This window comes from Taudactylus pleione, unplaced genomic scaffold (assembly GCF_031769625.1).
Source record: "Taudactylus pleione unplaced genomic scaffold, aTauple2 ptg000201l, whole genome shotgun sequence".
NCBI lineage: Eukaryota > Metazoa > Chordata > Amphibia > Anura > Myobatrachidae > Taudactylus > Taudactylus pleione.
This window is the reverse complement of record NW_028284603.1, coordinates 43,429,920-43,574,098: the sequence shown is the minus strand read 5'-3', so window position 1 is coordinate 43,574,098 and position 144,179 is coordinate 43,429,920. Positions and strand designations below refer to the sequence as shown.

Below are 144,179 nucleotides of genomic sequence, written 5' to 3'. Positions count from 1 at the left end.
CCATAGGGCTCTGAGCAAAACTATGCCATGCTGTTGCCGGTGTTTTAACGCAATGGCAACTCGCACCCTTTGCAAGCGATTAGATTGACCCCTATATTTCACTCTAGAGTACAATTTTTAAAATTCAGTACATACTGACATTTTGCAAGTGTGTAGAGAAACTTGGATGGGGTAGGTGACAGTGGTAAACAATTACCTTCTAAATGGTGTCGTCCATATAAGTATGGGAGCAATACAAAAATACATACATGGATAATCTGAAAGATATTGCTATTGTCTTGGCTGCCTAAACCAGATGATGTTCCCTCAGTTGCAAGGTCATAGCTTTCTCCAGGGTAGGATTCCTAGGGGTTAATTTACTAAGAATCAAGTGTGATCTAGGTTTTTTTTTTTATTTTTCAACTCGATTAGCTTTGCCGAAACTCAGGTGATTTGAGGCTCCTGAAACTCACAAATTTACTAAGAAGGGAGCTTAGCTGAGAGTGAGATGGCCGATGGTGAAGCAGATCGAGATATCTCCCCCGAGTAGCAAGTTTTGAAGGAGATTACTCACCCGAGATTGCAGTGATTTCTCTCTGCAAAACTCTCCCGAGCAAGCAGCCTGCACATATCAGTGAGATATGTGAAGGCTGCTTGTGTATTGTAGCTGTAAAAAACAGGGATAAATATTTAAAAAAAAAATTGACGTAGGGTTCCTCCCAAAACAAAGCATAACCAGCCCCGGACTGCTCAGCCAGTCCTGGTTCCAAAAATTACGGGGAACAAAACGAGTAGGGTTCCAGCGTAATTTAGGAACCAGCACCTGTCTGCAGGGCCAGTGCAGGTTTTAAATATAGGGGGACCACTACGCATTTTTTTCCCCCTTATATTTAAAACCAGCACCGGACCCAAACCGACCAGGTTGTAATGCCACAGCCAGGAGACCCTATCTCCGGGTCTCCATGGCCAAAGCATTTGCACCCCAAGCTGGTCAGCCCAAGAAGGTGATCTCAGGGTCCTCCCTCCCGAAACCCCAGGCTTGGGCTAAAACTCAGACTAAGACTCTTTCCCGCACCCCTGGGCTGTGGGTACATGGGTAATAATGTGTCAAATAGTTATAAACTATTGTATTTTACAGTGGAACTACAGGTGCTAGCATGCCTGCCCTTTTGCACTTGTGGAACTACAAGTGCCAGCAGGCGGACGGCACCCGTACCCCCACTGTAAAATAAATAGTTAAAAAAAGACAGAACACAGACTCCGTCTAAAGTAAAACTTTATTACACACCTACCTACCTCACACCTACTTACCTGTGCCAGCTGGTTGGTCCACTTCTCCCATGGAGAATCCATTTGGAGTACCTGGAATAAAGATCCTGTACTCACCTCCAACCTCGCGCTTCTCTCTGTAGCATCCAGGGGACTTGGGAACATAACAAACCGAGTAACCGAACCCGTATGGACAAGTATTGGTATGTGTTGGCACACATACCAATACTTCGCTAATACCAGCTGACAGGCCTCCTCGGGAAATCCTACGGCCCGCCAGCCAATCAGTCCGGGACGTGTAACCAGCCAATGAGCGGCTGCTACATGTAAAGCGGCCTCTGATTGGCTGGAGGGCCATGGGATTTCCGAGGAGGCCCGTCAGCTGTCATTCGTGAAGTATTGGTATGTGTGCCAACACATACCAATACCTGTCCGTATGAGTTCGGTTACTCAGTTATGTTACCAAGTCCAGGGATGCTACGGAGAGCAGCGCAAGGATGGAGGTGAGTATCGGATCTTTTTTTTTTTTTTTTTAGGTACACCCGTGGAATCTACATGGGACAAGGGGACAGACTAGCTGGCAGTAGGTAAGTATGTGTGAACGGGATAGGTAGGTATGTAATAGAGCTGTACTATTTACAGTTTGTGTGTACTGTGTTTTTTTAACTATTTTACAGTGGAGGTAAGGCTCCCGGCCGCCTGCTGGCACTTGTAGTTCCACAAGTGCAAAAGGGCAGGCATGCTGGCACCTGTAGTACCACTGTAAAATCCAATAGTTTTCAACTATTTACCACATTATTACCCCGTACCCACAGCCCAGGGGTGTTGGGAAGAGCCCCGGGCTTCAGCCCAAGCCTGGGGTTTTGGGAGAAGGGGGACCCCTTCTTGGGGGGGTTCCCACCTCCTCTGAGATCCCTGGCTTGGGCTGCATGGCTTGGGGGTGCGAATGCTTTGGTCATGGAGACCCGGAGATAGGGTCTCCTGGCTGTGGCATTACACTCCGGTCGGTTTCGGTCCGCTGCTAGTTTTAAATATAGGGGGACCCCTATGCATTCCCCCCCCCTATATTTAAAACCAGCCAGGTGCTGGTTCCTAACTTGTGGTGGAACCCTACACGTTTTCCCCCCTGTAATTTTAGGAACCAAGACTGGCTGAGCAGTCCGGGGCTGGTTATGCTTTGGGGGGGGACTCTACGTCATTTTTAAAAAGAAATGTAACCCTTTTTTTTTTTTTACTATTTACAGGCAGTAACATACATGGATCACACTTATCTGTGTATATTTCTGCCAAACTCGCAGCTCACAGGAAGGTGATTTGATTTTATGAATTTTTACACGAGTGTTGTCCGTTCTCATGAGAGTCTATAACTCTCATCTTGGTAAATTCCTGAATCCTATCTTCACTAGTGAAAAGTAACTCGAGTTTAGCCAGTGGTGAAGTGAAGAGAGTTTGCTAACTCTCCAGTATTTTCCTGTAGCAAAGGAGATCTATCTCCCGAGTTTGTCATTAGTAAATTTACGAGTGGGAACAAATGCCCAAACTCTCCAGAGATTGCTAACTCAACCAAAGTCGAATCTTCGTAAATTGACCCCCTAGTCTGAATAAGAGAGTAGTGTAAGAGTGCAAGGGGTTGAAACCAAGAAGAATGTTCAATTTGTTTCAAGACTGGTAAAGAGTCATAGAAGAAGCTAAAACATTCCGGACTGAATGGTTTTCATTACAAAATTACTATAGATGTTAGCAGTTGGCTATGATGATGTTCTCTGCAAGTGAGAAATACAGACCACATTGTCAATAATCCAGGGTATGGACATATCATTGTTCACCTGCCCAAAATATATTATTGCATATAGGGAATCGGGGATGTAGTTATCAGACCAGCGGACAGCATGCCGCTGGTCTGAATCCCGACACTGAAAGTCCGACAAAAGACTTAGGCAACAGTATTTCTACTCCTAACTTATCTTAATCTTGATGCCGGAATCCAGAAGGACTCCAGGCCGAACGAGGTAAATCAGGGGTAGCGTTAGCCACAGGGGGAGTGTTAGGTTTAGGCAGCATAGTGGGGTTAAGGTTAGATTTTGTGGGGGGGCGGGGGGGGGTTCATAGGCAAACGCAGGGGGGGAGTTTCCGGTTGCCCAGAAACTTCCCTCCCCAGCCCACATTAGAAATAGTAACATAGAATTTTACTAGTGCTGCTTGTTCTTCTCACTATCACAAATGAAATAATTAGCTCCACCTGTGGATCTTTTAACATGTCAGCCAGTAATAAGTGCACCAACTAGTTCTGGAAAACATGCACTTTTAGGGGTGCACTGCTATGTATAGACCATCAATAGGCTTAATTATTAATACCATATAATAATACACTATCCAGTGCATGATGAGACCAATATGTACATATACTGTATGTCCAGGGCAGTGCTAGGTTCTTCTGCTGCTCCCCCAGACTCCCGGGCTTGCCCCAATGCTCTGGAATGGTGCCCACATTTGAAATAAAAACACTCAGCGCAGGCAGGATGGCCCAACTGCCGCATATAATGGCTTACTGTGATCGTTGGTCCTGTTTATGCTGGAGTTATGACTCACAACACACAAAGTAATTATGCCCTATTCATGGACTGGCTACACACACTCTAAAATCCAGCATTTGGAAACCCCCCTCTAGGAATGCTGAGTTGACACTGGGGTTAGGGTTAGGCACCACTGGGGGGGGTGGTTAGGGTTAGGCACTACGGGGGAGGGTTAGGCATGAAGGGGGGAGACTTAGGTTTAGGCACTAACGGGGAGGGTTAGGCTACAAGAAGCAGGGGTTAGGGTGAGAAGAGGGAAGGGGAAGTATACTTACCCGGGATGCCAACATCGGGATGCCGCTGTCGGTATTTTGACAGGAGGCATCCCGACAGCCGGCATTACATACCGATTCCAGGGAAACCTACCATTCATCTTGCTAGGACAAATAGTCCTGAGCTGTGCTTTACATATGAAAGACTTACATTGTCAGGTAAAGGTAACCCTCTTCTATGAAACTGCAGACTTCAATGGTTTCACTATTCACTCAGGTAACTTTAGTATTATAGTACTTCTATTTGAAATAAATAATCTTTAATGCACCCAGGTGATTGAAACTGCAGGTATATAGATCTTGGATGAGATCTATAACCAGTCCTGTAGGTGTGTGGTTATAAATGGCCTGTAGTAATCTCTATATACATGTGTTGGAGCTGTCAGTAACAATGGAGTCTGTAATTTCAGTCTCAAGAAGTACCTGCGGTGAAACTGTTGTAATCGGATCTGAGATTACCCTTTACCATATACAAGTGGGTGGCATTTAGGATATGAATGATACATTCAGCCAGAGAAATTAGTTCTAGCTCTGCTTATAATATAACACCAGGTACATTAGGCCCTGGATATAAGCCTTATATCCAGGGCCTAATGTACCTGGTGTTATGGTGCATACACACGGTCAGATTTCTTGGTCGATTTCAACGATATCGTTTGAATCTACCTTTTCTACTTCAGGGTCCATAGGGTATCCACAGGATACCTTGGGGTATAGGTGTGACGTCAGTCACAGGGCACCAAAGAGTTAAGCTTTCAGCCTCCCAGGATGCACTAGGTCCCCCTCCTATACCCCGCCCCCGAGCCAAGGCACCTCAGTTTAGTTTGGTGCCCGGCCGGAGTCGGGTGCACCTGTTGGAGTGGGGGCTAGAAGAGCCCCTGAAGCTTTTTCTTCATGCAGCTGTGGCTGCACATCTGGATGAACAGCATGGACAGTCAGTCCTGACGTCCATGCTGCCTTCCCTACACCCCGCCGGTACCAGAACGCCGGTACTGATCCGGGGATGCTGGTGGGCATCTGGGGTCACAGCTAGCGGTGACCCCAGATGTTCTGGACCATGGCCGGATTCAAGGGGGACAGAGGTAAGCAGCGGGGTCCCGCGGTGGGTCCCCGCTGATCACATGGTCCTAAGTCCCCAGGCAGGGGGCTCCCTGGGGACTGGCTGCAGCGTGGAGCCAGGCGACCAACCTGCGCTTCCACTACCCCCTGGGACAGCGGACCGCAGCAGAGCGGTAGCGCTGCGGCGTCCCAGGGGTTAAATGCATGCCAGGGGAGCGCGCCTTCCCTGTCTCACAGCCGGCGCCTCCCCCGCTGCACACAGCCCTCTCTGCACTGTGCTGACTGGCCCTGTGTCAGCGCTCCTCCCCCAGGCCAGCCTTCTCTCTGCTCCTCGGCGGCCATCTTTTCAGAAGCATGGTGAACGCTGCTGGAAGCCTGCATTGGAAGCATCGTGGTCTGGGTCCCCCCGCATACCTCTCCTCCGCTGTGGTCAGGTCTGTGTATGCAGCGCTGTGTCCTACCAGGCCCTGTGTCTGTGTAGTTGAGTGATCAGCGCTGTTAGTGCAGGAATTGATTTTCTTTGCATTGTATGTGACTGTGCTAGCGCTGCCTGTAACTTTTCTTCTCAAGACTGTCAGCTTTATTACTGTCCCTGTTCTTTCTGCTAAGCCCTTGTGGTGCGGTGCTGCAGGGTGGTCTCTCGCCTATTTAATATATAATTGGTGAGAGGGGTCACATACGTGGTGCCATCATGTCTGAAAGTGATTTTCCCCTCCGGCTACAGTGTACCACGTGTAAAGTACCGTTAGCGGAGGGGGAGGGTAGCGCGGAGGGCCTTTGCCGGCAGTGTTTGTCCATGGCGCGGCCTCTTACGGTTACAGCACCGGTACAGGAGCCGCCCTGGGCTTGTTTCGCTCAGGCGCTAACAGCTTTAGTGGGCCAGTTAGCTCCGCAGCCCGCGTTTACTCCGATGGGTTTGTCCCAGCAGTCTGTGGTGTCGTCACCCATGCAGGGTTTCCCACGACAATTGGTGGTACCCCACAGTCTCCCTATTTCCCCGCTCCCGGTTTCTCAGGAGACAGCGTGGGTTAACTCCCTGACGAGTTCTGTACAGCACTTGTCAGATGTGTTGCAAGGGGAGTCTGTGATGCGGCCTCATAAACGGCCGGTGGCTTCTCTGTCCGCTCCTTATGAGGATGACGAAGGGACGTCTGATGATGGGGAGATTCTGGATCCTTACGATCAGGAACCTCTCCATACTAAGGACGCTGATGCTAAGTCCAAGGTATATATTCCTGGACTTATTCGGGCGGTCCGCACAGCCTTGGTGATTGAGGACGAAGTTCCCCCAGCGGCTAAGTCTAAGTATGCCTTTTTCAAAGACGTGAAGGGCGATGCCACAGTCTTTCCTCTTTTGGGTCAGTTGCTGGACCATTTAGAGGAGGCGTGGAAACAGCCTGGCAAAAGATACCAGCCGCAGAGACGCCTGGCGGTGGATTATCCGTTCGCGGATAATTATTTTGCTAAGTGGGAATCCCCTCCACAGGTGGATTCTCACGTGACCCGTCTTGTCCGTAGTGCCACATTGCCGATGCCATCCATGTCCTCCCTTAAGGATGCTACGGACCGCAAGGTGGAAATCTGCCTGAAGTCCGCTTATTCCCTTGCGGGGGGGGCAGCACGGCCGGCTATGGCCATTTGCTGGGTTGCCAGAGCGATGGAGCGCTGGGCGGATTCATTAGAGGCTTCTTTTGATTCTGACTGTCCGGCCGAACAGGCGGAGTTGATTGGCAATCTCCGTGATTCGGCCACCTACATCAACGAGGCGGCTCTAGACATTAGTACTCTGGTGTCTAGAATTTCTTCAGCAGCGGTAGCTGCTCGTCGCACCTTGTGGCTGCGATCCTGGAAGGCGGACGCAGATTCCAAGAAGGGTCTGGAAGCGTTGCCGTTTACCGGAGAAGTTCTCTTCGGTCCGGATCTGGATAAGATTGTGGCCACGCTGGCGGCAGCCAAATCGGCTTGTCTCCCGTCGGCCGCTGCTCCTTCTGGTTCTGGACCATCGTCCTTTCGGTCATCTAGGGCCCAGGGCAGGCCCAAACCACAGTCGTTTCCTCGTCAGGCTGGCCCTAGGAAATCGGTCAAGCCCCGGAAGCAGGCATGGAGTACCAGACATCCGGCCCCCAAGCCAGATGACAAGCCTGCGGCCTGACGGTCCGGGCCTCCCTTTGGGGGATCCCAGGGTGGGAGGCCGCCTGCTGCAGTTCGCCCAGTGTTGGTCGGTCACTACGACAGACACTTGGGTTCTGGAGGTGGTCTCCCACGGGTACGCCCTCTCCTTCCGGCACAGACCCCCGGCTCGATTCTTCACCACGGGTCTACCATCAGACCGGAACAAGGCTACGGAGCTGCGGAAGGTATTGCACACTATGCTCCAGGCTGGAGTTATAGTGCCTGTTCCATTCTCCCAGAGGGGCCAGGGTTTCTACTCAAATCTTTTTTTGGTACAGAAACCCAATGGGTCCTTTCGTCCGATTCTCAACCTCAAAGCACTCAACAAGTCTTTGCGGGTACCGAAGTTTCAGATGGAGACCCTACGGTCCATCATTCTGGCGCTGGAACCTGGGGACTACATGGTGTCATTGGACATACAGGACGCTTACCTGCATGTCCCTATTCTTTTGCGCCATCAACAGTTCCTCAGGTTTGCAATCCACAGCGACCACTTCCAGTTTCGGGCGTTACCTTTTGGCCTGGCGACAGCACCACGTGTTTTCACCAAGGTGATGGCGGTCATGGCGGCTTCTCTGCGGCTGCAGGGAGTCCGCATGTTGCCGTACTTGGACGACCTGTTATTGGTGGCGGGATCTCCAGAGCTCCTGTTACGCCACTTGGACCTGACCATTGCCCTGCTGCAACGGCACGGCTGGCTAATCAACTGGCAGAAGTCCACTCTAATCCCGTCTCGGAGGATTCTGCATCTTGGAGCCTTATTGGACTCGGGACAGCAAAAGATCTTCGTGACGGAGGAAAAGATCTCTGCTTTACAGTCAAGGGTGCGCAGTTGTCTGCACAGCCGCCGGGTGTCTCTACACTCGGCGATGAGGTTACTGGGCTCCATGGTGTCGGTGTTCGACATGGTGGAATATGCCCAGTTTCACTCCAGACCTCTGCAGCACCTGATCCTGTCAAAGTGGAACGGGCTGCCTCAGTCTCTGAAGTCCCAGACGATTGTGTTCACCCCGGAGGTTCGTCTGTCCCTTGCTTGGTGGTTACAGACGTCCCACCTCAGCGAGGGACGTCCGTTCTGGGTTCCAAATTGGGTCCTGTTGACAACGGACGCCAGTCTTCGGGGCTGGGGAGCAGTTTCGGGTCCACATCTGTTCCAGGGCAGGTGGACGCCGACAGAAGCGGAGCTTCCAATCAATATCTTGGAACTCCGTGCGGTCTTCAATGCTCTCCAGCAGGCACATCGGTTTCTCCAGGGTCACCCGGTACAGGTCCAGTCAGACAACGCTACCACCGTGGCCTACATAAACAGGCAAGGAGGAACCGGGCGGCTCTCGTAGAGGTGTCTCGGATCCTGGTTTGGGCGGAGCGCAATCTTCCGACCATATCAGCGGTCTTCATCCCGGGAGTGCTCAATTGGGAGGCGGACTTTCTAAGTCGCCAGGACGTTCATCCGGGGGAATGGTCCCTGCACCCGGACGTTTTTCAACTACTGGTGGACAGATGGGGTCTTCCAGAGATCGACCTCATGGCGTCCCGGCACAACAACAAGTTGCCGGTGTACGGGTCTCGCACAAGAGACGAAGGGGGGGTCTCTGGTGGATGCTCTGTCCGTCCGGTGGACGTTCCGATTCGCATACCTGTTCCCTCCGGTCTCCCTTCTTCCACGGGTAATCCGGAAATTCAAACAGGAAGGAGGGACGCTCCTGTTGATAGCTCCCGCGTGGCCCAGACGGCACTGGTTCTCAGACCTTCAGGGTCTGTCCGTGGACAGTCCTCTACGGTTGCCGCTACGACCGGACCTCCTGTCTCAGGGTCCTTGTCGTCACCCGGACCTGACTCGGCTGTCTTTGACGGCGTGGCTGTTGAGACGGCCATGCTGAGGTCCCGGGGGTTTTCCAGCTCTGTGGTGCGTACCATGTTGCGAGCTCGGAAACCGTCTTCCGCGAGGATATACCATCGTGTGTGGCATACGTTCTTCCAGTGGTGTCGACCGAGAGGTTATGCACCGCAAGAGTTTCGTCTGTCTCGGATTCTCGCCTTCCTGCAAGCGGGACTAGATCATGGGCTTCGCCTTGCTTCTTTGAAGGTACAGGTTTCGGCCCTATCTGTCTGGTTTCACCGTAGGATTGCTACAATCCCGGATGTGCGCACCTTTATGCAATGTGTTGTCCGCATTCAGCCGCCCTTTGTTCCACCTGTGGCGCCTTGGGATTTGGCTGTGGTCCTGAGGGCTCTCCAAGGACCGCCGTTTGAACCACTGGGATCAGTGGATCTTAAATGGCTAACAGCTAAGACTGTTTTCCTTCTGGCTATTGCTTCGGCCAGACGTGTTTCTGAGTTAGGGGCTCTGTCTTGTAGACCCCCTTTCTTGGTTTTTCATGGGAACAGGGCAGTACTCCGCACTCGGCCCGAGTGTCTTCCCAAAGTTGTTTCCCAGTTTCATGTTAACGAGGAAATCGTTGTTCCGGCCTTTAACTCACCGGGTCTTTCCGTGGGTGAGGCCTCTTTGGATGTTGTGCGGGCCTTAAGGACTTATGTTGACCGCACTTCTTCGTTTAGGAAGTCGGACGCTTTGTTTGTCCTCTATGGCTTCCGTAAAAAGGGTTGGCCTGCTTCAAAGCAAACTTTGGCAGCCTGGATCCGTATGGCTATTTCTGAAGCTTATCTTCATGAAGGCCTACCGGTTCCTCCTTCTCTGAAGGCTCATTCCACTAGGTCTGTGGGTCCTTCGTGGGCAGCTCGACGTGGTGCCTCTGCAGTCCAGATCTGCAAGGCTGCTACGTGGTCCTCTGTCCATACCTTCGTGAGGTATTACAGGTTTGACACCTTCACCTCTCAGGATGCTTCCTTCGGGCGGCGGATTCTCCTTTCTGCACAGGAGCGTCCCCACCCTTGAAGGATACTGCTTTGGGACATCCCCAAGGTATCCTGTGGATACCCTATGGACCCTGAAGTAGAAAATATGAGATATGGTAAGAACTTACCCTTGTTATCTCTATTTCTACGAAGTCCATAGGGTTCCACAGGACTCCCGCCCTGTCGCACCTGTGCTGCAGATGGGCTTTGCTCTGGTCACCGGTTTTCCGTCTCCCTCTGGTGAGAATGTGATTCTTGTATGTGTCCAGATCTTTGTTCTCTCTCTTCCTTCTCCTCCTCCGGCCTATGGCTTGGTAACTAATTGAGGTGCCTTGGCTCGGGGGCGGGGTATAGGAGGGGGACCTAGTGCATCCTGGGAGGCTGAAAGCTTAACTCTTTGGTGCCCTGCGACTGACGTCACACCTATACCCCAAGGTATCCTGTGGAACCCTATGGACTTCGTAGAAATAGAGATAACAAGGGTAAGTTCTTACCATATCTCATATTTTTTGCCCCCTCAAACGATGCGTGCGCACGGATGATCGATATCGACCATCGCCCGTGCATGCAGGCCAACCTGGTCGATATCGACCAGGTTAGCCTGTTTCCTATAGGGACACTATCGTAGTTGGGGGAATGGAGCATGTGCTGAATGTTCGATAACGATCATCCAGCACATGCTGTTCGACCAGACAATGATATCTGATCGTTGTCTGATCTGACTGTGTGTACGGTCCATAACTGGGATAGAGAGAGATCACTCCTTTATGTGTGGCTCAGGATTCCATCCTTGGCATGCCCCATGTGTACTACTTTACAAACAGACATTTCCTCTGCTCTCCTTTGATCTTTAAGGGAGTCAGTGAGGGTCTTCAAGTGCACAAGACCATGTGGGGAGGATGAGGCGGTTGAAGGCTGAAAGCAGGCTACAGGCACTCATCTGGTACCTCCAGTACTTACAAACAAGAGGCGCTCGGCGGAACATGCTCACACTGTGCCCATTAGCAAGGGGGTCGCAGAAACGGCTGACAGAACCAGTCACATCAGTTCCTGCCCCAATCAAGTGGGTGATTAGACCAGAGCACCTGAAGGAAAGGAAACCCACACAATTATTACTGTACCATACTTGTGGCAATTTCTGGAATTTCATTGCTCTTTCTTGCTGCATTATAATATATCATTTATTTTTTTCTAAAATGTTTTTTTAAAGATATTACCAGAAAATTAGCACTTGACCCAGACTCTGCAACTTTTGTCCTTTCTCTCTCCTCCCTTTTAACTCAAGATCCTTGAAACGCTTATCACCACCTCACCACTTTCATCTCCTCCTAGTCCCCTTCACCGACATCAATCTGGTTTCCAATCCCTTTACTTCAGTAAAACTGCCCTTACCAAGGTCACTAATGAACTTCTTTGTGCTGAATCTTAGGGTCCTTTCTGTCTGTTTCTTCCTGGACTTGTCTGCAGTCTTTGATGCTGTGGACCACCCTCTCCTTTAACCTCTCTCCTCTTTTGATTTCTGTGACTCTAGGTCTTAGTCAGAGGTGAACACTATTGCAGCTACGGTTGCAAATTTTTGCGGAGTCGCAGTGGCGTTAATATGAAAATGCTAGTGTCAGCCTCCCCCATAGGCAAACGCAGGGGGGGGTTCCGTCTGCCTGGAAACCCCCCTCCCCAGCCCACACCTTGACCACAATAAAAATAGTAATATAATAGATTGTTACTAGTGCTGCATGTTCTTCTAAGTATCACAAAATAATTAGCACCACCTGTGGATCTTTTAACATGTATCAACCAGTAATAAATAACCTGTGCACCAAATAGAAGATCTGGAAAACATGCACTGTTAGAGATGCACTGCTATAGAGCCCTCAGGCTGTGCATAACACACGCATCGCTGGCAGCGATGCGTGTGTTAAACAGCAGCCAATGAGAGTCAGATGGACTTTCATTGACTGCTGCAGCACCCACTGCAAGAGCCGGACTTCCGTCCGGCTCCTGCAGCGGGTAATGGGACAGACGTCATGTGACATCATGACGTCTCTCCCATTATGCTGAGCGCGCCAGCCCGGGAAGACTGGCGGGAGCGGTGTCGCGGTCCGGAGCAGCAGCGTGGATTCAGGTAAGTATGTTTTTATATATATATTTTTTAAAACCTGTCAGCACTACTGGGGGCATATTGGGGGAGGGGGGTGGCTACTACTGGGGGGACCTCTACTGGGGTGGGGGCACAACGGGGGCTGGTGGGTACTACTGGGGGCACCATTATTGGGAGGACCTCTACTGGGGGGGCTATTACTGGGAGCACCATTATTGGAAGAACCTCTACTGGGGGGGCTATTACAGGGGGCACTTAATCGGGAGGTGGGCACCTCAACTTAGGACCACTAGTTGGGGGGGGGACTACTACTGGGGGCATTATAAAAGGGGCCTACTACTAGGGGCACTGCACTGGGGGGACCACAACTGGTGGCAATAACAGGAAGGACCACTACAGGGACCACTGGATAGGGGGGTCACTACTGGGGGCCTGCATCAGGGGGACCACTACTGGGGGCACTGCATGGGAGGAGGGGGGGACTACTGCTGGGGGCACTATATAATGGGCTTACTGCTAGGGGCACTGCGGGGATCTCTACAGGGGGCACTAGATAGGGGGTGATCACTACTGGGTGCCTGCATAAGGGGGACCACTACTGGGAAAACTGCATGTGGGGGGACTACTGCTGGGGGCACTATATAAAGGGCACTGCATAGGGGGGGGACTACTACTGGGGGCACTATATAAAGGGCACTGCATAAGGGGATACCACAAACTGGGTGCACTGCATTGTGGGGACTGCTACTGGGGGTACTGCATAAGGGGGAACACTACATAGGGCACTGCATTTGGGGGGGGCACTGAGTAAGGGGAACTAATTGGGGGCTGTATAAGGGGGACCACTACTGGGGATACTGTATAAGGGGCACTACTATGGGCCTGCATAAGAGGGACCACAACTGCATACTGGGGGTACTGTATAAGGGGTACTACTGGGGTTACCCTAGTTACACCACTGTGTCCCACTAATCTGAAATTCACTCCCTTGGTCTATCAGACATTCTGCCAGTCTTCAAACTTTTTTTTTTTAAATCGTGTTTTATTTTTTAAATTTCTGAATTATACACCCACATCAACAAAATAAATACAGGACAGGTCAAATGCCTGCATATACATAAGTTGTATACAAACAATACAGTATGGGAAATTGGCAAAAATGAAGACTGGGATAAGCAGGAAGACACTGAGATACATACAATGGGAAAGAAAACATACATATAAATGAGACCGGAGTAATCACAACCCATTTTGACGCAGGGCATCAAACAATAATATATTTTAAGAATGCAGATACCCCAACCCATATAACAGGATAAGAATTGGATGGATGTCTGAAGGCGCCATCCAGACCCCACCTCCTCGGAAATACAAAGAAACAATAGTGGAAAAGGGTATAAGCTAAGGAAAAGAAATCTCCAGCCTTAAATAAAATAAGATTAAATAAATACATTGAAAAACACGCACCCAACAATGTCCCAGAAGAATGGACTACAACACACAGCCACCACCCTATACCACCCACCCTGTATGACCACCTCCCCCAACTTATGGTATACCTGGATCCCCTAAACCCCCCTAATCCCCCCCCTACCCAAATTAAACTAAACTATAGAAGTGAGGGCAATTATACCCATGAACCATAAAGGAATGGTACTCCCAGCCCAGGAGTAAGGAGCCAACGTAGAAACTACCACATATACCATACAGGATCAATATCAAATTATAAGAACAAAATCTAGACAAATCAAGTTTGGGAACACAGCGAATAAACTTACTAGCAGGATAATAATACATACACCTAAAGGTAAGTATACAAATACAATAAAACAATCAAGGTGAATCCAGCGGTCTCCTGGCCAGCCGGATCAGCAAATTTAAAGCGTTCCAGGTAAAATCAAATAGGGAAAAATGGAGTATAGCACAAAGAACTGGAAAGACTGCATTGCCATAGCCACCGATGACAAATGAACTCACAAATCCAGGAGGACGATGAACACCAACAGGAGTATCACAATATAAAGTTATCACAGGAAATGTTATCCAGGAAGAGCTCAGGGAAAAATCTTTGACAAACCACGATGAGAAGTAACAAACAGAAGAGAAAATGGCGCAGGAACAACAACAGGCACCGAACAGGAATCCAGGATCTGTACAGGGGCATTTTCTTTTTCCACATCCTCAGACAAATCCTCCACGTGGACCATACAGAAACACAGATCAGAGCAGCCACAGGATAAATCATTGTGGAGCTCCACCACTCGCGCTGCCACCCGGTTCCCTGATTCCAATATGGCTTGAAGGATGAGCTCCATGGAGCCCTGGAGTCAAGATGGCAGCTATTAGAAGACTCTGGCTGCGAAAATGGTGGCAAGCAGAAGAGTCTGCCACTTGCACCCCCACAGCAGCTGAAGAAAGGCAGAGGAGGGCAGCGGCAATCAACTGATAAATCACCTAAGCACACCGCAGCCATCAGAGAGCTCGCCCACAGGCTGCACCTACAGGCAGGCGTCCTGAGTACATAGGGAAGACAGGACAGCGCCGAAGGCAGGACAGGCTGCAGGATCAATGACCAGGATCGTAGAAGCTCCAGCCTTCACAGCTTTAAATGAGTCCTTAAAATCCACTCCAAATACCTATCAGCCCTCATAACATACCATTCAGCTCCTCTGACCACCCGCCAACCCTCTCTGGACAATTCACCCTTATTGTTACATTTGTAAGACAGTAAGGGGTATATTTACTAAAGTGAGTTTTTAGAAATGGAGATGTTGCCCATAGCAACCAATCAGATTCTACTTAACATTTATCTAGCACCTTCTAGAAGATAATAGCTAGAATATGATTGGTTGCTATGGGCAACATCTCCAATTCTAAAAACCTGCACCTAAGTAAATATGCCCTATGGCATATGGGCACGGCCCTTTTGCCTCGTCCTCTACACCAGCATGATCACCAACACTAATGTGCTTTGTTCCCCCATCTACCCTTTTTCCCACCAGCAGCTCTGATCCTGTCTGGTCACCCACTCTGTAGGTACAGGCTCACTGGGTGCTGTTTTTGATTCCTATTTCTCCCTCCACCACACACTCCCAATCGATCCTTCCTTGCTACTTCTACTAGCCATAGTGATAAGTCCTATCCTCTAATTTCCCTACCCTTTAATTTTGCCTTTGGTAGTATTGTTGCATTATACACATAGTTATACTATATATTTATGTATTCTGTTTGCTTATCAATGTACAGCACTACAGGTACCTTGTGGCACACTACAAATAAATGACAATAACAATAATAGCACAAGCAGTTGTCAGATCATTTGTGCCTTAAGATACAGTAGGTCTTCTAAATCACATGATTTTGTTTACTAGGATGGGAAATAATATTACCTCTTCATGCCACCTTGGTAGTTTCCCCAAATAATTTAGGATCATTAGTGTGTAGCTGATTATCTCTCAATAATAAAATCCAACTGCAATCCAAAGTCCCTTCATTTGCACAATGAGGTATGTTTAACCGGATATATTGAGGTATAAATATACACTTATCCATGTTTAAATACACAGAGAACCACACCAAAGCATGATCCAAAATTGTAGTTCAATATTTGAATCCATTACATTAAGCATCAAAGTATTACAGGCACCACGGTGCATAGTGCATCATACATCCACTAGTTGGCGCTGTGTGCTAACTTATTCTATACCAACTCCATGACCTCTCTTTATATGCTTTGTAATCACCTGCAGGGGCGCCGAGAGGGGGGGGGAGCGGGTACAGATTACCGGGGCCCGGGCTTCCTGAGGGGCCCGGCGGGGTCCGGCGCGGCTCCCCCTCCCTCACAGCAGCCGAGCACACAGCGTGTGCTGAGCTGCAGTGGTGACTGCTCGTGGCTGCTGAGCAGCAGCCACAGCAGTCTCCTATGCCTGTGGGGGGGGAGCGATCACATTGATCGCGCCCCCCCTGGCTTTGAGCAGGGCTGAGGGGGCACAGAGCGCCCCCCCTCCCCAGCGCGCAGCGCCACTTCGCGGCGCTGCATATCTTTCTTTTTCTCCGGGAAGGGGTTCGTATCCACGCCTCCCACGATTAGGCCACACCCCCTATTACCCGGGCCCGACGCGGCTCTCAGCAGGCCTGATCACCTGCCAAACTAAATCTTATGCCGTCCATACATGGTGCGATTTTCTGTTGTTAAGATGTGTTGTACGATTGCCCTTGAAATTCTTCCCTTGAAATTCTGCATACGATGTGGTCAAAATGGTGTACAATTGATCGTTATGATCATACGATCCCCATATGCATATGTATCACATTGTACATGATAGATTGCAATTTTATGGCTTTGTCGTAAGTTCTACGATCCAGCTCTATGACGGCGGGGAAGCGCATCGGCATCATAAATGGACATAAACAATACATGATGTGCACGATTGATCGTTATGATCGATCGCTATCGTACACATCGTGCAAAAAATCGCACCGTGTATGGGCTGCTTAAGGGCCGGATGTACTAAGCTCTGAAAAGTGATAAACCACCAGCCAATCAGCTCCCAACTGTCATTTTTCAAACACAGCCTGTAACATGACAGTTGGGAGCTGAGTGGCTGGTCGTTTATCACTCTCCAGTTTATCACTTTTCAGAGCTTAGTACTTCTCCCCCTAAATCAGATACATTATTACAACTGTCATGCATGAAATTCTGACCAGAAAGGCAGGTGTGCAAATGAGTGTAGAAAACAAATGTTCAACTATGTTGGAATTTGTAGAAAAAAAAACCCTTATTTGTAGGGAGTGTTAAGTTACAAAATATAAATATGAATGCAGTATTTCCCTACTCCAGACCTCAGGGAACCCTAAAGCTGGCCACACACTAGACCAACTTACATCCAACCAGCCAACTAGTTGATTGCAGTGCCAGATTAAGGTCCACATGGGCCTGGAGCTAAAATTTATGAAGGGCCTATTGTGTGATGCTGCAAAGGGTGTGACCACCATGGCAGGGGTGTGGCCTCTGATATGGAGGTGTGACCAGTGATGTGGGGGGTGTGGTCTGTGCCGAGGGGTGTGGCTAGCACCATGGAGGGCATAGCTAACCACCTACCTTCAGCCATCTCAATCTCCCTAGTGCCGGTACTAATGATGACATTTGTGGCTCTGAACAGAAAAATAGCGTGCAGAGCTGCTTCCTGTTTGCAGACTCACAGCTTTTTGCATTAGCCGAATGGAAACTCCCTTTAGCATAAAGTGCAGTGTAGGCATTAAGCTTGGTAAGCATTAAGGGCCTCAATGAGTTTTATCATTCACAAGGAGTGATAAAACTCGTTGCATATGATGATGGTGCTCCAGCTAATCAGCTCCCAACTGTCATCTGTTTAAAAAACGATGGTTGGGAGCTGATTGGCTGGAGCACCATTTATCATATACAACGAGATGATAAAACTTGTTCGTAAATGAGTCCCTAAATTTGTATGCACCCTGACAAAAAATTTTGTCTGCCCCTTCCTATCTCATACAAATGTTGCGCTCTTTTTTGCATTGCCATGCCCTCTATATATAATATATACACATATATATTTATTTATAATATCAGTGATCGCGGTGAGCCAAAAAAATGTGGGTCCCAGGGACCTCTCACGTTAAAAAAATCGGGGTCCTACCTGACATTTTCTGGGTCCCATCTAAATCCCATGAAGCTTGTAGCAGATGACATTGGCCCCGGTAGGAAAAAAAACACACACATTGGTCCCAGTAGGATAAAAACAACACATTTGCCCCACATGAAGAAAAAACACACACATTGGCCCCAATAGGATAAAATAAATACAAACACATTGGCCCCCACAGGAAAAAATATAAACACATTGATTCAACTGCATTGCACTGCCACCTGGAGTGCTGTGTCACTGCAGATGGAGGCGGACTGCAGGTACGTGACGTCATGTTACCGTCTCTGGGTCATGCCAGGATCAGGCTGCATCTGAATCACATGGAAAAGTCCAGCGCTGCCAAACTACAAAGGATGCAGCACTATGGGTGTAGGCAGGCTTACATCAGAATATGTAGGACCAGTATAAATGAAACAAGTAGGGCTCCCCAATCGGAGGCACACAGATAGGGGGAAGCGGGCAGATGCTCACAAAGGCTGGGTGGGCAGGAGCACACATGGGGACTGGGGCAGAGGCACACATGGGGACTGTTATGTACACATACATATGTTAATTATATATACATAGATATGCATATATAGATACAAATACTGTACTACATAAATATGTACACATTATATCAGTATATATATATATATATATATATATATATATTATTGAATATATAGTATATTCTATACATAATATATACACACATCTATATACACACCTATATGTACCTAATGGGTCATGTTGGTGGGTAGATAGATAGATATATCTATCTATATAAATAAATATATATATATATATATATATCTTTCTATCTACCCACCAACATGATCCATTAGGTACATATAGGTGTATATATTAAGTATAGAGTATACTATATATTCAATAATTATATATATATGTATATATATATATATATATATATACTGTATATAGATATATACACACATTATATATATTTCTTAAACTCTGTTGCCACAGCCTGCCATGCATTCCATACATATATATGATCAGAAAAAAACAGCCAGGCGGCAAGACTGACACCTCACCTCAGTTAGGAGGATCAGACACCCTACCGCTGCCGGGCCGCCTTCAAAGAGCAGCTGTGTCTGCTGTGCCTGTGCTGGTTGTACTACTGGACCCGGCCAGGATACTTCTAGGCGCTGTGGTGGCGGGCGACATCTTAGTGACGTCACACGCAGTGAAGTATTGGCGCGGAGACGGCGCCGAGTCACTGTACGTTAGCGGTGCAGGGAAGGCTAATTAAGCTTTCTACTGCGCCGTCGTCTATGCTGCCATCTTGTAATCTCCTGGCGCAGCAGCAAGGCAGGGGGGGGAGGGTGGTTGTGGCTGGGGTTGAGGGGGCGTGGCCTTGGACTGGCAGGCTAATGAAGCAGGAAATTTTTTTCCTGTCTGTGTATAATGGCCCACACGGCAGATGCTGCCCTTGCGAGTGCCATCCCGGCCAATGGGTAGATACACCCCTGCTTCTGGCAGTGTTACAGTGTATACGACGCCACCATGCATGCCACAGAGAACCCTGAATCACATCAGCTTCGGTTCTGTCCTGCCGATCTCAAGGTGCCCATACATCTGCGACGGATCGTCGCGATGCAGGAATGCGTTCGGAAATCTCCGATCGCCCACCATCGATTTTTGACATGTTAAATGACCCCGATTTGACGATCGCAATCATATTTTGATGTTGGATTTCTGCAATCCTGCGATGCCGGGTTGCAGCATCGCTGGATCGCGGCAATCCATTGCTGATGTATAGGGCCCATTATACAAAAGGCGGCCTCGAGGAAAGGGGGCGTGGCCTAATTGCAGGAGACGTGGACACGCCCCCTTGGGATAAAAACATAAAATAAAAATGCACGGAGGGATCTCTGACTGGCAACAGCACGGGTTGCGATTGTACTTTGCTGGTCTGCACTCAGGAGTAGCCAGTGTCACTCATCAACCCGGCCAAGACCAGTGAACAGGATCCCCACTGAATATTGCATAACCGGACAGGGAGCAACATCCAGCAGCACCTGTTAACAGCACTACTACATGGAGGACTATTGGAGGTATGTATCTGGACTATTTGAACTGTATACAGTACAATACGAACATTTTTATTTTCCATATCTCCTTTCACTTTTGCACCCACGATCCCTGTCAATGTCTTATTGTTTGTTTATTTATGTAAGTCCTGTGTACTGTATATTGGTAGCCCTGCTTCACTGGTTCACATTAGATAGTTGAATTAGAAATGGTGTTTGTACATCGATTATAGGTATTTTTAATGTTTTGGCCAATATGTTATTATTTGTATAAACTGTAATAATAGTACTGATAATTAGTACAATAAATATCTTTATTTAACCATGATTTGCATACAGACACTCATTCAGTTACTGCACATATGCTTATAACTTTATGTGCACTCAGTAACTTAATACTCTTTTTGTAACATATCTGTTATTTGTGATTATAGGAGTCCTCATTTCGAAGCTGCTCCCATACCAAACTTCAGGTGAGTCCCAACTTGAAGAGCACTTACACCCACCATACCCTTTTACATCATGTCTGTTTCCAGGAGCCGGGCATGATATATTACGTTGTGATGCTGCCAGTCAGTGCATACATAGAAAGGGGAATAGTAGTGGCAGTGTTGGGCCGCAGAAGTTCAGGCAGGGAGTTGTCAGTATTTTTGGTGGGGCTCCCACAACTTGGTTGCCCCAGGGCCCCCACAAGCCTTGATCCGGCCCTGTCCAACTCGCAAATCTAATAGTCATAATGTATTGGTGAGTCTTGATTACTATGAAGTAGAGTTTAGTATCTGGGGGATGGAATGAATGGTCATAGGCTTGCACAGGGACTTTCTGAAGGGAGTGTGATATAGCTACACCCCTGTTGGCTTACCTCCCTCTTCCTGAGGGCCGGCTGATGATGTGTGGCACTGGATTGGAGCAGCCGCAGCCAGCCTACATGCACATGGTTGGGATCCTGTGATTACAGCCAGTGCAAGGTCTGCACTGACAGGTGGCAGTAATAAGTACTGCTTCTCATGCCCCATCTGTTTTCCACTGTGTACTGTACAGCTCTTTACTTTATTCCCTACTGTGTAATATGTAATTGTAATTGTTTGTTCATTATGTTATTTGATAGCTTGTTCAAACCCCCAATGTCCAGACCCTTTGTGGCACCTTATAAATAAATTATAATAACAATGTCTAATGCCACTTCTCTTGTTCTCTACAACAGAAAATCTGATAACATTGTACTTTAAATTTACTTTTATTTTTTATTTTTTCAAAAATGTTTTATTTGGGTATTCAAACATTTTTTTATGTTTATAAACATTTGGATATTAATACAGTAGTATATTTGTTGACATATAAAATACATAAATCATGTTCTATATAAGAAGTATTAAATGCTTATGTCAATTATTATTAATCAAACATTTTCAGAATGCAATAAAAAAAAAAAAAGGAGAAAGGAAAAGTAGAGAAAGAAAAGAAGGGGGGGGGGAGGAAGGGAAGGGTCATCTGCAGCTTCTTACCGCCATAAATTTACTTTTATAAGTTACTGTTTAACCTAGAACATTTTTTATGTTTATATTAATACTATTTCCACTTTGGTTAAACACAACTGTCATTCAGCATAACCACATCCACACATTACTTTCCCAAAACATGCTTTGTGTGCTGCCATATGCCCATCTCCATGACTGGAGGAAGATTGTAACAAAGAAAAAAGGGTTTTTGTGTATATACAAAAATACACAATTTAGGAGCTCAATAGATAAAGAGTGAGTATAGATCTATGCTGATTGGTGTTTATATGATGTTAATAAATGTATAGATTAATATAATTTATTGAATATAAAATATATATATATATGTATATATTAGGGGTGAGCGGGTTCGGATTTCTGAAATCCGAACCCCCCCGAGCCCCCCCGATCCGAGGCAGATCCGAGTCAGGCTCGACTTTTCCCGCCTAATTCGGATCTGAAATCGAGGCAAAACGTCATCATCCCGCCTTCCGGGTCTCGCGGGTTTTGGATCCTATATAAGGTACCCGCGTCGGCGCCATTTTCTCACTCGCTGTGGACAGTGAAGAGGGAGGGTGGGAGTTAGGGCTGGCTGGGCTGTGTAGTGTAGTGTAGTGCAGAGTAGTGTTGTGCTGTGCTGTGCTACGCTGTGCTGCTGTTGTCCATAGGGGCTGTGTCCACTACTTCAAAGTCCATAGGGGCAGGCTGTGTTGTGCTGTGCTGCTGTTGTTAATAGGGGCTGTGTCCACTACTTCAAAGTCCATAGGGGCTGGCTGGACTGTGTTGTGCAGTCAGTTCTCCGAAGTCCTGTGCAGTGTCCCAGTCTTAAAGGGGTGCTGTAGTGTTGTCCAGGGGGTGCTCTGTCCATCAGGGGTGCTCCCCCCAAGTGCTAAAAAAAAATAATATTTTCTGTGTTTGTGAATTGTGTGCGCAGTAGCCGCACGTGCATCAACAAAGTAGTGCCAAGCGTGCGCCTGTGTCATAAGTAAAGGGCTGGCTGGCTTGACCGTTAAAGGGTGCTGTAACCCCCAAAGTACACTCCAGTCCAAACCAAAAAAAAAAATATTTTCTGTGTTTGTGAATTGTGTGCGCAGTAGCCGCACGTGCATCAACAAAGTAGTGCCAAGCGTGCGCCTGTGTCATAAGTAAAGGGCCGGCTGGCTTGACCGTTAAAGGGTGCTGTAACCCCCAAAGTACACTCCAGTCCAAACCAAATAACAAAATATTTTTTCTGTGTTTGTGAATTGTGTGCACAGTAGCTTCACATGCATCAACAAAGTAGTGCCAAGTGTGCGCCTGTGTCATAAGTAAAGGGCCGGCTGGCTTGACAGTTAAAGGGTGCTGTAACCCCCAAAGTACACTCCAGTCCAAACCAAAAAAAAAAATATTTTCTGTGTTTGTGAATTGTGTGCGCAGTAGCCGCACGTGCATCAACAAAGTAGTGCCAAGCGTGCGCCTGTGTCATAAGTAAAGGGCCGGCTGGCTTGACCGTTAAAGGGTGCTGTAACCCCCAAAGTACACTCCAGTCCAAACCAAAAAAATATATATTTTCTGTGTTTGTGAATTGTGTGCGCAGTAGCCGCACGTGCATCAACAAAGTAGTGCCAAGCGTGCGCCTGTGTCATAAGTAAAGGGCCGGCTGGCTTGACCGTTAAAGGGTGCTGTAACCCCCAAAGTACACTCCAAACCAAAAAAATATATATTTTCTGTGTTTGTGAATTGTGTGCACAGTAGCCGCACGTGCATCAACAAAGGAGCAGCGCCAAGCGTGCGCCTGTGTCTCATAAGTAAAGAGCCGGCTGGCTCATTTCTTAAAGGGTGGTGTAACCCACAAAGTGCACTACTCTCCAGCAAAAATAAAAAAATATTTTCTGTGTTTAGCCGCACGTATATATCAAATTGATATAACATAAATGGAGGACCAAACTTTCTCCAATTAAAAAATAAAATAGAGAAAGATCAAGAACCACTTCCTCCTAGTGCTGACGCTGCTGCCACTAGTCATGACATAGAAAATAAAATGCCATCAACGTCGTCTGCCAAGGCCGATGCCCAATGTCATAGTAGAGGGCACATACAATCCCAAATGACAAAGTTCAGGAAAATGACCTTGAAAAAAACATTTAAATCATCTGAAGAGAAACGTAAACTTGCCAATATGCCATTTACGACACGAAGTGGCAAGGAACGGCTAAGGTCGATCCCTAGTATGTTCATGACAAGTGGTTCTGCTTCACATGACGATGGAAGCCCTCCTCCCACTAAAAAAATCAAAAGAGTTAAGCTGGCAAAAGCACAGCGAAGAACTGTGCTTTCTAAGAAGATATCACAAATCCCCAAGGAGAGTCCAAGTGTGGTGGTGGTTGCGATGCCTGACCTTCCCAGCACAGGACGGGAAGAGGTGGCTCTTTCCACCATTTGCACGCCCCCTGCAAGTGCTGAAAGGAGCACCCACAGTCCACTTGCTGATATGCAAATTGAAGATGTCACTGTTGAAGTACAACAGGATGAGGATACTGGTGTAGCTGGCGCTGAGGAGGAAGTTGGCGAGGAGGATTCTGATGGTGATGTGGTTTGTTTAAATCAGGCTCCTGGGGAGACAGTTGTTGTCCGTGGGATGAAAAAGCCCATCACGGTCATGCCTGGGCAGAAGACCAAACATTCCACCTCTTTGGTCTGGCAATATTTCTATCCAAATCCGGACAACAACTGTCTTGCCATATGTACCATATGTAAAGGTGAAATAAGTAGGGGTAGGGACGTCAACCACCTAGGAACATCCTCCCTTATACGGCACCTGCAGCGCGTTCATAAAAAGTTACTGTCAAGTTCAGAAACTTTGGCTAAGACCATAAGCAGTCCAGGGACACCTAAATCCCGTTGTCCTGTTGTATCCAAGCGCCTGCAAACCACACCGTCAACTCCCTCCTCGTCAATTTCCTCCTTAGTCAGGATCGGAAGTAGTCCTGCAGGCCATGTCACTGGCATGACTGACTCTCCTATCCGGGATTCCTCCGGAGGATCCAGCATTACTACGCCTCCTGCTGCCGCTGCTGCTGTTGCTGCTGCTGGGAGTCGTTCATCATCCCAGAGAGGAAGTAGGAACACCACTACTTTTACTAAACAATTGACCCTCCAACAGTCCTTAGCAAGGAGGATGAAGTACGACAGCAGTCATCCTGAAGCAAAACGTATAACTGAGGCCTTGACTGCTATGTTGGAGTTAGACGTGCGTCCGGTATCCACCATTAGTGCAGTGGGATTTAGACAATTGATGGAGGTAGTTTGTCCCCGGTTCCAAATCCCGTCTAGATTCCACTTCACTAGGCAGGCGATACCGAGACTGTACAGAAACGTCAGAAAAAGTGTCCTCAGTGTCCTGAAAAATGTTGTTGTACCCAATGTCCACTTAACCACGGACATGTGGACAAGTGGAACAGGGCAGACTAAGGACTATATGACTGTGAGAGCCCACTGGGTAGATGTATCACCTTACGCAGCAACAGCAGCAGCGTCACCAGTAGCAGCATCTCAGAAACGCCAGCTCGTTCCAAGGCAGGCTACGCTGTGTATCACCGGTTTCAGTAAGAGGCACACCGCCGACAACCTCTTAGAGAAACTGAGGGAAATCATCGCCCAGTGGCTTACCCCACTTAGACTCTCCTGGGGATTTGTGATATCTGACAACGCCACCAATATTGTGCGGGCATTACATCTGGGCAAATTCCAGCACGTCCCATGTTTTGCTCACACAATAAACTTGGTGGTGCAGAATTTTCTGAAAAGCGACAGGGACGTGCAGGAGACGCTTTGGGTGGCCCGAAAAATTTCTGGCCACTTTCGCCATTCAGCGACTGCGTGCCGAAGACTGGAGCGCCAGCAAACACTCTTGAACCTGCCCCGCCATCACCTAAAGCAAGAGGTTGTGACGGGGTGGAACTCAACCCTCTATATGCTTCAGAGGATGGAGGAGCAGCAAATGGCCATACAAGCCTATACATCCACCTATGAAATAGGCAAAGGAGGGGGTATGCACCTGACTCAAGCGCAGTGGAGAATGATTTCCGTGTTGTGCAAGGTTCTCCAGCCCTTCGAACTTGCCACACGTGAAGTCAGTTCAGACACTGACAGCTTGAGTCAGGTCATTCCCCTCATCACTCTTTTGCAGAAGCAGCTGGAGAAAGTGAAGGAGGAGCTAAGACGGAGCGATTCCGCTCGGCATGTGGGACTTGTGGATGAAGCCCTTCATTCGCTTTGCCAGGATTCCAGGGTGGTCAATCTGTTGAAATCAGACCACTACATTTTGGCCACCGTGCTCGATCCTAGGTTTAAAGCCTATGTGGTGTCTCTCTTTCCGGCCGACACAAGCCTGCAGAGGTGCAAAGACCTGCTGGTGAACACACTGTCAGCTGAAGCGGAACGTGACACGTCAACAGCTCCTTCTTCATTTTCTCCGGCAACTGGGGCTGCCAGGAAAAAACTTAGGTATCCTAAGCAACCCACTGGCGGTGATGCAGGGAAGGCAGGACCAAGTTGGGACATCTGGTCCGGACTGAAGGACCTGGCAACAATTTCTGACATGTCTACTGTCACTACATATGATACTGTCACCATTGACAGAATGGTGGAGGATTACATCGGTGACAGCATCCAAGTAGGCATGTCAGACAGTCCATACCTGTACTGGCAGGAAAAAGAGGCAATTTGGAGGCCCCTGTACAAACTGGCTTTATTTTACCTGAGTTGCCCCCCGTCCAGTGTGTACTCCGAAAGAGTGTTTAGTGCAGCCGGGAACCTTGTCAGCGAAAGGCGTAGGAGGTTGCTTCCACAAAATGTGGAGAAGATGATGTTCATCAAAATGAATTATCAACTCTTCCAGGGAGACCAGCCTCCAGAACGTACAGAGGGACCTCTGGTGGTGGATTCCAGTGGGGACGAGTTAATACTCTGTGAGGATGAGGATGTACACAACACTGAAGAGGGTGAGGAATCGGTGGATGAGGAGGATGAGGACGACATCTTGCCTCCGTAGAGCCAGTTTGTGCAGGGACAGATTAATTGCCAGCTTGTTTTGTGGGGGCCCAAACGAACCAATCATTTCAGCCACAGTCGTATGGCAGACCCTGGCACTGAAATGATTGCTTTGTTAAAATGTGCATGTCCTGTTTATACAACATAAGGGTGGGTGGGAGGGCCCAAGGACAATTCCATCTTGCACCTCTTTTTTTTCTTTGCATTATGTACAGTTTGGGGCCTAGTTTTTCAAACTGCCATCCTGTCTGCCACTGCAGTGTCACTCCTAGATGGGTCACGTGTTTGTGCCGCCCACTCGTGTCGCTTAGCATAGTCATCCAGCTACCTCGGTGCAGCCTTTTGGACATAAAAACACTATTGTGAGGTGTGAGGTGTTCAGAATAGACTGGAAATTAGTGGAAATTAAGGTTATTGAGGTTAATAATAGCATAGGAGCAGAAAAACCAACACATTCTGTGATTTTAGCTGTTTTTATGCTTTTTTTCAAAAAAATACAGATCCAAAACACAAAACCCAGAACCCAAAACACGGAAGGGTGGTTTTGGCAAAACCAATCCAGATCCAAAGCACGGAGAAAGATCCAGATCCAAAACCAAAACACAAAACACGAAAAGTGGCCGGTGCACACCCCTAGTATATATATATATTTTTCAATCTATTTCTCTCTCTCTCTATATAAATATATACATATATATATATATATATATAAAATATATATATATCCACGTGTCAGAACGCACACACCTACAAATGCAGCTTGTGGGTGCTAGGTTAATTTATCCAGTGGCAGCACCAAAACTTATCCAGCAAGGGTAAACTTAAGAAAACCAGTACACCACCTCTTCAACAAAAACCAAGATGTCACCCAATATCTTCTTAAGGACAACAAAACAGAAAAACGGGCTTGGATGAAGGCGCTTCTAAAAGGGTTGGAAGGTCTACATAATCTGGAATTCCGTGGAGATGAGGATGGTGTATTGGAGGGTTTAGGTGTTTCTTGTTGGTCTTTCTTCCTCTCCAAAATAAGGATATATGGAAGGAAAAAACAAAAAGGTACAATGGACCTCATTCAGAGGCGGTCGTTAGTTGCAAGCGGTCGCACTGAATCAGGGCGGCCGCTTGCATCCTGAATGACCGCCTCCTTGTCGATCACTAAGCTGTGGGTTACCACCCACAGCTTAACGACCGACCAGGTTGATGGTCGCAATGGTGATCACCATCGCGACCATCGGGGCTTACGACGAGACCCTAAGGTTGGGTCTCGGCACTCGTAAGCCCCAGGGAGCTTCCTGCTCTGTTTGAGCAGGAAACTCCCCACTGACATCACTGATGATGTCAGTGTGGCCGCCCACAAAATGGTAGGCGTTCATTAAGGCGTTCATTTTGCAAACCACCCCCCCGGCCCATCTACCAAACGGGGCGAGCTGTCGATCAACATCGACGGCCGCCCCTTTGATAACGAGCTCCGGAGCAACAGAGTTTCTCTGTCGCTCCGGGGCTTGCGCACGCGCATTGCGGCCGCTGCGCGTGCGCAGGACTAACCATCGAGTCGGTTACGAGCGCATCGGCGCTTGCGACCGACTCTGAATGAGGTCCAATGTGTGGTACCGTTCCAAAGGGGATGATATATCAAACAAAATGAACTCAAGAAATCCTTAATCCCACACATGATGGTGCATAAAGTATTTAAACGGTGTAGGGAGACAGGTTCAGTTAATCACCTTTAGGGGAATCGTGTGTCATTAGAATGAATTCCCACTACCCAAGTGAAATAAAAATAATAGAGGGACCGTACCCCACTCACTCTAAATAGAGGTAAATTCAGTCATATAACGGTATCTTTATAAGCGGACGTACCATACTCACACCAAAGGTAGATGTAAAACTCCTATAAGGGTATCTTTGGACAGGGGCGGATTGGGATGAAAAACCAGCCCGGGGAATTTCTGGAAGCAGCCCTAATTGGGGCGCGGTCTGATGAGGGGGTGGGTACTATCGAAGGGGGCGGGATTCCTCCTCATACAGCCGGATTCTGAGTTGGACGCAACTATTATATATTCTAAAATCAAAGACGGTTGCGCCATATTGTGCATCAAAGAGTCAAATAATTTATTGCAATCGTAAAACACTGAAATACGGCATGCGTACTAATATTGGCAGTTGAAAACACAACTAGTATAGTAAATTCACACAGAGGGGATGTAGTAGACATCCCAGGGGGTCATGATGCCGGCGCTCATAAAACCGCCACAATCCTGAAGGTTTTAGGTTTAGTGGGAGGGATAGTTTTAAGGTTAGGCACTGGGGAAAGTTAGTGTTAGGCTGCAGGGGGGAGGGTTAAAGTTAGGCTGCAGGGGTGGAGGCTGGTATTCAGTTGGGTACACACTAGACCAGCAGTTCTCAAACTGTGGGTCGTGACCCCAAAGTGGGTCGTGGCCATCTCAGCTTTGGGTCGCGACTCACATGGGGTGAGGTTGATCACCCCTCTGAGGAGAGTGAAACCAGTTGAACTGTCTGTTATTTCAGACTCCTCGGATCACTGGCTGAGAGATCCGAGGAGTCATCAGGCAGCCCCGTCCCACCCCAGTGCTCAGCTTCTCTTGTCCTCCTGCCCAGCAGCAAAAACTGACACACAGGCAGCAAGCAGCAGACAGACTTAGAGAAGCCATCTGCCATACTCTCTCTGCAGTCTGTGCAGATGTTGTTAAGTAAGTGCAGCCTGGGGGACCACTGCTTCCAGGGTGGGAGGACTCAGAATGTGTGTTGATTGCTGTGTAGGGAGAAGAAACTTCAGCAGGAGGAATGAGGGGAGTGTTGAGCACAGACCCTATGGGGGAACAGGGGAACATGCAGTGTGGGAACTGGAGGGGGGAGCAGAAAAATCAAATTTATTAAAAACCCATTGTCTCCCACGTCATCCACTGTCTCTCCCTTGAAACGCACTGCACCCTCTGTCTTTCTCATCTACTACCTCCCCCTGTCACCCACTGGTTCTTCCTGTTACACACTGTGTCCTATGTCACACTTAGCCTCCCACTACCTCCCCAGTCACTGACTGTCTTCCCTGCCACCCTTTGCTGCTCCCTGCCACCCACTGCCGCCTCCTGTCATCCACTGCCATCCTCTGCTTCTCCCTGCCACCCACTGCCTCTCTGTCACCCCCTGCCTCTGCCTCCCCCCCTTAGCGTCCCACTACCTCCCCAGTCACTGACTGTCTTCCCTGCCACCCTTTGCTGCTCCCTGCCACCCACTGCCGCCTCCTGTCATCCACTGCCATCCTCTGCTTCTCCCTGCCACCCACTGCCTCTCTGTCACCCACTGCCTCCTATGTCACTATTGCCTCCCAAATCACTCTCTTCCTTTCCATGCCATGATCTGCCTCCCCCCTATCACCTTGTCTCTCCCTGTCATCCAGTTAGCCCTGCCACCCTCTGTCTTTCCCTGTCACCCTCTGCCTCCTCATGTGAGCCACTCGTTCTCCCTGTTACCCACTGCCTCCTATGTCACCCTCTGCCTCCCCATGTCACCCTCTGTCTCTCCCTGTCTTCCAGTCACCCCCTGCCACCCTCTGTCTCTCCCTGTCACCCTCTCCCTCCCCATGTGAGCCACTCGTTCTCCGTTACCCACTGCCTCCTATGCCACCCTTTGCCTCCCCAGTCACCCACTGTCTTTCCTGACACCCTATGCTGCTCCTTGCCACCCACTGCTTCACTCTTTCACCCACTTCCTCCCCCTGTCACCCACTGCTTCTTGCTGCCACCCACTGCCTACCCCTCACCCACTGCCATCCTTTGCTTCTCCCTGCCACCCACTGCCTCTCCATCACCTGACACCCTCCGCCTACCCCCTGTCACCCACTGCTTCTCCCTATTACCCACTGCCTCCTATGTCACCTATTGCCTCCCCAGTCACCCTCTGCCTTTTCATGCCATCCTCTGCCAGCATTACCCACTGTTTCTCCCTGTTATCCACTGCCTCCTACGTCACCCTTTGCCTCCCCAGTCACCCACTGTCTCCCCAGTCACTCTCTGCCTCACCTTGCAGGGACAGGGGCTTCGAAAGGAGCTCGTCCTTGCAATGTCTAAATGAAATGATCGCATTACGCAGTGGCGTAAGTTCATACCAGATGCCAGGAGATAAGTTATTATTTTTGTGCCCCCCTAAAATAAAAGGGAAAATAAATGTGGTGCATATCTATCTATCTATCTATCTATCTATCTATCTATCTATCTATCTATCTATCTATCTATCTATCTATCTATCTATCTATCTCTCTGTCTGTCTGTCTGTCTGTCTGTCTGTCTGTCTGTCTATCTATCTATCTATCTATCACTTATGCACAAAAACACTAATATAGAATAGCCTTAAGTGGGGTGACTATATTGTGGGCAATAGAGGAGGCGCCTCCATTGTCTCCCATAGTTCTGCCCCTGCATTAGCAGATACCTCACTTCAGTTTCCATAGTCTACTGCGTCTCCATAGTGCTACTGTGCATAAGCAGTCTGCTGGCCACGCATGTGTGGCAGTCATTTTGCAGTAACTTGCTGGTGTCCTGTAATAATTTTTATTGTTAGACGGGGTCCCAGAGCAAAAAAGTTTGAGAACCCCTGCACTAGACAATATCTAAAGTGATTTGGCTGATTCCACCTCATCAGAACAACAAACCATTCACATCGTCCAGTGTGAACGCACAATGCCAATGCGCGCTCCCGCTGGTCATCCGTCGCATCCTCAGATCTTTTGTACATGCAGAAAGATCTGAGGAAGTTGCTAGCGATGCCATGCTGCCGAATGCAGCATGGCCTCTGCTGATCCCTGCCGTTGCTCTGTCGCTGCAAGCATCGGCAAGTGTGTATGTACTTACCGATGCTGGCACCCCCACTGGGTCCCATTGCTTATGAAATCGTGCTGGGTACATATCATCTAATGTGTATCCAGCTTTGGGCTGCGGGGAAGAGGGTTAGGTTGCGGGTGGAAGGATCAGGGTTAGGCTATGGGGGGCGAAGGGTTAGGATTAGGCTGCGGGAAACGTGGGTTAGGGGGAAGATAAGGGGTCAGGGTTAGACAACCAGAGATACCACCAGCAATACACCAGGCTTCTCTGGGCAAACACGTCAACGTCACAACACCAAGCCATGCTTGGAGCAGTGACGTTTCTGTGACGCTAGTGGATTCGGGTAAATTACTTGGAAAGACGCCAGCGACAAAATTCTGTGGTCCTAGGACTGATACGGTGGCTTCAACTGAAGGAGTGTTGTTCACACCAAAAGCAATCAATTCTGGGACCTGTTCCATTTTGACATTTTGTAAGGATCAGAATTATTATTATTATAATCACTATTTGTCTGAAATAGCATCATCACCTCTAAATAACTAAGTACTACAGGCACAACCTACATAAATGTCAGTGTGCATGATATAGAAGTCACACCAACACATGCAGGTAGGATACCTATATATATATATATATATATATATATATACACACACACACACCTCACATGTTGTGATAGTTATTTAGGTGTTGCATAATAATATGATCACATCACATCCTAGGCATCACCTGAATAATCACAACTTGTGGGATGTGATAGATAGATATATATAGGAGTCCTATGTCACCATGGATAAGTTGTGACACATATATGAATAGTCACAGCCACATACTTATACACACAACTTGTGACTCACACAGTGTCAGTGTCAGTTGCCGTGGTCGGTCGCTCCAGTCCTGAAACAGCCCTACTGGCCCGGCCCCCTCTGCCCTTCCCGGCTCCTGCGCTGGCTGCTGGAGGCAGAGCTGCGAGGTGTCACTCACGTGCTCCGCAATGGCCCATGGGGCTGGCTGGCAACTTTCAGGCTGGGGTCCAAAAACAAGCAAGCGGCCGCGGCTTTTCTCCGAAAGAAAAAACTATGAAGAAAAATATGATTGATAGATATATGAGGAAATGGTTTCCCAATGGAACCTCACCTCCTCTGCTGACCTTGGTGGGCACAGAAGAGTACCCTATGTGTCGGCCCTTCCCCGCAAGGGTCAGCGCCGGATCCTCTCTTTCGCCTCTCATGCTGGCTTGACTCCACCGGCTACATAATTCACAAAGGACTTAACCTGAAAAGCAAGGGGCTGGTATTACTTCTTTTGCGTATATGTAAATATATACATACATATATATATAGTTCGGGTTGGTCCACACTCACGTCCTCATAGTTAAATTGCTGGGGTAGCTTACCCAAAAGGAAGTCCAAAAACCACCCATAAAGAACAAAAATATGCAAAAAATGGGGTGCACTCACCAGTCTTCCAATAAAATCCTTTATATAAATGTTACATAGCAGCAGGTATCATAGTATGTCGACGTTTCGGTCCCAAGTGTGGATCTTTGTCAAGATGTATTACAAAGTACTGACAACCCATTTATACCTTCACAGTACACAGAAACACCACCCACTCTAATTACTAAACCCACCCCTAATTAACAAGTATAACATAGAAACAGACTATAAGCATAAAAACAATACCTGATCTGATGGGTACACACCTTATATATCACATATTAATCTAGCATAAGTATATCCAAGGCATATATACACTTTAGAGTCAATGACAATAACCTGATGCCGCTGTAGAGCGTGGTTAAGCTGTCCAGCCGCGTGCGTTCCACCTAGGAAACACTTCCGGTCGGTGGAGCGCATATCCGGCTGAGGTGTAGTCATAGAAACACAGCATACAAAATAATGCAGGAAGTCACCTGACCACCGAGGCATGTTACATCCACACAACATTAAAGTATAGGGGATGACAATGTGCGTTCCACCAAAGGAAAACTTCCTATCGGTGAGACACAATGCCCATCCCATTATCACCAAGGCAACGATATAAACAATCAAGATAGTGATCCATAGTGCTTTCAGGTATCAAACAACTGTGCAAACATCCTATATTGAAAAATATTATACAAACAACACATCAAAGTAAAACTTAATATCACAGGCTAAATATAGCACTATAGGCAAAAGTTGATAAATAACATGCCTTATTCATTATAAGCCACATAGAAAAAAGACCGCAAAAAATAATGAAAAAAATACAAAATGTTAATGAAAAATATTTAAAATAAAGAAAAACGTTTATCCATTGAAATATATATTAGCAACAATCCAAGGTGGTGCACCCCAAAGAGAACCAAATTTATTATAAAAAAATACCATAATGTATTGCCTCATTGAGGCCCCGAGGCCAAATGGTGTCCAGTTTGTTAATCCAAACGGCTTCTCTCTTTAAGAGCATTTTCGCTCGATCGCCTCCTCTTCGGGGTGGTGGCACCCAATCGATGATCATACATTTGAGCGATGCTAACAAATGATGGGCTTCAAGAAAGTGCCTGACTACTGGTTTATCGGAATCCATATTCACTAATGCACGGCGAATAGAAGACCTGTGATTCGCCATGCGTTCTCGAAAAGGGCGAATAGTCTTCCCAACATACACCTTTGAGCATGGACAAGTCAAGATATATATCACATGGTCTGTAGTACATGTAACCCGATATTGAATCTTGATTCTTCGCCCTGTGTGGGGGTGATGGAATCCTTCCCCTACAGACATGCTCCTGCATGTGGTACAGTTGGCGCATCTGAAGCAACCGGTTTTTTGATATGATAACCATGTTGAGCTGTCCCTCATAGGATTCAAATCTGGACGCATCAATATGTCCTTCAGATTGCGACCACGTCTGTAACTAATTAGCGGCCTATTTGGTAATTTATTACCCAAATTCGGGTCTGAAGAAACCAAGTGCCAGTGCTTGTTAATGGCTTTACGAATGTCCGTACCCGCTGTGTCATAGGTAGTCGTGATGACAAAAGGATTCTGGGGCCTTTTCTTCTTAGCAGTTTTTTTATCACCAGTCAAAAAGATGTTTTGTGCCCTAGCTAGGCATTTATCAATGGTTGGTTTGTTGTAGCCTCTTTCCAGAAATCTTAGTTTCATATCTTCAACCTGAGATAGTGAATTCAATGAATCCGAATTATTACGGAACACTCTCAAAAATTGAGACACTGGTAAGCTCCGTTTTAGAGATTCTGGATGGTGGCTCTTGAAAAATAATAATGTGTTGCGATCTGTAGATTTTCTATATAGCTTATAACCATACCCAGAGCTGGTGGCATAAATGGTAATATCTAGAAAATCTATCTGTACCTTACTGTACTGCATTGTGAACCTAATAGGTGAATTAATTTGATTAAGAACCTGTATCATCTCAAGTAGAGCTTCTTCAGCTCCACACCAGATCAAAAATACATCGTCAATATATCGACGGTAAAAAGCGATACTATCTCCAAACGGTGGCAGGATGTGAGTATTCTCATATCTGTCTATATATAAATTGGCATATGCCGGGGCGATGTTACTACCCATTGCCGTACCGGCCGTTTGGAGATAGTATCGCTCACCGTATCGAAAATAATTACACGTTAGTGATAGTTCCAAAAGACTCATCAGAAATTCAACTGGTGGCATACCATCATGACTTTTAGTTAAAGCATCCCTGGCTGTAGAGATGCCTCCTATGTGTGGTATTACAGTATATAAGGATGAAACATCCATGGTTACCAAAATACCATTATTTAGTGGAGGTAGGACCTTTATTTGATCGATCAGATCCTGAGTATCCTTTAAGTAACTATCTATACAAACCACCGCCTTCTGTAAAAATATATCAACATATTGTGCAACTGGTGAAAATAGTGAGTTACGGGCTGAGATTATGGGACGCCCAGGCGGCTTATCCAAAGTTTTATGGATTTTGGGACGTAGGTATAGAATAGGACAAATAGGAAAATCGGTTTTCAAAAAACCTACAGTGTCACTATCTATCCAACAGTTGGATAGAGCCAAAGATAACAGTGAATCCAATCTACTCTTAAAGCCCAACATAGGATCCCCCTGTAGTATTCGATAGGTGTTGTTATCACTTAGTTGTCTTAATGCTTCAGCATCTTAATCTCTAGTATCAAGTACCACTACTGCTCCACCCTTATCAGCCGATCTAATGGTGATAGAGGTATTGTTTTTCAAAGCTTTGAGAGAAGCTCTCTCTGCTGATGTCAAATTGTATCTAACTCTAGTTTGCTGTTCGATAGATTCACGCACAGTATGATCCAACAATCTATTAAAAGTTTTAATGCTGGGGTTTTGAGATGGTGGATCAAATGTACTTTTTTTCTTTAATTTAGTAATCATATTTTGTTCTCCCGTGTCATCTTTGAACTTCTCTTTTAATCTAAGTTTGCGATTCAATTTGTATCTATCAATAGACCATCTAAAGTCATTGAATCTGGTGGTGGGGACAAAAGAAAGTCCTTTAGATAAGAGACTCATCTCTGAACTACTTAGGATATGGTGGGATAAATTAATTACCGCCCCCTCTGTGTTTTTACTTGGGTCACTTTTTTCTTTCCTTTTGAATTTGCCCCGCCTTGGGTGGGGCCTTCTGCGTTTAAAGGAAACGTGCCTACTTGAGACCTTGTATTGGCCCTTGGTAGAGGTGGTCTTGAATTGACCTGAGGATCTGAAGAATCGTGGTCAGAGGAAGTGTAACTCTCCAATTGAGATGGTTGAATACGAAATCTTTGATTTCTAAACCTCTGAGAGTAATTATCGTTCCCAGTCAACCATCGATAAACACGACGATCTTGATAATCTCGTGAAACCTTTTCTAATTTGGCTCGTTTAAATGATATTAGATCCTTGCGATATTTGTCTACCTGTTGTTTTAATTTATCTAGCCACTGTTCTGTACTATCATTCTGTAAAACATTAAGTACCACAGGACGAAGAGCAGCAATATCTGTCCTGACTTTCTTTAAATCCACCCCCACCTCTTCAATGACCAATAATAACAAATCAAACGAACATTTGTTTAACACAGAGCACCACCTGCTGCAGAATGCTGGATTATTCCTACCAATAGTAGGTATGTTTTTCAATCTAAATCCACGTGGGATTTGTTTGTTACGAAAATAATCTGACAAAAATTGTCCATGTAACAAAAGATCTATTTCTTTTTTCTCTAAATATAAGATCTTATGGTATATATCCAAATAAACCAGTAGCCAGGCACTTTCTTGAAGCCCATCATTTGTTAGCATCGCTCAAATGTATGATCATCGATTGGGTGCCACCACCCCGAAGAGGAGGCGATCGAGCGAAAATGCTCTTAAAGAGAGAAGCCGTTTGGATTAACAAACTGGACACCATTTGGCCTCGGGGCCTCAATGAGGCAATACATTATGGTATTTTTTTATAATAAATTTGGTTCTCTTTGGGGTGCACCACCTTGGATTGTTGCTAATATATATTTCAATGGATATACGTTTTTCTTTATTTTAAATATTTTTCATTAACATTTTGTATTTTTTTCATTTTTTTCATTATTTTTTGCGGTCTTTTTTCTATGTGGCTTATAATGAATAGGGCATGTTATTTATCAACTTTTGCCTATAGTGCTATATTTAGCCTGTGATATTAAGTTTTACTTTGATGTGTTCTTTGTATAATATTTTTCAATATAGGATGTTTGCACAGTTGTTTGATACCTGAAAGCACTATGGATCACTATCTTGATTGTTTATATCGTTGCCTTGGTGATAATGGGATGGGCATTGTGTCTCACCGATAGGAAGTTTTCCTTTGGTGGAACGCACATTGTCATCCCCTATACTTTAATGTTGTGTGGATGTAACATGCCGCGGTGGTCAGGTGACTTCCTGCATTATTTTGTATGCTGTGTTTCTATGACTACACCTCAGCCGGATATGTGCTCCACCGACCGGAAGTGTTTCCTAGGTGGAACGCACGCGGCTGGACAGCTTAACCACGCTCTACAGCGGCATCAGGTTATTGTAATTGACTCTAAAGTGTATATATGCCTTGGATATACTTATGCTAGATTAATATGTGATATATAAGGTGTGTACCCATCAGATCAGGTATTGTTTTTATGCTTATAGTCTGTTTCTATGTTATACTTGTTAATTAGGGGTGGGTTTAGTAATTAGAGTGGGTGGTGTTTCTGTGTACTGTGAAGGTATAAATGGGTTGTCAGTACTTTGTAATACATCTTGACAAAGGTCCACACTTGGGACCGAAACGTCGACATACTATGATACCTGCTGCTATGTAACATTTAAATAAAGGATTTTATTGGAAGACTGGTGAGTGCACCCCATTTTTTGCATATTTTTGTACATATATATATATATATATATATATATATAATACTGCGCTTCCTACCCCCAACCCAATCCCACACTGTGCTCCCTAACCCCAATCCAACACTGTGCCCCCTAACCCCAACCCCACACTGTTCTCCTTATCTCACACTGTGCTCCCTATCCTCAACCCCACACTGTGCTCCCTATCCCACACTGTGCTCCCTATCCTCAACCCCACACTGTGCTCCCTATCTCACACTGTGCTCCCTAGCACAAACCCCACACTGCTCCCTATCCCACACTGCTCCCTATCCCACACTGTGCTCCCTATCCTCAACCCCACACTGTGCTCCCTATCTCACACTATGCTCCCTAACACAAACCCCACACTGTGCTCCCTATCTCACACTGTGCGCCCTATTCTCAACCCCACACTGTGCTCCCTATCTCACACTGTGCTCCCTATCCCACACTGTGCTCCCTATCCTCAACCCCACACTGTGCTTCCTATCTCACACTGTGCTCCCTATCCTCAACCCCACACTGTGCTCCCTATCTCACACTGTGCTCCCTAACACAAACCCCACACTGTGCTCCCTATCCCACACTGTGCTCCCTATCCTCAACCCCACACTGTGCTCCCTATCTCACACCCCACACTGTGCTCCCTATCTCACACTACTCCCTAACCCCAACCCCACACTGTGCTCCCTATCTCACACTATCCTCCCTAACACAAAGCCCACACTGTGCTCCCTATCTCACACTATCCTCCCTAACACAAAGCCCACACTGTGCTCCCTATCCCACACTACTCCCTAACCCCAACCCCACTGTCCTCCCTATCCCACACTATGCTCCCTAATCCCAACCTTATTCCACATTTTGTAACCCTCTATCCCATCACCCACACACAAATGGAAAGGGAAAGCCCAGGACCACCTTTTTCAAGTTTACCTGGCTCCTCTGAGTCTGATGACTGCGGTGCTGCTGCCTGTGTCACTCTTCTTCACTGCAACGCAGTACAGGGCCAGGCAGCTGCTGCTGGGCGGGAGTCGATGAGAGGATGAGCAGCAGTGAGCAGTGCACTGGGGAGGGGGTGGGGCTGCTGTCTGACGACTCCTCAGAACTCTCAGACAGTGATCTGAGGAGTCTGTGCTCATCAGGCAACACCCCCGCCCCCACCCCACTGCACAGCCTCTCCAGTCCCCGGGAGCAGTTAAGGTATGCTGATGCTGGCCAGTTTCAGAGGTCACTTATGCCCAGGGCCAGCCATGCAGCGTGCGGCCCTCCAGGGCTTCAATTGTAACAGCCCGGTGGGCAGATGGCTGTGGGGAGCTACTGCGGCTCGGCATGCATAGCAGCCCTCCCACAGCCAATTCACAGCTGAATGAGCTTCTGCGCATGCGCAGAAGCTCATTCATTACCGCTGCCCTTTCAGAGCTTAGCACCAATCATGGTAGCGGCCGTTAGAGCCTCCAGCTGCTCAGTCTGATTAAAGCGGTCCAGCAGGTGGGGAGAGGGGACCGGCCCAGTGGGAACCTTCCCGCAGTCCCGGTGGCCCAATCCGCCACTGTCTTTGGATATACAGCAAATACTGGAAGAATTCTGCGTTCACTCCAAAATTCCAATCAAAGATATTTTATTTAGAATATTAAAAACACTTAAAAAAATAGAAAACTTCTAATTCCTGACTTCCATAAATAAAGGTACACATATGATGTTTCAAAAACTCAATAACCTCCGGATTAGTTAGAGAGATAAAATTTGTACCTCTATAGAAAGTCCATATGGGGATGTAAGCAATGAGTCCATAAGAATTAGCCCCTTTAAACCGATGCATTTCGAATATGTGGTCTTCATCAATGTGTATCATCATCTCCCCCTCTACTGCTTTATATACCCTCAGAAATTCTCCTATTGATGGGGGCGGGGAGTGACTATTAATTGAAGGAACTCGTTAACTAACATATCAATGGATGTGAGTGAAATATTGCTGTATATTATATACTCTTTAAAAAATGATGATATAAATAGAAAATTCCAAAGGTAAAGATTACAAAATAAAAACAAAATGTGCGTTTCCGGCTATTGGAATGCACGGTAGCGGAGGTCCGTGTGATAAAGTACCTACATAAATCCAGTAGACTCGGTCTCTTTACCGCTACACGTTCCAAATGCTGGAACTTCAAACTGCTTCCGCCGGAAGTGAGGTACCAGCAGTCATGTAGTGGGAAGGTGCTCTAGAGTTCAAAGTGCCGTCAGGTTCACCACGTATACCGATGACAATAGGGGGAATAATTATAAATACCACATTCCTCTTTAAAATGGTCTCGGGAATACCTAAGATTCCACATATAAATAACACCTAAAACGTAGTAATAACTAATATCTAAAAGGGGGAAAGGAAATCTATATATAAATTAACCCACTAAAAAAAAGGAAATAATTCATAGTTTGTATCGACTGAAACATACGTCATAAAAACATAAAATATGTTTCAAATACAATATATTATATAAAGAGGGTTATATACACCTCAAATAATGTGAACCGAATAAAATATTGACATCTGAATTCCCAATAAAAATATATATGTATAAATATTAAAATTTATATAGATTTGGAGAAGGAGCAAAACTAGTACGGGAAAAACCAAGGTTCTAAGATCTAGATAAAGAGAAATAAAAATGCATATATAAATACTTAAGAGATACAAATGATCTTTCCTTGAATAAAGAAAATCCGATATATCCAAAACAATATAATGTAAAAACACTTCTAAAAGACATAAAAGACTTACTCATCTTTTTTTTAAGTGTGACTGTGATATAATGAAGATGGAGGAAGTGACAATAATCTAACAATCCTTTTAAGGCTAATGGTGGGGCAACAATATAGTTAAGGATGCATGAAGAGTATTCATATTCCTCATCTTTAGGCTAAGAAAATAGGGAAGGAAAACAAGAAGTGGTACAAGGGTCCCCAATTCAAAAATGGCTCTCATTCCTGCTTTAGCTAGCCTGATGGCTTCATCGTTCTTACGCCACACTGATGGAACCAATAAGATACCGCAAAAAGACACTGTGTGGGGTCACAATTATGGTGGGTGGAAAACTGGGCTGACACACTGTGCGTAGGAAAGCCCTTCTTTATATTTCGGACATGCTCCCCTAATCGGTCCTTCATTTTCCGGGAAGTCCTGCCGATATATTGTTTGTGGCAACACTCCAGTAGATAGACAACATTTTTACTGTTACATGTAATAAACTGTTTGATCTTATGTGTTGTCCCATTTACCGTAGAAACACATTCTGTGTATTTAGAGTGTGTGGTTCTACAGTTTCTACACATGGGGCAGTTGCCACACCTGAAGAAACCTCTAGATGTAATAGTGTTGCATATGATGTTAGTTGGCATGGATGTGACATTTCGAACTAGATGGTTTTTGATGTTATCAGGCCGATGATATATAAATCGGGGTCTCTTAGTGATAGGTGCACTGATATCCTCATCCTTTATCAAAATACTCCAATGTTTGGACACAATTTTCTCCAGTTGTCTATGTTGACTATTGAACTTGGTTAGAAATGGAATACCTATATCATTGGGTTGATCATCTGGTTTCTTGTTCGTTATTAATTCCAGTCTGTCCTGTTCCAAATATTTATCATATGACCTCTCCACTAATTCTTTCCTATAACCCTTTTTCAGAAATTGATCTTTCATGGCTGATCCTTGGTGATTTAGTCTCCTCGTGAGGTACAATTCCTATGCATTCTATAAAATTGGCTATTTGGGGATAGATGTTAACCAATTCTGATGGTAGTTACTCTGAAAATCAATGTAAGAATTGCAGTTAGTTGGTTTTTTATATGTTTTAGTTTGGATGCCTTCACTATTAATGAAAATGAATAAATCTAAGAAGTCAACTGATACTTTACTGCTGTGAAAAGTCTGTAGAATGTTCCTGTCATTATTATTTAAATATTGACAAAAACTCTCCAAAGAAGTTTTGCTCCCCTGCCAAATGAAAAATATGTCTTTGATATAGCGTTTCCAGGACACCAGATTCACTCTGAAATCATGGCCTTCGAATACATGTGATTTCTCCCAGAAGGCCATAAATAGATTGGTATAACTTGGAGCAAATCTGGTGCCCATAGCTGTACCTTTAGTCTGTAAATAATAAGAAATATCCAAAAAATAATAATTGTGCATTAAAATATATTCGATACTCTCCAAAATGAATTATTTTTTATTGGGTTCATATTCTTCAAATTCTAGGAAATATTTAGTAGATTCCAACCCATGTTTATGGTTTATTATGGTATAAAGGGACGTAACGCCTGCAGTCACCAGAATCATCTCAGGTTCCCACTTAATTTCCCGTAAATTTGTTATAACCTGTAAAGAATCTTTTAAATAAGAGGGAGTTTCAAGACCAGAGGTTGGAGCAGATGATCAATGTAGTGGGATAAAGTCGAAGTAATGGATTCGGTCCCAGCAACTATTGGTCTACCCGGGTGATTTTCCTGATCCTTAAGGATTTTCGGTAATGTATAAAGGACCGGGATAGATAGTTTAACAATACAAATAAACTTATACTCATTATCATTCAAAACTCCTTTGTTTTTCTACTTAACTAAAATAAGATAATCTTGAAATAGATTCTCCATCTTTCAGGCAGCCAGTGAAGGGAGTAAAGAATGGGTGTTATGTGGCTGGAACAGGGCTGCACTTTGAGACCCTCAGCAAGGGGCAAATCCAGGGAGGATTCTCTCCCCTACAGGTAAAGGAGACTGCTGCTCAGCCCCTGGTGCCACTGCAGCCCAGCACACAGCATTGTATGCTGGGCTTTAAAGACACAGGCTGCTGACAAATAAGAGGGAAAGGATGGCAGACCCAGGCCCCCGCTGGGCACCTCCATCAAGCCCAAGCCCTGGTAATTAGTAAACGCTCCCCTCTCAGCTCCCCTGGTTAGCACAATCACTGCCATAACAGCTGTACATACAGCTGTCACTCACCCTCTACTGGGAGACAACACTGTGCACACAATGCACCAGACAACTCTGTAAGAGGCTGCTTCCACAAACAAACAAATGGGTCAAACCATTCAGCAGGCTGTCTGTCTTCCACAGCAAAATGTGATGCATAGCGGTGGGATTCAGCAACACAAGGTAGCATATGATGGGCATGAAGGGACATCTGCTAGGCATATAAGGGGATTGGGGGCATTTGATGAGCATATAAGAGGCATGGAGTGATATTTGATGGGCATATATGAGGCATGTAACATATGATGGGAATTTAAGAGTCATGTGGGAACTTCTGATATGCATATAAAGTGCATGGGGGAACTTCCATTGGGCATTTAAGGGGCATGGGAGAGCATTTGATAAGCTTCTAGAGGGCATGTAAGACACAATTTGCGTGCTTTGTTGTGCATGTGGAGAACTGATGAGATGTGGGTATATTTTATGGACATGTAAGAGGCATGAGGGATGTCTGATCATATTGAGGGGCAAGTGGGGAGGTCCAACGGGCCTTTGTGGAGGCCGAGTGGTGTGTGATGGGCATGTGGGGGGCTTATGGCATGTGTGTGTGTGTGTATATCTAATGGGGAGTGCATACATGCGCGGAGCCTGTGACAATTTACAGTTTTTTCCCCCAGCTCTTAAGCAGACATAGCACAGTGTGTACGGGCTTCTATGGGATCGGGAGGTTGAACCGATAAATATTAAACAGTATTTAAGATGCGACCTCCCTATTCCGACCATTGCAGGAGCATTAAAAGCCGTTTATTGGCTAACGCTCCTGCATCGGGACAGCGTACACACCTATACAATCCAACGGCCGTTCTCTAGATATTGGATGAAGGGCTCGATGATTGTATAGGTGTGAACCCAGCTTTAATCTGGCTTTAGATCATGCAGTCACCAAGAGCCTTTGCAATCTGGCTGGACCAATTTGAAATATGCAGCATTTACTGTCATGTAGCAAATTCCTATTATCCTATATATAGTAAACTTGAGAGCAGGGAAGTCTTCTCTGTCTGTGTGTTATCACTCAGTGTCATTTTATTACTCTTTTGTTCTCAATTGTAAAGCTCAATGGAATAAGTTAGCACTATATAAATGATGGTAAATCCGTCCATTTAAAATGCAAATGCAAAAGGAGGTGTCACACGCCTCCTTGCTGCATCTGCATGATCCCAGTGCTGCAACCCAGGTCGCAGCCTGGGGTCACCATCCGAACACTCGAGACCATCGATTTTTGTCCTTTCGGCCAGGCTGTGGGAGCAAGAGCATCCTGCAGCCTGGCCAGGTCCTGGCAGCTTGCGAGGCCAGGAAGTCTGTGTGCACCTACGCAGACCCTGGCCTCATCCCTCCCGGAAAATGGGGCGACACGCCCCCGTTTTGTCGAAGCTGGATTATTGGCTGAGAAAAGATCAGTTTAAAATTGGATTGCAGCGACGCCATCTTGCGACTGGCCGCAAGACGCCATCTTGGAAATGAGATCGCAAGACGCCATTTTACGAATGGCCGCCTAAGCGCCATTTTAGATAAACTCACACTTTAGTACATGTGGCAATATTACTATTAGCATCATTCGATTGCATCTTACACCATTTCTCATACACACATTAATATGCACAATAGCGCTGTTAACTAGTCGCATATTAGCGAATGCATAAGATTCTGTATAAAAACGCCAAATATTAGCTTCATGCACACGCATCTGCCCCAAGTTAACTAGCGTCTTTACATCAAACCCCACATACTCACACATTACATATTCACATACAAGGTTCCATAAGCTTTAAGGTATAAGATTCAAGTATGCACATTTATTATAATTGTTAGGAAATAAAGATTATTTCGCAACTAAGGTTTTATACATGATAAGTAAGCCATGTTTGGTATTGTACTGATGTGTACTCTCTCAACAGTGTTCCGGTAATATCGATGGAGAGATCGCAACATGCATTCTCAATTTATGGACCGCAGAGACTTCAAGCAACAAAATGTACATTATATGAACAACTGTTAGGATTTGCATGAGGCGGGAAACCAGAGACCACCAGTTGTTAGAGGCTGGACTGTGTCTATTTGAACCAACCTGTTAAATGCCTTGTAACATATGCCCTCTCCTTTAGGACCAATGGTATTAGCAACAAACTTCTCTATTGTGTTGTTTATTTCTGGGGGTATAAATATGTGCTCTGACCCTAGGTTCTTAGTCTTCATGCTGAATGCTGATTGACGAGGGGTTTCTTGCTGATGCCTACATCTGGACCAGAGAGCGCTGCGTATGTATAACTGTACTTGGGTCTGTATAATTTCTTTGCGCTAAGATTATATGAGGATCATAGCGTGTAACTGCTGTACTTTTTACTTGAATAATACTTTGTGCTTTGGAACCACAGGTTCTAGGTCTGAAGTCTTTATTTACTGTATGACTGCATACGCAAAATAGCGTCATCCTTAGAGGTTTATAGGAAGGATATTAGAAGGTATAGGCCGGGGTATTCATAAGATTCAAAGGCAGTATCGTTAGTTGGGGGCTCGTAGTGAAGTCACTTACCCACTCACACGGCACTTACGGTAATCGATATCTCACCAAAGGGTGGACTGGCCACATGCAGGGTTTATCTGCAACCGCTCGGTGCTGAGACATCGCTACCCGTATTCGTGTGAGCCAGGGACGCTGACTAGAATCCAGGGACAAGAGAGGAAAAAGTTTTTTTTTTTTTTACTTTGTTGATAGAACCTAACATTTAAAGGGGTGCCGCAGTATTGAACACGCGGCTGAGTCGCAGTTTTGCGCACAGTAAAGACACACTTTTGTGTACGCAGCTAAAGATTGTCATACGGTTGTGTAGTAGTCGCATTATTGTGTATGCGACTGGTCGCACAATAGCATATACGTACATCCGGTTGTGCTGCCATGTGTTTAAACAAAGCCGTTGAGGTTTACATTCTTTTCAATTTTTGTCAATATCTGGGTTAACATGTATTTTTCTGCGCACGAAAAAAATGTGTAACAGTGAGTATTTGTTGGTAGGGGTAACTTGTTCCCTAAAGTTAGAGGTACCGTATGACCTTTAAGGGCTAAGTGCTAGCCGCTCGGTAAGCAGCTTACCGTTCTATACACAGTAGCAGGTGTACATGTTATCTTTGTTGTAGAGAGGTGCATGGAAGTAGCCGACTTAAACTTCCATAGGTGTGGAAGTTGCCTTCTTAAATCTTATCCGGGTGTGTGGAGTAGCCTTCTTCAACTCTTCACAGGTGTGTGGGCGCTGCCGTTTAAATCGTCCACAGGTAAGTGAAAGTATCTTGACTGTCTTTCACCAGTTTAAATCTTTATTGAAAAACGTAGGAGTTGTCTCAGAATGGGAGCCATGCAAACAATAGAGATGTTAGACAATGATGTGCTGCTAATGGAAGCGCCATTTGGATTGGCCCGTCGTATTATGCATACTGAGTACGGTACTTATGCAATAAGGTATTGTGATGTATGGTTTAAAATGATGATGAAGAGTGTTAGACCGTTTCCTAGAATTGGTAGTTTTGATAAAGATGTATTAGATAATGTCCGGGATCACATCAGTTTGATGCGCTCCCAAGACAAAAAGGTCAAATATTATGAATCTTTAAAGTTGTGGCAGCATGAAGGGGATGCGTGGCTTAAAAATGCGCAAGCGATGCAAACTAGCGTTGCGAGCGCATTGCCAGAGAATTGCAATGCGGGCGAGCCACAAAATGGCACGCACATGCAGCAAGGTAGCATTGCGGAAACTATTGCCAGCAGTTCACGCGCACCACCCCCACCTTATGTGGATGGAGGTGCAAGTACATTTATCAAAAATACCCATAAAAATGTAACAAGCAATTTGTACCCTCTCTTAAGCAACTATAAAGAAAATGTTCATGATGTGGATGATGAGCCGATTGTAATGTCTGCCATTTCCCATGCTGTACAAATGATAGATGCTACGCCACGACAATCACGAGTGGTGCCGCCATCTCCATCGGTAACAGCAAGGGAAGTGCTAACATCCTCTGCACCCATAGAGGAAGTTATTAATACCATACGTAGCAGCAACAGATTAAACCCCCAGCCAGGTAACAAGGTCAAAGGTAGCAGCGCTGCCAGTCTGCATCCCATTCGGACAATAACTGTTCCGAATGGAAATGCAGATGCGAACGGTGTAGTGCCCATGAGGGAAGTGGTAATGCATTGTCCTTGGACAAGAGCAGAACTAAATTCCATCATAAATGATTTCCCCGATCCCAAAACGGAACTAGCCAAATGTCAGAGATTTTTGAGGAATTTGGGTAGTTCTCATGAGCCAACTAATAAAGATTGGAGTGTGGTGTTAAGGGCCTGTCTACCATGCAATACCGACGTGACAAAATTTATCACGGATTGTGTATTGGATGGTGACGTTCCCTTAACGGACCAAGTAAACCAAGGTAACATTTCCCGCATTGTAACTCAGTTGGGTATATATTTTCCGGTAGTAGTTAACTGGAACAAAGTTTTCACCATAAAGGAAAAGGAGAGTGAATCTGCAGAAGAGTATTGCGACCGGGCTCTGCAGGCTGTCATCCAGTACACTGGGTTAGAAGATATTAAAGATAGCACTCACCACAGGGGAATGATAGTCACGGTACTCATGGACGGTCTTAAGGAAAACTTAAAGACTCGGGTTCAGACCTCACAACCTGGCTGGAGGGGAGTCACAATAGATGCACTCATAGAATCTGCCACAGAACATGATAAGAACATCTCAAAAAAGAGAGAGACCCAGAGCGAAAAACTAATGGCTGTCAGTATTCAAGCTCTGGAAGGAATGACGGTAACATCACAGCCAACAGACACACTTGCATCTACACACACACCTACACCTGAACAGTTATATGTCCTCACTAATCCCACGCAACAGCAAACACAGCTCTATTCTACTAACCCTACACAACCACAAGTCCCACACTACTCACAAACTTCATATCCCCCACAATGCCCTTATCCTCCATATCTCTACCCATATCCACCGCCTTTTCCCCCTGCTCAAACCTCACAACAACCTGTGTCTTCATCCGATCCACGAATATGTTTTAATTGTAACCAGCCAGGACATTTAAGTAGAACCTGCAGAGTAAAAAGGGTAGGACCCCCAAACCAGAGAGTACCTGGATATCCCTATAAGGGATATGCACAGAGACCAGCAAATGTCCAGCAAGCACCAGCTCCAATTGTGGCCATTAATGCTTTATTGGAGAATGGTAGCCAACGCTAGGGGCCAGGTCATACCTGTAGTCTACAGATAGTCAGGTTAACGGGAAGTACTAGGGAAGAACCGGTCATGATGGTTGATGTAGCTGGTACTGAATATCCTTTTCTTGTAGACACAGGGGCGACCAGGTCAGTGATAAAATCTCCCGTTAATTTACAGGTGAACAAAGAGACAGTACCAACAATGGGTGTAACAGGTAAAGTGCAACATTATCCTTTAACAAAGTCCACAGAGGTTACTATTGTGCCGTTGCATACCAGGCATTCTTTCCTTCTGGCTGTTGCAGCTCCTACTAACCTGCTGGGTAGAGATTTGTTATGTAAGATGGGATGTGTCATATATTGCACCCCTGATGGTGTATTTCTAGATATCCCAGAGAGAGTTGCGCACGAGGTGCAGGATATGTTGGACACTCCCCAAAGGATAATGTATTACTCTACCAGTTTAAATGAAAATCCATCTCAGGTAGATCAAATGTTGTCCCAAATTCCAGATTCCCATTGGACTAAGGATGGACAGGACACTGGATTAATGGCAAACTTAAGCCCCGTAATGGTAAATTTAAAAGGCGGTAGGCAAGCTCCAAAAATTCCCCAGTACCCACTAGAACAGGAGGTAGAATTAGGGGTTTTTCAAATAATTGAGCGATTATTGCAACAGGGAATTTTAGTTCGTACAGCTACTGTAGCCAACAGTCCCATCTTTCCGGTGAAGAAGAGTGGTGGGAGGGGTTACAGGCTGGTACAGGACCTTAGAGGTGTTAATAAGGTAGTAGAGAGCCAATTCCCCCTAGTGCCAAATCCATCTGTCATTCTTATGCAGATCCCTCCAAACGCAACCCATTTCACTGTCATTGACCTGTGTTCTGCTTTCTTCTCTGTGCCTCTCCACCCTGACTGTCAGTATCTATTCACATTTACATACAGAGGTGTGCAATATACATGGACACGGTTGCCCCAAGTTTCATAGACAGCCCCAGTATCTTTTCCCAGGCATTGCACGACTGTTTACAATCTTTTCAACCTGCAAATGGATCTGTTCTAATTCAATATGTGGATGATTTATTGCTTTGTTCTGATTCGTTTATGTCATGTTTGAATGATACTAAACTTTTGTTGCTTCATCTCTTGCATACAGGACACAAGGTGGCTAAGGACAAACTACAGCCGTGCCAATCCAGAGTAAAATATTTGGGACACTGCCTAACCCAGGGGTTAAGACATCTCACAAATGATAGAATCCAGGCCATACAGAACATGACACTGCCGCAGAATCAACAGCAAATTCGTACCTTCTTGGGAATGTGTGGGTACTGTAGAATGTGGATCCCAGGTTTTTCTATTTTGGCCTTGCCTTTACAGGACTTAGGACCTCATTCAGAGTCGGTCGTAGCGGCCGCACGGTCGTACGGCCAACGACCGCAAAATCCGATCGTACGGCAGGTCGATCGTAAACAAAGTGACGCCCATTCATTAGCACTGCACCTCCTCTAGCTACCAACTGATCTGATTGAACGAACGAGTCAATCGTAGTCAGGCGCTGTCAGTCGCTGTATGCTAATTATGTTCTGATGTTTGCGGCCGTATGTGTTGTTTTGATGGTCACATGTCATGTTTACTATCGATCAGCTTGTTATTAGCTTGTTGTCAATTATCTAATTAAGAGTGTTTAACTCTTGCTGTTCTTTAAAACAAGTTTTTTATCATATGTCAATAAACTTTAATGTTCATTTCGTGGGTGTTTTCACCGTTCCCTTTTTTTTTCCCACAATTTAAAAAACAAAGTAAGGTTTATTATCTGTGAATGTACTGTTGCTAATTGTGTTAACTTTAAAATGCATGTGCATTTTGCGTTAGGATCATTTGCACTCTTATGTTTGCAATTGTACACTGCGTGTTTTAGCCAATCAAATCTGACCTTATTTTTCGGGGCACATGATTAAAGGATTGGCCAATAGTGGGTTTTTTTGGAAACTGAGTAAATATTTTAGCCAATCATCTCTTTTTTACCCCATGTATATTTCATGTTTTCTGAAAAATCGGCCATTGCCATCATGAGAGCCGCGGCCTTTACCAGGAGAGAATTATTGATTCTCGTCCAGATCATGGACAGGCAGATTACGACCGCACAGCCGCCCATTTCCAACCGCATAAAGCGGGCGGCCTATGCGGAGGTGAGTCGAGCCCTTCGAAGTGCGGGATACAGGCGCAATATAGCGCAATTAGAGAGGCGGTGGTCAGATCTGCGCTGTCGGTCGCCTGTCCTTTTGCGGAATTTGCGGGCGCAACTACGCAGATGTAAGTATGCGTTTGTATAAACGTAATAATTAGTGGACTGTTAAAAATGTATGTTCCTTTTCCAAATCTTTTAGTCAATGTAAAAAAACCTTCCTGTATGTTGTCCCTATTGTCCTGAATGTGTAAAGTGTACTTGTATTGTGTAGCTGAAATAGAAAAATAAACTTTTTTTTTAATATCTTAAAATTTTAGAAACACAGCGGAGACAGAGAAGGGCATGCAGAATTGGAGGAAATGCAGGTCCCAACCTGCAGCCCTCACCCTCACCTTCTCCATCTGCTCAATTCAGCCCTCCCTCCCCACCACCATACTCCCCCAGTAACCCTCCCTCCCTCTTCCAATCCTCCCTGAGTATTCCTCCCTCCCTTGCCCACTCATCCCAAATATCCACTCCCGTGGCCGAGTCCACATCCCAAATATCCCCTCCCTTTGATGTTTGCCACTCCATTTCCCCTCCCACCATTCCCCCAACTCCAAATCACTCCCCATCTCCAGCACCATCTCCTGCACCATCTACATCGGGGGTTTTGCTACAACACTCTGATGGTATGTGTTTTGTAATCTTTTTTGTTTTTTTTGTTTTTTTTTGTAAACATTTTTGGGCGTTGTTTTTTTTTTTTTAATTTCAGTATGGGTGTCAAAATCATTATGCAGTAATGCTGTTATTCAAAATTTCGAGCTTATGTTTTGTGCCTGGGCCTTTTTTTTGGGGGGGGGAGCCCAAAAATTTATGCCTTTTGGGGTTTTCAAAATGTTTTTTTTTGTTGTAAAAAATGATTACATTTGGATTAGTATTTTATATTTAAAAAAACATGTCACAGAACTTGGCAAGGTGCTAGGAACCAGACTACCCTTGTTAATGTTGTGTACACTGTGTTTAAAATGTACTAAGACGTAACCTCACTAGGAAAAGTGATGTTTGCCATAGCAAACAAACACATTGTATTTTTGGATTATCAAGAACATTCTAGAAGTGAATACGTGCATTGTGTTTTAAGGATATGGCCATCATGACTTAAGAATACACCTCCCATTATATTTTACATCATCATAGGGGTTTTTGGCTTATGCCACATAGTTAGGGTTTCCAATTGTTTTTACACCATAAAAGTATCAACATATTAATAATGTTGTGTGGATGAAACTTTCAAACACACCCTAACATCATTGTGTTTAACCACTTATTGGGACATTGACTAATGTGCAATGTTCAAATGTTGGTAATTTTTAATAAGTTTTTAAGCTAAAAAAAAATGTTTCTGTCCACAGATCTAACCCACATCCTGGTGCAAATTAGGGAGGAGCTGTGAACAATAAGTGGCCATTTATTGGAGGCCTACTGCTGCCTCCAACGTATTGTGGGGAGTTTGGATCAATTTTAGTTTTTGTTTATCATCTTTGTACATTTAAAAATTTTTTATATTACATTAAAGTTTTTGTTGCTCAAACATTTGTCCTCTTTTTTTGAACAAATTAAAGGGTGTAATTCAGCATTTCAAATACTTTGTGAACAAAGCTGGGTGCCTTTCCATAGTGTAACAAATTCAAAAATGTTTTGGTAAACCTTAAGAACATTTGCAGTAATGTTGTTTAAAAGTTTTTTTTGGGGTTGGCCTACATTATCCACCTCAAAATGGCTTTCCAAAAAAAATTACACAAACCGTTTCTTTTTAATGCAAAAAATTTATTAACTAACAAACATGTTGCCAACAGGCTTTTACTCGTAAAAAGCATTTCATCACAGAATCACACATAACAAATGTCCTCAGGGTTTTTCCAAAGAAAATATCTGGCTTAGTCAGACATAAACAACAATAGTAAAAAACAAACTGAACATTTTTTTGGAAAACATACAAATTAATAAAAGAAAAGGCAAATTAACTAAACATGTTGGGGTATATCCAGGCTAAATTTGTTAGTTGTCCAAAAACAGTACAGGGTATTGCCAATGGGTTCCATTAGTTTTGCAGTTTTGGAAAGTGTTGTGATTTTGTTGGTAGGAAAAAAAAAGAAAAATTAGGTACACCTTAAAATACATTTGCACTAAGTGTAAAAAACAAATTAAATGTAAATATTCTTACCTAAAAAAACGTGAAACAACAGAATCACGTCTGGCCCCCCCCCCGACAGCATCACAACACCTTCCTCCGGGGGGCCATCCTCTGGCAAGGCATCCTCTGGCTGCATGGGTACTCGACTCCTTATTGCAATGTTGTGTAAAATCCCACACAGGACCACAATGCGAGAAAACATATCCGGCGAGTACATGAGTGCACCACCAGAGTGATGGAGACACCGGAACCGGCCCTTTAAAAGGCCGATACAGCGCTCCACCACCTGCCTGGTGGCAGTAAACGCGGCATTATATTGAGTTTGTGGCCCTGGTGTGGGAGTCAAATAAGGAGTCAGCAGCCAGGGCCTGCAAGGATATCCACTGTCACCTGATGGAAATGGGACACCAAAAGATACATAAATTGACCATGAAAACATGTTTACACTATTACTATAGCTACATACTGGATTTATACTTACCAAGAAGCCACGCGTCACCAGCTTGCAGTGTGCTTAATTTTGGCCAAATCCCTGAATGCTGGATCACATTCGCATCATGGCTGCAGGCTGGAAATTTGGCATTCAGGGAGAGGATCTGGAGGGAGGCATCACATAGCACCATTACATTTAGGGAATGGAAATGTTTATGGTTCCTATATATTTGTTCCCTGCATGCAGGGGGCTGAAGTGCTATGTGAGTGCCATCCACTACCCCTATGACGTGTGGAAAGCCTGCAATTTCAAAAAACTTCTGCTTTACCACATCAAGGGCTTCCGTATCCAAAGGCATATTAACAAAATGTGCTATATGATTTAAGAATGCATCTAGCACACGCCTCAGGATCCGTGAAAATGAGGGCTGGGAGAGGCCACCCACCAGCCCCACAGTGGTTTGGAAGGACCCTGAGCCACAGAAATGTAACACCGCCAACAACTGTGGAAGTGGTGAGATTGCTGTTGGAATGTGAATCTGACTTTCTAGATCATTCTTTATTATTGAAAGAGTGTCTATGATAATATTTGGAGGCAGGCGATAAGTGGTTACAACCACATCATCAGGCATTGCAAAAAGGGTGACACGTGTTCTATATATCTTGGCCCTTGCACGCCTCCTATGCCTATGCCCAGGAGGAGGCTGAGGAAGGTTGGTGGGGGGCAACATGGCCACTATTAGCTGTCCCACATCGCTCTGTAAAGTTAAAATATTATAAAAGTGTTTTTGAGAATGGTTTTTGATTATTTGGTCCAAAATGCTTAGCTTTGTAATAATGGTGCATATTCTTACAGGGTTGGGCAGTGCCATCTTCGGAAATCCCTACAGGTGTATTTGGTGTACGGTTGTTTTTTTTGGGGAAGAAAAATAAATTATTTTGTTTTTTAGAAAAAAACACTATTACTACTATTATTGTTAAAACAAACCTTAACTTTTAAATTGGGCAATATTAAATTTTGAAAACTTTATTTTTTTATTTTCCAAAAAAATAAAAACTGCATTATTAAATGTTAAAAAAACTGCAAGAAAAACTACATCATTAAAATAAACAAACTTTTAGGTTTGTTTAAATAGACACTTACCTGATTCAAGTACAAACTGGACTGTTAAACACCTTAAAAAAATAACAAAAAACATGATAAAATTTTTAATAATAATGTACTTTTTTTTGGTTTATAGAACAAAATTTAAAGAAAAAAAAATTGCAGTAGGCTGGCACACTTACTTGAGTCTTCAAATAACGTTGGTTTTTTAAGCTTACAAAAGCACGGCCACCCAAACACAACAAGTAACCGGGTTTGTTAAATGTATGCACCAAACAAAATTCTAAATAAAAAACCACCACCCCAAAAAATAAAAAAATAAAACCACCACCCAAAAAAAAATAAAAATAAAACCACCACCCAAAAAAAAATTAAAATAAAACCACCACCCAAAAAAATAAAAAAATAAAACCACCACCCCAAAAAAAATAAAAAAAACAACACCCAAACAAAATAAAAAAAAATTAAAAAAAAAAAAAATACAAAAAAAAACACTCAAGCGACACACACAAGCACCACTCAAACAAAACACACAAGTACCACTCAAACAACACACACAAGCAACACTCAAAAAACACACACAAGCACCCCTCAAACAACACACACAAGGACCACTCAAACAACACACACAAGCACCACTCAAAAAAACACACACAAGCATCACTCAAACAACACACACAAGCAACACTCAAAAAATACACACAAGCACCACTCAAACAACACACACAAGCACCACTCAAACAACACACACAAGCAACACTCAAAAAACACACACAAGCACCACTCAAACAACACACACAAGCAACACTCAAAAAACACACACAAGCACCACTCAAACAACTCCAAACGATGTAACCACTAACAATCCCTTCCTGCACCACAAATCACTCCAACTACAACCCACAAGTAAGGGAACATTTGGCTTTGCCTTAAATAAAGAAAAAAAAACACAATTATTGAATCATGCAGGCAAGGTGTGCATTTGTACTTAGGCAAATAAGGATGCACGGGTAACCAATCCAGGGATGCGCTCACATCTAGCCCAACCCACGCAGTGATTACGGAATGCAAGCAAGGTGTGCATTGTACTTAGGCAAATAAGGATGCACGGGTAACCAATCCAGGGATGCACTCACATCTAGCCCAACCCACGCAGTGATTACGGAATGCAGGCAAGGTGTACATTGTGCTTAGGCAAATAAGGATGCACGGGTAACCAATCCAGGGATGTGCTCACATCTAGCCCAACTCACGCAGTGATTACGGAATGCAGGCAAGGTGTACATTGTACTTAGGCAAATAGGGATGCACGGGTAACCAATCCAGGGATGCGCTCACATCTAGCCCAACTCACACAGTGATTACGGAATGCAGGCAAGGTGTGCATTGTACTTAGGCAAATAAGGATGCACGGGTAACTAATCCAGGGATGCGCTCACATCTAGCCCAACCCACGCAGTGATTACGGAATGCTGGCAAGGTGTGCATTGTACTTAGGCAAATAAGGATGCATGGGTAACCAATCCAGGGATGCGCTCACATCTAGCCCAACCCATGCAGTAATTACGGAATGCAGGCAAGGTGTGCATTGTACTTAGGCAAATAGGGATGCACGGGTAACCAATCCAGGGATGCGCACACATCTATAAAAAAGTCTGCACAAGCAGTATTCTTCATGCTCTCTCACATGTTTGAAAAATGTCAAGCGAGGAGCATGGTGAGCAGAGGCCAACTGAGGCAGGTAAGTGCGAATCACATTTTTTAAACAACACAAGAACAGTTAAAATGTCCAAAAATATACTTTTTTTATTTTATCTAATTTTAAAAATGTTGTAGGTGCTGGGAATCCAATTCCACCACTAGAGGAGGAGGAGGCGGGCCCAAGCAGGCTTAGGCCAAGAAACCCTCCGTTTTCACGGATCGAGCTTGAGACATTGGTGACCATCACAATGGATAACCTTGTCCATGCCCCAAGAAATATGAGGGCTGGAGCCAAAGAGAAGATTTGGGAGGAGATATCCAGGGCTGTTAATGCTGTGGGGACAACCCACAGAACCATGAAAGTCATTAAAGAACTGTAAGAAAATGATATTGTGAGTGTACTGAAGTCAAAAGCGAGATCTTTAAAAAACTAACCCTTAAAAAATGCAAAATCACATTGACAGCTGGACTGATTTTAAGTACCAACTGAAGAGGAAGCTAAGGAGTAGGGTGGACCATGCTGCAGGGACAGGTGGTGGTCCCATCCCTGAGGAGCTGGCCTTGACGAGGTTGGAGACGTTGGCTCAGGGATGTGTGACGGAAGAGGAGATAGTCGGTGTGTCCACTATGGACACTGACATGGCTGACTTCAACGCTCCACATGTGCAAGAATGTAAATATTTTTAAGACTCAAAAAAGTATAAAGCTAAAACGTGTGTGCGTTTTTTTTTAAAAGAAAAATACTAATGTTTTTTTTTTCTTTTTTTTCCAGACTCAGAGGAGGTAGTGCCTACTCCTGAGGTTAGGTCTGGGTCCAGCACATATGGAGACTCTGCAGGGGAGGATCCAAGTACTCCATCTGGGGACCCTGTGGAGTCTACTCCAGGGCAACAATCAGACCGAGCAGTGCCTCTCCTCACCAGGTTGGTCTCCCAAACTCAGGAGAACAGATGTGTTCTTCTGAGGATGGATACCACTCTGGTGAGGGTGGCGGTGACCCTGGAGACCATTGCTGGGGCCCTAGATCATTTGGCCAATACCCAGGAGCAGGCAAACCCACCTGCCATGATAAAGCGAGACTTCCTTCCTCCCAGAACCACCACCTCTGGCAGCCCAACAGCCACCCCCGCAAGTATGGAGAGCCCTATGCCTAGGCCAGAGGAAATCCCATCTACCTCTGCCAGGCCAGTCGGCATGTTACACACCAGTCGGCTGTCCGTAGCTTACCTCTTCCTCCGAGCCGGCCCAAACGACGCAAGTAGCCCTGGATATCTCCTCCCTCACCTGTTGTCCAGTCCCCATATTTCTTGTCACCAATGTCTCAAGCTCTTTTTTTTTTTTAAATATTTTTTCTTTCTGTTTTTTTTTTAATTATTATTTAAATTATATGCAAATGTTGCCCTAACAATTGTTAGTTAAATTGTGCTGAAAGGCGAATTTCAAAAAAAAGAAATTTTTTTTTTTACAAAAATGTCAATATTTAACTATATCAATGTATACAAGGTTTAAAAAGTATGGTATCTGAAAAGGCTGCTACGCAAAACACAATGCTAGATGTTTAAAAACTGTTTTAAAAAAATAAGTTTAATAAGCACAAATAAACATTTGTGTTACGAATTCCCTAATGCACACGCAAGTGAAATCAGTTACAAGGTAATTAGCAGTGTTAATAACTACAATGCAGCAATCTTAGCTGCTTGGTTTGTGTGGTTCCAATTAGAAACATTGCAAGTAACATCGGATTAACGATTGTACTGTTGTGGCTTACGGACTCTTCTTGCCTACCTTAGCCTGGACGATCATCCTGTTCGTAGAGTGATGTTGTCATGCATCCGCAATTCTTGGTCGTACAAAGCAGATAATTTATGCACTCCCCTAAAACGCCTGGAAACGCTGAAGAACGCCTCCGTTTGCAGACCACCATCCCCGTATACTCCCACAAATGGTCTTTCCTGTCAATCAAGTTTAGCTATCCACTTCCGTGTCGGAAGCCCTACGACCGACAGTATTTTTCATCGGTAGAGCTCGTACGCACATGCGGACAGCTAGCCGTGCGCAGGTGCAGAAAGAAAAACATCGGATGCGTACGACCGTGCGGCCGCTACGACCGACTCTGAATGAGGTCCTTAATCTCTTCCTCAAAGCCCGATCGTGTCATACACACAGAGGAATCAGAGCAGGCTTTCCTTAATCTTAAGGATAGTCTGACCAAAGCACCTGCATTGGGAATACCTGATTATGAAAAACCTTTGATTTGTATTGTACGGAAGCCGATGGTTGTGCTGCAGGTGTCCTTACACAAAAACATGGTGATGCCAGTAGGCCCGTAGCACACTACAGTGCCCAATTGGACACTGTGGCAAGATCACTCCCCACCTGTTTGAGAAGTGTAGCAGTTACCGCTCTATTGGTGAGTAAAAGTGAGGACGTAGTATTGGGTCATGATATGCTTGTATACACTCCCAATGCTGTATCTGCTCTGCTGAACTCTGCTCAAACCAGACATGTCTCTTCGGCTAGGTTTACCAAATGGGAAATAGCTCTAATCGCACCTGCAAACATCACTGTTAAACGTTGCAGCACGCTGAACCCAGCAACATATTTACCATATGTACAACATGATGTACAAAGGGTGGAAGGAGGCGAGTTGCTGGCGGAGGGTGAGTTCAGTGGACATAATGATACATATGATTGTATGGAATATCTGAATCAGACCTTTACTGCTACACCTGACATACATGACACACCTTTAGAGAATGTTGATGTGACTTTTTACGTGGATGGGAGTTGTCATAGACAAACAGACGCAGGTGAATTATGCACAGCTTATGCTGTTGTAAATGACACAGACATCATAGAAGCCAAACCTCTTGGTCCTCCTCACTCAGCCCAGGTGGCAGAGTTAGTAGCACTAACTGGAGCGTGTGAACTGGCAGCAGGCAAATCTGCTAACATTTACACTGACTCGAGGTACGTGTTCGGGGTGGTGCATGATTTCGGGGCTCTATGGCGTCTGAGAAATTTTATGACAGCAGCAGGCACACCAGTTGCACATTCCCGACACATAAAACATCTTTTAGAAGCAATCCAACTGCCGAAAGCGGTGGCAGTAATCAAGTGTAAAGCCCATACATGTGAAGATGACCCGGTGTCACTGGGCAACAACAGAGCCAATGAAGCTGCAAAATGGGCAGCAGGGTTAAAAATGTTTTCTCCCACTGAAAAAATTCTGTCTTTCCAAACAATTGATATGCTGAAATTAATTGAGATGCAAAATTTGTGTTCAATTCAGGAAAAGTCCATTTGGAAGTCCAAGGGATGTGGGCAAGAGTCCTCCGGGCTCTGGAGGGATGGACAAGGTAAGCCAGTAGCCCCCAGCCTGGCTGAGGCAGCACATGGTCTGACTCATCTGGGAAAGCAAAGTATGTGCAAGTTGGTGAGAGCATACTGGTGCGCACCAGGTTTTTCTTCACAAGCAGAAAAGATAGCAATGTCCTGTCTGACCTGCTTGAGGAAGAACATAGGGAAAGCGATCCCTACTGAACCATCCCACAATCCACCGACTGATGGACCTTCCAGGTGATACAAATTGATTTCATCCAATTACCACCCTGCAGGAATCTTAAGTATATATTAGTGTGCACTGATGTATTTTCTAATTGGGTTGAGGCCTACCCAGCGGCCACTAATACTGCTGCGTTTACTGCCAAGAAAATAGTTCAGGAATTTGTATGCAGATACAGTATCCCTAAATCATTGAGAGTGACAGGGGTAATCATTTCACAGGTGATGTTTTTCAAAATATGTGTAAGCTGATGGGTATTTATAGTCGACTTCACACCCCCTACCGACCGCAAGCCAGTGCCAAGGTAGAGAGGATGAACGGGACTATTAAAAATAAGTTAAGTAAAATCATGGCAGAGACTGGACTAGGATGGCCAGAAGCATTACCATTGGTCCTGCATAGCATAAGGACCACTCCTAGACCCCCTCTAAATCTTTCTCCCTTTGAAATACTGTTCGGTAGACAACCTCATTTGATTATAAGTCCACAGGAAGACTTGAAAGCTAACAACGAGGTAACTGTAAAGTATCTTATATCAATGACTAAGCAGTTAAAACAACAGCAGCAGAAACTGAAATTATTGTCCAATGATATGCCTGAAACTAACTGTCATGATGTTGAACCAGGAGAATATGTTATGATCAGAAATTTCTTGCGTTCAGGTTGTTTGAATGATCGGTGGGAAGGTCCGTACCAGGTGCTGCTGACAAGTACTACATCTTTGAAGGTGGCTGAGAGAGATACCTGGGTCCATTCCACTCACTGCAAAAAGGTCAACCAACTGGTGGAGAAACGAGTCGGAGACAAGGCTGATAGCGTGAACCTGTCGCTGGTGAGCTTGTTCCGGGAGGATTGAAAAGGTCATAGTGAGATACCTGAACTAAAAGAAATCTGCAGGTCTTGTTGTGGCAATGGATGGGCCTGCTGTGTTCATTTTCATATTCTCTTTTAGAGTGTTCACCATCCTGGTCGGTTCGGGAATGTCCGGTTTCTGTGAAGGGGGATCGATTGTGGAGAGGGGTTAATTGCAGTGGTGATGGAGTGGAGTCAGAAGGAGTGCAATGCCAATCAGGGGAGTGTCTGACCAATCTTAGTACTGTTATCGTTAAGAGAGCTGTTATTCCGGATACTCGGGGACGGTGTGGAGGTTTATCGTCTGAAGATTCCTGTATTTGTGAGCTTTGTGGGTCCCTAGTTGATGAGAATTGTATCCAACGGTGCCAGCCTAAATATAACCCGTACTGGTGTGGGTATCCTTTAGAGGATTATCATAGTATGGTAGGCAAAGTGTTAAATCAAACTGATTGTTGGGTGTGTTCACATGTGCCACAGGGACAGCATAATGTAGGGTTGGTGCCATTTCCGCTGAATATCACGGAGATTTTAGAATTACCAAAAGGGAAAACATTGGATGGAAAATTCCTCTCATCCAAACCACCTCATTTCAAACTCTATCAATTCCAAGTAGATAGATCACTTTTGTGTTTAAACATTACCAACCCCAATAAACCCGGGAGTTTAGAAGTGACAGGGAATAATCAGACGATGACCTTCTCACAAAGAGCTGATAATGAGTCCATAAACCATGATCTGTTACGCTCAATTAAATCTAGTGGGAGTCATTTTAGGTACCGGTATGCATTGAGTTCCACCAAAGAAATTATTGGTAAGGTGCCAGATGGTTATTGTGCTAAAATAATACAGCCAGAAACTTGCATGTACCAGATGGAAGACCCAGAAATAGGATTGTTTGCAAGGGAAATGTGCTTAATGATAATGATGCATACCATTCCTTATGTTCTCCCTGATAATGTATATTTTATATGTGGAAGAAAAGCGTATAAGTGGCTCTCTCCGAGTTCTGAAGGTTTGTGTTACCTGGGAAGAGTAGTCCCAGAAGTTATGACCCTCACACATGTTGAAATGCTTGGTATACATAAAAACACACCATCACCATATCTTCACACGCAATATGAACACAGAGGCAAACAAAATATGATACCTGGTGACATGCACAAAGCCACTCAGTTAATTAGTGAGACAACTGGTTTTCAAGTTTTAGTCACATTGGATCCCACCAGGATCGCTCGGGGTACATTAAACTTTAGATATATTCAGGAACTTGCTAAATTGATAGATAATATCACCGAGATGTACGATGACACATTCAGGTATACAGGGAGAGAATTGCAAGCGTACAAGAAAGAACTGGTGCAACACAGGCTAGTGTTAAATTATTTAACTGCTGTTACTGGAGGGTATTGTGTAACGTTGGCCACCCAATTTGGAGTAAAATGTTGCACCTATGTCTTCAATGATACCAGCGACCCCAAGGAGGTGATAAACCAAAAGATGGATGAAATTCTGCAGCTAAAATGGGAATTTCATAAGAACCATAATGCTTCAGTGGCTGAAGTAGGGGAGAAGGTAGAAGGATGGGTTTCATGGCTGAACCCAGCGAAATGGTTCTCAGGTCTAGGGGAATGGGTCCAGGAAGTGATCGCCAGCATCGGCAAATTCTTAATCCTTATACTGATTGTCATCATAATAATTGGCCTACGTGTCCGGTGTGTTCCTATTCTGTTGAAGTGTGGAAAATGTAAAAATAGAGTAAAACGAAAGAACGAAATTATGATGGTGGTCAGAATACCGAGCTAAATACAGAACTGCATTACAACCTTGAACTAGGAAATACCATCATTTAATGTATTATATTTAGACCTGCATAGAATGTATTATTGAAATGTTATTTTAAAACACCTCAGATAATGTAAAGTCTCAAATTTCCCCTTCAAGACTGCCTTTATAGGACTGGTGTATCCCCACACCTTTCACATGATCTTCCAAGATCCGCGGTGTACGTATAATAGTAGTTTTATATCCCCACTCAGATACACATTATTGATGGATTAAGAATAACCTTGTGCCATCCCATAATAACATTTAATAGTATATAAATGTAAGCCTAAAGATTATATTTTAAAATCAGATTGTGATAGCATGTTATTCGCTATCAAAGGGTGGACTGTCGAAGTTGGAATATTGGCTGAGACAAGATCAGTTTAAAATTGGATTGCAGCGACGCCATCTTGCGACTGGCTGCAAGACGCCATCTTGGAAATGAGATCGCAAGACGCCATTTTGCGAATGGCCGCCTAAGCGCCATTTTAGATAAACTCACACTTTAGTACATGTGGCGATATTACTATTAGCATCATGCGATTGCATCTTAAACCATTTCTCATACACACATTAATATGCACAATAGCGCTGTTAACTAGTCGCATATTAGCGAATGCATAAGATTCTGTTTGAAAACGCCAAATATTAGCTTCATGCACACGCATCTGCCCCAAGTTAACTAGCGTCTTTACATCAAACCCCACATACTCACACATTACATATTCACATACAAGGTTCCATAAGCTTTAAGGTATAAGATTCAAGTATGCACATTTATTATAATTGTTAGGAAATAAAGATTATTTTGTAACTAAGGTTTTATACGTGATAAGTAAGCCATGTTTGGTATTATACTGATGCGTACTCTCTCAACTGTATTCCGGTAATATCGATGGAGAGATGGCAACATGCATTCTCAACTTATGGACCGCAGAGACTACAAGCAACAAAATGTACATTATATGAACACCTGTTAGGAATTGCATGAGGCGGGAAACCAGAGACCACCAGTTGTTAGAGGCTGGACTGTGTCTATTTGAACCAACCTGTTAAATGTCTTGTAACATATGCCCTCTCCTTTAGGACCAATGGTATTAGCATCAAACTTCTCTATTGTGTTATTTCTGCGGGGTATAAATATGTGTGCTCTGACCCTGGGTTCCTAGTCTTCGTGCTGAATGCTGATTGACGAGGAGTTTCTTGCTGATGCCTACATCTGGACCAGAGAGCGCTGCGTATGTATAACTGAACTTGGGTCTCTATAATTTCTTTGCGCTAAGATTATATGAGGAACATAGCGTGTAACTGCTATACTTTTTACTTGAATAATACTTTGTGCTTTGGAACCACAGGTTCCAGGTCTGGAGTCTTTATTTACTGTATGACTGCGTACGCAAAATAGCGTCACCCTTAGAGGTTTATAGGAAGGATATTAGAAGGTATAGGCAGGGGTATTCATAAGGTTCAAAGGCAGTATCGTTAGTTTCCAGGAACGCTGCCTGGGAACGCCCTGCTCCGCCTCCCAGTCAGGCTGCGGCTGAGAGACACTGTGAGCGTACTTGCAGATGGAGGGCTGCATATGTGCTGTACACCTCCTGCGCATGCGCAGTCCTCCCACCATCGGAGATGTGCGCTAACCATCGGGTCAGTGTACATCTCTGAATAAGGCCCTATATCCATAGGAGTGAGCTGTGTTGGTGCTGTTGAGCACCCACAGTTTTTGTGCTGCACTGCCACAGATCTTTACTATGCATGGCAGCTTTCAGTCATATGAGGGTGGGAGCAGGGGGATAAGGAAAACACTCTATAATTGTCCACTGTGGCTGCCTGTGCTTATCTCACACAAAGAAGACAAAAACAAAACACTGAAATATTCTCCACTTGCCACAAAGCAGAATTAATGGAAACAGATTTGGGTGTGGTGTTTAAGATACATGTATTACATGTAATACACTGCGGACTGCAAGCATCAGCGTGTCCTTTGCGAGACTGCCCGATGTTTTAAAGTAGCTGTGATTTTAAAGGCAAAATCAACCTGGTTTTGCCTTTTACATGACTACTACTTTAAAACATCGAGCAGTCTCACACGGGATTCGCCGATGCTTGCAGTCCGCAGGCTACATATATCCCAATGTTTCTTGAAGTAACCTACTTAATGGCCCAGTTACTAATACTAACTTTTAGTATTTGTCTTTAGTTGTAAATCATTGTTCATTTGTGAATGAATGTTTGCCATGAAACCATAAAAAGCCTAAAAGTTTAGATTACAATCACTCTTGGGTCTATTTGTTGTCATTTACAATGTTTGCTCTGTTATTGCGTTAAAGTACATCTGCCAACTTATACTAAACAAAGTTCAATAGCCAAATAAACCGTTTTTAGAAAAACAGCTTCATTATTCTAATACCTTATAATGATACATGCAACATCCATGTAGATGTGTAAAGGTGCCCACACACATACCGACTTGCTCCCAATCAGCCGAAGTACACGATTTCCCCTGAACTCTCCCCAGGCAGTCGTGGTCACAATTTGGAGTCAAAAATGTCCAATCTGACTTAAGATCTAACTTGCAGCCAGTGCATTGTATCCCAGATTGGCTAATCTGCCCTACAGCACGGCAGATCTGAAGATGCGAGGTTCGACGAGCGGGGACGCGCATCGGCATCGTTATCAAGAATAGAAACTCACGATTTGGCAATTTTTTACATGATCTGTCGTCACGATTCGTCGAAATCGGCCAAATTGGATGAAAAGTCGGTATGTGTGTGGGCACCTTTATACTGAATTGCAAAATTATTAGTGAATGATTACTGCTAACCTCAAAACTAGATTAAAGTTCACTAGAGCTGTTCATTTTACTCTGAGTGTATGAAAATTAACCCTAATGACAAGTTCTCAGGTTTAAAAAAAAAAAACTGTCTAATTTCCACATATTTGATACTAGGACAAATTATGTTACTTATTGTGGGCAGGACGGCCCCTGATAATTAACATTCTGCCTTGCTGCGAGCACCTGAGCAATTCATCATTTCTCCGGTGCGGAGACAGCTGATCTCCATGAATCCTTTCACTGCTTCTCTCGTAGGAATGAAAATTAGCACTGCTGAGTCTGACTAAGGTTCACGCAGGTGCACAAAGCAGGGTGAGGGAATAACCACCAAGATGGTGACTGTTCCTGCACTCAAGCTCCGAAAATATTGTATTTTTGGAGCTTGATAAATTTAGGCCCCCATACTAGTGTAAGGGCGCAGCTGGCCAGATTGGGGTTGATAGGTAAGCAGGAGATATCAGTGATATCTCCTGCATTACCTTTATGGTGAATGGGTTTGATGCTTAATTTATACAAAATTAGGTGAATATGTTAATTGTCACCTGCTTTTGTATAAATTAAGTGATGATGGGGTCTTGACCCCAATAAAAAAAATAAATAAAAAATAAAACAAATCCAGATTTCTTCAGTGCATAAAAAGTAAATAAAAAAACAGATCGAGATGTCTTCTGTGCATAAAAAGTTGTCCTACATTTGAAGCACAGACTCAATTTCTCTCCAGTTACAGTGGAGTAGCAAGTAATCTAAAATTCCCAGTATTTCCATGCTACCTTTGGGGGACCTATTTATTAGGATTCCTTATTGCTGCATATCATTGTGATTTTTTTATTTTATTTTTTTCTGGGCTATTTGTGATGGGTTAGGTCTAGAATTGGGTGCTGCAAAGGACCTCTGACATCACACCCACGTAACCTGCAATCAAAGTGGGATGGGCAAGGATCAGATCAGGGGGCCAAAACTGTCCACTCGCCGCGCTTCGGTCACAGTGGCTCGCTACGCTAGCCACAAAAATTTATTACCCCTCTATGCCCACGTGGATGATAACACTGGAGCCGTCCGGCCCTTCTGCAGCGGTCACGTGGTTGCGATGTCAGAGAGGTCCCTTCTCCAACTAGGATCTAGCAGCAACCACTTAGGTTGGGGCAGATGTCAGGACTAGAGCTCCGATTACAGCCCATGGCGTTGATGATAGAACAAAAAGGTGATGTGCTATGGGTCTCGACTCTTCCAGATTCAGACCCAGCTGTACAACTGTACATACGTAGCCATCAGGCTAGCTGATGTACAATCCAAAAAAATATTCAGTATGCATTGTGAACACTGCTGGTCCACAAGGTGAGAAATCAGAAGACTCCTCTTCGGCCAGGCTTTCTTCATAGGGGACAGCAGTATTCATATTTAGATGGCGTTAGCTAACGAAGATAAGATCTAAAAATCTAAGCTTTTCATATCTTGTTAGGAAGCCCTATAAGGCTGTCCCGATTGAAAACTATGGGGATGGCTGTTGCCAGCGCTGTTGTCTGGAAAGCAGGAGATATCTCCTATATCTCCTGCTTCATAGTTAAATAAGGTCGACACTTATTTCTGCCTTAAACATGTGGCAACAACTTCCTCCCCAAGAGCCTACTGTATCTTCTGGGCTGTTCTATAAATACACATTGCATGATTTTGTGGGTCAATAAAAATATAAACCATTAGAACTTTGTCCTGGTTATCTATAATCTAAACATACTTAATTAGTGATTTTTTTATTTGCCCGTACATTATGTTTAGAAACCACCTTGAGTCTTATTATAGAAAATTGCTATATGAATACAATTATTATTATGATAAAACACCTGATCATTAGATATTTTAATGTTTAGTCTTTGATACAATATATAGAATATTGAGAACATAACCATTATTTTTGTTGCCAAATAAGTGACTTCAGTGCTGCAGTAGAACTGCTGAGAAATGACACATTGAGATTACAGTAAGGATTTGCAGATTACCTATTCGTTTGTTGTGTGCAGTACTGAAGAGGTTAAACCCAAGCCCATCCCCAGTCTAGAGTATATAGCAGAAAAGCTGATCAACTTCTCCTACAGTGCTATTTGTTCAACCATGAGGGCGGCTATGGATTCTGTGTCTCTGCTACTCCTGAGCTTGCTCTCTCTGTACGGGACCGCGGTACTGGCTGAAGAAAACAGCGTAGATGGATTTCCTTCCTTCTGTGGCAGCTACGAGTGTCCCAAGTATCAAGTGCTGAAAATATACAACGTGAGTGTTTGTTCTTCTTACTGCGGTTATATAGTCAGTGTTACTGTTTTACAGGAGTCAGTGCTGTGGGTAATTGATCATCCCCCAATATTTGTGCTGCCACTAGTTATGTCTATGCAGAGCATTTTGGCATTTTCAGTCATGTAGTGGGGGGAAGGGTGTAATGAGACCACCCCCCAATCATTTTTTAAAAGTTGATTCTTAGGCCTGTTTTCCAACACTTTGACTATACTGTTTCACCTGCAGTGGGTTACGTGGCTTTATCATATAGTTTGTCAGAAATGTTAAAGACAAGTAGATGGACATGATAATATCTAACGAGGAACTGCGCTTTTAAAAATCAAAATGCAAGGGGCGGGATGCATGACATCACATTTTGAATGCCGCCACTCTTCGCAAGCATAACGGTGTTTATTAACGCTGTATGCTTGAAAAAATCACAAAGGACAGCTCTACCAGATATCCTTCAGTGCATGGGTCCAGTGACGCACACACCGCAGGGTGGTGCTGGGAGGGATTGATTGGATCCCTCTAAGGGGGAGTTGCTAATAGAAGCCCATAGGCTTCTATTGGGCAATGACATCTAAAGATGGTGTTGCCCGCTGCATCAAAGCCCCTGAATGTATCGCATACTGGGGCTTGGTGCATATGTAGTAAGCGGCCAGACCTCCAAATACATAATTTTCAGAAGTTTGACCGCAAAATTAGCATAGCTGCATCCCGCCCAAGATCTGCTAGGGCAGATATAATAAACATATCAGGATACGCTAAAAAGGAAAATATGTATTTATTATAGCAAATTATTTTTATTACATAATAGTAGCAGATTATTACAAAAAAAGGAACCATTTCAAAATCGATTTTACAAAGTGAACCTGCAAAATGAAGTTTCAATCAAATCCGGAAAAATATAAAATTTCCTGATCAGAATATAAAGAACCTCTATAATCAAAAAATAAAAAAAAGTAAAAACATTTAGGGAAGAGACAAAATAATGAGGGGTGGAGAGGGAAAAGAGAGAATTGCTGCATAATTAAAATATAGATCAAAAACAAAGCCACGACAAGTTTAATATTAATGTATATCGGCTCTACTAGGTCACATAGGGCCCAGGCAGGGAAATAGGCATAACTTACACAAGTGTAGGTCGGCTAGAGAGAATGGTTTTATAAGATACAGAATCCTTAAAATCCATCCAGCGAGACCAGTATCCCTAAAGGATTCATAGTCGGCATCAGCGGAAGTTATCAAATCGTCCATCTCCATATATAAATCTATTCTCGTGAACCAGTCAGTCACCACGGGAGGAGAGGAGGAGCGCCATCTCACTGGGATAACAGCCTTTGCGCGTTATTCAAATTACATAATAAAGACCTTTTGTACCTCGAGAGGGTCCCGGACGACAGGTGGAATAACCAAAATAGGGCATCTGTGGGAACCGGTTCACCCAGAATTATGGCTGAGAGGCGAATCACTTCCGACCAATAGGGCCGAAGGAGTGGGCATTGCCACCAGATATGACAAGGGTTACCCGGGGCATTCAAGCAGCGCCAACATATATTGGGTACCCCAATCCCCATTTTAGAAAGAGTATCTGGGTATCTGTACCATCTCGAGATGAGCTTGTACTGAGTCTCAACAACGGTGATACTCTTGGAGCAGGCGCGTGCTAGTGCAAATATCTTTCTCCAGAGAATATGTATTTAATAATGCAGAATGAAAGTCATATACAAAAAATTACCACATGGGGCGAATTTATAATGGGTGCAGGGTGTGTGGTGCACCTCACACCCTGTACCCATACTTTTTTTATATTTACCTCTCCGAAGTCCCACATCGACTGGAGTAGCACAACATAAAATGTCTAAAAAAATAGCTACCATGTCCATTTTCCCATCGATTTACGCAATAGGGAAATTGCCAGGAAAATGGCTGCCACGCCATTTTCCTGGTGTCCTGCGCATGCACAGTAGACTCCAGGCACAGACTAATGCCCGGAGTCTACTGCTGCTGTCAGTTCGTTGGCTGCCGCCGGAGAGAGAGGAGGGGGCCCCGGTCAGGGGCCCCCTCCTCTCTTAATACACCCCTGATGACCACTCTAATCAAATGTACAAATGTATTGTACAAAATATATGCATGCAATCTTCAAGAATAGAATTTATCTATATCATATGTAAAACTCCCCTGTGCAGATAAAAAACGAGCGTCAGATATTTTAATTACGTTGGTGGTTTTTGAAACAAATTCAGATAAACTATAATCGAAAAGTGGAGCTTCACAAAATAATGTTGAAATGTTCTGTGCATTAAGTGCCTCTCACAGTATATAGAATGAATTAATCAGTCCCAATAGTAATTTTAGCCAATAGAAATGAACGTGGAAGTTTAGTTACCCGAATGTCCTCTGGCTGAATGACACAGTCCTCGGTTCGGGACATAAATTGTGGTGGCCATCTGACGCCGTGCTGCTCAGCAGATGTAAAAGCCGTTAAGGCTGCGGCATGCACATGCAAAGTGCTCCTGTTCCAAAAACATCAAGCCCTGACCATGCCACTCAAAAGGAGAGGGCTCCAGCGGTGGTGTTGAATACACACAGAGGTAATGGGATGCTCCAGTAGCAATCACAAACAGCGGTACACCCCAGATGCGGCAACGGTGTGCAACAGTCTCCAACAGTAATACTCAGTCCAGAAAGGGGCAACCGAATAACTGCAGCAGTAAGTGATCATAAATTCTGAAAGCAAAAGTGCCAGGGTAAAAGTTTCGCCTCCTTCTCCTGAGTTTTATCAAAAAGAGCCCTGTGTGATTTTCTTAGACGAATATGTTGCCTTGAGAAGATGAAACGTATCTGTTTTCCCTCAAACAACGAACTTTTACATGCAATGCTATCTAATTCAATGAGGTTGTGCAATGCTCATAAAATCTTGTGAGTTTATCCACAATAACAACCTTTGTCACTGAAACATTTATAATCTTGTTCATCAGTTGTTCCGTTTGTACAGATTGTCCAGTGATGAGATCATTAATTCATTTAATTGTCCAGTTCACACACTTGTGGGCAGTTTGATACTCATAGATACAAGACTTGTTTAGCTTGAACGTTTTAGCTGAGCTAATATTTGACATATCATGTACTCATGAAGCACTACTTAACACTTTTTTTCCTATTATTATTATTAGTAGTAGTAGTAGTATCTGAATCAGAGTGCATTTCTATGTATTTAAAATGACCTTACAGTAAAATATTCTGGTTATCCTAAATGTTATGCATGGCGTCCCCAGCTATACAATCCAGGAGGCAGGGCTGTAATAACGCAATTCAGTGCCCCACCCACCTGGCACTCTCACACTAGGGAATTCCTGGAGAAGAACTTGCCAGAGTCAGCAAGTATGTTGGGAGAAACTGTGCGGAGTGATAACATGACGTGACAAGTCGTGTTTTATAGAATATTTTGCCTTATTTGTGACTTTAATTAACCACGAGAGTGAGGGAATATCAGGGACGTAATTAGTACATAATGTACTTTTGTGATTTGAATATTTTCTATATTATTATTTTTTTTTTGTGTGTGGGAGGGGGGGGGAGTTTGAAGGGGGAAGGCCCAGACAGGCCCAGGCCATTTCACTGCAAATTTATTGTTGTTAGACTGTCATACATCAGAGATTGATTGATCTGCAATCGTGCAATTTGCAATCGACTGTGTATAAAAATCGTGCAATTTGCAATCGATTGTGTATAAAAATCTTTCCCTTTTTCAATCGATTGTAGCAAATCTGCAATCAATTAAAAAAGGGAAAGATTTTTATACACAGTCGATTGCAAATTGCACGATTGCTGCAATCAATCTCTGATGTATGGGGGCCTTTAGTCTTACAACAAATGGTACACAAGCACACTATGGACCTCATTCAGAGTCGGTTGATTGATACAAGCGGTCGCTCTGAATGAGGGCGGCCGCTTGTGGTGTGAAGTGCGTCCTCCTGGTCGCTAGCGACCAGGCTTGCGACGAGACCCTAAGGTTGGGTCTCAGCAAGCGCAAGCCCCAGGGAGCTTCCTGCTCTGATCGAGCAGGAAGCTCCCCACTGACAATAATTGCTGATGTCAGTGGGGCCGCCCCCAAACGGCAAGCATTCCGTTGGGAACGCCTCCGTTTGGCCGGCCACCCCCCCTGCCCGCCTCCCAAACGGGGCGAGCTGTCAATCACCATCGACAACTCGCCCCCTTTGGTGCGAGATCCGTAGCGACGGAGCGCCCGTCGCTAGCCGGGTCTCGCACATGTGCACGTTGGAGCTGGCTCCGACGTGCGCATGCCTAGTGGGCAAACATCGACCCGGTTGCGAGCGCTCAGCGCTTGCGACCGGGTCTGAATAAGGCCCTATATGTAATCAGTAGTTTGGAGTTGTGCACCTGTGATTTGTCTGTTTCTGTGCCTGCACTAAGTCTCAACAGGTAGCACCTCCAATTATATATATTCAGGGTGTGCAGTCCAGGAATCTTTCCTATACACTACAAAACACACAGTGATTATTCTACATTTAAGTGTGTCTTTCAATACACTTATATTTTGCCTGTATTTTATGTGCAACAAGATAAAACATGCAAGACAAAATCCGACACAACATTGCAAAGTAGAAAAAAAATGTTGTTTTTGTAGAAATTAATTTTTTTTATAAATGTCCTTCACAATTTTATATCATATATCCATATTTTATGAACTATAGTAAGTTGAGTCAAATGGTATTTTTTCCTAATGCAACAGAGGCTAGAACGGCTCTTGTTAAATAGCGTCATAAGTAAACCCAAATTATATGTTTTCTTAGTACTGCCCTGTGGCTTTAGTTGGAGATATATATTAGGAGTAATGGACAGAACAGAGTTTTGCATTTAAAAAAAATGGCTGCTTTAAATCCTGCAGCAGAAATCGCTCTTCATAACTGTTCCCCACTGTCTAGTAAAATGTACCTACAGTGCACCCGGAAGTATTCACAACGCTTCACTTTTTCCACATTTTGTTATGTTATAGCCTAATTCCAAAATGGAATAAATTCATTTTTGTCCTCAAAATTCTACACACAATACCCCATAATGACAACGTGTAAAAAGTTTTTTTGAGATTTTTGCAAATTTAATAAAAAAAAACACACTAAGAAATCACATGTACATAAGTATTCACGGCCTTTGCCTTGAAGCTCAAACTTGAGCTCAGGCGCATCCTGTTTCCACTGATCATCCTTGAGATGTTCCTACAGCTTAATTGGAGTCTACCTGTGGTAAATTCAGTTGTTTGGACATGATTTTTAAAGGCATACACCTGTCTATATAATGAGCACAGTGGCCTCCATCATCCGTAAATGGCAGAAGTTCGGAACCACCAGGACTCTTCCTAGAGTTGGCCGGCCGTCTAAACTGAGCGATCGCGGGAGAAGGGCCCTAGTCAGTGAGGTGACCAAGAACCCGATGGTCACTCTGTCAGAGCTACAGCATTCCTCTGTGGAGAGACGAGAACCTTCCAGAAGGACAACCATCTCTGCAGCAATCCACCAATCAGGCTTGTATGGTAGAGTGGCCAGACGGAAGCCGCTACTTAGTAAAAAGCACATCTGGAGTTTGACAAAATGCACTTGAAGGATTCTCAGACCATGAGAGACAAAGTACTCTTTGGTGTGAATGCCAGGCGTTATGTTTGGAGGAAACCAGGCACTGCTCATCAACAGGGAAATACCATCCCTACAGTGAAGCATGGTGGTGGCAGCATGATGTCGTGGGGATGTTTTTCAGTGGCAGGAACAAGGCTGTAATATAACAAAATGTGGAAAAAGTGATGCGTTGTGAATACTTTCCGGATGCACTGTAATTCCTGTGTTTCTGATGTACTAACAATAAAGCAGTGTATACACTCCACATCTAGCCCACTACTCACTTTTGCATAGTTTGCTGATGTCAATGGTTTCAAATTTCCACTGTGCACAGTTCATGCAGTTCAGCGAGCCGCATACAGGCAGTAATACTTTTGCATCCTGTATTATATTTCTGGGAAAATTACAGAATTTCTTACCATGGATTAAATTTGCTCTTAGTTAAATAAAAGTTGCTCCTTGCATGTAATAGTAGCACACACATCTAAATCTCACTTAGCATTTCTACAGTATCATAGGTGCCAGTAGCCTACTTACCGGGATGGCTGATAAAAAGAGCAATAATAAATTGTGATGGCTCAGCACCTCCATCTGCTGTGTCTTTAGTGCTACAACAGCAGTATTTTATTTGTCATATAGATGTGGGGGCTGCCATTTCTGCTCAAAACTGAGGCAAACTTAAATATCTATAGCATACTTAGCAACATTTTAAGTCTTGTTCCTGGGAGAAGTGGGAAGTGATGGGGGCGGAGCCAGACTATCGCTTTGTTAGGCCCCATGCCCCGCAAGAAATGGCGGGAATCACGTGCATTTGAATAGGAAGCGAGGCAATGATCACGATTAGCATAGAACTACGACATTAAGCCCCACCCCCTCCTGACGGATCGTGGAACCACAATAATATTCTGCCCACTTCACTAGGAAATAGGCAGGATGCGGGAGCAGTGCCTACTCTTTTGAGGGAGCGGGGGGTTACCCAAAAAAATTGTGAGCCCCCCGCAGGTTCAGGGAGAGTAGGCAAGTATGATCTATAGCAGGCCAGGCCAACCTGTGGCTCTCCAGCTGTTGAGAAACTACAAGTCCCAGTAACAGTTTTGCTGTTAGGGAATGCTAAAACTGTGGCAGGGAATGATGGGACTTGTAGTTTCATAACAGCTGGAGAGCCACAGGTTGGCCAGGCCTGATCTATAGACTCCACTCAGCATGCAAGTTGCTCCTGCACCAAAAACATGAAGCCCCAACTGTGCCACTAAAATGGAGAGGGCTCAATATCAGTATAACAATACCCCCATGTAGTTAAATTATACTCAAACAATGTTAAAGTTAAAAAGAAGTGCTTGACAATGTTTGCTACTCTTAAGTTGTTCTTTTATGCATTTTATACAGTGGCTTATCTATAATGGATGCAGGGTCTCCATGGGTCAATGCTGACCCTATGCCTAATGCCCTGCTGCCATCACATATATACTGTGCTGTGCAGCACCCCCCAATCTATTCCTTCGCCAACTGAGCCATTATTCCTGCTTTGTCTTCTGAAAGATGGCACAGGCACAGGAAATAGCAACGATCTTTGCTACCTTCTATGCATGCACCATCTTTGGCAGATCAGATAGTGTAAGGGAGGGGGGGCTGCACAGCGGGCCAGGCTGGCTGCAAATGGGCCCCCCTCCTGTTAAAATGCTTCTGGCATTATTAATTTAAAGATATGTATTTGCTTAAAAAATTGAGAGGAGTTCTAAGGTATCACCATCCTGAGGAAGCCTGTTAGCAGGCGAAACGCGTTGATGATAGTGGAGGGGGACCCGTGTTACATTTGCAGTACAAAGGACACCCCCAGTTTGCTGGCAAACCATCTTTACTCGCCAACCTCCCTTGGAAGTCACCATGTGGAGGATCATTACCCAGGGCGGTAAGCACAGGTTTATACTCACCTGGGACAAATACTTGATATTGACATTATTTAGGAGGATTAATTTTTATGACCTCCATCATCTGGACTATTCCTGATTGGATTATAGGATCAGCAGAGTAATACGCACAATTGCGTGTCTGCGGTCTTACGCACAGCAATATTGTTTTATGTTTTATGTTATATGTTGTTAGTGAGTATGTCTATCTTTTAATGGCTATAGCTAAGATATATCTGCATATATATATTACATATGCTTATTTATATATAAGTGCCCTTTATTAAATATTTAAGTTTTATCATATACCTTGTGATTAGTATTTTTACTATATACGGGACCTATAAGAGGCACCAGAACATACTGATAGCTGTTGCGTGGGTCGTGTAAAATCGTTTTTTTGTTTTGCCAAGTTCCTGGATTACTGGGGAGACCAGCGCCAGAATATAGGTGAGTATGAATTTTTCTTTGCAGAGCCATTCATTAAGGATATTCTACTGGACAAGGGAACAGACACATCTGGTATAGGTAAGTATGTGTTAATGGGTAGGTTTGTGTAATAAAGTTGTACTGTCACGGTGTGTGTGTTTTGTCTTTTTTTAACTATTTATTTTACAGTGAAGTTACAGGTGCCGCATGTCTGCTGGCACTTGTTGTTCCACAAGTGCAAATTGGCAGGCATGCTGGCACTTGTAGTTCCACTGTAAAACACAATAGTTTTACATTATTTGGCCCCCCCATTACCTCTATACCCACCAAACCAGGGGTATGGGGAAGAGCCCCGGGCTTCAGCGTAAGTCTGTGGTGCTCGGGAGGGGGGGGGACCCTTTGGGGGGTCCCCGACTCCCCCGAGATCACCGGCTTGCACTGACCGATTTGTGGTGCTAATGCTTTGGACGTGGAGCCCCGGTGATTGGGTCTCCGGGCTGTGGCATTACACCCCAGTTGGTTGGGTCTGGTGCTGGTCTTAAATATAGGGGGATCCCCACGTTTTTTTTTACCCCTATATTTAAAACCAGAACTGGTCCCTGCAGCCTTGGGTTGGTTTCTAAAATACGATGGAACCCTACACATTTTGTTCCCCATATTTTTAGAAACCACCACTGGCTGGCAAGCCTGGGGCTGGTTTGGCTTTGGGGAGGGGCCTATGTCATTTTTTTTTGTATTTTTTACTTCTTTTACAGGTACAACACAATGGAAATTTTCTGCAAATATTCCAGGGAACCCTCTAAACATGTCTAGACATGGGGGATCACTATGGGTACCCCCATTTTTAACTCCTAAAGGAAGTCGGGCAGGTGCATTTTTGCAGAATTAAAAAAAAAATGCGTTTTGGGACTTAAAAATATGCTAGTACCCATTTTCATGTACCCCAAATTTGATGAGACCATTTTTTAAAACGAAAAAAATAAGCTAAGTGCTCTTCTGCATCACTTCTTCAAAGTCGGGGAAAAAAACACCTGCTGCGGCTATTTAAAAACCCGACTTTCTTTTGCTGCCAAAAACAGGGGGTACCCATAGTGATCCCCCATGTCTGGACATCTTTAGGGGGGTCCTAGGATTACTTCCCGAAAATTCACGTTTTTTAATGCCGATCCAAGTATCGCCGGGTCCCGTTTTCGCCTACTTTCAAATTGAATATGGGGATACGCGGGCACGCGCGTGATACTTTAATGCCTACAAAACAGGCGAAGGCAGCGTTAGGTCCGGGCTGCGTTAAATTATCGCGGCTCGTCTCAAATTGAATACGGGCCATAGATGGATTATTAAGAAAGGTGGCGCTTTCCCCTTCAGACACATATCATGTCAGGCCATCCACTTCATTATTGGAGAGGAGGCTGAAGTGGAATAACGGACTGAGGGCCCCATTTATTAATGAAGGTAAACATCAGCAGCATTTTTCGTTTAGTATCACTGTGATACAAGAGAAAAAGCCACTGGTATTTACCAGTACTTACCCCTCCGGCGAGGTCCAGCGAAGTCCTCCTCGTCTGCGAGGTCCTCCGCTGCCAGTGACGGGGGTGTCGTGTAATGCGCATGCGTGCAGTGCTTGGAAGGCTTCGCTGAGGCCGGAAAGGCAGCGCCGGGTCCCCATTGTCATCAATTGTCATCATTGGGGACCGCATCGCTCTCGACATCTAAATATGCCCTAACACATACAGATGCGTCCAGTTACATTGTGGCTGATCGCATCACAAACGTGCGTGCACATCGTGCCATGCAATTTCCCGCGACTCCATGCACCACGGTACGCTACGCACTGTGATCGCACCATTCATTCCTATTGTGCGGGCGCGCGTCTCGTGCTATGCAAATCGCGCCATCAGCAACACTATAGCTGGGCATATCTGTATCTCTGATGAGATAAAACAGAAGCAGGATAAATATGTAAAAGGGCCAAAGATGGAGAAGGGGACAAGCACACACCTAGCACCTTATTAATAAAGGAAAACACTTCTAACCAATAATTATATAGGAGAGGGCAAGACCAAAAACCATGAAAAATATGTTCCACCTCACCACAGTTCCGCCAACAAAACTTGGAACAGGAAGGCCAATAGGAGTGTAATCTATCGGTTCTGAGGTATAGTCTATTTAATAATTTGACCTGCATTAACAAATTATTCAAACAGCGAGACCTATGAAAAGACATAGTATAGACCAGCTCCTATTGAGAGTCAGAAATTGGGTAACCCATGTCCACTTAAATAACTGTGGGACAAGTCCCAAACCCAAAATAACGGAGCGTGGTGAGACCATGTAATAGGCAAAATCCAAGGACCCAGAATGTTATAACGTCCATTTATCAGTTAACAGTAGGGTTATGTGGAAATATAAATTATGGACTCGGGAGAAATAGGTATAATCCCGCCCTGTCAGATTCTGAATCCGCCAAACATCATATAAATGGAATTCTGCCAGTAGTGGGCGTAAAGCAAGATGGGGACAACATTGAAAAGGAGCACTGGAGGGATAACGTAATTTATCAAACCTTAGGGCCGGATTCAATTACCGGCGATAATATCGCACCCGCGATATTGTCAAATTTTTTGCAATATTAAAATTTAGGAAAAATTTGCTAAATCCTTATTTTTGTGTAAAAACGTGGGGATTTCTTTCAGAACCCTTTGGACAACCCCCCTAATGAGAGTTTAGCAAAAACATTTTTCTTAAGTTGCGTACTTTGGCCAAAAAACGTCAGGTGAAATTTCTATCTAAATTTTTTTTACCTGTGAAAAATGTGTTTAACGTTTTGGGTCTGGTATTTCGGAGGGCCGTAAGTATGTGTCAAGTGTTTTAAAACATAACACGTGGCTGGCACAGGTGTTTTTTTATCGGTTTTAAAAAAATGCCTGCACCAGCCAACCAGCCTTAACTGAGTTGCTGAACAAAATGGCCACACCATTGCGTTTAAACGGGCCATTGGCAAAGTACCCCACAGAGTATTATCTTTAAGAACAGGGGGCCTGTAGAAGAAAAATGTTTCCTGTAAGGCAACCACATCCGCCCTCTGTTTACAAAACATATTCAAAGTTAACCTGCGCTTATTAGGAGAATTTAAACCTTTAACATTCAAGGAAAATACTCGCACCATTCAGTCTAAACTAAACAATGCTAGAAATTAAACAAACTGTGGTATTATAGAACATGTACATAATAAGAATCACAATGTGTTTGTCTACAGAATAATCCCCAAAAATTTGGGAGAGGAAAAAAAGCAAAAAAAAAAACAAGAGGAAAAAAAAGAGGAAAGCGGCCTTAACACTACCACCCATGTTCTGAAGGGATAGTATAGTATAAAAATACTAGCCATTATACCAGAAGTAGAAAATGAGCATATATTACTAGAAAACATGAAAAATTGTAGAAATAACAACAGTTGGAGAAAAAAGACGATTTGGTTACATGTATAGAACACAGCAACTCATGTGTCTCGGAGGAGGTCAATAAACACGTACAGAGATTGGCCCAGAAGAAAACTGGGAGTCCAGCACCTGACAAACAATATGAAAAATCTATCCAAAATAGCAAAAAATATTAGTGCAGTCAGGTTGAGGACCACTCAGGTCTAGGAGGAAGGTGCTTACGAGCAGAATTAGGTAGCTTGATCCCATCTTCCAGATTGGAAAGAACACAAAATGATCCTTCATGGGTGATAATCAACTTCACTGGAAACCCCCAGCAATATTGAATGTCTTGAGAACGTAGGGCAGCGGTGACGGGGGCCAAGCATCTATGTTTAGAGATAGTCAATGTCGAGAAGTCAGGAAAGAGCTGCAATCCACCTAATATGTCAGATTCCCCAAATGACCTAGCGGCTTGAAGAATTATGTTCTTTAATTGGAAAAAAAAGGACACGGGGAAGAGTATCTCTACACAAGGATCTAGAAATCGATTTAGGTCTACCGTCTAGGAAGACAGTGAATTTGGCCACTGAGAAGATCTTTATCTTCGACATTAGGTAGAAGTTTACGAAAGAGCGACATAGCATAGTCCTCCAATTCCAAATTAGAAACAAAATCTGGTATGCCTCAGATTTTAATATTATTTCTCCTAGAACGATCCTCCATATCAGCCAGTTTATCCTTAAATACTTCCAGTTCGGTCTGTTGTTGGTCATGCGCAGAGATGAGATCTTTATGTGAGGTCACCAATTCTTTCATCTTACGTTCCAACTGTTCAGTGCAGGCTCCAATGGCTGAAAGCTCAGATTTTACTTCCGCTGTGAGGACCTGGGTAAAATCGGTTTTAAAGGCCACCAATACTTGGCATAAGGTCTTGACAGTTAATGGAGAGTTGGAGTCCGAATCCACTCCAGAAACCAGTAACAGACTAGAAGCACCGTCAGAGCAAGGGGTAGAAACTGGATTTGGTAATGAGACACTTTTTAGTGAATTGGAAGATCGAACTGCTTTTTGGCCAGAAAAGGCCACAGGAGGAGGGAGGGACATTTTAACTCTCTTTATAGGCATAATGAGGGATGCACAGAGGACACTCCAATATAAACACAAAATCGATAGCTCACCTCTCAGACTTTCAACGGAGATAACATGCTGTGTAAGCTAGGAGAACATGAATAGGCTAGACAACACGCATTAAAACTACCTCCGCACCGGGTCTCGGAAGTGCCTCTCTGGAGCACTGCAACTCAGCCCAAGGCTCCCAGTGTCAGCCTGCGGTCCAGAGCCCTTCCGGCAGACACATCAAGTGGCGCAAGCACCGTCAGGGAGACCCAGAAAGAAGAAGTCCTGGGAGCTCAGAGAAGACGCGACCGTTCACTATGGCGGTTAGGCCCGTCCCCCCTAATGTTGTTGTTTTAATAGTGTATATTATATATACTTGGATATGTAATAAATGAAATTATTGTAGGCCAATTTGAGGCAGTGATTTCCTCCATCATTATAGTGGTTTCAAATTATCTTACGGCTTATTTTGAATTTACTGTTTGTTCCTTTGTTTACTTAAATGACTGGAATGTTAATCCTGTTCACCAACACTTCTGGTCAGCAAGTCAGGTTTTAAAAACTTGATCCAAGTAAGAATGTTATTTATGGGGAAGAATTAAGAAGCATTAGCATATATTGCAAGTGGTGGCATTTAAAATTATTTTGGTAAAACACATTAACCAGTTCCCACCCAATGATCAATTTTCTTGAAACCCAATTGATATAATCTACAAAATGACAAACCTGTATTTGCATACACTACTCCTAGCATTCCTGTTTTTAATAAACTGTTTAGCAGTGCTCATCACAGTGACCATGAATAATAATAATAATAATGATAGTCATTTACTTATTATATTTGAGCATCCGATGCAGAGTGTAAATGCAATCAGAGTGCAATAATTAATAAGTAAATACAAATGAACAATAAATACACCTGATTTGTATTTTAATCAGGTAAAAATATAAGGGGGGGGGGGGTGAAAAAGGTGAATGGAGTTGGGACAGGGGGGTTTCCTCTCAGTCATTTAGAATGCAATAGAAAATGATAAACTCAGGTTTTATAGAAAGATGCAGATAAGTTCCTGAAAGCACACATTATTTACCCCATCTAGTCATGTACCAGACTTCTGATTCTGTTTTTTTTCCCAACAGTTGACTATTAAACAGATGGCTGCACTTAAGAGGTGTCAAATTAATTTGTTTAGGTGTCTTTGGAAGATCAGAAAAAGGCAGGGGAATAGCGTGTGTTTTGGTTGGAACAGAATAACTATAACTTAATATAAAACATCACTCCAGAATTTCCGTATGACCAGAGAAAACCATCGCACATGGAGAAACGCGTCAAGTACATGTATACTGCTGTGATTTCCACAGTGTTTACCTGGCACTTAGGCCCACATTTACTAATGAGTTTATCACCAAAATGAGTGATAAATGTCACTGTGTATGATAAATGGTGCTCCAGCCAATCAGCTCCCAACTGTCATTTTTCTAACAGTTGACAGTTGGGAGCTGATTGGCTGGAGCACCATTTATCATACACAGTGACATTTATCACTCGTTTTGGTGATAAAACTTGTTAGTAAATGAGGCCCTTAGTGTGGAGCTTGATGATTACCCTTACTTGCGGATAGACTGATATTCTTGGAGCCATGAGAGCTATTAATTCTTAGTCATTGATCTATATAGGTGATCTGGAGGAAAGCACATACCTGAGTGAGTGTGCTGTGCAGCTAGATCCTGGGATGGAGGGTGAGAAACACTGTCTTTGTTAAGCCTCAATATATTTAAGAGCAGTGTTTGAATGTAGGAGCCACAAAACCATTTAATAGTTAATAACAGTACATTTAATGTACAATAAATAGCACAGTAGCCAATTGTGTCTTTGCAGCTGACTGTGAGTTGGGCCCATTGCTGATGCCAGATGCAGTTGGGCATTGCACAGGTGTCCATAGTCCGTACGCACAGAGTCACAGTTGCAATATATATATCTTGAAAATGTATTAGGTGTTCCTAGGGGGTGATAGGGAGGTGACTAAGCAGACACACGGAGGAGGCCTGTCGTATGGGCGTGTTCTGGCAGCGTTGCGGCATAGGCTGTGTACTGTACACAGACACAAAATTTAGCAAACAACTCTTGCTGGGACACATGCTGCGATAAGAGCCCGTCCCAGTAAATAGTGGAAAGCAAAGTGATAGCTACATGTATCACTATCATTTAGCTCCTGTGTTTGGACTCAATGAGCCTAATGCACATACGCAGCCAATATGAGAGAGATCTGGAGCACTTGGCAGATAGGGTCAGACTGTAGTCCCATTGAGAATAATGGGAACTGTGGACTAAATCACTAATTAGCCTTTTGCAGTAGATAAATAAGTCACATGGAGACTAAATTTTCAGCATTACTTTAAGTTATGCTGGGTACACACGTAAATAGTTTCTGTCCAACCATCCAACTAGTTGACTGGTTGGAATGAAAATCTGGTAACGTATGGGAGTAACTGATGATCAGCAATTTGCTCCTAAATGCCAGAAAACAGATGAAAATGGTCGTCAGACAAGTTTGTTAAATGTTTGATCTAAACAATTTGTTCAAACAACAGTTTTTGTCCATTTTCCGGAGTTTGGGAGCAAATTGCTGATCATTAGTTACTCCCATACATTAAAAGATTTTCATTTCAACCAATCTACTAGTTGGATGGCTGGACAGAAAATCTTTACGTGTGTATGCAGCATAAGAAAACAAAAGGGCTTGATGCATATGACCCCTAAATGTTTTCTTTTTTTTTAGATGATTGAGGATTACTGTGGTCATTTGTATATCCCATTAGTACAGACACCAACACTTCTATATTTTCCCCTATACACATGAAGTAGAGACTCTCATGGACTTGGTTCTCTTTACCTCTCAACCCTCCAAATCTTATACATCTTTATGGATCACATGTATCGTAGCAGTTGAGGAGGCCAAACAAAAAAATGCTCCATCCAAAATAGAATGAAAAAGACCCATATTAGTATATATTTTTTTAAAGGGTAGGGAAACTGTGTAGACCAGAGTTTGGCTTCAAACAGCAAATAGAAAATAATATAAGTGTGCTCACATTCATACATACATACATACATACATACATACATACATACATACATACTTGCCTTGCCTACTTTTGAAAATGCATTTCAGGGAGATTGTGAAAGCAATGAGTGCGGAGTTAAAGTGAACGTGTATTGCTACATCTGTCATAAAATTGATTTACATCCATATGTAAATGTACCCCAAAGCAGTTAGTAAGATCTATTTGTTGAGGAAAACACACTGATACTTTTCAGGAAATGCCTGTAGCCATAGGGATCATTGGCCCTGATTCAGAGCCGGAAGCGCTCGCTCTGAATCAGGGCCCACCTCAATTAATATGGAGCGTCCTCCTGGACGCTCGTATAGCTGTGGGTCACCACCCACAGCATATACGAGCGTGCAGGATGATGGCCGCGATGGTCTTGACCATCACGACTATCGAAACTGCGAGCAAAAGCCTGCGGTTGGGTTTTTCAACCGCAAGGCCAGGAGTGATTTTGGCTCTATCAGAGCCAAAATCACTCCCACTGACATCACTAGTGATGTCAGTGGGGCCGGCTTCAGACGGTAGGCGTTCCCTTGGGAACGCCTATGTCTGGCAGGCACGCCCCCGGCACGCCCACCAAAGGGGGCGTGCTGTCAGTCACCATCGACAGCACGCAACCTTTGATGAGACACTCCGAGCGAAGGAAAGTCCTTCGCTCATCGGGTCTTGCGCATGCGCACGACGGAGCTCCCTCCGTCGTGCGCATGCGCAGTGGGGACCATCGACCCACTTGCGTGCGGACAGCCGCTCGCGAGTGGGTCTGAATGAGGGCCATTGTGCCTTATAACCAATTCAAGGAAATTATACTAATGATCCCATTTAAATGTATATTTCTCTGTCTTTTCTTTTTTATATCAGCTTCATAATGGGGGTAAGGTGCAATAAGGGAGATTACTATACTATTCAGGGAGTCAGGGAGATTACTACTATGTCAGGGAGTCTCCTTGACAATCAGGGAGAATTGGCAAGTATGCTTCCATATATATGTCCACACAATTCAGGTCACACAGGACCTATCAAAGCTGTTATACAGTACTTAATTAATTATCTTGCCACAGATAAAAACTCCAGCCGCATTCATTAGTGAAACAAAGAAATACAATGTATTTATATTAGTAGGTGTGAGCATAAAGCAATGGTTGTGGGCAATGCAGGGGATATTAGGGAGCATATGTAGTATCTAAAAATATTTGCCATATCCAATATTTTGGGACACATATCGCCTTCCAAGATGTTAATTTGCGTGGTTCACAACCTTGGATACCTCTCTCCAATAGGTGGAAACAGCCCACTGCGCACAGATGGTAAGTATAAGTACTCACTTTCAAGCTAAAAACCTGTACTTTGGGTCAGGGCCATAGCTAGGGTAGTGCGGCCGGTGCCATCGCACAGGGCACCACAGGTCAGGGGGCGCTGTTTGGGCCTGTCAAATTTCTGTTTTTTATCATTCTCACTTGTAGCTTCCTCTAATTTCATCCCCAGCATCTCCTGGCCTCTCCTATCTCTTCCCTGGTCTTTCCCCATGAGGGCATTCCCCTCTTTTTGGTGCATTATGTCCCTTTGCAAAATGAGGGGGGCGCCAATGCTCTTTCTGGCACAGGGCACCAAAAATTCTAGCTACGGCTCTGCTTGGGGTCTATGGCCCTCATTCAGACCCACTCGCGAGCGGCTGTCCGCTCGCAAGTGGGTCGATGGTCTGCACTGTGCATGCGCACGACGGAGGGAGCTCCGTCGTGCGCATACGCAAGACGCGACGAGCGAAGGACTTTCCTTCGCTCGTAGTGTCTCATCAAAGGGGGCGCCTACCGTCCGAAGCCGGCCCCACTGACATCACTAGTGATGTCAGTGGGAGTGATTTTGGCTCTTATAGAGCCAAAATCACTCCTGGCCTTGCGGTTGAAAAACTCAACCGCAGGCTTCTGCTCGCAGTTTCGATGGTGACCATCGCGACCATCATCCTGCAGGCTCGTATATGCTGTGGGTGGTGACCCACAGCTATACGAGCGTCCAGGAGGACGCTCCATATTAATGGAGGTGGGCCCTGATTCAGAGCGAGCGCTCTGGTCAGAGCGTCCGGCTCTGAATCAGGGCCTATGTACTAAGCCTTGGAGAGAGATAAAATGGGTGGAGATAAATTACCAACCAATCAGCTGCTAACAGTCACTTTGCAGTCTGTGTTTTAAAATTGACCATTAGGAGCTGTTTGGTGGGTACTTTATCTCCATCCACTTTACTTATCTCCAAAGCTTAGTACATGGACCTCGTCGTCCCTTAAGCCCTGGTTACTGGGGCTAGGACCACATTGGAGTGCGGCAAAGCAGAGTCTCCCACTGCTTGGCAACCACAGGCCTGAATGGACTGGAGCCAATAGATTGTGCACAATGCCGCTATGCTTGCTCTGCTCCGCTCACTAGTTTCCTGCTGCCGGCCTGCATTCCAGATATACGTGTCACACCACAGAAAGTCACCTTATACGTTTCTCCACCCTATGACATGGCGTTGTTTTTAGAAAATGAAGTTGCCAGAACTCCTTGTCTTGCTCTGTTATAATGGCATGCAGAAAAAAAGAAAAGAAAATCCAGGTGCACACTCTAAGCACTAGAATACTGATAATCAAACCATTTATAATAAACTAACAGCATTGGGGTTGTTAGGGACCCACCTAATGAGGTTAACATTGACGTGGTAGGTGGGCATACATTTTTGGTCAAACATGCACTAAAAACCCTATTTAAATTCCATGTTAATTGTCAGAGTTCATTGTAAATGTTTTGATTATTAATATTCCTATTGCTTAAAGTGTGCACCCGCACTTTCTCTCAGCAAGGTAGCAGCTATTATGTTTAAAATTAGGGTGTGTGGTCCAAACCCCCCCCCCCCCTCTTTTTCCCTCTATTATACTGGCATTAAGAATTTTAACAGATTCTTGGTCACATTAGGGACATTGCTATTAAAGGTTGTACTAGTCTGTGGAGCTTGTTATAAAATAACTATAACTCTTCTGTGGATTTTTGTCGATTTGTATTCCTGATAGACGCACTAGTATTGCTTGCTCCACCTGATCAGAGGGCCTGAATCAGAGGCGCTCGCAAAAAGCGAGTGCTCGCTCTGAATCAGGGCAGGCGCATGTTTTTTTAGTTGCGGCCTCTCGGCCGCTCGCATAGCTGTGGGTTACCACCCACAGCTATTGCGAGCAGCCATGATGATGGTCGCGATGGTCAAGACCATCACGACCATCGTGCTTGCGACGAGACCCTTGTGGTAGGGTTTTGTGGCCGCAATCCCCAGAGAGCTTCTGGCTCAAGAGCCGGAAGCTCTCTCACTGACATCACTGGTGATGTCAGTGGGGCCGCCCACAAATGGCAGGCGTTTGCTTGGGAACACCTCCATTCGTGAAGCCACCCCCCAGCCACGCCTACAAAACGGGGCAAGCTGTCGATCAACATTGACAGCCACCCCTTTTGTAGTGAGTCCCGGAGCGAGCACTTTTTGCGCTCGCTCCGGGGCTCGCGCATGCGCTTGCGAGCGGGTCTGAATCAGGCCCAGAGTGTGCAGGACAGCATAGAGTCAGCGTTATCACTCTATTCATAAACGTTGTGGTTCAGTCACATTATAAAGTAAAGCACTGAGATGGCCCCTCAGGGAGGTTAAGATTTTGGATTCTCTCTGTGGATGTTGAATGGTGTTGAGTCCAAGCTCCCTGGTACTGAAATTCCAATTTTTGGACAAAATCACTTTCCTCTGTTTCCTTCTGCTATTGCCAGGCTGATTCATTTACATCTAACAATAGTCTTGTGGGCATCCCATAGACCAGGCAGAGTAATATCTGCAGTACGGTGTAGTACGTCCGCTACCTCAGAGCAAACTCCTGGACTCGGCAAAAGAGTGTCATCAATCTTTAGATGCAACAATCCTGCTTGATGCATCTTTAGACGCAACATTCGGACGCACCATCAAAACTTGCACCAGCCCCATACTAGGTGCAGACTCTCCGTCAGAGTATGGCTTCCGATGTGAGCGATGAAGTGTCTGAGTTGGCAAGCACTACAGTGTCATGCCCGTGACACTCCATAACACGCCCATAAGACAGTGTTTCTGAATAGCCACCTCCCAGACACTGCCCAGGAATGCCTAATACATTTCCAAAACATATCTGAGACCGTGCGTTACAATCGGTTCCTGGACTCTGCACCAGGGCCGGATTATAGGGAGGGCGATAGGGGCTATCGTCCTGGGGCCCCCACACGTAGGGGGCCCCCACAGCGCTAGAGGCAGGGGGGCTGATTAACAAGCCGATCAGCCTGAACTGAAGGAGGCTAAGCCGCCGGGGTGGATGGCTGAGCTTCTGCTCCTCCTCTCTTCAGCTATCTCCCTGCCTGAGAGATAGTGACGCTGGGAACAGGCAGGGACAGTCTGCAAAACATTTGCCAGTTTACAAGTGTTTTCAGACACTGTTGATTACACTTGTATAGTGGCAAGTAGTTTGTACACTGTCCCTGCTTGTTCCCAGCGTGACCCTCTGACCTCCCAGCCAGAGAGGATGTAAAGAAGAGACTGGGAGACAGCATGAGTGCAGCAGCAGCAGCAGCAGCCAGCACAGTAACTATGTTCTACTATGAATGTGTGTGTGTGTATGTGTATGTGTATATATATATATATATATATATATATGAATGTGTGTGTATATATATATATATGTGTATATATATATATATATATATATATATGGGGCCCCCACATGTTTGTTGCCCAGGGGCCCCCACAGACCTTAATCCGGCCCTGCTCTGCACGCACACACTGTGGGACGCATGCACTGTGCGACTTTTTAGCTACTTTTGGCGCTTGTGCCTTTGAAAAACTCTGACCATTTGTGCGAATATCACCATTGCGTGCAAGTCAGAATCAGGCTCATGTAAAGGCGGTAGTGCGTGATTTATACCAACGCTGGTCAAGGCTTTACTTCAGCCCCACCAGGTGAAAATACTGACCTTACTGGCTACGTTTGGGCATTTCACCACTAGGCTTCCGATGAAGGAGAGATACACCAGACAGAGGTGCAGGGTTTTATCTTGGGCTCTAAAAGGCGCACCAGATTGGTACATCTCAGCATTGACAAAATTTGTATTGCTGTGATAAATTCATATTGCCTCTAAATCTCTCTCAAGCCACTTTGCACAGATAAAAAGCATTTTAAACTTTAACAGTATAGTCTGATGATAAACAGCTACAAAAATCAGGGCTCACTGGGGGGGTCGATATTACAGAGCCCAGGTAAAATCCGGCACTACACACACATCTGCAGGCAAAGCAGAGTATTCGACTCGGGGCTGTCTCAACTAAATCAGTCCGTGGTTCCCAAACTTTCTTGTGCCCCTAGTTTCTTATCAATTATTTCATGGCAACCTTAGGCAAGAAAAAATCTTTAACATACTCTCTTGATTGACATCTACTGCAATAACACCAAAGTAGAAATCATTATCGCCATATTCCGATATTTCAGTTTCTTCACAACTCATTACTGGTCTAGGTTTGCCATCCCTTTCAACACTTATTAATATATAAAAATATTTCCATTGTGCCACATCACACAGTTTAGGAACTACTGTCCTTGTGATTTCCAAACCACTAGGGCAGCATACTATACAATATTACTATTGTATGTGTAGCAGAACTGCTATATATACTGTAGCTGCTATTTCACTCATAGAACATGGGGTTTTAATAGTATGTTTGTAAATGGTAATTGGTAATGCAATATATTACTGGCTCCAAATACTCATTACACACAGGACCTCATTCAGAGTCGGTCGTTGCGGCCGCACGGTCGTAAGGTAAAAGGGGCCGGATATGCAAATGATGCACTCGCAAGTTGTGTCGTTAAGATGGGATCGTTAGCTGGACGAGCAAGGGGAGGATGCGGCTGTAAGACTAAAAAAACACCCCCTTCTCGTTCGCATTACACGTCATCTCCGGGCATATAAGGATTAATCGAGACCATCGGAAACCATCAGAGCTGGTCGTAGAGCTTAAGGTTGACCATACCCTCTCTTAAGCACTACGATCACGTCAGTGTCAAAACCTCCCATGTCACGTGTGCTATGACACTACTTAGTTAATTATGCACTCCCAGAAAACGCCGTTTGCATAGTCAGGCACGCCTGCGTTCGGATCTCCACTCCCCCGTTCACAAGCACCTTCCCCTGTTACCACCCACAAACGCCTCATTCTGTCACTCAAACTAACGACCTGGCCAAGTTCAAGGAGAGAGATATTTCCGATCGTAACAGCTAGTTTGCGCACGCGCATTGTGAATTTTACGCATGCGCAGTTTAGCAAACATCGAGCAACTCTGCGTACGACTCTGAATGAGGTCCACAGTGACATAATAATGACAGTATCACATATGATACTCTGTATAATATGCAGAGCAATAGTACTAGTGAACTCCACTCACAATTCACTAAATTTTGCTAGACCTTGCAGGCAGTAATTATTATTATCATTTATTTATATGTCGCCACAAATGTTCCGCAGCCCCTTACAAAGTACATAAACAAATTGTAGACAAGCAACTTACAGAACAATACACTACAGGACCAGGACATGGATAATATATATTGCTACATTAGCGACCATAAAAACCCAGATAAGCAACAGAGCATAAGCAACCAAGTGTTAGGTGCCCTAGTGGTGAGTAAGAAGTAGATGAAACTAAAGTAGGGAGAAGCACAAGAGGGTAGAGGGCCCTGCGATGACAACACACTTCAGTTGTTTTGATCACTGTTGGAGTCCAGTTTGGGAACCACTTGACTAAGCAATAAAAAAGGTTATCCCTCTTAGCTGTGCAGTCTGAAAATGAAAAAGTTTAAACATGGCTCATGGTTTTCAAGCATTTTGATCTGACTCTATGACTGTATGGTTCATACTGTATGATTGCACCAAGATCCATTATCTCATCTCCAGTAGTATTATCAATGTGCTTTTCACATGTCCAATGCCAAGAGAACATACTGGGCCTGATTCGGTGGTGGACACTGCTGCGGCCGCTATTGTGCATGTTGCCGGAGTAGCGGATGCGATAATATGAAAATGTAAGGACCAGCCTTCCCCTGGTGCAATAACCTGCGTCTGAATGAGACGGCCGTTATCAGCATTGCGTACTTCCCTGAATCAGGCCCAATATGCTTATTTTGTTGCAATGAATAGGAGATCATTTAGCGATGGGATCTTATACTAACATTTTCCCACTTTAACAATTACTTAAATATTAAAATTAGGGATGTGCGCCGACCCCCGTGTTTTGGTTTTGGATATGTATCTCCTTCGTGTTTTGGATCTGGATTTGGTTTTGCCAAAACCGCCCTTGCGCGTTTTGGTTTTGGATCTGTGTTTTTTCTAGACAATCATAAAAACAGCTAAAATCACATAATTTGGGCCTGCTTTTGTTCCTACGGTATTATTAACTACAATAACATAATTTACAGTCAATTTTGACTACCTCACAATATTGATTACATCCAGTTTAGGCCAAAAGGTTGCATCGAGCTAGCAGGCTGACTAAGCTAAGCGACAGCAGTGGGCGGTACTAACATGTGGCCGTTCAGCTTCCAACATGGAAAGGGAGTGGCACTGCAGTGGTAGACAGGATGGCAGTTTAATAAACTATGCGACCCCATAAAATCCAAGAATGTTTTCATTAACCACTTAACTGACTGTTTTTTCTTTTTCTAAAAACCGCTCCAAAATAATTTTTGAGTGAATTAGGTGGGGAACATCCATTTTAACTTTTCCAAAGTTATTTCATAAAAAAAATAAAATGTTTTTTTTTTTTTTAAGATTTGTAAAAAAAAACACTTAAAAAACCCCCAAAAAACATTGGAACATCAAAACCACCATCGGAACATCAGAAATATTGCGACCATCGCGACGTTCAATTTGAGACTGGTTTCAGGCACCAGGTACACTAGGGGGCTAGGGGGAAGGTTAATTTACTTTTTCCAAGCGGCTGCTAATCTTTGCAGGGTGGGGGGTCCTGCTTTGCTGACCGATCAGCAGTGATCAGTAGCACAGCAGACACAGTAGTGTCTCATGGCACCCACCATCTACATTATCCAGTTATTCCACTTAGAGTCACCTATATACAAAGCAGGCAGGCATTTATTGAGCTGAACCGTTATTTATAACAGTCTATCAATTCACCAGGGTTCTGGGGCAACCAGTTGGGGTTGGGAGCAATGAAAAAAAATGGGTAAATTTGAAAATCTACCATGTTTTCCGCCCCCAATCAATTTGGTGGTTTAGATTGTTTTTTAAAAATGAAAGGGACATACAGGGGATGCTGTCTGTGGCCATAAAAAATTCTGGACACTTTTAGCATTCAGCAACCGCATGTAGAAGATTTCTGTGGCTGTAGCAGTTCAACTTCCAAAATGGCACATCAGGAAACAAATGTTTTTTATTAATCAAGACTGAGGGCCTGATTCAGAGCCGTTCGTAAGCGTCCGCTCGTTCGCTCCGAGCGATGTTCGCACATCTGCGCATGTGTATGGCTTGTCATACGCATGTGCGAACCAGTCATTGTGGTCGGAAATCGTGTGCTCGCAAAATAGCGAATGCCTGCTAATATGAGTGACAGGAAGAGGCGTTTGTGGGTGGTAACAGGGGAAGGTGCTTGAAAACGGGGAGTGGAGATCCGAACGCAGTCGTGCCAAACGGTCAAAATGGGCGTTTTAAGGGTGTGCATAATTAACAAAGCAGCGTCATCGACCACGTCACTTGGTTGTCTTTTAGTCTGAACTGTTCGCATGATTGCGGTAGGAAAATGCTACCACAAGAATAGCGAGCAGTTCATACGCCGTTCGATGTACTCAATTAATCTAATAAATAGCGGAGATGACGTATGATGCGATCGGCCAGGGGGCGTTTTTTTTCAAAATAGCGAGCGCATGTTTCGTTCGCTCGTTCAGACATAGAGGCGTCAAAAGACCACAAAGAGCGAGCGCTTAATTTAAATATCCGGCCCCTTTTTCAGAACGACCGTCCGCAAATAGCGTCCGGCTCTGAATCAGGCCCTGAGGCCGGAGGAGTTGGAGTATGTATGTAGTTTTAGGCAGGAAAAGGTAGGGTTGAATCAGAGTAAATTTAATTTAAGTTTTGTATTCTGAAGTTAATTTATGAGGGAGTGAGGAGGAGAGTCATTTACATACAAATTTGACTCATTCACATCAGTCCTTGCCCCAGTTGAGCTCTTTGGTGGTTCCGCATTTAAAACCCCCCAAAAATTAAAGGGGCATTCGGGAAATGCTTTATGAGGCAATAAGAATTTCTGGACATTTTCGGCATTCAGCAACTGCATGTAGAAGACTTCAGCGGCTGTGGCAGTTCAATTACCAACATGGCACATCTAGGAAAGAGAATGGAACTGCAGTGGCAGATAGGATGGCAATTTAATAAACTATAACAATAATGTTTCTCATCTACACAAAAAGACAGTCCGCAATGACCCAAACAGCGCATAATGCAAAGAAAAGAGGTGCAAGATGAAATTGTCCTTGAGCCCTCTCACCCACCCTTATGTTCTATATATTAAACAGGACATGCACAGTTTAACAAACCAATCACTTCAGCGACAGGGACTGCCAATTGTGGCTGAAGTGATTGGATTGTTTGGGGCCCCACAAAACAAGCTACCAATGGGCAGCTGACATTGCTGGCAATGATCTCTCCATGCACAAACTAGCTTTACAGAGGCAAGATGTTGTCGCCATCATCATCCGATTCCTCACTCTCATCAGTGTGTTGTCATCTTCACACAATATTAATTTGCTCCACTGGAATCCACCATTATAGCCGCAGGTGCATCTGTAATTTTTGGACGTAATTGACGGTAAAGGTCTTCCTCATGGAATTTGTAGTTAATTTTGATGAACATCATTTTTTCCACATTTTCCTACGCCAATCACTGACAAGGTTCCCAGCTGTGCTGAAAACTCTTTCTGAGTACACATTGGAGAGTGGGCAGCTCAAGTAAAGCAAAGCCAGTTTGTGCAAGGGCCTCCAATTTGCCTTTTTTTCCTGCCAGTAGTCAAACGGACTGTCTGACATACCTATTTGGATGCCATCATTAAAATAGTGCTCAACCATTCTTTGAATGGTGACCATATCAGATGGAGATAGGGTAGAGGTCTAATTATTTGTAAGCAATTTGTTTAGACCCGGCCAGATGTCAACACTTCGGGTGCAGCAGCTGTCATTATGTAATTGCCTTTTTATGTAAGTGTGTATATTACATTTATTCAGCATGAGCTGTCATGCGATCTACTAGACCCCACACCTGGACAGACCCTTGGATATTTGCCATTGCCATATGATAGACCTGGGTTGTGTTGACTAATCTGCATCACCAGTGGGTCTTTTTTTTGGGAAAGTTCATTATTTGCTTGATAGATGGAGAAACTGAAGGAGGAGCCATCGCTGAATCATGTTCCACTTGAGCTGACAATTTGCTTAACCACAGCTCTTTCCATCTTTTCAGATTTGTGTCTATTGGGAAGAAATGCACAACGTATGACTTAAACCTGGGATCGAGCACGGTCGTGAAAATTTATTGTTCCGATTGGAAGATCCTGACAACCCTTGGATCTTGGCAAAGCTAATAAAGGACTTGATCTACAAGTCCAGCATACTTAGCAGAATCGCTTCATTTCAGCTCCTCCTTCAGTTTCTCAAGCTGCTTTTCCAACACTCTAATTAGGGGAATTACCCGACTCAAGCTGGCAGTGTCTGAACTTACTTCACAGATGACTACTGTGAAGGGTTTCAGCACTTTGCACAACACAGAAAGTATTTTCCACTGAGCTTGAGCACGGTACATTCCCCCTCCTCTTCCTATGTCATATTTCGTTGTGTAGCTTTGGATGGCTTTTTGCTGTTCCTCCATCCCCTGAAGCATATAAAGGGTGGAGTTCCACCTTGTAACTACCTCTTACTTCAGCTGGTGACAGGGCAAATTCAGCATTTTTTGCAGGTGCTGCAATCTTCTACATCAGCGGTCGCCAACATTTCTCTCGTGAGCCACCAGTAGCTTGCGGCCATAAAGACGGTGACTTGAGTCCCGCTATTACTATACCCTCAGTCTAGTGAGGACTGGACTGAGGCTAGCAACAGCCCTGGATGGAGGAGCAGCCAGAATAGAAGAAGGTAAGGTAAGTATCTTATTATTCTTGCATTATAGCTGTCCCTGCTCCATGGGGGAAGGGGGGGCATTGTGATGGGGGTTGGGCACTTTGAAAGGGTGTGTGGGGCCTGTTCATCCACTGTCCCATCTGCACAAACCATCCAGTAGCTCCCTCTTCCCCGCTGACCGCTCTCCACATTTTATTTTTGAAAACTAAAATATTTATCACTGTATTAATACATGCATTGTTGTTTTTCTATGAAAAATTTGGTTATTAGCCAGATTTTAGTTTTCAAAAATAAAATGTGGCTCTTCAAACGTCTCATTTTTCTGAAGTAGCTCCCACCCCAATTAAGGTTGCTGCTGAATGGCGAAAATGTCCAGAAATTTTTCGGGCCACAGAGAGTGGCCCTGTCATTTTAAAAAAAATTTTTGCACCACCAACTTGATTGTGTGAACAAAACATGGAATATGTTGGAATTGTCCCTGCTGTAATGCTCTCACAATATTGCTGGCGTTGTCAGAAATCACAAATCCCGAGGAGAGTCCAAGCGGGGTAAGCTATTTTGCAATTACTTCCCTGAGTTTTTCTAAAAGCTTGTCAGCAGTATGCCTCTTAGTGAAATCGGTGATACACTGAGTAGCCTGCCTCTGAATGAGCTGCTGTTTCTTAGATGCTGCTGATGCTGTTGGTGCCCCTGAAGGCAATACACCCACCCAGTGGGCTGTTACAGTCATGTAATCTTGCGTTTGCCGTGTTTCCACTTGTCCACATAAGTGGACAATGGGTACAACGGCATTTTTGGGGACTCTAATTCAGTTTTTTTGAATGTCCCTATACAAGTTGGGAATTGCTTTTCTAGTGAAGTGGAATCTAGATGGGATTTTGTAGCGGGGACACAGGACCTCAATTAATGGTCTAAAACCCACTGCACTAATGGCAGTTATTGGATGCACATCATCTACCAACATAGATGTTATGGCATCAGTGATCCGGTGTGCAACTGGGTGACTGCTGTCATACTTGCTCTCCCTTGCAAAGGATTGTTTAACAGTCAATTTTTTTTTTTTTTTAACTACTACAGGCTCAAGGATTCTTCTAAGGAATCCTGGATAGGGGAGGCCTTATCAAATTGGATGCAGGACTACTTCCAATCATGACTGAGGATATTATTGATGAAGGTGTTGATGGTGAAGATGGCAGGTGCTTGGATCTAGCAGAGAGAAGGGAGCTAGCTGACGCTGGACTGCTTGTTGTTACTTTTTTAGCCAAAGTTTCTTAATTTTGCAAACACTTTTGATTGATGTACTGTAGATGACGTAACAGGGAGGAGGTTCCAAGATGGTTAAGGTCCCTACCTCTACTTACTCTGGCTTTACAATGGGTACAGATGGCTTGACAATTGTTGGCCGGATTTGGGTAGAAAATATTCCACACATAAGAGGAGGATTTATTTTGTCCTATGCCCAGGCATGACAATGGGCTTTTCCTTATCATTTGCAACAACTGTTTCTTCCACTGGTGCCTGATTTACACAAACAATATCCTCATCATCAACATCCTCATCATCAACATCCTTATTAGCGTCAGCTACACAAATATCCTCCTCATCCTGGTGCACTTCCATAGAAGCATCCTCAATTTCTATGTCAGCATGGTCACTTGTACTGCTCATTCCCAAATTTGCAGAGGACTCACAAGTGATGGAAGGAGGCTCCTCTTTGAGTACACTATTGGAAAGGTCAGGCTTACACATGGCACCCGCCGACAACACTTAAACTCTCCTCAGGAATTTGTAACAGTTGGTATCTGAGCCATAACGATTAAAATTTTATTGAAACGTCTACAAGGAGAAGGGCTTATATCATCATAAGAGGCAGAACCACCAGTCATAAATAAAGGCCAAGGCTTTAGCCTTTCCTTGCCACTTTGTGTGGTGAAAGGCATATTGCCAATTTTATGTCTTTCTGCAGCTAGCTTTCCCTTTAATGTTTTTCTCTTTACCACTGTAAAAGATTGCTTCTTTGATTTTAGATGCCCTGACTTAAGCCCTGTATGCCCTTGGGCATCGGCTTTAGTAGATGACGTAGACGGACTAGTATCGTCATGACTGGTGGCACTGGCAGCAGCTCCAGCACTAGTATGTGGTTCCTGCTCTCCTCTCAACTGATTGTTCTCCATATCAACAAACACAAAGTGGGGTACAGCACACACATCAATTTGTACCAATTTTATATATTACACTGCAGTATCAATGACCTACAGCATCACAATATTTTTATGAATATTACACTGCGGTATTACTGACCACAGTGACACAATACGTGTATGAATATTACACTGTGCTTCCACTTACAGTGTCACAATACTTGGAAATTGGGGTATTACTTACAGTGTGACAATACGTGTATAAATATTACACTGCGGTTCCACTTACAGTGTCACAATACTTGGATTAAATTGGGGTACCACTTACAGTGTCACAATATGTGTATGAATATTACACTGCACTATCACTTACAATGTCACAATATGTGTATGAATATTACCCTGGGGGTTCCACCTACAGTGTCACTATATGTGTATGAATATAACACTGCGCTTTCAGTTACAGTGTCACAGTACTTGGATGAAATTGGGGTACCAATTACAGTGTCACAATAAGTGTATGATTATTACACTGTGGTTCCACTTACGGTGTCACAATATGTGTATGAATATTACACAGCGCTACCACTTACAGTGTCACAATACGTGTATGAATATTGCACTGGGGTTCCAAATACAGTGGCACAATACATGTATGAATATTACACTGTGCTTCCACTTACAGTGTCACAATACTTGGATGCAATTGGGGTACCACTTACATTGTCACAATAGGTGTATGAATATCACACTATGCTACCACTTACAGTGTCAAAATACTTGGATGAAATTGGGGTATCAGTTACAGTGTCACAATATGTGTATGAATATTATACTGCGGTTCCATTTACAGTGCCACAATACTTGGATGAAATTGGGGTATCACTTACAGCATCACAATACGTGTATGAATATTACACTGCGCTACCACTTACATTGTCTCAATACTTGGATGAAATTGGGGTACTACTTACAGTGTCACAATATGTGTATGAATATTGCACTGCATTACCACTTACAGTGTCACAATACTTGAATGAAATTGGAGTAACACTTACAGTGTCACAATACGTGTATGAATATTACACTGCGGTTCTACTTACAGTGTGACAATACTTGGATGAAATTGGGGTACCACTTACACAGTGGTGTAACCAGGGTCTGCGGAGCCCAGGGCAAGTTTCAGATTGGTGCCCCCCCACACTACAAATATATCTTGCGTGCTGAAGGCGTGCGCCAAGAATATGGGTGTGGTCACCTACCAGAAGGGGCATGCCAACATGACACGACACCCATATTTTGGCACATTCCTTTACATTCCATATGCACCTTACCTCTGCTGTGGTTTCTCACAATGTGGAACCTCTGAAGAAATGTATCCTCCCTGGGACGATGGCGTCTTTAGTCGGTATTCACTATTCATGTAGGTCACATCGTCCGGAAGATGCCTGTTCATGTGGGAATAATAACAAATCATCATACAACAGTGGTTCAACCAGACTCGTGCCTCCTGTGTAACTTTCTTTCCCCTGCGTCTCTCAGCCACACCATCATCCCACTGCATCATCCGTCAGCCACACCATAGCCTCCCCCCTGTGGCGCCTCACTACACACCATCACCGCCACCCTGTGTCAACTCTCAGCACACCATCATCTCCCCCCTGCCTCATCTCTCAACATACCGTCACCTCCCCCCCTGCGTCGTCTCTCAGTCAGGCGATCAGCTCCCCCCCTGCGTCGTCTCTCAGTCAGGCAATCAGCTCCCCCCTGCGTCGTCTCTCAGTCAGGCAATCAGCTCCCCCCTGCGTCGTCTCTCAGTCAGGCAATCAGCTCCCCCCTGCGTCGTCTCTCAGTCAGGCAATCAGCTCCCCCCTGCGTCGTCTCTCAGTCAGGCAATCAGCTACCCCCTGCGTCGTCTCTCAGTCAGGCAACACAGCTCCCCCCTGCGTCTTCTCTCAGTCACACCATCATCTTCCCCCCGCGTTCTCTCTCAGCACAGACACACTGACACAGATACACACACACACACTGACACATATATATACACACACACTGACACATGTATACACACACTTATATATATATATATATATATATGCACACACACACACACACACACTGACATATATTCACAATGACACATATACACACACACACTGACATACACACACTGACATATACACATACATACACACTGACATATACACATACAGTACATACTGACACAAACACACACTCAGGGCAGTAGGGAGGGTGATGCGGGCGGTGCCTCCGCACAGGGCGGAATCATCTAGCGAACTGCCCAACTCCGGAGAGGTCTGCAGAAAGTGACCTGCAGAGCTGCGCGGCGCACACCAGCGATGCCGGCGAAGATCCCCGCCCTCCACCCACCTCCGAGAGGAAAAGGTAAGCGCTCAGGGGGAGGAGGGGGGTGGGGGTGAGCGAGAGGGGCGGAAGTGCAGCACAGGGTGCACTGCCGTCCTGCTACGGCGCTGCACACACTGACATATATACACACTGACATATATTTACACTGACACATATACACACACACTGACACATACACACTGACATATACACATACACACACTGACATATATTCACACTGATACATATACACACTGACATACACACTGACATATACACATACAGTACATACTGATACATATATACACACACACTGACATATACACAAACATACACACTGACATATATATATATATACACACACACTGACATATACACAAACATACACACTGACATATACACATACATACACACTGACATATACACATACAGTACATATTGACACATATACACACACTGACATATACAGACACAGACACACACAGACACACACTAACACAGATACGCACACACACACACACACGCTGACACAGATACGCACACACACACGCTGACACAGATACGCACACACACACGCTGACACAAACGCATACAGACACACACACACACTGACACAGATACACACTAACACAGATACACACACGCTGACACAGATACACACACTGACACAGATACACACACACGGTGACACAATTACACCCACGCTGACACAGATACACACACACTGACACAGATACACACATGCTGACACATATACACATGCTGACACCGATACACACGCTGACACATATATACACACATGCTGACACTATACATACATGCTGGCAGTAACAGATACACTCATGCTGACACAGATACACACATGCTGACACAGGTATATATATGCTGACACATATATACACACATGCTGACACATATACATACATGCTGACACAGATACACACATGCTGACACAGATACATACATGTTGACACAGATACACACACTGACACATATTTACACACGCTGATGCATATATACACACATGCTTACACAGATACATACATGCTGACAGTAACACAGATGCACACATGCTGACACAGATACACACATGCTGACACAGATATATATATGCTGACACATATATACACACATGCTGACACATATACATACATGCTGACACAGATACACACATGCTGACACAGATACATACATGCTGACACCGATACACACGCTGACACAGATATACACACGCTGATGCATATACACACATGATTACACAGATACATACATGCTGACAGTAACACAGATACACACATGCTGACACAGATACACACATGCTGACAGAGATACATATATGCTGACACAGATATACACACATGCTGACACATATACATACATGCTGACACAGATACATACATGCTGACACATGCACACACATGCTGACACAGATACACACATGCTGACACATATATACACACGCTGATGCATATACACACATGCTGACACAGATACATACATGCTGACAGTAACACAGATACACACATGCTGACACAGATACATACATGCTGACACAGATACGTATATGCTGACAGTAACACAGATACACACATACTGACACAGATACATACATGCTGACACAGATACACACATGCACATGCTGAAACAGATACACACGCTGACACATATATACACCCGCTGATGCTTACAAGTGGTGAAGCTGCAGAGCGCTGGGGAAGGAGAACTTTCACTATTCGTGTCACCCGGCGCCGGCAGCAGCTCTCAGCCTCTCAGGGTCAGCATGCTGCAGAATACCAGGAGGACTGCCTTGGAGGGGCTGCGCGTCTCTGCTGCAGCCCCCCCTACAGTCAGCACCAGCAGCTTGCTGCTGTAGTCACTCACTACACTGTACTGTGTACAGTAGTACGGTAGATTTCGTCTGGGGAAGCGGGTGGGGGGGAACGGAGAGTGGGCGGTGCGGGTAACAATGCCCTGGCTGGCGCCCCCCTCTGCTGGGCCTGCCACGTCGCCCAGGGCACAAGCCCCGCTCGACCCCCCCCTAGTTACGCCTCTGCACTTACAATGTCACATTACATGTAGGAATATTATACTGCGGTCTGACCGACAGCGTCACAGTAAAAAAATTATAATAATAATATATATAGCACACTGGGGTTCAGCACAAAAAAAAATATATATTATTTTTTTAAATGATATAATTAGTTTTTTTTTTTTTTTTTTACGCTGGGCACCCCTAGACGAACAGAGCACCCCTGAAGGACACAGCAGCTCCTTGATGGACAAACAGAGCACCCCTAGACCGACAGAGCAGAGCACCCTTGCAAGACACAGCAGCTCTTTGATGGACGGACAGACCACCCCTAGAGAACGACAGAGCAGAGCACCCCTGCCAGACACAGCAGCCCCTTGATGGATGGACAGAGCATAGCACGTCAGTTCACTAGCACTCTCCACAGCTGGAGTGAAATGGCGCAGATGACCCAGGCCCTTTATAGATTCCAAAACCCGTGAGAATCTGACAACGGGAGGATGACGTTTTGCCTCGTTTTGGGATCCGAGTCAGGCCGGGGAAAACCCGAGCCGGACTCAGATCCCGGCTCGGATCGGGAAGTTCTCTGAGAACCAGACCCGCTCATCTCTAAAATCTCCAATTAAACTTGGCCTGGTAATAAAGGAGTTAAACCCAATACACAATATTTCTTTAAAACAAACACCTACTTCTGCCCAACTAGTAAAATGACTTGGTACTCCCACCAACATCAATCCTCTTAGACTGTTCTCCAGTTACCATTTTCTGTGCCAAAAGAGGCAATAACCTATATACAGTAAGGCTTGGCCACAACGGATTGGGGTGTTTGTTGTTGTGACTGTGTGAGGTGTGCCTTTTAAGCTTTGTGAAATGGGATTCTAATTTTATGGACTAGCATAAACATCACTTGGCATCCTGTATATTGCAATGTAGCTTCATTACAATTTACCCTGCTACAGTACGTGCTACAGTACATCATGGTTGTAGAAGTGAATCAAAAGAAACTGTATTCAAAGTTTCAAACCATACTTGTCATGTCAACTCTCTCTCATTGGGCTCTATTTACTACAATCCGCATATTGGGGGAGATGTACGAAGCCCAGAAGCGGTATCGGCGCTCAGAGCTCTGCTCTCCCTGTTAGAGCAGGGCAGGAGTCCAGTAACCGGGGGAGACCCTGGATAACGCCACCTCCAGGTGGTGTTATTATCACAGGGCTTCCCCCGGTATTTTTTTCACATTTATTTTTAGTAACTCTGGTCGGATCACATTTCCCATTACAGTTATGGGAAATGCGATCTGCTTTACTAAAAATAAGTGATACTTAGGGGTTAGAGTAGAATTTTACGAATTCTGCTCCAATTGCCCTGTAATAGGCTCTATTTATTAACATTATTTTTACTAAAATAAAGTGAAAAAGGGTGTTTTCACACCCTTTTCACATTATTTTAGTTTCACCTGTAGTAATTACAGGGCAATTGGAGTAGAATTAGTAAAATTCTACTCCAACCCCCAGTATCACTTATTTTTAGTAAAGCAGATCACATTTCCCATAATTGTAATGAGAAATGTGATCCGACCAGAGTTACTAAAAATAAATTGTAAAAAAATACCGGGGGAAGCCCTGTGATAATAACGCCACCTGGAGGTTTTTACTAAAATAATGTGAAAAAGGGTGTTTTCACACCCTTTTCACATTATTTTAGTATCACCTATAGGGCTCTATTTACTACAATCCGCATATTGAATGCGGATTGTAGTGTGATATTACCGAGTGAATTCGCATTGCGAATTCAGGCAACATCACAGGGATTTACTATAAATCTCTTGCAGGGACAGAGCTTGCGCTAAAGACTCCCTGAAATAGCAGCAATCTCCCTGACTCCCTGAATAGTCTAGCAATCCCCCTGATTGAACATTACCCCATTATGTAGCTGTTATATTAGAGATATATACATTCAAATGGGATCATTAGCATAATTTCCCTGCATTGGTTATAAGGCACAATGATCCCTATGGCTACATGCATTTTCTGAAAAGTATCTGTGTGTTTTCATCAACGAGTAGATCTTACTAACTGCTTTGGAGCCTCATCTACATTCTGATGTAAATCAATTTTATGACACGCCTCCCAGATGTAGCAGTACACGCCCACTTTACCGCCGCGCTCAAAGGTGTTGTTTTCACAATTTCCCTAAAATGTTTTTTCAGAAGTATGATTCAAACCCATATATAATGTTTACATACATGTCTTTACTTTCAGACTTTTGAGCTTAGAAGATACGATATGACTCGCTGGGTGACAACACAACTAAACACAGATGTGTTTGGCTTTGGAATAATGAAGAGCTTCAAGCGCCTGTTTAACTATATTAATGGGGAGAATAAGCAAGGTACAGTATGTAGCATATATATATAGATTTTTTTATTGTATTGTATTTTGCCACTTTCAACAGCTAATACTGCCCTCAGACTGTTAATACTTATGCACTCAAGAAGGGCCTGAAATATATGTCATTGTTCCATCATTAGGAGGCTACTTTACTGCTGCAAACAGCAGCGTACAGCTCTCATGTGTAAAGGCACACATCCACTAGCAGACCAAAAAACGACTGCATGATTAAGACATTGTAATCGTGCAGTCGTTTCACAGTTTGTACTGTGCCTACACTGAACAAGCAGTCGTTCAATGTAGGCACATCAATCATCCCCTAACATGCTCAACCTGACGTTATCGTCAGGTTGTTCAGCATGTTCAGCCAATGATTGATATCGGAAACGACCAGCGGGAGCGCGCACGATTCATGAGCGATTGAACGATAACTATATCGTTATCGTTCATAGAAATCGGCTAGTGGATGTGCACCTTAAGAGAAATTATATAAACATACTGTAGTTTTATGGCAAGTGTTTTTATTTTTTCAGTTTTTTTTTATATATATACCCTATGAAGTGCCAGTTCCCCCAGTAGTGTCCCCTGTGCCAGTGCCCCCAGTAGTGCCCCCCCTATGCAGTGCCAGTGCCCCCTTACATATACGCAAACATAAAATAAAAAACACATCACTTACCTGAATCTCCGCTCCTGCCGGTAGCGGGTGGCAGTGGTCGCGGCAGGAGCGGGGATTCAGGTAAGTGTTGTGTTTTTTATTTTATGTTTCTGTATATGTAAGGGGGCACTGGCACTGCATAGGGGGGGCACTACTGGGGGCACTGGCACTGGAAGGGGGGACACTACTGGGGGCACTGGCACTTCAGAGGGGGCCACTACTGGGGGCACTGGCACTTCAGAGGGGGCCACTACTGGGGGCACTGGCACTTCAGAGGGGGGCCACTACTGGGGGCACTGGCACTGGAACAGGGGACACTACTAGGGGCACTGGCACTACTGGGGGCAATATATAAGGGGGACTGCATAGGGGGAACCACTACTGGGGGCACAATATAATGGGCATTGTATAGGGGGACCACTACTGGGGGCACTATATAAGGGGCTTTGCATGGGGGGGACTACTACTGTGGGCACTATATAAGGGCCAATACTGGGGGCACTGTATAGGGGGGGCACTGCATAGGGGGGACTACAACTGGGGGCACTATATAAGGGGCACTGCATTGGGGGACCACTACTGGGGGCACTGCATAAGGGGAACTACTACAGGGAACACTGCATAGGGGGCACTGCTACTGGGGACATTGCATAAGGGGCACTACTACAGTGGGCATTGAAAGAGGGGCATTACTACTGGGGGCATTAAGGTGCAGAGAAAGAATACTGTAAATGTTCCTAGGGTGACAAGAAATTGTGGTATATAGGGGCCCCAACAAGTTGTAAGAACTTAAAAAATCTCTATTAGAAAGAAGAAATTTGGACTTCAGATCCTGAAAAGAATACAATTGACCCCCTGGATCAAACACATCCCGAATGGCAGTGATACCCTTCACCCTCAGACCAGGTACTCAGTGTACTCCAGCGTATTCCAGACCAGGAACAAACATAGGATTACCCCAAAACTTATTATACTGAGACACAGTATGGCGCCTGTGAAGCTTTCAGTTTATTTGTAGCCAAATTAAATAGCTAATAGAATATTATTTTGCACTAAGGGTGGGAGATGTGCTCTGGGAGTAGTAGGAGAGCAGCTAAAGAATAAGGGGAAACTATTTCTTCCTCCAGGGATTTATGGGAATATGTCTCACAACCCGTCAACCAATCAAGTACATATCGAAAAAATACTGCGTTGGTGATTGCAGAGACATGCGGAAGAGCCAGTCCACCATCAGATTCCCTAAATACATCTTAACTCTAGATTTGCGTGGTTTCTCACCCTCCATAAAAACTTAAAAAATAGGCAAGCAATTTGAGTAATATCGAAACGTGATAATCATATTGGTAGCATTTCAATAGAATAGGCCAGTTTAGGAAATATAACCGATTTCAGCAATGCAACTCTACCCAGGAGAGATAACAGAAATTGACAAACTTCAAGTAGAATAGTTATGTCAGCTATCACATGTGTAATTAACAGTATATAACTTAGAGATATCAGCCGGAATATGGATTCCAAAATATTTAATACTATACTTAGCCAATCGAAAATGATCTAAGCATGTACTAGAGAGATGGAGACGTGGACCCTGGGTTATGCACATAAAGGATTTCTGACTTATGTAGGTTAATCTTATACCCCGCAAATGAGCTGAATTGTGACAGCAATGCCTATATAATAGGAATAAAGTTTGGGAGATCTGACACAAACAAGAGCATATCGTCCGCAAATAGACACAGCTTTAACATTACCGTCCCAATAGAAATCCCTCTAAATCCCCGATTCTGGCGAAGAGCTGTCGCAAGAGGCTCCAGGGCCAATGCAAACAACAGGGGTGAGAGAGGACATGCCTGTTGCGTGCCTTTCTGAACCTCAAAAGAGATAGACAGGTAACCAGTAGTGGAAACCTGGGTAAGTGGGTCACAATACAAAGCTTGTAGTATAGACACAAAATCATCAGGGAATCCTAACCTCCTCAGCGTTTTGAACAGATGGTCCCAAGTGACCAAGTCAAAAGCCTTTTTGGCATCCATGGAAAAAATGGCATGGGAACAAGAGCTTGTACGGCTGCTAGCACCTTACGAATATTAACTGCCAAGTGCCGACCCATGTTAAATCCAGTCTGGTCATTGGAAACAATAGTGGGCAAAATAAGTTTCAAAAGTTCCGACAAGATTTTAGTTAACATTTTGCAGTCGACATCTAGCAGTGATATTGAGCGGTTTGACCCCGGGTCCTCTGGGTCACGATTAGGCTTGGGTAAAACTTAAACTACAGAATTGAAATATAAAGGTTATCTATGTTCTTTAAAAATTAAATTAAAGACTGCACACAGTGTGTCGCTTACTCTATTGGCTAATATTTAGTAGAATTCCCCTGAAAGACCATCTGGCACCGGGGCCTTATGAGGCTTCAATCCCATAATAGTCTTAAGTATTTCTTCCTTAATAATAGAAGCGAGCAAGGACTCAGCCTGTTCTTCAGAAATACGAGGAGTGGAAATATTTGCCCAAAAAGCAGCTTTTGGGAGGCAATCTATAGGGTTTTGTGAGTAAAGAGAAGCGGATAAATCTCTAAAAATTTCAATTATATCTTTCCCCTTATAACCTTGAGTACCATCCGGCTTTTTCAAGGCAGTGACAACAGTGGAAGAACGTGAGTTCCTCACTAAATTAGATAGAAGTCGGCCCGATTTGTTCCCATGTTAATAAAATTGGAAATGAGTAGAAAAGGTATGATGAATAGACTGTTGTGCCAACAGCCCCTCATACTGAGTCCTTGTCTACACACAAGCAGCCCTATTATCAGGCGACGGGTAGGATTTAAATTTAGCATAGGTTGTAGTTAGTCTCTCCTGGGATTGCAGATGTAAAGCTGAAATATCTCTTTTATACTTGGAAACATAAGAAATAATTTCTCCTCGCAAAACGGACTTTGCCATCTGCCAAAACAATAAAGGGTAGGAAACATGGTCCTGATTGTCATGAACATACTCCTGCTATTTCGCCTCTATCATATTCAGAAATTTAATGGAGGAAGAAAGGTAGGATGGGAAGCGCCACTGGCGGCAAGACTCCACATCTACTGACGTTGCTATGGTGCACCATACAAGGGCATGATCAGATAGACATATAAAAGCAATCCCTGTATCCAATACTTTAGAAAATAAAAATGTGGCCGGACAAGGTACCATGAGCTGCTGACAGGCACCTGAAATCCCTATCAGTAAGATGATGCACACTCCAACTAACCACTAAGCCTCACTAAGAAACAAAGAAAGTGAACCCAATTTCGGTGGAGTGGGGGTCTGTTTAGGGTTATGAGATCTGTCCATGGCGGGTAGTGCCGTTAAATTAAAATCCCCACCCACCAACAACTGAGAACCAATTAATGGGTACAGCTTTGCCAATAATCCCTGGAAGAAGCCTTTAGAATAAACCTTGGGAGCATAGATATTGCAAAGCACCAACGTCTAAGACAAAACAGATACAGTACTAATGACATACCATGCTTCACGGTCAACTACAGTAGATTGAATCTGGGGATGCAAGTCCATCCTGATCTGTATCGCCACGCCCCTGGCCTTGGAGTTGTAAGAGGCATGCGCCTCCAATGATAAACCAAGTGAAGACAATTTAACAACTTCACTATCTGTCAGATGTGTCTCTTGCAGTAATGCTATATCTATTTGCATCTTTTTAAGATATAAAAGTATTTTTTTCCTTTTCATAGGAGAATTAATCCCCCCCACATTCCAGGAACACAACTTAAGTTCCGACATATATCAAATTAACAAGAGTAGAAACCTGAGAGATTATATAAGTTACACATCTAGTAACGAGCAAAAGTAGTCCATGCACTGCACTAGGGCCCTCAACACAAACCAAAAGAAAATAGTATGTAGACCATTAATGAATCGGAACAGCAAAATCAGAGTGAGGAGAGTACATTTGAGAGGAAGACATAAGATACAATGAATAATACAATCGAAACCCATTTGATAAACTCATGCAATATTAAAAACATAATGCTAATAGGCAGAAATATATACGTAGGTATATACCCACATGCAGACATATGTTTCTATGAAGGCATTCCTACGTAGAATAACTAAGGACATTTAACTGTAAACTATGTAAATATTATAAAAATGAATGGCAAACTGAAGATACACAGACCATTCGAAATACTGGGCAATGAAAGAAAGTCATAGACATTACAAAACAATATACTTAAGTATTCTGATCCATAACGGAGGACGGTGCAGCGTCATCCTCTTCCTGAAGATAAGCCTGCGCATCAGCTACAGTGGTGAAGTCTCTAAGACCTTGCGATGTAAATATCCGCGCCGAGCAGGATAAAGAAGGGCAAAATGTTTACCGGCTTGTATAAATTGAGAGCAGACCGGAGTAATTTCTCTGTGGGCTGTAGAGACCTTTGCAGAGTAGTCCTGGAAACTAGAAATACTTTTGCAATCCCCGGAGAGAGGGCCTTTCTTCTTGGCAGTAGACCAAATGAGTGGCTGATAGTGCCGCGCTAAGCCGCCCGGCACTTTGTCGGCTTTCTCCTCGCATCCCCAGGGGGATGCGAGAACCGAGAAGTAATCCTTTAGCCGCCCAAACAGCGTGGTGTATTGAATAGCTGCACTGAATGGAATTCGGCCCAAAGTGACAAAAGGCCAGAAGCACAAATTAGAATCTCCAAAGCAGTTTGGTCTTGCAATATAAACTATGGCCACTAGATGACTTGTAATTCACATTATACAAAAAAAAGCATAACTTTATAATGGTGTAACAAAGTCCAGAAAAATTAGGGCATAGATTAAATAAAAGAGAAAATTGAATCCACATGGCTCAATATGAGAACTGCAGTCATACAGGAGAGGAGTCCGAATATAGTGACCTGACCAGCAGTGTCACCAATATAGCTAGCTGACAGGTGGTGATCACTGTAAAATCAAATCTCTACAGAGGTGTCAGCACAAACCACGGGTCTGGGGGGAGGCAAGATGGAGAAGCCTGTGTAGCAAGCTGAATAGCCGGCCAGGATAGCAGCCACCATCCCAGGAGACAAAAGAGGTGTAGCAGCATCCAAAATTACTCAGTGCCTGATGAGATGGACCATATGATTCCGGGTGAGACAACCCCAGATAGCAAGAGTACCTCATGCCAGCCACTAGCAGCGCGAGACAGCGGGTCGCCACCAGGAGTCGATGCAGCGCCGCTAACTAAAGAGTGGGACCCAGAAGGAGAGGTCGCAGGCTGGCAGATACAGCAGCACAGGGCCGCTCCAGGGGCGAGAAGAAATCCAGATCGTGGCTGCAGCGCAGCGTGATGATGACCGCTGGCTTCCCGACAGTGAAATCCCGGCATGGGACTAATAATACCGTAGGTGTCTAAATACCGACGCCTATCATTAGCCCCATGCCGAAATCCCAACGCCCAGCATACCGGTCGTAGGTGAGCCGGGCGTCGGGAGTGGATAGCCGCGCGGGGTGGGGGGGTAGGGTTAGGTTTAGGGTCTCCCGATGGGACTTAGAGTTAGGCACCCCCTCTGGGAGGATTAGGCTAGGAGAAGGGGGGGTTAGGGTCGGGCACTCCCGGGGGGAGGTTAGGGTTAGGCACCCCCTGAGGGAGGGTTAGGTTTAGGGTGCAGGGAGGGGGTTAGGTTTAGGCACCCCTATGGTGAGGTTAGGGTTAGGCACTGGGGGGGAGGTTAGGGTTAGGCACCCCTAAGGAAGGGTTAGGGGGTGAGAGGGTTAGGGATAGCCTTTATTCTTACCCTGTCGGGATCTCCATATGCCAGCCTTCCGGCGTCGGTATTTCATCCGCCGGGCTGACGTCCGGCGGTAGAACATACCGATTCCTTACCTACCAGGTTTGCTGTGTGGTGAATGTGGCACTGTGAATCGTGTCATTGTGGGTGCCATCTCCAGAAGCGTAAATTTTGTGAATTGTGGTCGAACATCTTGGGGGGCTGTGATGATGTGAATCACTGGAGAAGTGGGCGGGATCTTTGAGGGAGCCTGGGAGAAGTCCCCCAAATTCAGGGACTCTTCCAGAAATACCGGGAGAGTAGGTAAGTAAGATTTTACTTATGCAGTATAAGAGGACTAAATACATTCAAAAGAAAATATGTACAGGGAACACTTTCCTCACCCAGAATGTCATTTACTTGTGTACATTCACATTACAATGTCATTTTGGCCAAACACACACACAAGCTTAATAAATCTTATGTTTATACTGTAAATGATCTATTATGTAGCAACTATAGATATAATTCTGGCACAGACAGACGCCGACTTAACACTAGCTGACATCAGCCTTGCAAATCTCTACTAATGCAGCTTAACACCCACTTTAATGCTGCTATGAGCCTTATTGTGGCTGCAAAGTAATTGGATAACTATTAACTATGGGTCTGATTCAGACCCGGACGCTATTTGCGGCTGCTCGCTCTAAAAAAGGGGCCGGATATTTAAATTGAGCGCTCGCTCTTTTGCGTTGTGAGGACCCCTCTATGTCTGTACGAGTGTCCGCTAAATGCGCTCGCTATTTTTTCAAGACACCTCTTTCCCATTCGCAAATCACGTCATCTCCTGTTTTTATTAGATTAATCGGGAACATCGAACGGCATCTGAACTGCTCGCAGCGCTTGAGATAGGAATTACTTCCCGTAATCACTGCGAGCAGTTCAGGCTAAAAGACAACCAAGTGACGTGATCGATGACGCTCCTTTGCTAATTATGCACTCCCATTAAATGCCCTTTTGACCGTTGGGCACGCCTGCGTTCGCACAACCACTCCCCCGTTTTCAAGCACCTTCCCCTGTTACCACCCACAAACGGCACATTCTGTCACTCAAAATAGCAGCCCCTCTGTGTTTTACGAGCGCACGATTTCCGACCGCAATGACTGGTTTGCGCATTGCGAACCATACGCAGAGCGAGCGTGCGGACGCTTACGAGCGGGTCTCAATCAGGCCCTATGTCCAGTGTTTAGTGCTATGAACGTTTATTTTATTATAATTAAGTTTCTTTTTCTAAGAAGAATTATTGGTTAAAAAAACATAAATTTTAAAATTAAAAATTATATCCTGCTTTCAACCAAACCAAAATGCTTTAATTATCCTGCCATATGTCTTTGGATTATTTTTCTCACTATGATATTTGTTTGTGTACTTGTGTATCAGCTAGGGGGGCAGTTGGTATTTATGCAGAGCACACCAGTAAATCCCTTTAAAACAAAAATAGCAAATGAGAGATCGTAATAGGATTTACCAGACAAATTTTATTAAAAATTATTATTATAATCACAATTAAAATTAAAATATATGTGCATATGTGCACCACAGGCAATGGTATCACAAATTCGTCATGTAATTAATTATCTCTAGAGTCAGTGTGGTTGCACATATATAAAGCATTAAAATATCTTCTGTTGTTATGATCGATCCTTCTTGTTTAATATGTAAAATAAAATATAACCCTGCAGTGGTGAGGATCCAATGTTTCCTCACCATCGATAGATTTCTCCCCCTAGAACTGGATTTACTGGACTTTTCCAGATGTTTTCCAATTCATTTATTTTTTTACACTGTGTGGCTGCTGATGCTGATATTTAAATAGACAGTTTACACACACTGCTGCATTTGTGCATGCTGCTGGGGGCGGAGGCTGACAGAATAACTGCACATAGAACAGCCCCGCTCTCAGTGAGCCACTGGCCTAGGCTGGCTGCATGTGTGCTGCTGGGGGTGGGGGCTGACAGAATAACTGCACATAGAACAGCCCCGCTCTCAGTGAGCCACTGGCCTAGGCTGGCTGCATGTGTGCTGCTGGGGGTGGGGGCTGACAGAATAACTGCACATAGAACAGCCCCGCTCTCAGTGAGTCACTGGCCTAGGCTGGCTGCATGTGTGCTGCTGGGGGAGGGGGCTGACAGAATAACTGCACATAGAACAGCCCCGCTCTCAGTGAGTCACTGGCCTAGGCTGGCTGCACGTGTGCTGCTGGGGGCGGGGGCTGACAGAGCAACTGCACATAGAACAGCCCTGCTCTCAGTGAGCCACTGGCCTGAGCTGGCTGCATGTGTGCTGCTGGTGGAAGGGACTGATATTGAAAGCTTATAAATACAATTTATATCTATAAATCTATCATTAGCCTTAGCACATACATATAAGTAGATTTTCATATAAAAAAAAAACCAAACAAACATAACATTAGGGCTAGTATCTAACTAGTCTTTGAACTAACCTGGCTAATTCAAAGCAAGAAACTGGTAACATGCATTTATACATACATACATAAAAATAAACAAAACAACTCCACATAATTAGAACACTGATAAAAAGTAATATTTCACGGATTGCCATGGCTGCCATCAGGGGGTTACTGTGGCATGTGACCCAAGCTGACTAGAGGCTCATCAATGGTTATCTGTTGATTGTTTATGGCTGTACCGTTGAAGGCGGAAATACAGATAGTATTCTGCAATCGATGTTTGCCTTGGGCTCCATATTCACGCTCTAATAGCAGTGCAGCGCTACTACCCTGTCAGCCAGTAGTCCTGCACCGCGGTGCCAACGTTGGCTCTGAGTCCAGCACTTACTTAGTTCAATTCAACACACTGTGTCAGCGAGCGAGAAACAGTTGAACGAGACCTATCCTTTACAGGGTCCAAGAGCATATTAAAGTCTCCAAGGCTCAACACTGCTCCTCTAGAATGCCTATGGAGTGTCAAGCAAAACTTCCTACAAGAAGACTGCTGCCTAGTATTAGGTGCATAGCAGGAGACTAAAGTGACTTCAACATTATCTAGATTTCCCATTAGAATGAAATATCTCCCTTCAGGATCAGCATATAGGGAAATGAGAAAGGACATTGTCGAGAGATAAGAATGGCCACCCCAGCTTTCTTAGTAGGTCCATTGGCCGTATAACACTGAGGAAATCTAGTGTTACTAAATAGTGGCTGAGTGCTGAAAAATGGGTTTCTTGAACCGCAACAATATGAGCCTTAAGTCTATGAAAATTATTCAAACCTAGCCATCTGTTCTGAGGGGAGTTCAATCCTTCAGCATTGATCGATATGATATTAACCATAACAGAAACAAAAGTTGCAGTTTACGTAGGGTAGAAGGGTGACATAAAATAAACATAAAAAAAGAGAAACTGAAATGACCCCACTTGGGGCCAAAAGTGTAGCCAGAAGGTGACAACAGAGAGAGTAGTAGGGGGTAGAGGCCAGTCCCCTGTCACCCATATATCTATAAACAATAGTATGATAATGCAATAACTTGAATATAAGTCGCCCATAAATTAACTGACATAGGTGTGATACACCCTAATGGATTAATAATCCTAGTGACTGGGCAACATAAAAAATAATACAACACAAAACATTAAAACGAGAATGGCATTTAAAAAAACATATAATAACATATGAAAAAGGCCTAACATCAAAGCCTACACATACCTGAAGTTAAACATTGCAAGCAGAACTAGTAAAGCTGCTCAAAACAAGCAAGCAGAACTATTAAACTGCTCAAAACAAACTCAGATATACTAAACACTTAAAGAAATAAGAAGGCATTCCCAATAAATGTAGAGCAGCAAGCAAAGGCATTGTGAGCAATAATAGCACTTATAGCTGAGAGCCCGCTATGGACCAATCTCGCTGAAGACCATGGTTGGACGTTGAACTTGGAGAAGGTCCAGCAATGTTCCACTTAGAGAGAGCTTTCCAGCCCTCGTCCAGGTTGGTAATCAGTGGAACCATTATGAGACACTAATAACTTGGTAGGAAAACTGCAAACTGTAAAGAATACTTGCTTTCCTGAGGGCACTTGTAATCAGATAGACAGAACGACGTTTGGCCAGTATCGCTGGAGATAAGTCACCGAAAACCTGGAGGCCATCAAGGACATCAGCCGACTCCGCCAAAGGCCTTCAGCAATGCTTCTTTAATGTGAACGTAGTGCATCCTCATCAGCACATCTCTAGGAACAACTTCAGGTGCATTTCTTGCCTTTGAAAGCCGATGTATGTGATCAATGAGGTCAGCCATCTGGATATTAGGAAGAAGTTTCTTAAAAATATCTAGCGCAAAGTCATGAAGACTACTATTTGAAACAGTTTCCGGGACTCCTCTCAATGTAATATTATTATGTCTTCCAACTCCCCAATCTTGTCTTGGAGAGCTGCAACCTCAGTCTGCAGAGACTCATGTAGAACTATAAGATCATTGTGCGACCCAACTACCTCCTCCATTTTGGTCTCAAGATGATCTGTCCTCCCCTCGAGGTCATCAATAGATTGCTGACGGGCCTGAAGAGTGGCACAGAACTCTGCTGCTACATCCTCTTTAATTTGTGGTATTAGCTGTTTCATGATGCCCACCATAAGGGTATCACAGTCGTTAGGAGAACTCTGAGCAGAGTCAGCATGTGTCGGGGAAGAATTCATACTAGACGAAGAGGTAGATGTATATTTATGAGAAATCGTCTCTCCAGGTCCTTTAGCTTTAGGAGGCTGAGGGGAAGGCTTAAAAAAGGCAACCTTGGAGACAGATTTCGACACTTTAACTGTCTTAGGGCCCATATTGAAGTTGGGGTATTTATAATTAAATAAAAAAAGGTTTAAATACAGTAAATGTAGAGTATCACAAAAATAGAGGTTCCACTAAATTGAGTAGAAGTTAGGCCATCAGCACATCTGGGCGACAGGAGACAGAAAGGATATTATCCCATCATAAAAGAGGTCACATCTTTACCATGTAAAGAATGAACTAATGCAGCTTAGTGGCTCCTGGATAATCAGTAAACAGTTTCCAGTGAGAGGGTTCCCAGACTTTCAGGCAAAGCGATAACAGTAATGAGCCACTAGAGCGAGCTTAAGTATCAAAAATAAATAATTTAAGACACTGTATAAGCACTTCTTCCCCCCAAAAAATAGTAAAAGAAACAGAAAAGACTATAAAGAGTGCCTTTTAATAATCTACATAATGGGCCAACAGCATCAACCTGTCACAGGTGAAACAGGTGGTAAAATACAGTGAGAAGGAACATATATAGCACAAGAGGATTCCAGCTGCTGCACTGAAGCTCAAAGCAGCCACTCGGGGAGGGAGGGAGAATCCCCCTCTAAGGTTAATGCAGGAATACAGCTACTAAGGTGCAATGCAGCGGTCATGGTCCTGCCAGCAACCGCTGCTCTTCAGGGTCTCACCTCAGCCCCGATACCGTGGGCACCCGGAGCTGATGAATACAAGATGGTGACTTCCGCTGTCCCCGGAGGTCGGCGACTTTGGGCACAGAATCCGGAGCAGGAGTCCAGGCGACTGTGAGGTAAGTGCCGGGTCTTCACAACCGGGTGACGCCGGACAGCTGAACAGCCAGACTGCACAACAGACACCCATAAAGTAGCAGCAAATGGTGCAGGAGACACTTTCAAAATCCAGGTCCTGGATTCAGTGAGGATAGTAGGCCACAACCTGCAAGGAGGTATGAGATATTCCCCGGATCTGCGAGCACTACTACCTGTGATGTAACTTGTGTGGAACACAGGTAGGACACTTTAGAGGGCACAAAACCAACACTAGGGAGAAATAGGAGAGGTTTTATGTATAAAAACCAGGAGCCCTGATGCCAAACGTAATGTGACTTTCTCCTCTGCACAGTAGGGGCTGGAGGTCACAGTGAAGGCACATCCAGTAGGGCTGCAGAAGGAGGAAAGTGGCCTCTCATCCATCTGCATGGGCACCAGCTGTGTCCAAGTCCAGTTGTAGAGTACAAGACAGGAGGAGGAAAGTGTGCCCTACCACCCCTCTGTGCAGGCTCCAACAAATGTAGATGAACAGCACTATAACAGCTTCTTCTGGTTTAGCGACACCATGCACCTATTTTGTGTAGTTTCTACTGGTTTAGGTAAAAGATAAGAGGAGTTGGATGTCCACAGACACACTATGATGCCTGCTTACCCCACAAAAAAAAGTTTTTGTTTCTGGGGTGTGATATTCTTATGAGTGTCAAAGAGAGCAGAGCAAATTTTGGATGACTTTCACATTTATTTATATTTTTTTTGTTGTTGCACAGAACAGTGAAATAAATGCTCATAACAATACAGGGTGAATTCTTAGTGGAGCAGAGGCTCACCTGGTGCTATTTTTTTCCATACATGCCATGTAGAGCTTTCACCTTATGCTGCACTGGAGTGAACAAGGGAAAGGACCTTGTGAGCATAATATAGATCAATGGAAACAGCTCAAGCAAGGATGTCTAAACTACTGTGTGCACACTATTAAATGTATAAGCAGTCGGTGTCTGTGAATGGAGAAATATGGAACACCCACTGGTTTTCAGTCAGTTTAAATCAGGGGTAGCCAACCTCGGTCCTCGAGAGCTACTAACAGTTCACATTTTTCGAACCACCTAGCTGGTGCACAGGTGTATTTATTACTCACTAACACATTTGAAAAGATGCACAGGTGGTGCTAAATATTTAACTGGTGATTCTGTAAGGAGACCTGGAAAACATGCACTGTTGGTAGCTCTCGAGGACCAGGGTTGGCTTCCCTCTGGTTTAAATCATACATGTTTATTTATACTATGATATACTGTGGCAGTTTGTTTTATGATAAAAGCAGACTGAATACGTATCATTCTGATTGTTTAGTTTTTTAGGTGTCTATATATTTTTATTTACACGTACCTATTTGTATAGTTATATGTAAGATAAAAATATAATTAATTAATGTAGAATAATATGTGACCATCATTAAATATATTCAAAGCAATGCATTATATTTCTGGTTCAATTTGATTTTATATTTTTTAACCACATTCTTTCATTTATAATAAAGACTTATGGTAACTACTAAGGATACTGGATTTCAACCTCTATACGCACCTACCTATACCTTCTAAACCCTGCCTATAAACCTCTAAAATTGACGCTATTTGCGTACGCAGTCATACAGCAAAATAAAGACTTTAGACCTTGAACATGTGTTCCAAAGCACAAAGTATTATTCAAGTAAAGTACAGTCAGTTACACGCTGTGATCTAAGTACAATTTAGCACAAAGAATTATACAGACCCAAGATACAGTCATACATACGCAAGCGCTCTGGGATCAGATTCCGGCATCAACAAGAGACCTCCGTCAATCAGCAATCAGCAGAATAGACTAGAAACCAAGGGTCAGAGCACACATATTTATACCCCCCCAGAAATAGACAACACAATAGAGGAGTTTGTTGCTGATCCCATTGGATCCCAGTGCGGGTGCATTTGTTACAGGGCATTTAACAGGTTGATTCAAATGGCCACAGTCCAGCCTCCAACAGCTGGTTGCCTTCGTTTTCCCACCTCATGCAAATCTAGACTGTTGGTTTTACAAAGTACATTTTGGTTCTTTATGTCTTTACGGTCCATAAGTTGCGAACGCATGTTTTGATCTTCACACCGATGGTACCGGAAAGCTGTGGATAAAGTGCAGATCAGTATAATTTCAAACACGGCTTACTTATCATGTATTAAACCTTAGATACCAAAATAGTCTTTATTTCACAGCATTTGTAATAAATGAATAAAACTTTGATCTTTTACTTTATAGCTATGGAACCTTTTGAGTAAGTGTGCATTATGTAAGTATTAGGGATATGAGAAAAGACGCTAGTTAGGTTTATCTGATTTGGGGCAGATGTGCACGCATGCAGCTAATAAACAGCGTTCGCATGCAGGATATTGTGCATTCGCTACTGAGCGTCATGTTAGCAGCGCAACTGTGCGTAATGTGCGGTGTTTATGCATGAGATTCTATCTATGATGGACTTAACATATATATATGTATGTATATATATATATATATATACATACACACACATATCTCATTCCTTCCTAACAGTTTCAAACTGCAATGCAAATGTGTTATCCCCAGCTGTGAAGCTGGGGCCATTCTGTCTGGGAGTGAGACTAAAACCTGTTTAGGATTCAGACAAATTCAATTGTGTAGATCAATGTCTGGGTTATATTACAACTGCCACAACTATACTTGTCTATATACAGGGATTCCCAATTTGTATGTAAAACACTCACAGTATTCTGGTGTATTGTCTATTCTATTTACTTTTCTCAGGAGGCTGTTTTTCTAGTTGTTTTTGGTATTTCTCTATGCAAGGTTGTCCCCAGAATGGGCCTGTCATGGCTTCTAAAAAGATTATCAAAAACATCGTCATCTGTACTTAGCTTGTGAGTTGTAACTTAAAATGGCGCTGGTCGCAAAATGGCGTCTTGCAGATTCTTGTTTCTAAAATGGAGTCTAGCTGCCATTCGCAAGATGGCATCGCGCACGCTAATTTTTGCGCTGATTCCGTCTCAGCCACTAATCCAGCTTCGACACTATCTGGTCAATGTATTCACTAAATCTCTATTTGTGCTCATTACAGCAATAGATAATCACCTATCACTGCAAAATACCAATAAAATCTTGTTGAGGCAGCAGAGCTATGCTCAGCCTTGGTGATACTGGCACAGAATTGTAATTGTACCCTTACTGCCTTGCCGGTCCGGTCTGACGATATATGCATGTGTCCACTGGAGGCTTTACATATGAACGGTGATACTAAAAGCCCAGACTTTAAAGAACAAAATAAAAAATACAAATAATAGATAGATATATGTAAATAAGATTAAAATATGAAAAAAAATTAGTTTGACAATGAAAAAATGCATTATTTAAACAGTAAAGTATATTCTTATTGATTTACTTATGTTATCACCGTCCAGCCTGAGAGCTTGTGCATCCAACTGGCATAAGTCACCATCGGCAATAGCAGGTGTTTTCGTCAGAGATGGGACTATTTACTCTTTTATTGTAGAGCCCTAATACTGTGAGTCAAGGCAGACATTAGAAATTGTGGGGCCCGGGACTGTCAAAATAGGCAGCACCCGCCCCCTAGTGTTTCTGCAACTCCAGCCCTGCAGTTCCAGCCCAGCCCCCCTTCTGTGTCCCCAGCCCCGTCTTCTGTGTCCCCGGCCCTCCTTCTGTGTCTCCAGCCACAGCCAGCCCCCACCCGCGCATGCAGGGGGGGTTTCCGAGTCCCTGGAAACCCCCCCTGTCTGACCCGGCGAGCAGCGCTGCTTAACAAATTTTTTTTTTTAAGACATACTGACACTGCCTGGGCTGGCTGTAGGGGGAGCTGCAGCGCGCAAGCCCCTCCCAGCCAGTTCCCAGGTCAGGCACCGTGACGTCAGTAGCGCCTCTCATGCCGCCCTGGACACTGTCAGCCGCGCGCTGTGTGGACTGCACCAGGCTCTGGAGCTGTTGAGTGCGGCCGCAAGACGTAGGTGGCCGCTGGGTGCGGCGCCGCCCCGCCCGGGGGGATAATGTTTAATTGTTTAAGCTACTGCTGTGTCGGGGGAGCGCCGGGGATCTTGCGGGCAGGCGGCGGGGGCTGGGAGTCCTAGTAGTATTTTTTTTGAATGGTGCCATTTTCTACTGCGCGGGGGGGGGAGGGCGGGCAGCGGTGTGGTGTGTAGCGGAGAGAGGAGAGGAGAGGTACGGGGGCGGCGGGGCAGCCAGGAGGGGTTCATGATATAATATATTAAACATTACATTCGACTGCTCCATGTATGCGGTGGGGGGATGAAGGGGGGAGGATAATATTTATTAGATTATGCCAGCTGTCTTCTGTATGTTATTCCAGGGGGGGTGGGGGAATGGGAATAGCAGTCAGATGGCATAAACTAATAAATATTATCCTCCCATCCCCCCACCCCTGGGAATAGCTGACAGCCTGGCATAATCTAATAAATATTATTCCCCCTGGCCCACCCCTGGGAATAGCATAACATATCAGGTCAGATCTGCAGCACAGACAATGTACAGGGACTGCCGACACTGACATAACAAATGGGCAGGCAAATTGAAATGCCCGCCCAGTTCTGATGTCAGCACAGACATATACAGTATAGCAGCTGATTGGTAAGTGTGTATAGCTTACCAATCAGCCGCTCTGTCGACCGAACCGTCATCTAAATGCGTTCCCAGCATTATTTTCATAGAATATAAGGGTGGGTTAGTAGAGTTTTACAACATGGATTTATTTTTTACATTAATCTACAACTTTTTATGCCTCTTTTTAATTCAACATATGTTATTAAATTTAAATATCTTGTACATTTCTATTTCTATTATTTATTTTATTTGTTCTGCACAGAAATTAAGCATTTGGAAACCCCCCTCTAGAATTCCTGCGTTTGTACCTGGCCCCCACACTTAACTTCTTGTTGCTCACAATCCTTCTCCTCACGTGACGTGACTCCTCTCTTTCAGTAGTGCGGTGTGACATCATTACGTTATGCGCCGGGTCTAATAAAATCTTATCTGCACGGCTGTGGGTGGGCAGTGGGTTTGGGCAGCGAGCAGGTAATCGGTTGGGGTGGTGGGTTCAGTGGGAATGCAGGTGGGCCCCCTCTCTGTCCGGGCCTGGGACTCTAGTCCCAGCAGTCCCCCTTTGATGGCGGCCCTGCTGTGAGTGTTGCTGATCACTGCTACAACCAACTACTGAACAAAGGGCCTGATTCAGAGCCGTTCGCTATTTGTGGTCGTTCGTTCCAAAACAAGGGGTGGCTATTCAAATGATCCGTTCGCAAATTGCAGTCTGTTCCCACCTCTAAGTCTGAACGAGCGAGCAAAACATACGCTCGTTTTTTTGATAAAAACGCCCCCTGGCCGCACGCACCATACGTCATGTCCGCTATTTATTAGATTAATCGAGTACATCGTACAGCGTATGAACTGCTCACTATTCTTGTGGTTGGTGTTTTCAACCGCTATTTTGCGAGCAGTTCTGAGTTAAAAAAAACCAAGTGACGTGGTCAATGACGCTGCTGTATTAAATATGCACTCCCTTAAAACGCCCGTTTTGACCTTTAAGCACGCCTGCGTTCGGATCTCCACTCCCCGTTTTCAAGCACCTTCCCCTGTTACCACCCACATACGCCTCATTCTGTCACTCAAAATAGCAGGCCCTCGCTATATTGCGTACCAACGATTTTCGCCCGCACTGACTGGTTCGCGCATGCGTACTAAAAACCGTACGCATGCGCAGATGTGCGAACATCGCTCGGAACGAGCGTACTGCCGCTAGCGAGTGGCTCTGAATGAGGGCCAAAGTTTTATTACCGCCTGTCTTCTTACTAATGAGCAGCCTTACCAGCTGCTGCTGTTTGTCCCTCATTATCAATTAATGAAGGGGACATATACAAAACACACAACAGGTCTGTGATAACCAGAGCAGTAGAAAGATCAGCGCCAAAATTAACTTCAGTAGCATTTAGCAGTACGTATTCACGCTACATTTTATTTTGGTAAGAGGAGTATGTCTTAAGCCGCGCACACACTAGACAATATTTATGAACGATATGAACGATAACAATATCGTTCAATTATATATCGTTCATATCGTCCAGTGTGTATGCAGTGAACGACTAATGATGCGCGCTCCCGCGGGTCGTTAACGATATCCCAGTCGGCTGAATATGCAGCTCAATCTGGGGATATCGTTAATGATGCCAAGCATGGCCCTACTCCTCCCCGCGCGCCATCGTTCGTCGTGGCTGACATTGGCAAGTGTTTATACACTTACCGATGACAGCACCCCTGCCATTACTCTGACTCAGTTGCGATCCACTGTATATTTATAATACTTGTATTCACATAATTCTATATGTACAGTACATGAAATGCGTAAATGTATAAATGGCTTAAATTGTTGATGAAGATACTGATCATGTTTCTCTCTCTCTTTAAGGTATATCTATTAAAATGAATGTCCCTGTTCGTGTTTCGGTACCACTGAATGATCCTACTCGTAATGCCACAATATCTTTCTATCTGCCATTGGCATTAACGGATCCCCCCCAACCCAATGACCCAAGTCTTTTTTTGGAAAGTTATCCTGAAACACATTATTATGTCAAGTAAGTGCAGTCCTAAGGGCATGTTGGTTTATTGTACAGTACACTCCATCTGTTCTGTAACTCCAGGCTGAGATGTAAACTTTGGGTCTGATTCAGAGATGGACAATAAATGAAATTTTCACGCAGATCGAGCAATTATTTGCCATCGCGCATGCGAATAAGCCCCAATGCACGTGCGCAGCGACCGCATTGCGATTGCGGACAGACAGTGGATCCCATCACAAAGTAACTGACAGGTTGTCAGCGTTTGGGGGTGGTAACAGGGAGTGGTCAGAAAGAAGCAGGCGTTCCTGTCCGTTTAAACGCCGTTACATGTGCGTGCATAAATTAGCCACTGCGAGTGCATCTGCATCTGTAGCTCTGAAGAGCACCCAAGGCTGCAGCAGGTCTGACCTGCCGCAAGGGTAAGATGGCCACCGATGTGCTTCGATGTTACCGATATTTACGCATGTATGCGTCATCGCACGCAGGTAAAAGCAGTGGGCATCTTTATGCGTGAGTGATCTTTGCTAACATTAGCATATTATCGCTGCTGCGTTGCGGATGTAATTGCAGCTGCAATCGAATTAGCGTCCATCTCTGAATCAGGCCCTTTGTACAGAAAATATCAGTATCGGGAGTCTGCTAGATTTTTAAAAGTGATAATGTATTGTTATATTACTGTAGTATGTACAAGCATTCTCCTAGATAGCTCAGGGACTGATCTCAGGGCCTAATTCAGACCCGCTCACGAGCGCTGAGCGCCCGCAAGCGGGTCGATGTTAGCCCAGTGCGCATGCGCGAGACCCGGATAGCAACGGGCAAGCCGTCGCTATGGGTCTCGCTACAAAGGGGGCGTGCTGTCGATGGTGAGTGACAAGCCCTCTTTTGTGGGCGTGCCGGGGGCATGGCTGGCCAGATAGAGGCGTTCCCATGGGAACGCCTACCGTTTGGGGCCGGCCCCACTGACATCACAAGTCATGTCAGTGGGAGTGCTTTCGGCTCTGATAGAGCCAAAAGCACTCCAGGGCTTGCGGCAGCGAAACCCTACCACAAGGGTCTCGTCGCAAGCTCGATGGTCGCGATGGTCTTGACCATCGCGACCTTCTTCCTGGCCGCTCGCTATAGCTGTGGGTGGTCACCCACAGCTATACGAGCGGCCAGGAGGCCGCTCTAAAAATTCAGAAGGACGGCTCTGATTCAGAGCGAGCGCTCTGTCAGAGCGTCCGGCTCTGAATTAGGGCCTCAGTTACCACAGCCACCTTGCACTGTTACAAGAGAGTTTTTTCCCATTAATGGTGTGGTGCAGAAATGCCTGAGGCTGCCAGACATGTTTTGTGTTTGAAATGATTTATTGGAAATACTGGATAGTAGATGAGGTGCAGATAGAGGGACTCCAGTTACCAGGAGACTTCTCTGATGGGACGCAAACAAAGTGTACAGGACAGGCAACATCCAGGAGTATGAGGGTTTGCAGATTACAGGGTGTTATCACGCAGCCCCAGATCATAGCGTGCGCGTCATCAGACTGAGTCTTTGATAATGTTAATGGCTATGAAATCAAGCGCATGGATAGAATTGTTCCGGCCACAGAGATGTGTACTACAGATATGCATACGGGCAAAACTATGCCTTTAGTTGAATGCATGCAATGCGGGAGCTATTACAGACTACTTGCATTCCTCTCTGTACACAAGATCATAGCAGAGCTACATTCTAATCTAGAATAATATGTTAGTGAATGGATTTCATTATTTAATTTAAATGCACAGGTTGTAGCCGAAGTCCAGTGTAAATGAAAATATATTAAGCATGCTGTTAGAGGCAAGGCAGTTTACCAAAATTGTGTATTTTGTCCCAGTATAAAACCACAGTCTTTTTTTATACTTAAAATTATCTCACCACCATCGTAGTCTAGGGGTATGCCTTGCTAAACACTGCAGTAAATAACTGATTATGCTCCATCCTAGCAATAATATATTCAGAGATTGGAAAGTGGTAAATATAGGAAATCTGCCCCACTAGCCAGCGGGGGTCCGCGATCGCGGAGGGCGGGGCTTAGCACCGGGGTCCGGGGCTTAGCGTCGGTGGGGGGGTAGTAGCGGTGGTCGGTCGGCGCATGCGCAGGCTCTTAGTCGCGGTATTTTTTCCGAAAATACCGCGACTAGAGTGCGGATGGGATCCGCAGGGACAGAGCTTTATCGCAAGCTCTGTCCCTGCAAGGGATTTATAGTAAATCCCTGTGATATTACCTGAATTCGCAATGCGAATTCACTCGGTAATATCACACTACAATCCGTATTCAATATGCGGATTGTAGTAAATAGAGCCCTAGGGGGTAAATTTACTAAGAATTGTGTCTAATCGAGATGTCAATCATGGGTGTGTTTGGCCATTTTTACAACTCGCACATTTACTAAAGGTAAGCCGGGTGAGAAATCTTTAAACTCTCTGCAAAACACGGGTGAAAACACAAATAGAAATAAATACACCATCGGTCAAACTCGCATGTACTTTACATAGACAGCAATATAACATGGAAATTAGCCAAAAAATAATGATTATAATCACGGGTGTAATTTAAGCAAACTTGGTCCAAAATAGAAGTTTTAAATAGACTACCTCCTGAGCTGCGTGTTTAGCAGAAATATACACAGATCAGTGTGATCCGAGTATGTTTCGGCATCTAAATAATGAAATAAAGGGTTAATTTAATTCCCCCTCAAAAGCATAACCAGTACTGTGCTCTGTGAGCCAGTCCTAGTTCTAAAAATACGGGGGACAAAATGTGTGGAGGTTTCCCATATTTTATGAAGCAGCACTTGGCTCTGTGAGCCATTCTTGCTTTTAAAATTGCTGCAAAAAAATGTCATGGGTGTGAGTGTAATGCCACTGCCAGGGTGCCCCAGCCAAAACATTAAAACCCAAAACTAGTCAGCCCAGGCCGGAGATCTGAGGGGAGGTGGCTCTCCAATAAAGGGTTCTCTCCATTTCTGAGCACACCAGGCCTGGGCCGAAGCCCGGGGCTCTTTCCTGCGCCCCTGGACGGTGGGTGCAGGGGTAATAGTGATAATAATAAATGTCTACTATTGTTTTTTAAAGTGGGACTACAGGTCCCAGCGTGCCTGCCATTTGGCACTTGTAAAACTACAAGTGCCAGCAGGCGAACGGCACTGGTACCCCCATTGTAAAAAAAAATAGTAAAAGAACCACAGTACACACACACCGTGCACAGTAAAACTTCATTACACACAAACACACACACACTATATTCACCTTGTCCCCAGTTTACGGTCCCCTTGTCCAGTAGCATCCCTGATTAACCCTAAAAAAAAATTAAAAAAAATACTCACATATCTCTTGGCGCGGGTCGGTTCTCTTCTCCAGTAGAGATCCCGCCATAAAGACAAAAACAAAACTAGTAACCCAAATCCTTTCAGAGACAGAAGAGATGTATGTGTTTCTACATACATCTCTTCCCCGGCAATTGACGTAACCCACTAGGTTTCCTGCACTTGCCGGGTCACCAGCCAATCATAGGCCGCTCTAGAATAAGCTCTAGATTGGCTAACAGACAGGCCAATCAGCGACCACCATTTTTTCACCATATTTTTTAAACCAGGACAGGCTCACAAAGCCCAGTGCTGGTTCATAAAATATGGGGGACCCATACACATTTTGTCCCTGTATTTTTAGAACCAGGCCCGGTTCGCAGAGGCAGGGGCTGGTTATGCTTTTTGAGAGGAACCGCACGCTGATTTTTTAATTATTATTTATACGTTAAAAAAAAAAAATCACACAAGCAGCCTGCGCATATCTCACATATGTACATACTGCATGTTCGGGAGTATTGGGTTACGGGGAACACGGGTAGGAAAGACGATCACATACACCATCGAAAAACACGATTCAGCAAAACATGATTCTTGGTAAATTTTAAGTGTACAAGTCATCTGTGTTCCTGCGATGCTGTGCGTGTTTAAACTCAGGCAATCTCGGGCCAGACATTCTTTGTAAATTTACCCCATAGGGGTAAATTCAAGAAGCTGCAAATTTCAAAGCTACCGTGTCTTAAATTATTACAAACAAAACCAGACAGGATTACAAGCATAGCTTAGTAAATTTACACTAAACATTATTTGTTCCACAATCCTGTTTACCCAAAATAAAGTGGTACAAAGCCATCTTACACCGCAGACAGATCTTTTGTATAAATAGTATTAGGCCTAGATATTATTTATAACAAGATTGATAAATGTTTTATCATCTTTAGCTGGAAAAATAGTCTCTACTTCCATATCCTCCCCTCCTCTCCATACCTTATGGGGTCCATCACGGTTCTCCACTTCCTCTCTATTCTCTACTCTTTTGTCTGTATACCTCCTTTATTTATTATGCACTTCATTGGCCTTTACTACAATCTCTATGCAGACGTCACCCATATCTACCTCTCCTACTATGACATCTGACATTCTCTCTAGTCCCATTTGTCCAACTATCTCCCTGACATTTCCAAGTCCAAAATGTATCCCCTCCTTAAAGTGTCACTAACGCTCTTCCTTTTAGGCTCCCTCATGCTTGATAAACATCACATGCTCCATTATAGACCTCCCTACCCCACCTGACCAGACTCTTTTCTAACCTTCAGGGGTCTATTTACTAAGCAGTGTTAGGAGACAGAGTGAAAAGTGATAAGAAAGTGATAAGGTGCCAGCCAATCAGCTCCCAACTGTCATCTCACAGGCTGTGTTTGAAAAATGACAGTTGGGAGCTGATTGGCTGGCACCTTATCACTATCTTATCATTTTTCACTCTGTCTCCTAACACTGCTTAGTAAATAGACCCCTTAGTCTTTTATACACTCTTTCAAATGCCCACTCTTCAATATATCTTACCCACACCTCATACTATTCCCTCTGTATGTTGTATCAGCCACAGCCCCAATCGCCATCCTGACTCCAACTAATTCCTATTGTCCATGCATTGCCATAAACCCTCTGTCTAGAGTGACCATAAGCGCTAATGAGCTATGTCCTCTCTTTCTCGCATGCCTGCGCCTCCTTCTTTGACCTCAATAGTTACTTGTTCTGCTTCTATGTATGATTTGTATATAGTTTGATTTGTTATTCTGATGTAGAGTTTTGTGGAACCTTAAAAATAAGTTATGATGACAGTCATGTTTGTTGTTTTACAGGTCTTTCAGTGGCTACGCGCTGAAGTCTGACTATGAGAAACATTCGAAGGCTCTCTCAGAAGAACTAGATTACTTAGCTCTAAGTTATGATGTGAATGTTGGTATAGCAGCAGCCTACAATGATCCCCTTGTATTTTTTAAACGGCACAACGAAGTGTGGTTTAGGTCACTAAACCAGTAAACATAGAACAAATGTTCAATGCATCGGATCTCTAGTGCACTGTGCACAGTTAAGTAGATTATTTTCTGTTAACTGATGTTATTCACAGTAGCTCGGAGCCGTGTATACAGTAGTCTTTCTGGAAGAGTAGCTCTAATCTTTGCTTGAAATATATCAGCATTTATGTAATTGATTAACAGTAACACCAGAATCTGTTGTAAATTGACTACCCATACCATTGTATCCTAAAAATTTATTTGAATTACTTTTTATGAACTTGTTCTATTATACTATCATGTAACGATTGATGTTTAGAGTTCATGTCTTTATATTGAGTGTAGCAACAATGATATAAAACAATGAAACATTGATGTGTTCAATTAAATGTTAACAACTATGCAATTTTGAAACATCTCACATTAACAGTACCGCCTGAGTTGAGAACGAATAACAAAATATAGTTATAAGTCCTCAGCACAACAGTCTTGATAAAATCCATTATTGTGTCACTTCCTCTTTGCCTGATTCTTCCTGGAATTATACCTTCGCTATTATTGACTGTATATTAGTGTGCAGACTTCACTCTCTTATATATTAATATATTTATATTTGTCCACTTTAACGTCAAGATGTTTTGTTCAGATTTATTACTTTTTATAGGGATGCAGTTGATGTGCCGGCGGACGAGATGCCGGCAGTCGAAATATCCTGCCTCCCGGCATAAAGGCAACATCGATAGCCCGATGGACGTTAGGATACCGGCGTCAGCATCCCGACTGCCGAAATCCCGAACGTCCAGACGGCGGTAGGTATGCGCTCTTAGCCGGGAATGGGGGGGGTTATGATTAGGTACCCCTGGGGGGACTTAGGGTTAGGCACCCACCAGGGAGAGTTAGGCTACAGGGAAGGGGGGTCAGGGTTAGGCACCCCCGGGGGGAGGTTAGGGTTAGTCACCTGTCCCCCCAAGAGGGTTAGGTTTAGGGTGTGGAAAGGGGGGTTAGGGTTGGGCACCATCGGAGGGATGTTAGGGTTAGGCCCCCCGAGGAGGTTAGGGTTAGACACCACTAAGTGAGGGTTAGGATTAGGGGGGAAGAGGGGATGGTTAGGCTACTTACCACCTCTAGTCAGGATCTTCACCGTTCGGCCTTTTACTGTAGGTATTTGAACTGGCGGCTATTCAGCCGCTGGCATATCATACAGATTCCCTTTTTATATGAGGGTTGTGTAGAGCATACAATCTTAAAACATTATAACCACAGACATTTAATAGGTAGGAGGTAAATGAGTTCAAAGGATGGGCAAAAATAGAGGTGAGAAAGTATGAAGTGGTTGGAGACAACAGTTTAAATATTTTTGCGCAAACGTTAAAGGACTCTTTAGTAAATATGATATGTTCCTTGTACGTTTCATTACTGTATTGCAATTTCCTCAGAGGTACAAAAGCAAGAGATCAACATCAGAGAATATATGATCACTACGCAATGAACCATTAATCAGGGAGCAGCTGATACAAATGAGCAAACACATTGATCCACATATATCAAAAATAATATAAATGAAACCAAAATAAACAAAAACAGTAATATAAATAAAACCAAGAGGAGACCGTGTAATATATAAAATATAAATAAATGTAGCATTGAGACAACCCAATATGCATCAAATATAATACAATAAAGGATAATAAAATAAACAATAGAAATATTTTCTCATACAGATGTGTCCTCATTTACCAATAATTTTTGCGTCATATGTTTCTAAACCAGATTAAACAATATTAAAGTTTCAGGCAGATAAGGAATTTACAGATATATAAATAAATAAGGTAAATTATCCCACTGAACCTTACAAACTGCAAATGAAAACATGGTCTAGAAAAAATCAGTTTGTAATAGAGCCAGAATATTTTAACTGTTATTTTCTTACTGGCATTTAACTCGCTGGGTATACATGGTAGCTAGTCCAAAATATGAAAGGAGCAAATTATTTTCTTAGGTTTGATGAGATGAAACAAAGTGAGTGAGGTGGAATACTCTAACACCTGATCATTGAGTGGTCTACAATAAGATAGCCGCCATGAGCTTATTGCATTCGCTGTTGCATACATTTACTATCAAAAGTATGCAGCTGTAAGAATTCAATATATATAGGTTTGTTGATATTATTTGGACAAAGAAGTCATGCTGTAGCCTACTACAAACAAGTCCCAGGCACCTGGACCCACTGTTTATGCAACCACAACTTCTGGACCCAACATGACCGAATCCAGTACTCCTAGACCAAGCAATCCCATCCTTCCCACAAAGCTACGCGAGCTAAACTTTGGCCACAGGGAGATAGTGTCGCTGGTGTTACTTATGGTGGAGAAGCTGCAACACACCAGCAGGGAGCGTTCAGCTGAGGTACATTTCAAATCTGGGAGGACATCAGTGCACAGGTCAATGCGGAGACACTGATCCAGTGGAGTGTCATGAAATGTTAGAAAAAAGTAGCTGAATCCAGTTGATGATAGAATAAAAAATGCATATTTTCTGCCTACAGGTTTTGTCGACAGTGGGCTCTATTCATTATCACTTAATTTCTACAAAACCAGGTGAAAATAAAAATTTTCACCTTCTTTTGTATAAATTAAGTTTTCGGTCCATTCATCAAAAAGGTAATGCAGGAGATATTACAGATATTCCCTGCTTACCATCTTCTCCCAAAATGGCCCGCTGTCCCCATACTGTAGGGGAACAGAAATTCATCAAGCTCTGAAAATACATTTTCTGAGCTTGACTGCGGGAGCATTCTTCATCTTCAGAAGATGTTTATTCCCGCACATTGGCCCTCATTCAGAGGTGGTCGCAAGAAGCGATCGCTCTCTCTGAATGAGGGCGGCCGCTTCATTTTTGAAGTGCAGCCTCCTGGTCGTTAGTTAAGCTGTGGGTTAAGCTGTGGGTTGCCAGGTGATCACCATCGCGACCATCGGGGCTGACGACCAGACCCTAAGGTTGGGTCTGGGCACTCGTAAGCCCCAGGGAGCTTTCTGCTCTGATGGAGCAGGAAGCTCCCCACTGTCAGTGCGGCCTCCCCCAAAACGGTAGGCATTCGTTAACCACCCCCACGACCCGCCTACCAAACCGGGCGAGCTGTCGATCAACATCGACAGCCGCCCCTTTGGTAGCGAGCTCCGGAGCGACAGTTTATCTGTCGCTCCAGGGCTTGCACACGCGCAGTGCGACCGCTGCGCGTGCACAGAACTAACCATTGAGTCGGTTACGAGCGCATCGGCGCTTGCGGCCGACTCTGAATAAGGTCCATAGTGCTCACCTCACTACTTCCGCTATGGGAAGGTGTCCCTGGTTGTAAAAAAAGGATCCTTTTAGTTCCCTCCTCCGCTGTCCGGCTCCTTCCGCTGGGGCTTTTGTGTGCCTGCGTGAACTCTAGGTCACGTAGGCGCACTAGTTTCATTGCTCCAAAAGAAGCTATGTTAATTATGATGAATAATGAATAGAGCCCTTTAACATTTGATTATATCATCTTCGTGATAAAATAGATATAATACGTTACATATATTGAACAAGAAAATGATAGCGCTTGCCTTTATGTTTCTCAGTATTGTCTAACCCTAAACATTATGGGAGGTGTTGCATCTATTATAACTAGGCATGAGCGGGTTCAAATCCCGAGCCCCCTCGTGCCGAGCCGGGAACCGAGTCCGGCTCGGGTTTTCCAGCCAGCCTCTGTTCCCGGAACGAGGCAAAACATCATCCTCGCGCTGTTGGATTCTCGCTGGTTTTGGACTCTATAAAAGGTCCCTGCATTGGCGCTATTTTTCACTCCGGCTGAGGACAGTGAAGAGGGAGGGTGGGGGTTGCTGTGCTGGTGCTGCTTTTGTCCATAGGGGCTGTGTCCAATGTCCATAGGGGCTGGCTGGGCTGTGTTGTGCATGCTATTGTCCTATAAAGGCTGTGCTGTCCATGGGAGCTGTGTGCAGACAGAACAGGAGGGGCTTCAGTGACTCCTGTGTCATTGTAGTCCTAAAGGGGTGCTGTAGTGTTGTCCAGGGGGTGCTCTGTCCATCAGGGGTGCTCCCCCAAGTGCAAAAAATATATATTTTTTTTCTGTGTTTGTGTGCGCGTTAGCCCCACGCGCATCAACAAAGTAGCAGCGCCAAGCGTGCGCCTGTGTCATAAGTCAAGGGCCGGCTGGTCTGACGAAATGTCGTGTAACCCCCAAAGTGCCCCCAAAAATTAAAACATTTAAAAAGTGTTTATTTCTCTGTGTTTGTGTGCGCGTTAGCCGCACGTGCATCAACAAAGTAGCAGCGTCAAGTATGTACTCTTTGGGGCCTAGTTTTTCAAACTGCCATCCTGTCTGCCACTGCAGTGCCACTCCTAGATGGGCCACGTGTTTGTGCCACCCACTTGTGACTCTTAGCATAGTCATCCAGCTACCTCGGTGCAACCTTTTGGCCTAAAAACAATATTGTGAGGTTTTCAGAATATACTGGAAATGAGTGCAAATGAATGTTATTGAGGTTAATAATAGCGTAGGAACAAAACAAACAAAAAAAATTCTGTGATTTTAGCTATTTTTATGCTTTTTTCCAAAAAGATACAGATCCAAAACACAAAACCCAGAACCCAAAACACGGAAGGGTGGTTTTGGCAAAACCAATCCAGATCCAAAACACGAAGAACGATCCAGATCCAAACCAAAACACGAAAAGTGGCCGGTGCACACCCCTAAGTATAACACTTACAAAGAAAAAAATAAATACATAACCAATAGCAAATTACTATTTGTTTGGGTATCAAAAAGAACTCTGTAAGACACAGAAGTAATTTTAAATAAAAAAAACTAAATCTCAGCAACAATTTAAAATATAAAATGCTGCAAAAATGCTTTATTGTGCAATCTTCCAAACTGACAGCGCAATCTCTTCCAGCTATAATGCTGAGATTTTCCTCTAACATGCAATCAGCTTTCATATGGTGATGTCATGTGCCAACTTTCATCATCATTATTTAGGACTTACACCTAACTAGTAGCAGGTTAAAAATGTACGTTTATACTTTATACCTGACCATTTCCTCAAAATATTGTAACTGTGAATCACATGCAGTTCTGTGAATGGGATGCGGTCATAATAGCTCTAATAGATGTATGCAGGCCCCGGCAAATACACAGTTTCCTAAAACTTGCAAGACCAGATGCACATAAAATGGCGTGCAACTATGAATTTGGGGGTCGATTCAGACCCAGACACTAAGCTGCCCACCTTTCTTTCTTAGCACACGTCATCTCCTGTAAGTGTATGATTATTCAGAACCATCGAGAGCCATCAGAGCTGCTCACAGCCCTTGAGGTCGACCCTACCACACTGCAAGCACTGCAGGCTGAAATACAACCAAGTGACGTGTACAATGACGTCTCCATGCTAATTATGCACACCTATAAAACGCCATTTAGATGCCCAGACACGCCTACGTTCGCAGTACCACTCCCCGGTCACAAGCACCTTCCTTCCCCTGTTACCACCAACAAACGGCACTATCTGTCACTCAAAGTAGCGTCCAGTCTGTGTACTACGAGTGCACGATTCTCGGATGCAGTGACTGGTTTGTGCATGCGTATTTTGCCGTATACGCATGCGGAGACGGGCGACAATCGCCCATAGCGTGCGTCCGCGGCTTAGCGAACAAGTCTGAATCGGGCCCTTGGCCCCTTGTGTCCACTATGTCAGCAGGAGTGAGGTAAAAATCACTGGACCAGCACAGACATCTGAGGACTCGCCAGATCTAATAGAATGCCAGTCCCTCGGTTAATAATACCCTGGATTAATGGTCAATTATGGAATGCCACTCAAAAATTAATTATCACTCCTTTAAGATAGTATGGTGTAATTATTTTAACTCTTATTGTTTTCATGTTGTTGGCTATCGTTCTTATCCACACTTATCTGTAATCCTTACCAGAGTCAGATCATATATTAATATTAGGCAACCTAGACTCCTGTCTAAGACCCAGAGTCGTAGCAAAGGCAGTGCTGCTGGTGCCGTCGCTCAGGGCACCACGCCATGGGGGTGGCATGGCCGCAGCCCCAGCTCATGATCACCCTGCCAGCCCTTTATGTAATGAAAGGCACCTGCTGCAATGAATAAGAAGTGAGCAGTACGCCCAGCTGTCCCTGGCTTCCCTCCTACTGTTTATGCACAACAGTCAGTGAGGAATGACATGTGATGTCATCACAACACAACGTGATCACGTTTCATCCCAATGAGAGTCCCAGAGTAGCTGTACAGAGTGACAGTGGTGCCAGTGCCACCAGCCAGCTTGAACTCTGCCTCGGATAAAGAAGGCAGACGCAAATAAAGATAAAAGTAGAAGAAAAGTAAAAGAACAAGTTGAGGGGCAGGTAATAAAAAAAGATGAGGGGGGGAGGGGGTAGCAAGGGTGATTTAGACATTTTCTACCTTAAAAAATCCTACCTTATTTTTTCAGATCTCTATAGGTGCCGCTTTTGTGCCAGCACAAACCCCCAGGAGCTCCTTTTGTGCTAACAGATCTCTCCGTTTGCTCATTTTGTGCCACCACATCCCTCCTGGTGCCCCTTTTGTGCCAACAGATCTCCCCAGATGCACCTTTCGTGCCAGCAGAATCTTTTAGGTGACACATTTTTGTCAACAGATCCCTCCAGGTGCCCCTTATGTGCCAACACATCCCTCCAGGTGCCCCCTTTGGGCTAATGGATCGAGCCTGGTGCCATTTTTGCGCCAACAGTTCAATCCTGGTGCCCGTTTCTTGCCAACAGATCCCATCAGGCGCCACTTTTGTGCCAACAGTCTTCCAGGTGCCCCTTATGTCCCAACTGATCCCTCCAGGTGCTCCTTTTGAGCCAACATCTACCTCCAGGTGCCCCTTTTGTGCCAACACTATCTTACAGGTGCCCCTTATGTGCCAACAGATCACTTCAGTTGCCCCTTTTGGGCTAACAGATCCAACCGAGTGCCCTTTTTGGTCTTACAGATTCATGCTGGTGTCCCTTTTTTGCCAAAAGATTCCTCTAGGTGCTCCTTTTGTGCCATCAGACCCCTCCAGGCAGTGTCGGATTGGGGCAAGACGGGGAATGCAGTGATAGGTACCCATACTTAGGGGTGTGGCCAGCTTGCAGAGGGGCTGTGGCCAGCCTCGACAGAGGCTTGGCTAACCATTAGAGAGAGCATGGTCTGGACCCCTTTAAAAAAAAATATATATATATATATATATATATATATATAAAATACTGCTAGATCATGCATGATAATGTACCAGATTAATAACAGCAATACATTGTAGAAAATACACCATAGTCCTGTGCAGTATAATGTAATAATTGCATAATGTATAATTCAAAAGCACAGCCGGTAACCTGTTCCCTTGTACCCCTGTGGTCCAGTCCGACCCTGCCTCCAGGTGCCCCTTTTCTGCAGTTAAACCCCTCCAGGTATCTCTTATGTGTCACCAGAATTGCCCTTTGATAAGCAGTTTCCCTTGTATAATACCACAAGGCTTGTAATATTGTCCTAATGTGGTAGGCAGTCTGAGCATGAGCACAGAATATAAGTTTGCATTTATCCTTCTATGCATCCCCATTTTGAAGTTCACCTTCAGAGAAGAAAGAAACACAGCACTCAAATTGTCAGACAGATCATTTCTTTATTTGCATGCCCATCTTGAAGAGAATCACTCTTCTTCCGGGTTCGGACCCTGCCAGCCTAATGCACATGGGCAGTTGTCGGGCTGCTGATGTGTCAGTGGGGGCCGACGGACTCTGGTATAAATGGCAGTGGAGTAGCCCATAGCTAATGCAGAGGTTCCCAAACACGGTCCTCAAGGCTCCCCAACAGTTCAGGTTTTAGAGCTATCCATGGTTGAGCACAGGTGGCTAAATCAAATGGACTAAGGTACTAATTAAGTCACCTGTGGTTAAGCATGGATATCCTTAAAACCTGGACTGTTAGGGTGCCTTGAGTACCGCATTTGGGAACCTCTGATCTAATGCCATCTTCGGAATCTAGAGCTTGGTAAATTCAACAGTTTAGCAGCCCCCAAATGGTTCAGAAATAAGAACTTTGGGGGACCATTGTGACAGATGAATTAAATCAATGAACTCTGTATTCTACACCTGAGATGGCTGATTTGTCAAACACTATCGCACCCTTTGACCTAAGTTTTTCCAATATTGATATAATTAGTCTCAACTTCTTACCCTTGTCCTCATATGGGATGTATATGGTCTCAGACCTGTCGATATGGATTTTTTTTCTAACATTTTTGCCCACTTTATTCCCTTTGGTGTAAAATCTCTTTTTTTATTTTTGCCTGTTCCACAAGAGCCATAAATAGAAAATAAATAGAAAACTTCTCCCTCAGACTACCTAATTTAGGGCAGTTTCATTCAAATTCTCTAGATAAGTTACTTGCAGCCTCTGCAATGAAGTTTGATACAGCTTGTCATTATACCTACTGGCAGCAGCACCAATAAGGGGGAAGGAGGGCGGGTACTAATTACCCAGACTCAGGCTTGTTTAAGTGGCCTGACAGGGGCCCAGTCCAGTTGTGCAGAGGGAAGATTTACTCCTTTCTACACATAGTATTTTTCAGTAATTTTTTTTTCTGGGCAGACATGGCAACGCCATCCGGATTTTGCCATGTGACCTCCATCACCCAGGCCCGTCATTGCTCTCTATGGCTCTACCTATTAGACAAGTATGTGTTTCCTGAAAAACAGATATAATAGAAATGTGGAGCTGGGATTATGATTCAGCAGTAGTTAATAAATAATCATTGAAACACCACTGCATGGGGCTCCCACTCCAAACCTGAAATGAACAACTCCCATATGAAAGATCAAGGTGAGAGTAAATATTGTGTAAATAGAAGAAGAATGTGTAGTCTCCAACATATGGGTTCAAAGCTCTACAAGGGTGAAAGGCCAAGTTGTGAAATTGGTGCTGAGAAGTCAGAGCTACATTTAACATTCATTACATACCTAGGGCCTGATTCAGAGCCGAACGCTCTGACCAGAGCGCTCGCTCTGAATCAGTGCCCTCCTACCTAAAAATGGAGCGGCCTCCTGGCCGCTCACATTGGTGTGGATGACCACCCTCAGCATATGCGAGCGGCCAAAAAGATGGTCGCGTTGGTCAAGACCATCGCAACCATCGTGCTTGCGACGAGACCCTGCGGTAGGGTCTCGCTGCCGCAAGCCCAGGAGTGATTTTGGCTCTACTCATCATTACTGATGTCAGTGGAGCCGGCTTCAGACGGTAGGCGTTCCCATGGGAACGCCTCCGTCTGGCAGCCACGCCCCCGGCACACCCACCAAAGGGTGTGTGCTGTCAGTCACCATCGACAGCACGCCCCCTTTGGTGCAAGACCCCGAGCGACGTATTCCTCGTCGCTCGCCTGGTCTCGCGCATGCGCACGACGGAGCGCCCTCCGTCGTGCGCATGCGCATTCGCACAACATCGACCCGCTTGCGAGCGTCCTTTGCTCGCGAGCGGGTCTGAATGATCCCCCATAGTTCATTACATTGTAACTATGGAGAAGGATTTAGGCTTCAGAAGTTTGGTAGCTTAGATGAAATCACCAAACAAGGCCTCATTTATCAATGATTTCTATCATTCACAACGAGTGATAAAACTTGTTGCATATAATAATGGTGCTCCAGCCAATCAGCTCCCAACTGTCATCTGTTTGAAAAATGACAGTTGGGAGCTGATTGGCTGGAGCACCATTTATCATACGCAATCAGTTTTATCACTCGCTATGAATGATAAAACTCATTGATAAATGAGGCCCAAAATCATAGAATCATTCTGGATAAGGCAGAACAAAAAGAATAAATGGAGAGATTTTACTCAACATGTTAGGTGTGATTAAAGCTTTACTAAAGTATAAATTATAGAATCAATATCTACCTCAAGGATAAAAATATTTACAGTACCTCATTTGCCACCGTTTTCTGTACATTAAAAGGGATTGTATTTGAAGAATAGTTTAGGGAGTAGCATCTACTAGAGAATCAGGGGAAAGCTACTCTCACTCTGTCCTGTGTCTCCATCGGAGAAGAAATTTAGAAACAAACTTTGGGGGTCATTCAGACCCACTCGCAAGCGTCAGTACGCTCGCAAGTGGGTTGATGTTCCCCACTGCGCATGCGCACGACGGAGGGAGCTCCGTCGTGCGCATACGCGAGACCCGGACTGCGACAGCCAAGCTGTCGCTCCGGGTCTCGCACCAAAGGGGGCGTGCTGTCTACGGTGACTGACAGCACGCCCCCTTTGGTGGGCGTGCCGGGGGCGTGCCTGCCAGACGGAGGCGTTCCCATGGGAACGCCTACCGTCTGAAGCCGGCCCCACTGATATCACTAGTGATGTCAGTGGGAGTGATTTTGGCTCTGATAGAGCCCAAATCACTCCAGGGCTTGTGGCAGAGAGACCCTACCGCAGGGTCTCCGTCGCAAGTCCGATGGTCGCGATGGTCAAGACCATCGCGACCATCTTTTTGGACGCTCGTATATGCTGTGGGTGCTCACCCACAGCTATATGAGCGTCCAGGAGGACGCTCCAATTTAATGGAGGAGGGCCCTGATTCAGAGCAAGCGCTCTGGTCGGAGCGTCCGGGTCTGAATCAGGCCCCTTGTTAGTACTGTGGGGAAGCAGAAAACATCCTTGCCTAATGCTCCACAATCAGCCGTGAAACCAGAAAGCCTAAATTATTCTCGGCTGGGTCCATGTTAGCAGGGGTGTAGGGAGGGCAGCTCCGGTAGAGCGCAAGCTCCAGGCACCTTAAAAGTTACTCCGGCACCTACCGCCTGGCCGTCTGCAGCTGTCTAATCGGTGACAGCCTGACCCGCGTAAGCATCCTCCCTCTGCACCCCCGACCTGAGTCGCGCATATGACGTCAGACTGGCGGAGACTGCACAGGAGACTGGAGAGAGGAGCCGCCCGGGATGCACTGACGCAGGAAAAAAAAAGAAAAGTGCGTTCTGGCTGAACTGTGCTGCACTTTGTATATAGCAGCTTTATAATTTATAGGGGCACTCTCTGATGGGTGTAATAATAAATATATTATTATTATAATAGATGGGGACCTGCTACGACCAGTGAGGGGGAGAAGAGGCATTGTCAGTGTCAGTATCCCCCCCCCCCTCAATGATTGTAGCAGGTCCCCATCCCTTATATTTATCATTACACCCATCAGTCAGTGTCCTGTTGATTATATATCAGTACGTATAACAGGTCACTGACTGATGAGTTTAATAATAAGTATAAGGGGTGGGGACCTGCTTCAATCAGTGAGGGAGGGGGCACTGCCACTATCAGTTATAAAAAAATAATTCAGTGCACAGTGCTATGCTACACTTATGACTCCCTAGTAAATTGATTTATATAGAGAAAAATATTACATTTATATTAAATATGTCAAACATCCCGCTATACACTTTTAGAAATGAAGACAGTCTCTCTCTCTCTCTCTCTATCTATATATAATATATATATATACAGTATATAGCAGAGCCTCCCACTCAGTGATCATCAGTGCACTGTGTGCCACTAACCTGCAGCAGATGCCGTAGGTATAGTGGACAGGGCTCTCTAACCTCCTTAATGGCTGCACAGTGATTATTGCTGCAGTGATGCAGACAGCAAAATTGAAATCTATATTGCTTAAAAATACATTTATTTCAAGATATTTTTTACTAGTTTTAGTGTTTCTTAGCATAAGATTTCCTCAGCATAGAACCTTTACCTAATTGCTGGGAGGCTAACTGTGATAAATTAATTTGGGCCCTTCGTCCAAAGTAATTTGCTTTTAATACACTAAAAAGAAGATTTGGATGACCCTGGTCTTGTTACAAGCCGCCAGCGTGCCTTGTTACTTACTCACGCTCCGGGTGTCTCTCCTCCTGGTTGCCAGTCACACTCCTGGAATCCTGCTCCTGGGCATTGTAAACGCCGTACTGGGATGGCATCTCCAGTTGCTAGGAGATTGGAACAAGGTGTCCAGGCAAGCTCCTACACTTATTTCATAAGAAATTTCCATACATGCCCTATGAGGTTTGTTAGGGATCTTCCTTTAAAAGAGAGGTAATACCATTCAGCTCCGGAACCTGGCAGGTGCTTACAAGCTCTAATGATGGTGCTTTGTGCAGCTGCTGGCACAATTCTGTTCCCAATTTGCTATTTCTTCTCAATACTACACACGTGTGTATGCTGGCCAGTGTTCTGCTGTCTCCTAAAGAGTTGGACCCATGGCTCTTACGGTTATGTGATCATTAGCATTAGTCAAGCACCAGATCCATACCAGACCACCCTATTTAAACCCTCTCTGCAGGGGCACATACAGGATATTTAGAAGGGGGGGTGTTCCAAATGCTTGAGATAGAATGGCCAGCCCATAAAGAAGGAATAGCTGGCATAATACAAATTGCAAGTTATCTAATACAAGAAATATATGTATATGTGGCCAGAGATCACAGTAAGCCGTTAGATGCAGTAGAACCAGTCCACATCAAATGTGGGCACCATTTCACAATCCATGTCCCCTGCTCTGCAAAGTGTTTGGACCAAGTCCAGGAGTCTTGGGGAGCAATAGAAGACCTAGTATGTACACATTGATCTCTGTAGTGTATGCAATGCAGTTATAATACCAGTTATAATAACAGTATAGATGGTCTATAGTATAAGCTGTAGGGGAGAGATTCTAAAAAATTAACATTCTGTATAAAATATATTTATCTCATAAATAACATAAGCTGTCATTAAATGATTAAACATCCTATACTAAATATATATGTATAATATAACCAGTAGAAGTGAGGATTCTAATCACACATTTTACCACCTCAAGGTAATGCTCTTTGGTGCAGTGCACTGATTGAGCCCTCAGATCCACACGCAGCAGCCTTGTTGGGAGAAGCTGTTGCCACTGTGCAGCAACTCCATTCCATCCCTTAAACTGCATGTTGTGGCTGTAGCTCTATAATATCATATTATATACTACTGCTATTGTGATCATAACTTGTTGGGTGGGGTGGGGATTTCTGGGCAATTGGAGACCCCCCTACACACCTGTATTTGCTTATGCCCTACCAGGGCAGTAGGGTTCAAAATTTAACTCCAGGGGGTAAATTTACTAAGATTCGTATTTGGTTGAGATTGCAATCTCGGATGAGTTTTAACATTTTTTTTAACTCACAAATTTACTATAGAGAAACTCGGGAAAGATTTCTATATTTACACTGAAAAATTCGGGTGAGAATGTAAACTCGATTGAATACACCATCGACCAAACTCGCAAGTACTTTCAGTGAAAAAGATACAACTTGTGAATTTACCAAGAATCGTGATTACAATCACACTTGTAATTGTAGCAAATTAGTTATAATTAATAGTTTGGCAGAAACATATACAGATCATTGTGATTTGTGTGTTTCTGCCTCTAAACACTACCTAAACGGTTAATATTTAAGAAACTAATGACAGAGTCTCCCCCAAAAAAAGCATAACCAGCCCCGGGCTACTCAGCCAGTCCTGGTTCCTAAAAATATGGGAAAAAAAACGAGTAGGGCTCCCCTGTATTTTAGGAACCAGCACTGGGCTGCTGAGCCTGTCCTGGTTTTACAAATAGGGGGAAAAAAATTGTGTAGGGATCCCCCTATTTTTAAAACTAGCACTGGGCTCAAATCCAGCCCGGGTCACGGGAGCGCAGGGAAGGTGAGGACCCCCCCAATAAAGGGGTCCCCCTTCTACCGAGCACCCCAGGCTTAAGCTGAAGCCCAGGGCTCTTCCCCGTACCCCTAGAGCGTAATAGTGTTGAAATAATATAAACTATTGTTTTTTTGACAGTGGAACTACAGGTGCCAGTGTGCCTGCCCTTTGGCACTTGTGGAACTACAAGTGCCAGCAGGCGGCTAGCACCCGTACCCACACTGTAAAAAAAATAGTTAAAAAACCACAAGACACACACCGTAGATTGTGCAATTTTAATGCACACACCTCACACATACTTACCTACTGCAAGCTGTTCTGTCCCCCTCTGCCTCATATCCATAGACAGTAGCGTCACTGGGGTTGGTGATACCCAGTGCACCAAATAGACCCCTACATGCGCATCTGGAAATGGAGTGTGGTCACAGCAATCCATCACACAGACCCCCTGTGTCAGTCACTTTATACAGATCTCCCATTATACAGATGCTACATTGTCAGCTATTAAGGGCTGGTGCAAGGGTTTTCAGCACCCTAGGCAAAACTTTAGCCTACTGCTCTCCGACATCCACCCACCCCCTCCAATACCCACTTTCTAGACCCTCAGGTGATAGCGTGGAGTTGGTATCTTAGAAGTTCCTCAGCCGCCACTGTTAATTAGAGAAATGTAATGAAATAAGCAGAATAAGAATAGATGCACTGGGCTGTTGGTCAGAACAGAACATGGGAACATTTCTAGGGTAAGAACCTTACCAGCTAGCCATATCAGCTGTGCATGGGATAGGTATCTAATAATGCAAGTTAGAAGCACTGATCAGGGGAAGGGTGATGATGGAGGACACTCCCCCGACTGAATTTCACCTTCTGCCTTTGAAGCCAACATGACCCAGCACAAACAGAAATAGGCTTTATGGGTAAGTTTAACTGAAAAAATTTCTTATAGAGTTAAGTAACACGGCTCTCTACCTCTTATTTACTGTATTTGTGTAATAGTTACTGTATGTGTATATGTATGTACTGACTATATGATATTAGTACTGTGCATTAGCCACTTTTCGTGTTTTGTGTTTTGGATCTGGATCTTTCTTTGTGTCTTAGTTCTGGATTGGTTTTGCCAAAACCACCCTTCTGTGTTTTGGGTTCTGGCTTTTGTGTTTTGGATCTGTATTTTTTGAAAAAAAAGCATAAAAACAGAATTTGTGGGTTTTTCTGCTCCTATACTATTATCAACCTCAATGACATTAATTTCCACTCATTTCCAGTCTATTCTGAACACCTCACACTATTGTTTTTAGTCCAAAAGGTTGCACCGAGGTAGCTGGATGACTATGCTAAGCGACACGAGTGGGCGGCACAAACACGTGGCCCATCTAGGACTGACACTGCAGTGGCAGACAGGATGTCAGTTTGAAAAACTAGGCCCCAAACAGTACATAATACAAAGAAAAAAAAGAGGTGCAAGATGGAATTGTCCTTGGCCCTCCCACCATTATGTTGTATAAACAGGACATGCACACTTCAACAAACCAATCATTTCAGCGCCAGGGTCTGCCACACGACTGTGGCTGAAATGATTGGTTCGTTTGGGCCTTCACAAAACAAGCTGGCAATTAATCTATCCCTGCACAAACTGGCTCTACGGAGGCAAGATGTCGTCCTCATCCTCCACATCCACCGATTCCTCACCCTCTTCAGTGTTATATACATCCTCATCCTCACAGAGTATTAATTCGTCCCCGCTGGAATCCACCACCACAGGTCCCTCTGTTGATAATTCATTTTTATGAACATCATCTTCTCCACATATTGTGGAAGCAACCTCCTACGCCTTTCGCTGACAAGGTTCCCAGCTGCACTAAACACTCTTTCGGAGTACACACTGGAGGGGGACAACACAGGTAAAATAGAGCGAGTTTGTACAGGGGCCTCCAAATTGCCTCTTTTTCCTGCCACTACAGGTACGGACTGTCTGACATGCCTACTTGGATGCTGTCACCGATGTAATCCTCCACCATTCTGTCAATGGTGACAGTATCATATGCAGTGACAGTAGACATGTCAGAAATTGTTGCCAGGTCCTTCAGTCCGGACCAGATGTCCAAACTTGGTCCTGCCTGCCCTGCATCACCGCCAGCGAACTGCTAAGGATACCTAAATTGTTTCCTGGCAGCCCCAGTTGCAGGAGAAAATGAAGAAGGAGCTGTTGACGTGTCACTTTCCGCTTCAGCTGACAGTGTTTTCACCAGCAGGTCTTTGCACCTCTGCAGGCTTGTGTCGGCCGGAAAGATATACACCACATAGGCTTTAAACCTAGGATCGAGCACGGTGGCCAAAATGTAGTGGTCTGATTTCAACAGATTGACCACACTGGAATCCGGGCAAAGCGAATGAAGGGCTTCATCCACAAGTCCCACATCCGTCTTAGCTCCTCCTTCACTTTATCCAGCTGTCTGAACTGACTTCACGTGTGGCAAGTTCAAAGGGCTGGAGAACCTTGCACAACACGGAAATCATTCTCCACTGCGCTTGAGTCAGGTCTATACCCCCTCCTTTGCCTATGTCATAGGTGGATGTATAGGCTTGATTGGCCTTTTGCTGCTCCTCCATCCTCTGAAGCATACAGAGGGTTGAGTTCCACCGCGTCACAACCTCTTGCTTCAGGTGATGGCGGGGCAGGTTCAAAAGTGTTTGCTGGCGCTCCAGTCTTCGGCGCGCAGTCGCTGAATGGCGAAAGTGGGCAGAAATTTTTCGGCCCACCCAAAGCATCTCCTGCATGCCCCTGTCATTTTTCAGAAAATTCTGCACCACCAAATTTAGTGTGTGAGCAAAACATGGGACGTGCTGGAATTTGCCCAGATGTAATGCCCGCACAATATTGGTGGCATTGTCAGATATCACAAATCCCCAGGACAGTCTAAGTGGGGTAAGCCACTGGGCGATGATTTCCCTCAGTTTCTCTAAGAGGTTGTCGGCGGTGTGCCTCTTACTGAAAACGGTGATACACAGCGTAGCCTGCCTTGGAACGAGCTGGCGTTTCTGAGATGCTGCTACTAGTGACGCTGCTGTTGTTGCTGTGTAAGGTGATACATCTACCCAGTGGGCTGTCACAGTCACAGTCGGATTTCAGAAATCTGAACCCGCTCATCCCTATAATATATATATATATATATATATATATATATATATTCGCGAGTCACTAGCTATTGTGTAGGTATTTTTCTTTTCTGTTCCCCCACCTTCTCTTGTATCAATCTGTACTTCCTTTTGTCTGGCCATGTTCTTCCCCTTTTCATCCAGTCTCCCTCTGTTTGTCCCCCTTTCCGCTCCCGTTTCCCTGTTTGCCCACCTTTCCTCCCATCTCCCTCTGTTTGTCCCCTTTTCCGCTCCCATTTCCCTCTGCTCATCCCCCTTTCCTTTCATCTCACACCTCATCTCATTGCTGTATGTATATACATACATATATATATATATATCTATTCCATAGACAAAAAAACTTACGGTTTCACATGTCCCATTAAGACTCCTTGGACATGACTTGAAATTTCACAAAACCTACTGAAATTGTGCCACTCAAACTAAAAAAAGCAATGAAATTACGATCATTAAGGCTGACGGTGGAGGAGCAGAGAGCACACAGGAGGTGTGTTAAGGGTGCAGATGGAGAGACGGCTGCAGGGGCAGGCTGCAGGTGTGTGGGGCATTGGTAGCAGTGGGGGTACGGAGCAGTGGCAGCAACGGGCATGCTCAGAAGCATCAGCGGGCGACAGAGGG

General features: G+C 44.5%; 1 protein-coding gene across 1 annotated transcript; it reads left to right on the top strand.

The window, feature by feature from the left end:
- Nucleotides 1-66,773: 66,773 nt before the first annotated feature.
- LOC148518334 (heme-binding protein 2-like) lies at nt 66,774-127,172 on the top strand. The gene is made up of 4 exons (XM_088477575.1): nt 66,774-66,962; nt 102,560-102,689; nt 121,162-121,330; nt 126,504-127,172. The coding sequence occupies exons 1-4, from the start codon at nt 66,807-66,809 to the stop codon at nt 126,682-126,684; spliced, it is 636 nt and encodes a 211-aa protein (XP_088333701.1). The 5' UTR covers nt 66,774-66,806; the 3' UTR covers nt 126,685-127,172.
- The last annotated feature ends 17,007 nt before the right edge of the window (nt 127,173-144,179 follow it).

Excerpts from the sequence above, each read along its gene's own strand:
- LOC148518334 (XM_088477575.1), top strand. The coding sequence starts at position 66,807 with ATGAGGGCGGCTATGGATTCTGTGTCTCTGCTACTCCTGAGCTTGCTC. Across the intron at positions 66,963-102,559 it reads AAGTGCTGAAAATATACAAC|ACTTTTGAGCTTAGAAGATA; the intron begins GTGAGTGTTTGT and ends CTTTACTTTCAG. Across the intron at positions 102,690-121,161 it reads TAATGGGGAGAATAAGCAAG|GTATATCTATTAAAATGAAT; the intron begins GTACAGTATGTA and ends TCTCTCTTTAAG.